Genomic DNA, 143,597 nt, shown 5'->3' on the forward strand with positions numbered 1-143,597 from the left:
ACCTCCTCTACTGACTTTACTCCATGGCTCCCCGACTAAAGCCAAATTGGCCTTCAAAACCCGCCCCTGCTCCCACCTGCTCCTGCTACTCTGAGTCATGTAATGCACTCAACCCCCCTAGCTATCCCGCGGCCCCGACTATCCCGCTGCCACTGCCTGTGCTAGGCCCCTTCTACCCTGCCTCAGAACTTCAGAAGCCCTCTTTGATGCTCGTGCCCATGCAAACAAAGTCTCATGATGATCTGTGCTTCTTCTCATAGCTCGACCTCCTCGACTGCTCTTCTCCCCGTAGCTCGATTGTGTGCTACAGTTGTTGTTTCATCTGTCGGCCTGACCTTCCTCTCTATTTCATGGCCGTCTCCCGTTGGTCCCACTCCCCAACTCTTCATCGTCTCCAATTACTCGGCCTTTACGTACTCACAGGTTTGTTTCTTTACTTCCTTCTTCATTTTTATTACCCCCTTACTTGTTTCTTATCATTTCTTCGGCTTCTTTCTTACACGTTAATACACTCCCCTATTTTCCTTCTACTTCACTATTCCTTCCTTCAAACCGCACCTTCTAGTTTCCCCCTTCTCTCCATTGATAATTTTTGCTTTTATTCCCATTACTCCATAGTTTTATCTTCCGTCCCCCCTTCTCCACTTAGTTAATCTCTTTTTGCTTGTTTCATTCTCCCCCTTCTCTCTCAATTTTTTAAATTTTCAAACCCCCCCCCCCCTCTTTTATTGTAGGGTTCTAACTTTTCCTCTATCCTCCTTTTACTCTTCAAAAGCCTCTTCTAATCCCCTTTACTCCTCTACGTCTCTTCCTTATCTAGCAAACCATTAGTACTATGATGCCTTCATTTCATGCTATGCATGGTGTTATGAGGGTGTTATAGCTAGCTTAGTTACTTTATCTCTTTTAAAACCTCTTCTCTCTACATTAATAAGATTTTAAATGTTAACTTTGTTTGTAGTCTTTTACGTTACATCCTTCTATAAGATCCTTATCTCTACAAACTTATGCTATTTCCCTTTTACTTCACTATTACTTCACATCTAATGTCCCCCCTTCCCCCCTTTTTTTCTAATTATTCCCTTTTTTCTTTCTACTTCACTATTACTTCACATTTAATGTCCCCCCTTCCCCCTTTTTTCCATTCTAGATAGTTGTTTCTTAATTCTCCCCTACCTGTTACTATTTTCCCCCCCTTATTTTTATTTATCTTTAACTTTCCTTCCTCCCATCTAAAAAAATCCCCCTTCTTTTCTAGTTTCTTGCCCTTTCTTTTTATTAAAAAATCCCCCCTCCATATAAATACATCTGCCCCCCCTCTCTTTCTTTATACATAAAAATCCCCCTCTCTTCAACCCCTCCCATTTAACTAAAGACTCCTTACCTTGTTCCTCTCTACCTCTTCCCATTCCATGGCACCTTAATTTTCTTTAATTTCTTTGGATCTTTTAAATTTATTGTCCTTCATTAGACCCCTTGCATTAAACCCCACTCTCTCTTTTTCTCTCTCTTACAGCAACCTCTCCTTTTTACCTTCTATCTGCTCCCTATTTTCCCCTATTTGCTTACACTCTCTAAAAAGATCTTTTTCTCCCCTCTTAACCCCCTCAAACCACCCCTATTTTATTGAAATCCTGTTAATTAATAACCCTTTCTCTATCTCACTTATTTCTAGTGATCATACCATTACTCCATACTAACTTTGCACTCATAATTTCTCTAAACTTGCTTTGTAAGTCAGTTGTCAAGTGTTTATTTTTATTGTGACTCCGATAACAAGGGAGGGGTGTTTATGACACCTGTCTTCCCAACTAAGGTTTAACTGGTTCTCACCACGTTTTTCTTGTTGGATGGTGGCAGGTATGCAGACTCCCCTCTTCAATAAAAGTGATGCTTGCCATGTCTTATCAAAGCGCAACCTTTTGAACAATAGTGCATTCTACAAATTTTTATACCCACCTCTCATTGACCTTTTGATAAAACTTTAGCATTCAATACTTTTCATTAATGATAATTGTTCTTTCTTTTGAGCTACATTGTTTTCATTTCACTATGGAAAGAGGTCTTGTCAAGTCTAAAACACACACAAACACACACACCTTCCTCCCCTTGCTCCTGACGTAGAAATAATGGAGTAGCCAAGGGGAACACTTGGACTGAAACCCGGAATGGGCTAGAGCATGCAATATTCCAAACCAGAGCATGTAGTATACACCCCACAATTACAGGAGTTGGCCTAGGTGACAAACTGGATATAGACCCCTAGAAACGGGCATGTACAATAGGAGGAAGCCTAGCTTGATTAGAAGGAATATATGGACAAAAAGAAAAATGATGAATAAGGGGTGGGAATTTACCCTAAATAATTTGCATATATGTGGGGATATAGACAAAAAGATAGGAAAGGAAAAACAAAAGGCAGAATAACCCCCTTAGAGGAGTAAGGAAATATGGAAATGCATACATACTGCGAAAGAAACCCCTATGAGTGGGAAAATCAGGAGGAGGACCTTGAGTGAGCCCCCCACCATCACTAGAGGAGACTCGCACGTGCGAGTACAACATGAAGGATGGTGGAGGTTGTGGCCATTAATACCAGGGAACTCCCGCCAAAATCAAGGAGGGTGGAAATCTCCCGCACTTACTCCGATATATACAATACACCCTTCTACCCCGCTCCCTCGAGATACTTGGAGTTGGAGTCCACGGATATTGTGTAGCACGAAACACGAGGGACGTATACGAAGCTCCTCTTGGAGAGGAAGAGCTACTGGAGGGGACTCGCAAAATACGAGGGAGTGCGATGATTTCAAGGGAACGGCGCGGAAGAGGCAGCTCACAACCACCTAATCATGCCACCGACCCTGCAAGACCATGGAGGGAGCCCAGGTCAGTCAGAGGAAACACTTACAGCGCCGCTCCCAAGATGAAGAGCGCCAACGGGCGACTGTCCTCTTGTTTTACACACCCGCACCTCTATTTTTCAGCCTTAGTCTGAAATGGCCCCCAGTTGTGATTCCATGCGATGGGGATGCTGGTTAGGAGCCACCAGCTGGGTGCTCAATGGAGTACAAGGAAGCCTTGGTGGGTGCGTCGACCCAGTCGAGACTAAGAGGAGCGACATAACGAGAGCTGAGGGCATGAACAAACCTAGGGAAGCAATGAACAAAAACACTTTTCGAAATCCCCTTCCGACACCCCATGCCCAGAAGGTTTACCTGCGTCGTGGTGCGAATCCCAGTGGTTTGTTGATTAACACTGTAGAAAAGCGACGGGAACCCGAAAGGTCCCATGAACCTGTTGTCCGCCTATTTAGCCCATGGACTGCGTGGTTAGCAACTAGAACTCCTGAGACCATGGAGCAGGAGTGCTTCGTTGGCCAAAGGGCTTGACAGTGTAAGTTTGTAGATCACCAACAGGTATGAACGAACCTTCTCATTCCTGAGTGTTCAAAATCATTCCACATACCACCTAGGTTTTCTTGCGATTTGATACATGCATTCGGAAGTACCGTTTACTTAGGGAGCTTACATTTGGTCTTGTATGAAGCATGTTCACAATGGAAGCAGGTGAGTAGGAGGCGCATAGGAGCCTAAGAGCTTTTGGACGACTCGCGCAGTTTGATAGTTAAATGATATACCCCGAAAAGACCATTTGAAACACATGCGAGAGATAGCCCGTGAAGAGAGTTCTTCATCAAAGGTTAAGAGGCTTTTGGCATTTAAAGTTATATACAATTTTACTTGCATCTCCACAAAGGTCACAAATGATCTCTCACCATAGGAGCAAGGTAGATGACGAGACCATGTGCAAAACTGGACATGGGAAGCCCTACTCCCAAACATTTAATGCTCACCCGAGCACGAGGATATAGTAGACGACTACGTATAATTCATGAAGCACTTTTCAGTAGCCTCTTGCGACGGATGACAACTCATGAAGGAGGCTCTACGAATCACGCGAAAACCTTTTTCTACTGCTTACGCGACTCTCTTGAAAAGTATCTACGAAAAAACTCAAGTGATCGGTTATGGTTAATCTCCTTGGCTACCTAAGGGGAACTGACCCTGAATGATGGATGCAATCAGCCGTTTGCCTCCTTAGCCGCTTGCCTCCAACCTCCTCACTTCTGTCCGAAATTGTAGTCCAATTATAGGACCTTGAATGTCATTTCTCCTGCACCAGTAGCCTCTAGCTTATTAAACGTAGAAGTCCACTGGGTGTATCCAGGAGAATCACAATGAGTAATCCTGAGACACCCATATATAGGAGCTTTTCATGGTAGACAGGGCTGAATATTATATTGTTCAAGCTCGTAATATCATGAACTCATTCAGCAGCTAGCAGACTTCACCTTTGTCCTTAGATCCTACTCTCACGACCTGGCCTTATCATTTGTACAGTCAAGATAGGTCAGGATTGCATGGAAAAATGGTTGTAGGCATGCGCATACATGGATATATCATATGTATGCCCACAAATAATAGGAAAAACCGATTGCAGCAACAGGCTGGGTCTATTGCCTTGTAACAGGAAAAGGCTTGGAGCATTTGTATGTAGAGAAGGATTTTACTTGTAGTAGAAATAGGCCATAAGAAGCAATACGCATGCCACAAGAGTTTCAAACTGTGGTGTCGCATGGATTAGCTTGAGAAATTTTTTGATATCCAGTGCTTCCATTGCTAGAGATTGATAACATTTTCCTACTTGAATCCTTTTCTTACTTCTAGCTCAAGATTGCTGGAGTTTGCTAAATGTTCTTTTAGCTCTAGTTGGCTAAACTTTTACCACTGACAATACTTGAATATTTTGGATGATGACTCTCATGGAATGTATTCTTCTTGTATTTAGCCATACAAGTGGTTTATGGTAAATCCCATTATACGATTTCATGGGAGAATTTTGACAATTTTAAGACCTCTTTAAGACTTTTTGCATAGTATATCTCTGTAATGTTTCACGAAATGTCCACCATTAAGGTTCTAAAAATGGACAATGGGATTTTTATACTAGAACATTTTCTTTTGAAAATATTTGCATCAATTTTCTTTTCTTTATTACACAAAATTTTGGAAAGGTCTACTAATAAGGGCCCGAATGAATCCAAGTACTTTACATGAAAGGACGAGCAGTACCAATTTGTGTATCTTGGCAACCTCCCCATGAATCTGTATATAATTTTGCTCTTGAAAACCCTTAAGCACATTACGTCTTTTCTACATTAACAGGCTTAGGGGTTCCCATGGAATATTTGAATGAATTTGAGACCCATATGGATTAAAGCATACTGGAATTATTTGCACACCTTTTCATACTCCATTATTCTTCTTATTGCCAATTTACAAAGATGGACAAGGATGACAACTGTGGCTAGGCATTGAAGCCTGTGGTTATAAGTGTGAAACAATAGTTCTAACTTTTGTTTTACCTTGATTGACGCAAGTGAGTCCAACTACCTAATCTATCTCAATTTTTGGTTGAAATGAAAGGAGGATAATGACACACTAGCTTACAAGACTGGTTCACTATGCGATATTCCAACATGCAAGAATGACTATCAGACAGAGCCGACTACTTATTCCCTTTTGACACCCCTTGATAACTTTTTGGGGGGGCCCCTTGTTGGATGTACCTAGATAAGGGGTGGATTATCTACTGAAATGCCTATAGTATAGAAACACGGCAGGGATATTAGATACCCTAAAAATATACATTATGGTTATCAAAATTAGCAATTATGTTTGAGATCTTTATATATAAAAACAACAAAAATTTCTTTTTGGAGAATTCAGTTGATAACAGCTAGACTGAAACAACGTTAATATAGTATAATGAGCTTTGATTTGAGGATGTCCTTAAGCTTGTGTAAGTTTACTAATATAAACTACAACATTGATTGCATTAATTGCATGGGATTGAAGTTACATAAAAGAAAGGGCAATTTTGTACTTATGAGCCAAAGGACTGTAGTAAGGGAGATGTAGATTTTATTGGAATAGGTCGCTACTCGCTTGGAACAGGCTTGCTTTGAATACATTAGCTTCCGGTTATGGCTCAGTTTTCTCTTCATATCTTGTAGATTTATTTGTTGTAAACTTCCAACGTGTTGTTCTTGCACTCTTGCTTCCCTTATGCCATTGATTTCATCTATTCATTTGGTGAACCCTTTAATTACACTTTTTACCTCTTAATGCTCATGAGAGCTTTGCGACAGCTTTGATACACTTGATGATCTATGCTAAGCACAACCTTGTTAGCCAGTATATTCATTTTGCTAGTAGTAGTATCATCCCCTTGCCCTTCCAATCTTGATACCAACTTCCTATTAGATGAACCTTTTGCATTCTAGGTCCCATGATTAGCATCATCTTTGATTTGAAGTACAGTATGGATAGAGCGATTTGAAGTTTGAACGCATGTGTGATGACACTTCATGTGAACATTTTTACGCATTGCTAGCCCGAGACTAGTTCAATCTCTCTCTTGGCTTGTGCTACTTGGTTTCTCATTCATCCTCTTGAAAGTACTACTCCTAGTTGGCTTGTCTGGGATGCTTATGGGGTCGACTGGCTTGATTGAAAACATGATACTTTTTGACTTATTGTATTGAGTTGGAGGTCAATGTGTGACTTAGATTGCAATAGATATATGATAACTAGGTGATAATTGTGTGATGGAAAGTCATGAATTAATGCATGAGGACGTTGGCAGAGGACATCCGCTCAGCCCAAACTCCATGGGAACTCATAGGTCTTGCTTTTCCTTAGCTTTGTGCTACCAACAGAGGTTTTAGTCTCTAAACTGCAAGAAAAACCTTGTGTGACTAATCGTTAGCATAAGTTGATAGAATTAAACAAGTGCAGTTCACTGGCCTCCTCTATTTAGTCACCTATCAATGGATACGTGTGATAACAGAGTCTGTAGATCTCCAGCTATATATGCTAAAGAGCTTGCTTATATGTCAACTGTAGATCTTGTATACATTAGAGATCTGTGGCTAAAAATGTTGGGATTAAGGCCATGCTATGGCACGTGCAATGGCTCTTGCTATGTCCCTTTAGAATTTGGGTGTAGTAACATGTGCTTAACACACACAATGGTAGTAGCCCGTGCTTATACACACAAGTATGCTTGAGCACTAATGCTAAGCAATTTTCCCTTCCTTTTCTTTATGCTCCCTGTCTGCTAGTTTAGCATTACAAAGCTCCATGCTGGTAGAGCCATGCTTAGAGCCCCTTGGGTTCGTGGTACATATGCCCAACTAAACTTCATTGGCTACCATGGCATAGTAATGGGTAGAGATAGATAAACATGTTTTTTATCTTTTGGGACATCTCAAACGATAGATAAGAACTTCTTTCCCAATACGTGAGGAACCGTGAAGTTTTGGCAAGTTCAAGCAGTAATAAAGCAACTGAAAGGACGTGATATATGTTTCTTATGGGCGATCTCCAAGAGTATGATAACCAACCTGAAGAATTGCATGGATGGCAAATCCCAATTGTCATCTCAATCTGTTGGAGTTGCAATGCACCTGATGACATCTACCCTCAAAGGGATTTTTAAGCAATACAATTTGTAGATGTCTCAGAAGGTGACTTTTCTACAAGAGAAAGCCACCAATGCGGCAAAGGTAGTGCAACTTGAGAAAATTCTTAGGGAGGGTGCAAAAGCCAAGGTAGAGGAGTCACAAGCAAGGGCCTTGTAGTCACAACAGCAACCTGAGGCCACTGCAAAAATGGTCGACATGGAAAGGCATAGAAGAGAAGAAGTAGAGAAGCGCATCAAGGAGGTTCGAGATAGGCTTGAAGAAGCTAGAAGTGATGCGGACATCGTGGACAAGGAGCTAGCAATGATGTGAAAGGAGCTTGAAGATGAGAGAGCCGAAAAGGAGGATGTTTACAAATAGCTCTCCAACATGAAGAACACATTGAACATTGAAAAAGACCAGATTATGGAGGACTTGGAAAGGGAGAATGCAAAAACCAGAGCGGTGATGCAGGAATTGCGAGAGAGCTTCAAGGCCAGGAAGGATGGGGCAGAGAGAAGCTCGGGTGGAGAAGACCATGAGGCAGCTATCCAAGCCAGAAAGGATGCAGAGAGCAGCCCACAATGGAGCAAGTTGTAGCAGCAATCGTGGGGATTGTTTTTTTGAAACATTGTTGGAAGTTCAAAGAGTAAACTACAAGAACCTGCAACAAGATTATGATAGGGTTGTGCACAAGATTTCAACAGTTTTAAAAATCAGTCCATCGTCGTAAGAGATTTCCAAACTAGAGTGGAAGTCTTGGAAATGGCCCATGTTGATGTTTTTGAGAGCAATTTAAGCAGCTTCAACAGATGCTGAGGGATTCAGATAAAGCTATTGCACATCACATTGTGAAATTGTGATAGCACATATAATGTTGTAGAGATTTTTACCAAATGACTTGGAAAGTTTAGAGAAACATCAACCAACTCTTGGTTTGACTCAAAGGAAGGACATACAATTTAAAGGGCTATGATGGGATGCAATGTTCAATGATCCTTCTTTATTCCCTAGAATCATTACCTTGGGGTAAGGCCTAATTCATGCTGTTAATATTGAGGAAGGTTTTGAGGATCCATCTCAACATCATGTTTCATATGGGTTTTATATTGTGAATAAGCACTTAAACCATAAAGAAGAAAGGATTGGAAACCTTAACCCTAATCTTGGAGGGATTTTATATATTCATTTGAGTCTACAACTAATCTCGTATAGTATAGTTAGTTATTTGTGGTGCATTCTCTAGTAGTGCCCTCTCTCCTCCTCTGCATTCTTATCCTATCCCTTGTCATTTTTTATTGAGAACTTCTCTACATTTGTCTTGCATAAGGGATGATTTCAAATGTTAGTGCAACATCTCTTCTGACCATAGCTATCACAAATTGCTCATAATCCTTAACAAGGCTATTCAATACAATTTTAAACTAGTATTTCATTCTTTGTTTTTTTGTCACTTGATGCTAATTATTCTATACTATCTTTAACCTAGAGAAGGTAATCTAGACATGTAGAGGATAACTTCTTTGCATCATTGACTTGATTTTCAAGCATTATGCTTCTACACATGGTCTTTTCTCTAATTCTTCCATCCATTCATTGTTGATGTCTTTTTCTTAATCATCAAAATTATTTTGTCCTTGATAGTAAAATTGATGAGATTGGGCCCTAACTGATATCTTTTCAAGCATTATGACTCTATGCATGCTTTAAGCTTATTTTTAAAGCTTTCCATGCATTCAATTTGTTGATGCCTTTTCCTCAATGATTGGGACCATTGTGCCCTTTGTGGGGGTTAAAGGTCACTGTGCCTTTGCCCCGGTTATGTACAATACTCAAACACATATATAAATGAATTAAAAAGAAGATTAGGGTGGTTCTGCACCCACCAAAAGCTTGTGTGGCTCTCTATTTCTCTCTCTCCCTCTTCCATTCTTGCTTCCGTTGAGAGCACTCTCAACTGGTATCAGAGCCCAGGTGATCTAGCTAAGCATGCGTGAATGCTTAAAGCTCAGCAGCTTTGTGGGAGGAAGGAGAAGCTATGTGGGAAGCTTTGTGGGTGACTTTACTTGCATCCGAGTGTGCAGAGACCTTGGAGGAACCTTTGGAAAAGTCACTTTGGCTTTGCGAAGTGGTTTTGAGAGCCTGTTAAGTGTGTTCAAAGAAAAAGTCGTTTTTTGAGCTTTTCCCTATTCCGTTCGATGACAGAGACTCCGTTTTGACTTGTAGAGGCAACTATTGCTTGCTTTTGGTGTCCACTTCACTTCAGGAGCTTGGAAACACCTTCATTCTTGAATCTAGGATCATTTCATTGGATTTTTGGCTCACTGTGTTAGTTTCTGCATTTTTTGCCTAGGTGTTGGAACTCAAGTTTGGAGCAACCATTTGTAGATCTGTCAGTTCCGGTGGACTCAAAAGTCCTAAAACTTCTATGTTGCTCATCATTCGCACTCCGGTGGAGTTTACAAACAGCTCTGTTTCAAAAAACGTTTTTCAGAGACCACGGTTTCCAAAACCGTCTGTCCCATTGCATTCCGGATGCCCAAAAACCCCTAGCTATCAGTTCTTGTGCAATTCGGTGGAGGATTTTCAGAGTTATAGATCTCTGTGTATTCGATTTCGTCTCTCTGTTATGGGTTTTGAAACCTTAGATTTATGCCACATGGCAGTGGATAAGTGTTGACTCCCATTTCTCACTCATCGGTTGGGATTTTGGAGTTCCGGCAGAAGAGAGATATTTGCAGATTTTCTTGCTGAGTCCGATTATGCAATGGCGCCCATGTTTTGAGGCATCTCAGGTTCTATTTTCGGTCATTACCGTGGGACCATGATTTCATGAGCATACCTTATGCAGATCACTCTAGTTGCAGTTTGAGCAGTGTGCGCTCATTCGTGGTGTGCATTTGGTTATAGTGGATGATTTATAGGCCATTTGGATGCATTGCGGTCCTTATTGGATGCGCTGATAGGCCCAAATTGCCTTGTGAGATGCTATTTTTTATGGACGCTTTGCAATGGATGCTATTTTATGCTGAGGGACAGCTTTGACACATTGCAGGTGATGCACTGATAGTGCTATGCTCTCTTGGATGAGATATTATTGATGCATATGCCAGTGGACGGTGTTTATGCTTGAGTCATTTAGCACTTATTGGCATTTTCTTTTGGGCCAGATTTGCTCATATGGATGCATAGTATATGCACATGAGTTAGATGCATCTTTTGATGCTTTGAGCTTTGAGTTTTGGTGATATTTCACTTTGGGTTATGTACCGCATTTGAGTTTCTCTTATTTTGAATTTTGTGAGCATTGTCTCTATGGGAAGTAGACTAAATCAACCCATAAAAGAAGGGGAAAGAAAGAGTTTGAAATGCTTGATTTGGTGCATTCAGACGTATGTGGTCCCATGTCTACATGGACATTAGGCGGGGCTGAATACTATATGACATTCATTGATGATGCAACTAGGAAAGTGTGGGCTTATGCTATAGCTCGGAAGAGTGATGTGTTCCAAGTATTTCAGAAATGGCTAGCCTTGGTTGAGAATCAGTCAAGTAGAATGCTTAAATGCCTACGGACTGACAATGGTGGAGAGTATCTCTCTCATGACTTTTAGCATTTCTGTGATACACGTGGGATTAAAGGGGAGCTCACATCCCCTCGTACTCCAGAGCAAAATCCAATTGCAGAAAAGATGAACCGTACCATTCAAGAAAGGTTGCAATGCATGCTTTCCAATGCAAGTCTTTCTGGTGGTTTTTGGGCTGAGGCAATGAAGACTGCAGTGCATGTGATCAATAGATCACCTAGTAAGAGTTTGGATGGTGGTATTCCTGAAGAGGCATGGAGTGGCAAGAAGCCCTCTTACTCTCATTTGCGTATATTTGGGTGTGACGCATATGCACATGTGCCAAAAGAGCTTCGAAAGAAGCTAGATCCTAAGTCTAGGAAATGCATCTTTCTAGGTTATGGTGAAAGTGGAGACATGGGCTATCGTCTCTGGGATCCAGAAGCAAAGAAGATCATACGCAGCCATGATGTGGTCTTCAATGAGAAGAAGATGCATAAGGCACCCATGAGGGATGTGGAAATGAGGAGTATCACTTTCTAGGATGTGAATCCACCTGCATATGTTGATAGACAGCAAGCTGTCCATGCACCAAATGTGCAAGAAATGGTATCACCAAGTACTCCCACAGGTATACAATCAAGGGTAGATGATGGATCATCTATTGGTGGAAATGATGAGCCAAATGTAGCTGATATGCAGGTGGGACAGCAAGCTGAAATGCCATTGAGAAGATCATCTAGAGTGTCTAGACCACTTGATAGGTTTGTTCCAGGGGTAGACTATGTGATGCTTACTGATTACGAGGAGCCTTCTTGCTACAGAGAGGCTATGATGCACGAGGATCAATGCAAGTGGGAGTATGCTATGCAATCAGAGACGAGTTTACTTATGAAGAATAAGACTTGGGACTTGGTTTCTTTGCCACATGGAAAGAAAGCATTGCCATGTAAATGGGTCTACAAAATGAAGGTCACAGGTGATGATGTGCCTAGGTACAAGGCCCGTTTGGTTGCTAAAGGGTTCAAGCAAGAGAAGGGTGTGGACTTTGATGAGATTTTCTCTCTGGTTGTGAAGATGACCACACTTAGATGCATGCTTGGACTAGTGGCATCAGAGGACATGGAGCTTATGCAGATGGATATCAAGACAGCTTTCTTGCATGGGGATTTGCATGAGGAAATTTACATGGTGCAACCGGAAGGCTTTGAAGAAAAGGGCAAAGAGCATTTAGTTTGCAAGCTGAAGAAGAGTCTCTATGGTCTTAAGCAAGTGCCTAGAGAATGGTAACAGAAGTTTGATGCTTTCATTCGGTCCCAGGGTTTTAGAAGGAGTGAAATTGATCACTGCCTCTACACTAAAAGGGCTAAGAATAATAGCCTGATAATCTTGGCACTATATGTGGATGATATGCTATTGGCTAGCAAGAATACTTATGAGCTAGATGCATTAAAGGCCAAGTTGCATGAGGTCTTTGATATGAAGGATTTGGGATTTGCAGGTCATATTCTTGGTATGTGCATCACGCATGATCAGAGTAGGAAACTCCTTTGGCTTTCACAAAAAGAGTATGTTACAAAAGTATTGCAGCGTTTCAATATGGAGAAAGGGAAGGCAGTGAGTACTCCATTGCCTCCATATGTGAAACCAAGTCATACAGATAGTCCCAAATCAGATGAGGAGAGGGCCATGATGGCCAAGGTTCCTTATGCATCAGCAGTTGGGAGTCTTATGTATGCTATGATAGCTACTAGACCAAACATTGCATTTGCACTCGGAGTTGTTAGTCGGTATATGGCTAATCCAGGAAAGAGCATTGGGAGGCAGTTAAGTGCATCATGAGGTACATGAAGGGTACCAAGGAGATGTGCATCTGCTTTGGTAGATGAGACATGCATGTACCTGGGTACATGGATTCAGACTATGCAGGGCATGGGGATAGTAGGAGATCCACTTCTAGTTATGTGTTCACCTTTGCAGGTGGTGCAGTGTCATGGATGTCTCGTGCACAGAAGTGCGTTGCTTTGTCTACCACAGAGGCTGATTATGTTGCAGCCACAGAGGGTTGCAAGGAGGCTATATGGCTTGATCAGCTAGTGGGAGATTTGGGGATTCATAAAGGTGTACCAACATTGCATAGTGATTCCATGAGTGCTATTCAGCTAGCACAGAATCCGGTCTTTCATGCAAAGACCAAACACATTGAGGTCAGGTACCATTTCATCAGGGAGGTACTTGAGGACAAGCGCATAGAGCTTGTCAAGGTTCATACAGATGATAACCCTGCAGATATGCTGACGAAGAGTCTACCTAGTCAACGGTTTGAGTATTGTCGTGTATTGATGGGCATTGGATAGTATGCTCATTGGTTGTTCTCCCTTAAAGGCACATTGTCCTTTAAGTGGGAGGTTGTGGGGGTTAAAGGTCACTGTGCCTTGACCCCGGTTATGTACAATACTTAAACACATATATAAATGAATGAAAAAGAAGATTAGGGTGGTTCTGCACCCACCAAAAGCTTGTGTGACTCTCTGTTTCTCTCTCTCCCTCTTCCGTTCTTGCTTTTGTTGAGAGCACTCTCATCCTTGACATTGAAATTTATGAGATTGAGTCCTTATTGAGCTCTTTCATTATAGTATACTTGATTTTCATTTTTTTCTTTAATTCATTTTTTTCTTGCCAATGGTGTTGTTATTGTTGATGTTGGGGCTTCATGTTTTTTCTCTTTCTCACTTAAGACATTCCCACCATTTCATTACTTTGGAAGATAATTACAATTGAGTTCCAAATTCCATAGTCATTGTCAACTTGAGTTTTTTTGAGCTTGCATAGTTTTGATGCTGAAACATTTTAAAGATTTAAAGATGTAGCTTTTAGTGTAGGAAACCTACTTGTGAAGTCGATTTTGATGTGATTTGATACGGTCATAATTTTTCTCCAAATTTCTACCTCAAATAGGTTTGATGATTGGCCTTGGAAATGATGTCCAAAAAGAGATTTAATGAGCTAGATAGTTTGTGTAAAACATGGGCTTTCATTGTGTGAAAGTTGTTTGGCTAGGTCTAGTTTGGGCAATTTTCACTCCTTTAAACTTAGGCCGAGGAAACATAGTCTTTGAGGGGCCCTTTAGACACTTAAGGAGATGTGTGCATGCAAAATTTACCTTAAGAAAGATTACATAGGTATATCCCTTCATGATGTGGCATAGAGCATAGGTGAGATAACCAAACCTAAAAAAGGCTAAGTTACCCATAGTTGGCTTCACTATGGGTAAATGGCCCAGGGTTTTGACTCTAACCCTTGATGACATTGTGTATGGGTTGCCATGTGTTTTATTTTCTTTTGCCCATTGCATGTTGTTTATTAATCTACCGCCCTCTACCCTTTCCATTCATTTTTGGCTTGGCTAAGCATGGGTACCCTCTTGCCCCTCTATTTTTTGCTCTATAATATTGCTCTTTTAGTGCTATATTTTTGCAATTCATTTTTGGCTTGGCTAGGCAAGGGTGTCCTCTTGCTGCTATATTGTTTTCTCTATTGATGTAAGTGCTTTTGGCAACTTCTAGAGTCATGCATGAGATGGAAGCAACCTCTTTTGTTAGACTTCCATTTGGCAACTAGTTGGATCTTGAGTTTTTATAGATGACCTTTTTCCTTTTCAAAATCTATTAAAGAGAAGTTGGATCATTTGCCAATGTCATCAACAAATTCTCTAGAGCTCCTCTAGAGTATGCAACTGAGGGAAGATTGTTACATTTTGGGTTGGGTAGGATGGAAGACCCAAGTCAATTTGACAGCTATGGCTTCACTTGGTACAGTGTAGGCTATTTATGTAGACATCTAGGGATCCCATCAGGCACAACGATGTCCTTCCACATCTTGTTGTCAATAGGGGTGGAATGGAAACTTTCATTTATCTACTTTTGTTAGGTTTAGTTGTTAGGAGAGTTTTGGTTTATCAAGCTACAAGCTACCATAACGAGTGCAAGGATTTGGCACCATTTTTGTCTATAGGGTAGATTTTGCCAAGATTTTACCATTGCCTCTTGGATGATATACTCAAGCTTGAATCCCTTCTTCTTTAGCTTTTATTTGGTAATTGATAAGGGCGCATGTGTCATATTTAGTATGGTCTAGTAGGAACCTATTCATTTTTAAAAATAGGAATCTATTAGCTTGAGAAGTAGAACTGATTATATTAATGGTCAAGGTTACATTATGGAGTTTGTGCATTGGCTATGGGATGTTGAATTGGCTTACTAGCATTTGAGCCAAGTTGTAGAGGCTTTGGTGCAAGAGGGGTGCAAGATCCATATTCTTCTTTGAAAGAATTTTTAGGGCCATGTGCACATCCTTTTTACCTCTAATATACATTTATTTTAAATTATATTTTTAATTTTAAAGAAGGGCCATGGCTTCCTCTAGAGATGGCTGCCCTAGCAAGGGCATCCCTAGTGATGACAGCCCTAGCTATGGTGGCATAGACAAGGGTTCTCTGTCTTATTCTCCTGAAACTTTCACGTCCCACGCCCCAATTCCCATCCCATCAATCTTGCTCTTGTCAATCTAGAGTCTAATCAGATAGACATTAGTAGTGCATCGGATTTCATCATGCAAGATCTAGATCATGATAAGTGTGATACCCCTCTCCCCCCTTTCACTCTTCACCTGGAGGAAAGCAACATTCTTCAACTCAAACAAGGTGGCAGAGAGGCGGACACTCTTCATAAGTTTCTCTCTGAGTTCAAAACTGCTCCAAGTAGTGATCTTCCCAGTAATAGCCAAAGCAAAGAAAAACCTCTCTTCGTCTCCTTCGCTGCAAAGGGTCAACGACCCAATGGGGCCCTCAAGTCCGCAATGCACCAGGTCCTGAAAGGGAACCCCGTGCAGGAGCTGCCGAAGAGCACCTATGCTGGTGTTGTAAGTGGAGGAGGCAGAAGCCTTTTCAAGGCTCTGCCAATGTTGAGACAGTCAGCAGCTCTCGTACGAGCTAGGAGAATCTTCAATGGCACCCTGCCCTCCCCCATCTCAGAACCCACAAAGTTCCCTTCCACCATTGATCCAAATGCTCCAAAGGCTACAGAGCCGCTCGAAGTTAAGATTCCAATAGGATTCGAACAATCAAAGTACACAATGGACTTCTTAACGAAATGATGAAATGACTCTGTTCATGCATTGTTGTAGGATATATTCACAGTCCAAGGCCACCTGCACTTTTCCTGGAAGGTTGGGTCCGTAACTTTTGGTCACATAAAGGCTTGGTTGTCACAATTATTTGTTTCCTCAGGAATGGTTATATCATCTTCATCTTTGAAAAACTGGAGATGGTGACATAAGTAGTTCAAAAAGGGACATGGACTATTAGAAATCAGCCTCTATCAGTCCAACTCTCTTTCCCTGATTTACCATTATCTCTCTTTTCCCAGATTGATACTCTCTGCACACCACTTGGCCAGTCCCTCGGTGTGGAAGCAAAAAAATTTATAAGCCCTTGAGGTAACCCTCAACCCTGTGTCCTGATGGACCTCACTTCTGACCCTCCTAGTGCCATTCATATTCTTGATGGAGACGGAGTTGAGTTGATCTAAAAAGTTTTCTTCAAGAACATTCCTAACTCCTGCTTCCTCTATGGTATGGGAGGGCACTTTATCAAGGACTGCCCATCCAGAAAAAAAAGAAAAAAGAAAAACCAGACTCGGCCCAATAGGACTCTCAGACTCCTACTAAGCATCCGGTCCCTTCTCCTCCCATGGAATGGAAGGAGGCTCGAAGCAAGCCAAATTTTGAGAACCCAAGGTGTGAGACGGAAGGAAAAGGTAAAGAGATTACTACTGAAAGGGAAGAATGGATGGAAGACAGCTCAAGTGAGGAAGAATTTGTGGTAGCCACCCAAGAATTCGAGGCACAATTGGAGGAGTCAGAGCACAAGTCAACTGACAAAGAGGGTCCTCCCTCGTTAAAGGTAGAAAAGCAACAAGGTTAGGGAGGCAAAGGCTCAAACTGCTAAGTTAAATGATAGGGGAAAGGAACTCAATTCAATTGAAAGGGAGAAAAGCAGGATGTCGAGAGGCTTCGCTCTTTCTCCCTAGAATAGTCCAGTAAGCTTTAAGAAGAAGAGAAACCATAAACACTCCGCAACGATGCAAGATAATTTTTCCTTGCTTAGCATCAACATGCAAGGCTTAACAAACGACCTCAAGCCCATCATCCTTAAAAGATGGTTAAAAACAACATGCCTGAGACCTGATTTTTTAGTAATTCAAGAGGTCAAAGTTTCTAGGGATAAGCTACGATGGCATCTCAACCAAATTGACAACAAGAGGCAGTGGTTCTGCACCACACACGAAGAAGGGAGAGGTGGAGCCATCTAAGGTGTAGCTGGCCACCTTGCTGAGTTAGTCACGTGCCCTCTACCCCTTTTTGAGACTGTCAGGATTGGAGTTAACTTTTCCCACCCTCAACTTCGGTGTTAGATATTTTCCATTTATGCCCCTAACACCACGAGAGATTGAGCTCTTCTTTGGGAGGGGAAGATATTGCAAAACAATGCTATCTTGCTAGGGGACTTTAATATGGTAGAGTCCCGCAGGGACAAATGGCATTGCATAGGAGCAGGGAACTCTCTTTTTGGACCACCCTCAAAGATTCTGCAGTGCTCATTGACATCTCTGAAGACACCTCTTTCACTTGGACCAACAATCAGTCGAGATCTCTCCACAGAAAAGCAAGGATAGATAGGATGTACTGCTCAAGAGACATCGCTAACACAACCTTGTGTACCAAGAGCTTAGATCTTGCTTCTCTCCCCTTTTCAAACCACATATCAATCCTAATCATTCTAGACAAAAGTCAGGGAAAGAGAAGTAAATCTTGGTTCAAAGCAAACCCCTTCTTCTTTTGTCTTTCCTATGTCCAACAGAAGGTAGTTAGAATTTGGGAAAAAGTGTTTGATGGCACAACCACTATAGCTGAAAAATGGGTTAGAGCCACATAAAGAATAGCTACTTTCCTCAAGGCTATCAAGAAGCAAGCGGATATCGCTAGGGCTACCAGACGAGCAGAAATTGAAGAGCAAATCAAGCTTTTGGAGGAGCAACAACCCAGGGATAGGAAAGACTCAAAGCATACATAGACAGATCATGATAGAAACAAACATTAAGGCAGCACAATCCAAAGTGTTCACAAGAGAATGGTGGGTAGGGTTTTCAAAGACATATTCTGCGAGGAACTAGCTTTCCCTAAGCTTTTTTTCAAAAATCCTAGGAAGTACAACATTCCACAGCGAACATCCTACCAAACAATAGCACATTGGGAGCTCACAAACATAGATAGACGGTTTGCAAAATCCATTGATAACCTTTTCTTCAAGACAATGAAGATTCTAGTCAAACAAATTCTATCATCTTCTTGGGTGCGCATGTGAAAAGCTCAAACGCAAGGGAGAACACTACAAGTAAAAGATGCTCTTTTGGACACAAACATTGAAAAACCACTTCAATCAAACATAGGATATCGAGATTTTACACACCTTCGAACTTTAGCCAACTACAAATATCAACTCAAGAAAAACCTTTTCACTATGTTGAGACAATTAGTGCCCCCAACATCTTCATTACACTATCATCAGCATAAAAACTATGGGAACCACTACTAAAGTGTCTTTAAAAATTAAACCCAAATGTTTCAATGGGTGAAACTACAAATCCTAATATTGAGGTGAGAAACCTTATTCGTTTAGATCCAATTACTACAGCACAATATTATGTGCACCGCTTCCAACCTCTTAAATCATTAATCAAGCAAGATTCAACAATTTTTGGTAAAGTGAAAGATTTTTTCTTTGTAACAAAGTTCCAAAATAGAGGTAGCCAACATGACCACGAACTACTATGGATTAATGAAGCACCTACATTTGGAATACAAACAAACAATGAGATAAAAGCTTTTGTGGACAAATACATTTGCACTGACATATCTACCTTTCCTTTCACGAAAGACAAATCCAAACACATAAACATCTCAAAACTTGCTACAAACGAAATAAGAAATGTAGATTTGAATTTCCACATCCCCCAATGGCAAATACACAAGTTTTATTGCCACTACAACTTGATTCAATTGATACAACCTTAAAGAAAAACCTAAAGGACATTCACTTGAAGCTCATGGAAGACACAACACTTTTAATGGACTACAGTTCATTCTTGTCAACTCTTTCTTTGTCTCAAGAACATTACATTCTATGGCTCCAGGCATCTATTTGACTGAGAGTGCTCTTCAATGGAAGCAAGAACGGAAGTAGGAGAGAGAGAGACAGAGAGCCACACAAGTTTTGGTGGGTGCAGAACCACCCTAATCTTCTTTTTCATTCATTTATATATGTGTTTGAGTATTGTACATAACCCGGGTAAAGGCACAATGACCTTTAACCCCCACAACCTCCCACTTAAAGGACAATGTGCCTTTAAGGGAGAACAACCAGTGAGCATACTATCCAATACCCATCAATACACGACGATACTCAAACCGCTGACTAGGTAGACTCTTCGTCAGCATATCTGCAGGGTTATCATCTGTATGAACCTTGACAAGCGCTATGCGCTTGTCCTCAAGTACCTCCCTGATGAAATGGTACCTGACCTCAATGTGTTTGGTCTTTGCATGAAAGACCGGATTCCGTGCTAGCTGAATAGCACTCATGGAATCACTATGCAATGTCGGTACACCTGTATGAATCCCCAAATCTCCCACTAGCCGATCAAGCCATATAGCCTCCTTGCAACCCACTGTGGTTGCAACATACTCAGCCTCTGTGATAGACAAAGCCACGCACTTCTATGCACGAGACATCCACGACACTGCACCACCTGCAAAGGTGAACACATAACTAGAAGTGGATCTCCTACTATCCACATGCCCTGCATAGTCTGAATCTGTGTACCCGAGTACACGCATGTCTCCTTTACCAAAGCAGATGCACATCTCCTTGGTACCCTTCATGTACCTCATGATGCACTTAACTGCCTCCCAATGCCTCTTTCTTGGATTAGCAATATACCGGCTAACAACTCCCACTGCAAATGCAATGTCTGGCCTAGTAGCTATCATAGCATACATAAGACTCCCAACCGTTGATGCATAAGGAACCTTGGCCATCATGGCCCTCTCCTCTTCTGATTTGGGACTATCTGTATGACTCAGTTTCACATATGGAGGCAATGGAGTACTCACTGCCTTCCCCCCCTCCATATTGAAACGCTGCAATACTTTTGTAACATACTCTTTTTGTGAAAGCCAAAGGAGTTTCCTACTCCGATCACGCGTGATGCGCATACCAAGAATATGACCTGCAAATCCCAAATCCTTCATATGAAAGGCCTCATGCAACTTGGCCTTTAATGCATCTAGCTCATAAGTATTCTTGCTAGCCAATAGCATATCATCCACATATAGTGTCAAGATTATCAGGCTATTATCCTTAGCCCTTTTAGTGTAGAGGCAGCAGTGATCAATTTCACTCCTTCTAAAACCCTGGGACCGAATGAAAGCATCAAACTTCTGATATCATTCTCTAGGTGCTTGCTTAAGACCATAGAGACTCTTTTTCAGCTTGCAAACTAAATGCTCTTTGCCCTTTTCTTCAAAGCCTTCCGGCTGCACCATGTAAATTTCCTCATGCAAATCCCCATGCAAGAAAGCTGTCTTGACATCCATTTGCATAAGCTCCATATCCTCTACTGCCACTAGTCCAAGCATGCATCTAAGTGTGGTCATCTTCACAACCGGAGAGAATATCTCATCAAAGTCCACACCCTTCTCTTGCTTGAACCCTTTAGCAACCAAACGGGCCTTGTACCTAGGCACATCATCACCTGTGACCTTCATCTTGTAGACCCATTTACATGGCAATGCTTTCTTTCCATGTGGCAAAGAAACCAAGTCCCAAGTCTTATTCTTCATAAGTGAACTCATCTCTGAGTGCATAGCATACTTCCACTTGCGTTGATCCTCATGCATCATAGCCTCTCTGTAGCAAGAAGGCTCCCCGCAATCAGTAAGCATCACATAGTCTACCCTGGAACAAACCTATCAGGCGGTCTAGACACTCTAGATGATCTTCTCAAGGGCATTTCAGCTTGCTGTCCCACTTGCATATCAGCCACATTTGGCTCATCATTTCCACCAATAGATGATCCATCATCTACCCTTGATTGTATACCTGTGGGAGTACTTGGTTGTACCATTTCTTGCACATTTGGTGCATGGACAGCTTGCTGTCTATCAACATATGCAGGTGGATTCACATCCTGGAAAGTGATTCTCCTCATTTCCACATCCCTCATGGGTGCCTTATGCATCTTCTTCTCATTGAAGACCACATCATGGCTGCGTATGATCTTCTTTGCTTCTGGATCCCAGAGACGATAGCCGATCTCTCCACTTTCACCATAACCCAGAAAGATGCATTTCCTAGACTTAGGATCTAGCTTCTTTCGAAGCTCTTTTGGCACATGTGCATATGCCTCACACCCAAATATACGCAAATGAGAGCAAGAGGGATTCTTGCCACTCCATGCCTCTTCAGGAATACCACCATCCAAACTGTTACTAGGTTATCTATTGATCACATGCACTGCAGTCTTCATTGCCTCAGCCCAAAAACCACCAGAAAGACTTGCATTGGAAAGCATGCATTGCAACCTTTCTTGAATGGTACGGTTCATCTTTTCTGCAACTGGATTTTGCTCTGGAGTACGAGGGGATGTGAGCTCCCTCTTAATCCCACGTGTATCACAGAAATGCTGAAAGTCATGAGAGAGATACTCTCCACCATTGTCAGTCCGTAGGCATTTAAGCATTCTACTTGACTGATTCTCAACCAAGGCCAGCCATTTCTGAAATACCTGGAACACATCACTCTTCCGAGCTATAGCATAAGCCCACACTTTCCTAGTTGCATCATCAATGAATGTCACATAGTATTCAGCCCCGCCTAATGACCGTGTAGGCATGGGACCACATACGTCTGAATGCACCAAATCAAGCATTTTAAACTCTTTCTTTTCCCTTCTTTTATGGGCTGATTTAGTCTGCTTCCCATAGAGACAATGCTCACAAAATTCAAAATCAGAGAAACTCAAATGCGGTACATAACCCAAACGGCATAAGAGTTTCATTCCATTCTGGCTCATGTGCCCCAACCTACAATGCCACAAAGAAGTGCTTGGCTGCTCGGTTATTGCAACAACATGATCAAATACCCCTGATACATGTAAGGGATACGAAGTCCCACACTTGGCACCCCTGGCCAAAAGCATAGAGCCCTTCTGAATTTTCCAACTCTGAAAGCCAAAAGTGGTGTGAAAACCAGCATCATCTAGCTGACCCACTGAAATAAGACTCTTGGTCAGCTTAGGCACATGTCTCACATGTTTCAAAACAAATGCAGACCCATTTGCAAAAGAAAACTTTATGTCACCTGCTCCCACTATGTCACATGCATAGTCATTTCCAAGATGCACACAACCTGTCTTTCCACTGTCATCAGTGGAGAACCATTCCCTATGGGGAGTAACATGGAATGAAGCACCAGAATCCAAAATCCAATCTTGGGAATATGCATCATCTGAAGTGGTAAGCAACTCTGCAGGTAAAGTAGACATGAAGAGAACATCATTGTCACTATCACGTGTGACTGCATTGATCTCCTCGATCTTCACTTTTCCTTTGTCCTCCCTTGGACTCTCTTCCTTTTGATTTGCACCCCAATTTGCATTCTTTTTCTTATCCATTTGCTCTCTTTTCAGCTTGTAGCAATCCTTTTTCATATGGCCCTTCTTGCCACAATGGTAACACTCAATGTTCCGTGCCTTGGATTTGCTACGAGACTTCCCTCTTTCTTGGGACTTCCCCCTGAACTGTGATCTGCCCCTTTGCACATTTAAGGCTGCATCCTGCTTGTTGCCATCCATAGACTTCCGTCTAATCTCCTTGGCCAACAAGCTACCCACAACATCATCAAATTTCAGTACTCCACCAGGTGCAGAGTTACTGACAGCTGTACGGAAGGTATCCCATGAGGATGGCAATGAACATAAGAGAAATATTGCCTTAGTCTCCGCATCAAAATTCATTTTCTGAGCCTGAAGCTGGCTGAAAATAATATTGAATTCATTCAAGTGAGAAGCAATGGAGACCCCTTCCTTCATCTGCAGCTCAAACAACCTCTTCATGAGGTAAACTTTATTAGAGGCAGTTTCCTTCTCATAAGTGGCACACAGTTTCTTCCATAAATCTTCCGTAGTCTGCTCATTTACTACTGTGAAATAAACTGACTCTGCAAGATGAAGTCTAATAGTAGACTTTGCTAATGCATCCAACTCATTCCAATCATCCTCAGACATATCCGCAGGCTTAGCTTCAATACCTGCCAAGGGTTTAATCTGCTTCTTTTGAATAAGCACATCCCTTATTTGTTCTTTCCACAAAGAAAAGTTTGTCCCATCAAACTTTTTAATGCTGAAAAACTCCTTTTCAGACATGGAAGAGGATGCCATGATGCAAATAAAGCAAAATCCCAAATGCTAGTGCCTGCAAGAGAGAATCACACCAAATACCAGGTGCACCCAAATGTGTATGCCACAATAGAGTGAAATATCACCAAAATTCAAAGCCTAAAGCATCAAAAGATGCATCTGACTCATGTGCATATACTATGCATCCATATGAGCAAATCTGGCCCAAAAGAAAATGCCAATAAGTGCCAAATGACTCAAGCATAAACACCATCCACTGGCATATGCATCAATAATATCTCATCCAAGAGAGCATAGCACTATCAGTGCATCACCTGCAATGTGTCAAAGCTGTCCCTCAGCTTAAAATAGCATCCATATGCAAAGCGTCCATAAAAATAGCATCCCACAAGGCAATTTGGGCCTATCAGCGCATCCAATAAGGATTGCAATGCATCCAAATGGCCTATAAATCATCCACTGCAACCCAATGCACACCACGAATGAGCGCACACTGTTCAAACTGCAACCAGAGTGATCTGCATAAGGTACGCTCAAGAAATCATAGTCCCACGGTAATGAGCGCTACTGAAAATAGAACCTGAGATGCCTCAAAACAGGGGCGCCATTGCATAATCGGAATCAGCAAGAAAATCTGCAAATATCTCTCTTCTGCCAGAACTCCAAAATCCCAACCGATGAGTGAGAAATGGGAGTCAACACTTATCCACTGCCATGTGGCATAAATCTAAGGTTTCAAAACCTTAGAATGAAAAATGCATAACAGAGAGACGAAATCGAATACACAGAGATCTATAACTCTGAAAATCCTCCATCGAATCGCACAAGAACTGACAGGTAGGGGTTTTTGGGCATCCGGAATGCAATGGGACAGACGGTTTTGGAAACCGTGGTCTCAATCACTGGGTCCAACACACGGACTGAAAAACGTTTTTGGAAACAGAGCTATCTGTAAACTCCACCGGAGTGCGAATGATGAGCAACATAGAAGTTTTAGGACCTCCTGAGTCCACCGGAACTGACAGATCTGCAAATGGTTGCTCCAAACTTGAGTTCCAACACCCGGGAAAAAAAAAACGCAGGAACTGACACAGTGAGACAGAAATCCAATGAAATGATCCTAGATTCAAGAATGAAGGTGTTTCCAAGCTCCTGAAGTGAAGTGGACACCAAAAGCAAGCAATAGTTGCCTCTACAAGTCAATATGGAGTCTCTGTCGTCGAACGGAACAAGGAAAAGCTCAAAAAACGACTTTTTCTTTGAAACCACTTAACAGGTTCTCAAAACCACTTCGTAAAGCCAAAGTGACTTTTCCAAAGGTTCCTCCAAGGTCTCTGCACACTCGGATGCAAGTAAAGTCACCCACAAAGCTTCCCACAAAGCTTCTCCTTCCTCCCACAGAGCTACTGAGCTTCAAGCATTCACGCATGCTCAGCTAGATCACTCGGGCTCTGATACCAGTTGAGAGTGCTCTTCAACGGAAGCAAGAACGGAAGAAGGAGAGAGAGAGACAGAGAGCCACACAAGTTTTGGTGGGTGCAGAACCACCCTAATCTTCTTTTTCATTCATTTATATATGTGTTTGAGTATTGTACATAACTGGGGTAAAGGCACAATGACCTTTAACCCCCACATTGACAACCGACTTTATTCCTAAGAAGACAACCCAAAGACATTTACACAAACAACTTCAATCCAACTTTGACGAAGTTATGGGGTACAAATACAGACATTCAATTCATACTAAATCCACATGGAGAAGTAGCATATTGCACATCTTACATAACAAAGATAGACAAGGAGACCACAAAGGCAGTAAGGGTAGCTATGTCACAAACCATGTCGACAAATGCATCACCAAATGAACGTATTCGGCGTGTTGGAAACTCTATATTGAATACCCAACACATTAGCTCCTAACAAGTAGTATACCTATCCTTGTCAAATGTTACCATTGTCAACATTTTCAAGGCAATTTCAATACATTAACACTAACCCTCCAGAGAAACATACATTGATATTGAAGCAAAGAGAAATGCTCCAAAACCTGGACCCAAATAGCACAAACATTTACTTTAATGACATTATAATGAAATATTTAAAGTGCCCCCTAAACCTTGACGGCATTTGCTTGGCAAGTTTTGCAAGTGAGTATACAATTTCAGCCTCCAATTGCACAAAACGTAAAAATTTCAATAACTACAGCGAGACCAACGATCCTGAGGGATACTATCGAGAGCTTTGTACTTTATTTCTTCCTTATCATCATTTTGAACCAACACTTCAAGACAAAAATGATACTTGGCATGACAAATACAAGGAAAACAAAAGTATTATTGACTAGAACAAGGAAAAGTTCAACAAGCTCATTCCTAAATTTTCATCAAACTCATCATCACTTAATAGCACTTCAACAAATTCTACCAGCAAAGCCAATAACGAACTACATAATAACTACGACATTGCAATGGATATGAATACATTGAAAAATTCTAGACAAGAACATAATACATGCTTGCTAACTTACAAGCTACTTTCTAACAAAAAACACTACAACACCATAAGAGAGCTTAACCAACAACAGCGTATTCTTTTAGAGGACATAATGTTGAAAAAATGTATTTTCCCCGACAAAGAAATCCATCTCTTCTTGACTGGAAATGCTGGAACAGGAAAGACTCATGTCTTGATGGCAATTGTCCAAGCCCTTCTAAGATATTATTCTCACAAAGAGACTCACAATGTTGAATTGCCTAAAGTTCTACTACTAGCTTATATAGGAAAATATGCATTTAATATTGGGGGAACAACAATACACTCAGCTCTACACCTACCACTAATGGCTTCTCATTATACAAGCTTATCCACAGAAAAACTCCAAGAACTATCCGTTCTATATTCCGACTTGCAACTTGTGGTATTTGACGAGGTCTCTCTAATTGGTCAAAGCACCCTTGTTGCAGCCGACATGTGTCTAAGGGAAATAAAACACAACCACTTACAACCATTTGGAGGAGTTCATGTAATCTTATGTGGAGATCTATGCCAAGCAAGTCGTACAAAAGATTCGTGGATATTCCTTGAAAATAACTCAAACAAGCAAATAATGGCATCTTATTGGGAAGAAAATGTCTTCATGTATGAACTAACCACACCCATGAGACAAAATAACCCTAAATACATTCAAATACTCAACAAAATGAGAATTAGTGAACATACGAAACACGACTTATCATACATAAATGACATGTATTATTATTCACCCATACAAAAACAAAATATTCCTCATTTGTTTTACACCAATGGAGCAAAGGACGTTCACAACAAAGAAGTATTCAAACTACTTATAGGGGAATCTCATATTCTTCCAACAAATGACAAAAAACATAAAACATGTAACAAGAAAGTTGTTTCACCACAAGACCCAAAGAACACAACAAGGTTGCACAAAATACTACATTTGAAAAAAGACATGATATTAAAATTTTGTTCAGGCAACTTAGATATTCCATATGGATTAGTCAATGGAGCTGACGGCATATTTAAGGACTCTAGCATAGACACAATTCCACAAGTTGTTTGGATTTCTTTCAACAATGACAATATAGGAAAACAAACATGACTCAAACATAAGCATCTTTATCACAACAATATTCCATTCAATTGGACACCAATCTTTCCAATAACAAGAGAATTCCAAGTTGGGAAGAACTATTTAAACACAATTTTTCGAACCCAGTTTCTGATACAACCAGCAGTACCTAGAACTATCCATCGCTCACAAGGATTATTCATGCATTCTCTAGCATTTGGCTCATCATTTATCAAGTCCCATGGCCTAGCATACACATCGCTTTCACGCATACGAGATCCAGAAAATCTTTTCATTGTTAAGCCACTCGAACAAAAACATATCAAGGTGGACACCAATGTCCTCAAAGAATTGCAAAGACTGCAAACAGAAAGGCAATGGCAAATCAAGCAAATAAACTTCTCAACACAAGAAATTTAACACAACACAATTCAATCACTCAACGTACGAGCTCTTACTTCACACATTGATGACATACTTTCAGACGAAAGCTTGTTAATCTCAACCATACTTTGTCTTCAAGAATTGCATATGTTCAACCATCAAACACATTTAACTTGCCAGGTTTCGTATGTTTGCAAAATACAACCGGTGCCAGGTATTGCGACATGCTATCGCAAAGACCTCCACTTACTAGAACAAAATCATATGAACAACATTCGAGAACAAAAGCTTGGAAACAATAGCAATAATCAATGTGTAAAATTCACCATCAGCAACATACTCAGCACTTACTTATTGTCTTGAAAGTCTTCTACAAACATTACAACCAAACATAAAAATAATCATGGAGACTTCAACATCAACTATACCAACTCCAACTTTAAAGCAAAAAAATTGTCAGCATTCATGGGACAAAATAACATGCAACAATTAATCCAAGAACCAACCCGGATCAACAATAGACAGCATTCATGGGACAAAATAACATGCAACAATTAATCCAAGAACCAACACGGATCAACAATGGACCACATTTAATGTTCCAGGACAACATAGTATATTTGGCTCTAACTTCATTTACTGGTGTGATCATTCTCTAATTTATACTAACATTGCTTGTCCAAGGCTGTGTGTGAAACCAGCCTTATTTCCATTACATCTGTCCCATGGACACATGGTAAATGAGCTTACACATGGCATTTAGGCTTATGGACACGTGGCTACTGGCCATATCACACGAAATTAAGACATCCCAATTTTTCCGAACGCTTAGATGCAGATATTAAGCTTTTACAACGTGCTAAGTGAGGTTTAATGTCTACAAAACTGAACACAAGGGAAGCGCGAACGGACATATAGAAGATTTCACGAGGCGTCCAATTCCGCACAACGAATCGTCGCTTTCTCAATCTAGCAACCACTCTACCATCCAGCAATTGCTCTTAGGATCCTTTCCGTTTCTCCCTCATGGTCAGGAACGACTTTCTTTGCTTCAGAGTGACGACAGAAGTCATTTCTAGATTTTCGAGTTCAGGATGCATGTTCATGTCCGACCAGAAGAAGGACAAGGATTTGAGTTTAAGTCTGTTGCTGTTGCATCGTTCGTCATGGGCTTTTAGGCGCGATCTTGTGCGCACTTATTAGATGATGATGGTCCACAAGAACTCTGTTTTTGAGCGGATAGCGAATTTCACAATGAGGGCGCTGTTCGTTCAAAGTTGGAGACTCGTCATGAGATAGATCATGGTATGAAACGCATGTCGCAGATCCTGTTGGCATTCCTTCCTCGAATCTGCCACCGCTTATTCTGCTGGAGAAGTTCCGTTAATTAGAAGGGGCAGTCTTAACGTCGGATTTTCTACGCAGGTGACGCTGGGAGCAGTGAATCAATTTCTTTGGGTGACCCATTGAGCAGCTTGAAGAAGAACCAGATCGTTTTAGCCCTCGTGTAGAATCTGGTCCTGAGAGCAGCAACTTTCCTGTCGAGATTTTTCCAGACAACAGCATTGGCAACAAGATTGACTTTGGGGCTGTGAAGGGTGGAAATATGGATCAAAGCAGCGGTAGCCGTGGTTCTTATGCAAACGGGAACGTGACTTGTTGAGGTTCACATCTGAAAGCAAGCAGGGCAGGCCCATTGCAACCATGGATGAAAGGGAGCGCAGGCAATATACATTACCAGAAGTGAGGCCGAATTCTGCGAATGCGGGCGCGTTCAGGCCGCAGTCTGCGAATGCGAGCGGCATAGCCAACAAGGTTGGTCCAACGAGCGAGGCGACGAGCGGGAGAACACTGATCAGCGCGGGCACAACGAGCAACAGCTATCTGGAGCAGGAAGAGTTCACCAAGTCAGCCACCATTCTACCGCCGCTGGTCTCTCCGCGGGGGACTCCTGGGCCGGGAGCATACACGCCGGAAATGCAAGACAAGACGCCAGCGATCACGATCGGGATGAAGCCGGCGGCGCGGCTGCCGGACATAACGACGCCGGGGCCGGGAACCTACGAGCTGGCAGCGGCGGTGCACGGGCCGGCGTTCTCATTCACCGGGAAAGAAGCCGGGAAAGCGGTTCCCGGCGGGCCGGGGCCGGGGGCGTACTACCCGCGTTCACGGTCCGCCTCGCCGGCGATCACAATGGCCGGCCGCCCGCCGCACCGGGACGGGCAGAAAACTCCGGGCCCCGGCGATTACTACCTCAAGGCCAGAAGCGAGTCGCCGGCATTCTCAATCGGCCGGAAAGGCTCGCCACCTCGGCGCGGCGGCAACAACCCGGGCCCGGGGACTTACTACGTGGGCGAATCGCGGGTCACCACGGCGCCGGCGATTACTCTCGCGGGGCGGCTGCCTGCCAGGCTGGCGGACGACCCTCTGCCGGGGCCGGGGGCGTATGATATCTCCAGCGGGCGGCGGGGCGGGCAGCGCTACAGCATACAGTCACGGCGGGCGGGCAGCAACGGGAAGGACACGCTGCCGGGGCCGGGGTCGTATTATGTGAACCCGAGATACACGCGGCCGTCGCCGCCGGCGTACAGCTTCGGGAGCCATCTGGCCCGGCCGGCCAACGACGCAGCGTACACGCCGGGGCCGGGGACGTACAATCCGACGGCCAGGCTGGGGGGACCAGCTTATTCGATCACCGGCCGGGAAGAGAGCTTCAAACGGAACGACACGCCGGGGCCGGGGGCGTATCAGCGGCCGTATGATGTACACGGGCCGGCCTATTCGCTGGCCGGGCGGTTAAGCGTGGCGCGGCGGGCGCCCAGTCCGGGGCCCGGGGCGTATCATCGCGACGGGAAACCGCTCGGTCCGGCCTTCAGTCTTACCAGCCGTATTCCGGCGGTGCGCTCCGACGGAACGCCGGGGCCGGGAAGTTACTACTCAGCGTCGTCGCGGCCTTCTTCGCCGGCGTTTTCCATCTCCAGCAAAGCTATCGAGAAATTGCCGGAAGCAGCACCCGGGCCGGGAACCTACAATCTGCCGGGGACCCTGGAGGGGCCGGCGTTCAGTCTTCTCTCAAAACTCGACTTTCCGACCAAGATTTCCGACACTCCGGGTCCCGGACGATACAACCCACCGTTGAGGCCTGAGTCGCCGGCTTTCAGCTTCGGTAGCCGGATACCAGAAACCAGCAGCACAGATCAGTCGTATTCGCCCGGGCCTGGGCAGTATAACGCTCCCGGAATACCACGTTCGTTGAGTTACAGTTTCGGAATGCGGCCCCCGGGAAACAAACGGATTCTGGGTCCTGGCCCCGGTTCTTATGAGCAGATCTACAAACCCGCCGGCCCTTCCCATTCCCTTCACCGGCGACTTTACCACCGGCGTATCAACAGAGTGCCTGGACCTGGAACTTACAATTTGCAGCCAAAACCTGATGGTCCGGCTTTCACTCTTCATAGCCGCACTGGCCTCCGCTTCTCGTATTCTCACACCCCCGGCCCTGGCGCTTACCACCCGAGTTGTAACTACGTCACCAACGCAGCTCCCCGATTCAGCCTCGGCCAGCGCCTCGCCGTTTACAGCCAACATGACCAAGATTTCCGGCCCGGCCCCGGTAGCTACAACCCCGCCCTCCGCCCTGATGGCCCTGCCTTCTCCATGCTTTGCCGGTTTTGATCAGATATCATCTACAGGGCGGCTCAACGTGATAAGGCATGTGAGGATGTCAACTGTCGGCTTTGTGGGTTGGCATGACTCGGCAAAGTTGAGAGGATGGCCGCCAAGGAGAAGTGGGTTCGGATCAGGTGGGCGAGGAAGAAGAGGTGATGAAGCATTCGGGATGATGGACACGGATCTGGTTCGTTTTGTGCTTTCCAAGCCTCGCAAGGAAGCAGGATGTGCATTCAATTTGATTCCGGGGCGCAATGGTATCCCTCAGAGGATTCACTCAAAGCAACTGCATTGTGTTTCTGGTTTAAACTTCCCATTCTTTATGCCCCTGAAGTTTATGTTACAAGACCTTCCTTTTGGTCAGTTAATGAAATGAAAAAATATTTCTGCTGTTTTCAAATCATACATGTCACTCTAACAGAACATTTCGAGTGGCGACTCACTCTTTCATCACACGAAATATTTTGTCCGCCCCTACCTTTTGTTCAGTTAACTAAACTAAAAAATGTTTCTGTTTTTAATCATAGTTTACATGTCTTTCTAACAAACCATTCGAGCGACGAGTCAATCTTTCATCACACAATTTATGTGTACCTTTATGAGCCTATTCATTGATTTTTAACTGTACCTCCGCATTATGTCCTTTTGGGTTGAATAGAACTTGAACTTGAATTAAAAAAGAAAAGGAATTTAGAGTATTGAGTCAAGCTGAAGTGCCTTAACTATTCTAGAACGTGTTGTGCTTTCTCACTCTCGCTTGCCGTGTTCTTCTCTCTTTAGTGTGTTCTCTTACCTTTTAGGAGTCATCTAAGTTAAATTGGGGGAAACATCGAGTATTAATGCGATTTGGCAAAAACTTCTCAAGTGTCGTCTTCTTCGCTCTTTGGACTTGTCCGGTCGAGATGCAAGTGGCAAATTTGACTCCTCACTTTTCTTCACATTAAATTGCTAGCCTAGGACATGACCATTTTGGGCATTCCAAGCCCTTCACTAGAGGAGCCGAAGATGATACATTTCTTTATTTAGATCATTTCTCAAATCTCTCAAAGTATCATCAAAGGTCAAATCCACAGAAATCAAACCTTCATTTTGGGGTTTGGCCATGACTTGGGATCACAAGCTAAATAAGAATCTAAAGGACCTTGGCCACATTTACAGGCAAATCTTGAAGGGGCAAATTGATGTGTGTGTGTGAGTGTAGGTGTGCTAGAAGGTTCTAGTTAGGTGTGTCAGGTTGGTGTGATGAGTGAGTGATCATAGGAGGTGATTGATTGAGATAATCAGGGAGATGATTGTGGATCTGGGATCTACCTACATGGAGGCAATTGCCTATATATGTAACTACTCTTTGAATAAACAACTACATTTGTGTCTCATTGTTTCCATATGGATTTACAAGAGGTATCAGAGCTTGGTTAGAATCTGAGTGCCAAGAATGAGATTCCTAGAAGATTTTAACTAGATTCCTCCTTCTCAAATGCCTCCTATCTCTCCTTCTTCTACCTTGAGCTTTGACAGCTCTGTTCTCTCCATCCACGCAATATCTTAAGGAGCCCTTCTAGCTAGACCTTCCACACTTCTAGGCAACCCTCTTGACTAGTGGGATCTCTGAAATACGTCGCCATGAAGTCGCACTGCCTCTGTGTATTCCGCACCGCTTCTGCAATGCTACTCACCTCAGTCAACAATCTTGCAATTCCTCTGAGCCAAGCTTACTCTACACCTAGAGCTACCCTTTGAAGAATTTTGGGATGACTTGGTCCAACAATGAAGGAGAACTAGACAAAAAACCAGTCGACTTGTTTTGTGAAGACAGTTTCCTCAAGCAAAGGAGATGTTGCTGCCCTTGGAGTTATAGTGCACCATTTTGGCTATGGTTTGTTCTAAACCTTCCTTGCATATGGATCTATGATTGCGCAGCAAAAGCCCCCATCTTGGTGATGCTTGGAGTAAGGTACCAAGCCTCCAAAGTTTACATGTAATCTGCAAGCATTTCTAGTGTATTTTTTGGAGTTTTTTTATGCTACAATAAATGCCTGAGGAGTAAAACACTCAGTTCAGAGATTATTCTTCCAAAAATCAGTTCAAAGTGTGTCATTTCAGTTCAGAGAATGTTAGTTCAGTTGGTGCTAATCTCTTGACAACATGCCAACCTCAAGTTCTCAAAGCTCTTCAAAAATCAAGAAGACTACAAAGACAAAGTACAAGGTGAAGAAAACTCGAGTTAAAAGGTTGTGGGAGAAGCCAACTGGGTATGATTATGCCAAACAATTAGGTTTTTTAAAATTCTTATCTTGCAATTTGCATCTATATGGTGAAGGTGATTTTTTTGTTCAGAAAGATTGACCTTTTGTAAAGGAATTAGACACTGCCATTTGCTTGGTAAGACCTTCCCAAACGGCTTCCAAACTGAACATAGATAAGTTTAAAGGAGAGGGAGAAGCTTCATGGCTTCCAAAAGATGAAAAAGCTCTTGCTATAATTGCTCTTGGTCTGAGTGATTCCTATATTCATCACATTGATAGATGTGAGACTACTCATGCTGCATGGACTCATCTTTAGCATGTGTTTGGCATGTGTTTGGAGCACAGGGAAGATGCTCTAAGTATAGCTTGCTTATCAAGTTCTTTGACTTAAATTTGGATAGAGAGGAGTCCATCTCTTCACATCTAAATTCAATCAAGAGCATTTTGACATAGTTATCTAGCATCAAGTTTAATCTTGATGAAGATATTGTAATTGCCATCTTACTTAGAAGTCTCACTGAAGAATATGGCACTATTGTAACCACACTCACCAATATTCCAGAGATAACTCTGGTAGAAATTGAAGCATAACTCTTGGAAGAGGAGAGAAAGATTAAACAAAGAAGTGATTACAAAGAAGGGGCATATTTGGCCAGAAGCAACTTAAGCAACTTCAAGGGAAAGACCAAAATGAAATGTAACTTTTGTGGCAAACCTGGACACTTTGAAAAGGAATGTTATGCCAAGAAGAGATGTTCATCCAATCTTGTTAAGGAGGTAGAAACTAAAGAAGAAGAAGAACCAAAGAATGTCAAAATTCAAGCTCTTACTGCTTACAACACCCAAGTTAAATCGAACAAGGGTAAGGATCCATATGTTTTCTGAGTTACGTGTGTATGAGGTCAATAATGGTTCTCTGCCATGGATAGTCCATCCTTAAATGATTGTTAGTTTTTTGAGATTTTTCCTTGTTGGACTCATTGGGCTTTACATACATAGTCTGTGTCCATCTCCCAGTTGTAATCCAAGAAGCCTATGAGTGAGTCACAGGTTGGGGCCATGAGTGTTGCCACATGATAGTGGGCAAGCCATGGAGCATCCCATGTACTACTACTAAGGGATGAGGTCATCAATTTGTGAGGGGGAATGAAGGGGCTAATTGATGTGTGTGTGTGAGTGTAGGTGTGCTAGAAGGTTCTAGTTAGGTGTGTCAAGTTGGTGTGATGAGTGAGTGATCATAGGAGGTGATTGATTGAGATAATTAGGGAGATGATTGTGGATCTGGGATCTACCTACATGGAGGCAGTTGCCTATATATGTAACCACTCTTTGAATAAACAACTACATTTGTGTCTCATTGTTTCCATATGGATTTACAGCTCTCACAATAGTTTTTGGCAGTTTTGATGCTGAACGATGCACTCATGCAACTGCAAGAATTGAGGCATCTGCTTAATGAATCGATTTCATAGTTTAGAGTAAAGCTCTTTTGCAAGTTGGTGCCAACATGATGGATCCTCTAGATTATTTTTTGTTTGGCCTCGATTACAGTCAGGTATTTCTCAAAGGACTCAAGATCGAGGACCCAAGTCCTTGAGGGAGGTGTTACTCATCGCTCAATGAATTGAATTCAACACGTTCAAATCCAAATCAATGGCAGTGTTTAATGAGTTTACAACAGTATTAGATTCAACGATTAATGAGAGTAAGACAACTGCACTATGGTTGGGATGGAATGAGATGCCTAATTGGGTCCACAAATTTGGTTTTAACTGGATCCCTCCTAGTCAAATCATAAGATAACTTGGCTATCGAGTGAGACTAGGAGTTTCACTAAAGGGGTAAATTTAAATGGTGCCTTGCAAGGAAGGAAGCAAAGTTCAGCAAATGGAGAGTTGTAGACTCTCATTTGCAAGCAGAATACCAGTTGCCAAGCACATACTGTCTTCTTATGATGTCCATGTGTTTTCAGTGTTCCCATTCTCGAAGTTTGTGATTAAGAAGATAGATAAGATTATCATGAATTTCTTGTGGTAGGATCACTAGCATGCTTCCCATGGGAGATGGCTGTAGTAGACAAAATGAATGGGGGACTGGGTTTAAAAGGGATGCATGCAATATGTAAGAGTTTATGCACCAAATGGCTTTTTAAAGTAAGAGGATGCCAACCGTGGGCAATTCTAACAAGATATTGGATAGCTGAGAATGGGCCATCTGGTATTAAATCTCCCTAGCAAAATATATTGCTGAGTAACTCTCACTTGAAGATTCACCAGTCAGAGCTCATAGCCAGGTTGGTCAATATATGGAAGTTTGCAAGTGGTAATGCTTTTTGGGTTAGGCTGCAAATATCATTGTATGGTGATGCACCCCTAGGGAGATCATTATGGCTCTCTAGTTGGCCTTTTAAGGATGATGTTATTCCTTTTAAGACATATCCAAAGCTGGTGAAAAAGGATGCCCCATTTGATAGGGTAGAAACTTGGAGGTTTAGACTTAAAAGTATGTGGAATGCTACTTCTTCATTTAAGTTGAACATTCTCCTTTGGAGAATGATAATAAGGAAGATGCTGGTCAGAGCTATGTCATCAAAGTGGAACCCTAGAGTACTATCACCTTTCTACTTATTTTGCAGATCTAAGATGCATTATCATGTGTTTTAAGGATTTGTTGTTTTACACAGTGTATGGAGACAAGTTTGCAAGTGGCTTGGAAAAGCATACATTTGCATTAATCCAATATGGAAATTGGCAAAGGGAAATTAAATGGTGCACATTATGAGATATGATATATCGTAAGAGGTGTGGTCATTAAACGGATCTGGAAAATGTGTAATAATTATGCTTTTAGAACATAATGCAGATTTAAGCATGTGCTCCAAGAAATTTTGGGTGACTTAAAGCTTTATCTGAGAGTTTTTGGTAAAGTCAAATAGTTTCTTGCTTCAGCTCAAGGAGTCCTTGAGAAGATGCCCTTTTGAGGAAATACTATGTAACCGCCTACCTTAATTGGAGGCTAAACTTGTATTTTCTTTTAATGCAATTTTGTTGTTTCGCTTTTTTTTAAAAACCCGTTCAAATCTGGTTTCTCCTTTCCCCCCTCTTTTGCCAATTCCTTCATCAAATTCTGTTTGGACATAGATATACCAAATGCTCCAAACTTTACTCATTTTAGTTATCATCCCAAGGTACAATCAAATGATAGACAATAGGTCCCAGACCATGACCCTTAGGGAAGATCCTGACGCTATTGTTTTTATTGTAACACGTCTCTCCCTCATTAGTGAGAAATGGGATCTCAAACTACCTCATAAGGAATCGATTAGGGGAGGATTATGAAACTTAATATTAGCATATATGGAGGGGTCAAAATGGAAGCTTAGTTGATTTGGCCAATCTAGAGGGTTTTGCAGGCCAAGAGGATTCAAAAAAATGTCTTAATTATATTTAATTTGTCAGCAAACGGTTACATGATTGGCTTGTCGGCCTAGTGGCTAGGGACCAAGGCTGGAGAGTGGGGGCAAAGTGGGCATGGCTTCAAGTCCTACATCATGCACAAGTGGGCATTTATTCTTGGTGAGTGCAAGTGGGAAATGGTAGGCGGTTGCGTGGCACTGCGACATGTGGAAGCACACGGTTGCTCTGTCCTATACACACATTTGCTCTCCCACCTACAATTAGGCAGAGTTCACACCATGTGCTCGGACATGGAGAAAAAGTGGAGGATAGGCTTCTAGTCCTACTTGGACCAATAGATGAGACAGGCTTACAAGATTCTTGGCCAATCATCTTTTAATGTAATAATGTGGCATCCTTCAATTGTATCATGACCATCGGGTGGTGTGAACCACCTCTCCTAGTGGCAGCCATTTTCTTCCTCCGTGTCAGGGTAGATGGTGTGAACCCACTCTTAATCACGCCTACACATAGCATCTGCATGAATAATCTTGTCCTTCAAGGTTTAAATACACACATATGTCATAAGGAAACATGGCAATACACGATTCTCCCCCCCCCCCCGCGTGGCCCCAAAATGTAGTGGTTTTCTTCTCAAAATCCGTGGTTTTCCTTGAGCCAAAATGATGGTGCGAGTCAGTTGCTTTTTCCCTAATCTAAACTAGCCCTTTTGAATTGGTTGTTGTTGGTAAAGCTGACCCGATTAAGCAAACTAATTTAGTTTGATTAATTAAAATTAAAATTTTGGTCTTTGTTTGAAGTAACCCTAAAATATCCTTTGCTTGTACCTGTGGCTATGGACACCACATCTTTCTTTTATTCGTCATCTTGCTTGTGGAGCTTTAGTATATGAGGTTTTTTATGCTTATACGATTTGGTGGCAATGTGTGTTTCAAATTGTTGGCAGTCTCTTAATGTTTTCATCCAATGATAAAAGTAGTTGCACTATCCACTTTGACTCTTTACACTATCGTAGGCTTATCTCTGAGTGGTAGCTTCATGTCCTCTTTTTCCACTTCATATTATGAATATAGTGTGGTTTGTTGGTGATTTATTGTAATTTGTGTGCAACGTTGAGGTTCAAAACGTAGATATGGAGGTGATTTTTAGCATTACGAGTGTTTTATCATTTTTAACAACTATAAAGAAAGTTATACACGAGATCATATCTCCTATATTATTGCAGGCCTAATTTTAAGTGGCTATCTACCAAGGCTTCTTATCTTGCTACGTCTACATCAATTTTCAATCGTGTTTCGCTATTTCATATTTTAAATGCAGCGCTGTTTTGGTGTTAGCATGTAGAGTGGTTACTTGTCCAAATCCTTTTTTCTTTTGTGATTTCTAATAGCTATTGGTGTCTCCTCCTTATTTTGGAGGACATTTCTATTAATGGCTTAACTTAAGTGTTTACTTTCTGGCTTACCTGTTGCTATGTTATGGTGCTTTCGTTGTTCCTATTCTTTCTTTGGCATAAGGTTATGGTTCCCCATCGAATACAACTGGCATGCTTTTTATATCTCATGTAGATCCACTTCTCTATATCTCAGTAAATCTTTATTTTTACACGGTAGTCTTCATGAAAAATATAATACATGAAGAGGAAATGAGAAAATAGAAAGGGAGTTGGTATAGCAGTGGCATATTTATTGCTCAATTGTCTAACCTTTTGATTCCTTTCAATGTGATGTCTATGACGTGACTGGTTCTCATATAGTAGTTTCCTTCACACTATAAGTATCATGGTGATGTGCGAACATGGCAAATCTCTTCTTGGTTTTCATAATCTGGCCTATACATAGTCGTCCAAATTTAGACGAAGGTCTTTCAAGAATTATAGCTTTGGTCTTTTGCTCACTATGAACGCCTTGCTTTCCCTCTCTTCTACTGATTTGTTTTGCATCCATCTTAACTACCAAAGTTTGTGCCTTCTTAAGTGGTTCATAGCTTGTTAGCTTGCTAAAGACTTTGTAGTCTCTATCTTCTGTATCGTTGTTTTGTTGTCATCCATTAGTGATTCATTGTGAGTTAACCTGCCAAAGAGTGTGTAGCCTCCAACTTTTGCTATCATTCATTTTTCGAGACATTTGCTAGTTCAAATTTGGTTCCACATTTTCGGTGTCTCTATAGAGACTTAGTGTGTAGTCTCTACCTTTTGGTATCATTGTTATGTTTGCGAAACGCTTGCAGTATTTCCATGTTCTCTTTGGTGCTTCAGATTGTGTTTCTTACTAAGAGTCGGTTGTGTAGTCATTTCAAAATGATCATTGTTCTATGTTTCAATATGTTCTTCATCGTGATTCACCTTTCATTGGTTTTTTATCTCTTGAAATTTTGTAGAAAATTCCTCACATTTTTAGTGTGGCAAAACTTTCTTGTTTCATTTTAAAATGATTAGTTTATGTAATGATGTAATGATGCAAAATTTTGAAGTTCTTTATCTAAATATTTTAGTTTATGTAATGATGTAAAACTTTGAAGTTCTTTATCTAAATATTTTGAGGAGTCTTCAAATATATTTGTACCCCTTTTCATCTTAAACGAAGCACAGTTCTATTCCAAGATATTTGTAACCTGAAGGAATTTCAAGTGGAAATATTTCTAATCTATCTTCATTCTTAAATAAGCTCAGTTTATCTAGTATCTTTCTACTTTAAAAAGTAATGCAACTGGGAAAATGCATCTACCTTCATTATTCATTGTGGGCAATCAATTGTTATCTCAAATCTAAATTTATTTTAATGTCTTATAGCTCAATTCATTTCAGCATCTTTGTAATTTGAAGGTAATGCAATTGGAAATATATTTGCAATTGATTATAGCATGTTTCTTGTTTGAAGGGAAATTCAATTGAAATGTATGTCTATATTCATTGTTCATTAGTGGCTGTAAATTATAATCGCAAGAAGCTTGGTATATTGCAATATCCCCTAGATTTAACTCCAAAAAAAAGTACTTTTGTTATTGATTGTTGGCTTTTAATTGCCAATTGTATCTTCAAATTTGTGTGTCATGATTTGAAAAAATACCTTCTTACCACTTTTACAACAGATGTTAAAGTTTGTTAAAAGTTTATTAGATCATATCCTGAAAACAAATACGTATTCTCATGCATTTCTTATATATTGCATTATCATATTAAACTAGATGCTCTCAAGAGAAGCATTGTTTCATGTTATCATAAAAACAATCTTGTGAATGAAGAAAATGAAAACTATTGGAGCAAAGAGTTCTTCAATGTGGAGATTTTTCAAAAGTTGTCCACAACTAACAAACAAATATAAATACTTGAACCTATTTAACAACCAAGAATTTTTCTTCTCTCTACTTGACACATACGTTTTGGAAGATATTGTCGTACTTTCTCATTCAAATTTGAAATTTACCATGCAAACTTTGATGTGAGATTTCAAGTAATAGAAAGTATACATAAGCCCGATAAGCCATTTAAAATTCAACTAGTCATTATATATCCAACTATGTGTGTTTTTCCTTGTAGTTATACAAAAGGTTTTAAAAAAAGGAAGACAGGGACTAAAGAAATGGAAGCTTGTTTACCTGAGATATGTGAACCTAACAAAAAGAAAGAACAATCTCTCATATGAAATTCAAAAAATGCATATACATGAAGAAGAAAATATAAGCAAACCAACAACTAATTTTGAGAAAAAACATATAAATGAGATATGTAAGAATTGTATTAATTGTAATTGGATATATTTTCAAAATGATCAATCCATAGAAGAAAGGGTGGTTTTGGTCAAAGCTTAGCGACAATTTTATGATATCACTACTATGGTAAGAGGAGAGTAAGGGCATCAAAACTTGACTAGATTGTGAATTTAGTGATATCAATGTACACATTAGCTATTGTTTGGGCCATCAAATGATATGGGGAGTTATAAGGCAATACATTGGACTAACTCATGAAATCGGTGCGGCATCTTAACCAGCTACCACTTAAAGAATGTGAAAGAGCATCCGCCACTTCATTAAATGTCCTAAGATGATATAAAATTATAAAATTGTAGTGCTAAGGCAATAATCCCCAATGAGCAATTTGTCTATGTAAATGCCTTTATTTAATTAGACTTGTGAAATCTCAAACTTGCTGCCATAGACATATGCGTGCGTTTTTTGTGATGGCCCAGACAATTACAAGACACTCAAGTTTGGTTGCCAAATACCTTGTCTCTAAGCTTAAGAGTGATCTACTCAAGTAGGCAATCAGTCTCAAATTATTGTCATCATCTTTTTGTAGCAAAATTGTGTCCGACCCTTGATCCAAAAGCGTCTTGTGTGAATCAAAATGGCTTGCTCGTATCTAGATGTCTTAATATTGCATCCTCTTTGAGAATGCATAAATTGCATCAAACAATTGCTGAAATCCCTAAGACCAAATGAACTTTGCATTCACAATAAAAAGATTTTGTGATGATGTGGTTGCCATTGTGGCATGAATTTGGAACTAAATATGGCCAAGCCTAGAAATCATTTTATTTGTTGTGACACTTGGTATGTTTGTAATGCTTGAACTTCCTTTAGATCTGGTAACACTCCTTCTTGAGAGATAATGAATCCTAAATATTTGAGACTTGATTTTAGCCCATTTATATTTTTGCAAATTGAACTTGAGATTATATTGGTGTAGCAATCATAGAACTTATTCGAGAACTGCATGATGCTCCTCCCAAGTCTATAAAATGATAAGCACATCATCTGATACACCAACATTTTGCCTTTGAGTATCATGTCATGCAAAACAAAATTCATCAAATGCTAAAAGTACTAGGGGATTATTTAAGCCAAATGGCATAACTTTGAAATAATATAAACCAAAAGGAGTGCAAAATTCTATTTTTTGATGAGCTTACTTGCCAACCAAAATTTTCCAATATCTAGAATTTAAAAAATTGAGTTTGCCAAAGAATCAAGAATATCATCCAATCATGGAAGAGAGTAATCATCATGTACTATTACTTTGTTGAGTGGTCGAAAATCGACATAGAACTAGTATGTATCATTTGCTTTTTTGACTAGGTGAGACTCACATCCCCATGGGCTTTTTGAATGGTTGATGATACGATCTTGCAACATGGAAGTTATGCGTTTCCTCAAAATCTAAATTTCTTTGAGGGAATTTCTTTGTTGCAATGTTGAGATAGGTTTTAAAAACATCATATTAATAATTTTGGAAAAATCCCAATATTTTGGGAAAATGAAATGGGGAGAGAGGAACTTATATTCTTCCATTTTAGGATTTCTTCCTCATATTGTTCTCATCTTTCTAGCCCATATTTATCTTAGCTCAAGAATGTTAATTTTGTTAATTTTGGGAATCTCTTGTTTCATTAATAGTGGCTCTTGGTTTTGTTATTTTATAGAATGTATATATTGTTTCATTAATTATGGGAATCTCTTATTTCATTAAGAGTGGCTCTTTGGTTTTGTTATTTTAGAGAATGTATGCATTGTTTCATTAATTTTGGGAATCTCTTATTTCATTAATAGCTATTGGATCTTTGGTTTGTTGTCTTACAAAACATATCCATTGTTTCATTTATTTTGGGAATGATGAATATGATCTTTATTTATATCGATAAATTTATTTATTGACAAAATGTGAGATGTTTCATTAATTTTGGAAATGGACTCTTGTCACATGTAAACTCCATTTTTTTTAAATTGCAACAATCTACAAGTCACCTACACACCTTTCTTTAATATTTGATAGTGAAAACATGAAAAATATTGCATACTAGAGGTTTTAACCATGACTTAAATAATTAACATAGGATTTTGTTGGATGTAAAGATACACCATTTTTTTGGAACTTGCCCTTGTCATTCATTAGAACAATGTTAAGTGTTACACACCCAACCATATTACAAAACAAAGACAACTAGTTTAACTCCTTAGCCAAATAAACAGTGTTAAGTGTTACACACTCGACCATATTACAAAAACAAAGATAGCTAGTTTAACTCCTTAGCCAAATATTAAAGACAGAAACAAGTTTAGATCGTTGAATTTTACTCAATTCACACTCTTATTGACTCCTCCATCAACTCCTACTAGGCTTGCTTCTAGTTTCTCATGCATAATACATGGAATTTTGGTCTTCTTGGGCTTCTTCCCTCCTTTTAGTGTCCAACTCTATACTATAGAGTCTACTTGCTCCCAAAAAAAAGGATCCTTCTCGTTGCACATCCAAAAAATATTCTAATAATTTGGATACACTTCTTCCTCATTTGCATTCTTCTTACTCAGATGGCATTTCCACTACTCATGCTTTGCTCTTCAAATCTTTGTGCCTTCCAATTCACATCCTTGTCTAATGGACCAATATTTGTAGAGGTTGCAATTGGACCTTTTGACCTAGTGACCACTTGGGCTTCCACTATGTCTAGTAGCTCAGCTACAACTGCTCAGCATTCTGGATCAACTTCTTTTTGTTCCATATTAGTTTTGAGGAATTTCAAATGTTCAGCCCAAACTGGACAAATCAGAGCAGATATGATTCTCTCCATGGCAGGGAATTGGTATTTTCAATGGTCACATTTAGGTCTCCATATTTTTGTCAATATGAGCACTCGTATTAGTGTCAATATTATCATCAACAACCAATGTTTTGGTGGTCAACATCCAACCCAAAATGCTATACATAGTGTCAGTATTTCAATCAATAATCAACAAAAATACCAACACTAATGTATAATATAACCATGACTCCAAAATGCTTGCCACATCATGTTCTCTCAACTATACCAATCATCTTCACATCCAGATTCTTCTACAGATCAGCACACAATCCATGGTGACATATGACATGTCAAAATGTGGTCATACACATATAGTTGTTTGCATAATCATCGTATAGTTGATTAGTCTTTGATCCAAGTGCACTTCTTATTTTTTGTCATTCTTCCCTCATCCCTTTAGCATATTTTTTGGGTTTTATTCCCAAAAGTGAAGGATGACCTACAAGTTAAGAGGAGGAAATGCATAGTTACGTACAAGATTTACTAAATTGTATACTCATTGTATAGACTTTCCTTATGTAGTCACTATGCTCACACATGAACATACTACCCTAATTTTGTTCTTCTTTATCTTTTAGATTTGGTTGCTATCAAAATCCATAAATTGCCTAATATACAACCTCACAAAATACATACATAGCACGATAGATGCCCTCTCAAAAGAATTGTTCTCCTTGATTTAAGTTTGTTTTACCTCAATCTTATTCACTCTCCTCGATTCTTAATGTATTTCTCATTTTCTATGATGTAAAGACTCCATTATATTTTATATCCTATAGTTTATGGGAAAGTTAGGAGGCCTAACCTCCTATGAACATCAATCCAATATGTACAAATTTCAATGCATAAATCCATCCAAGCTATTTTGCGCTACTCATTGCATGTGGGGATTCCTTCTCCTTACTTCCCTCTATCTTGATGGATATTTTCCATCAAGAGTAAATGAAGTATAGATAAATAGCATGCCAAACCTTCAAAAAACACATACATGGCATGATGGGACCTCCCTATTTTGGACTTTTTTAAATTTGTTTTACCTCATCTTGTTCACTCTTTTCAATTCCTAATTTAATTCTTATTTTCTATCATCTCAAGACCCTTTGAAATTCCATTGGAGTTTATGCCTTATAAGGTAAGCCAAAGTTTAGATGGGGGACCTCTTGGAGACATAACTCAACTCTAATACATGCATCCTTCTCTAAGAAAAGTATCCACTTTGCATGTGGGGATCCCTTCTCCTTTCTTCTCTTTATGTTGATGGGACATCGTCCACCAAGAGTGAATGAAGTTGAGATAAATAATCTACTAAGAATGCATAGAACATACACATGGCATGATGAGAGTAATTCCACAATCTTTTTGAATTGATCAAATTGAATCATCCCTAACGTCGGAGTACAACTGGTCCCATTTACATTTCTCATTTTCTTTCCTAAACCTTTAAAAGGCAATTTTGATGTTTAATATGCCTAATTTCTCTTTACAAATAATTTTTTGTTTAAAAAAGAAGACAACATAACCTTGAGTATTGATGGAAAAGTTGTTGGAGAAGGATCTATCAATTCGAATGACCCTATTGCCATTATTACTTTATAATGCTTTCAAGAGCAGAGTAGGGTTTCCATGATTATTGAAAAGGCATTAATTAAGGATGCCATGCATCCTTACCAACTAGAGGTCTTCATTCTTAGAGTAGGCAATTCAATCTTTTGTCATGTAAGACATATGTAGTGTTTGTAGGAAGCATATGGATCAAGGGAAGCTTACCATAAATTCAAGAAAAACACATGATGATTGAGGAGTGATTGGGTTTATCCAAAGGTTCTTCTTTGGTCCTTTGATCATACACAACTTATTCTTGAGGGTGAGGGACACATCTTGTTAGCATAACCCCATGAGACAATTGAGTATGAGGAGTTTGGAAATGCTCCAAGTTGGTATCACTATCTCTAAAACTTATGCAAACTAGCTCATTTATCAATTTGACACTATGGCCCATGTGGTGGAAAACCTTGATATTCAACTTATTAAATGGACAATAACACATGTGACATTGGAAAACGGTAGCAATCTTGCTAACCAACAAAAAGAGGATGACTTGGGTTTTTAGTTACACGAATAAGATATGTTAAGAACTACACATAGATAACTTTGAAAAATCTTCAAAAGTTATAGGGAAAAGAAAATATACAATGGTCAACTATGAATTGAAAGCTACTTCATAATGAGAGTAGCTCAAAGTTGTCAAAAGTTCCATGTCTCTTAATGTCTACAAGCATTCATGTAGTTTGTCATTGATTGTTGTGATAATAATTGTTGCAAGAATGTGGAGAGGAAAATGATTCACAAAGCTCGATAAAATACTAGAGACAAAACTCATCTAATAGAGTCACATATGTATATAACATACTTCAAGCATCACAAAAGAAGGAAGGAAATGAAAGGGGTATATCTATGCTATTTTGTGAAGAAACTGTGGAAAAGCATGGTACACAAGACATGGAATATCAAAGGCTTCCTTTCATATGTACAAATATTCTTATGAGATATGGCTAGGGAAGCAAGTCATGGAAACAGAGGGATAATACAACCATCGGAACTTGTGTATATGGCCAAAGCAATCATCTAAGACTCCGTAGACAACAATTATGCCTCATAGAAGTAGAACTACATTTGAGGGAGATAGGGACAATCCACATGTTTTGCAAGAGTTTTTAAGCAACAATATATCTTTCATTAGCCAACATCATGCTATTAGGTCACAAAAGTATTTCACTCTACACTTAGTAGACTTTGGAGAACAATTTGTAAGTAAGCGTCACTTTGCAAATCTAGCTCATTTTCAAAATGCAACAATTGTACTTCAATGCAAATGAAGTTGGAATCAACCAAAGTGGTACAAGATTGTGCACATTTGTTCATGGAAAATAGAAAACACATGCTTGCACAAATGATATGTTGCAATTTGTATCATTCTTGGAAGCAAACATCGTAGCAAGTATGTGTGCATTATTCAAGCTAAAATGGATAAATAAAGACATGCATACCTTGGCTAGTGCCCATCCTTGTGTCATGTTATAAAAAAAATTTATTTCCTTGATAGAATACTAGTTCATCCAATAAGATCATTTTGCAATGGGATATCGGCCTCTTGATCCATACTTCACAATAGCATCACTTGCAAGATGCTTGAGGCATTTAGAGAACCCTGATGGATGTCAAAAGAGATTTTAACTTTTAAAGGGGTGCCACAACCCCCCATTTTTGGTAGCTTGCTATCAATGGATGCATATGATATTCATCAATTGTTGTAAAATAACTATAAAAAAGATGGAGGAAACACTAGAGTACCCATGAATGTCAAAGTGTTTTTTTCAATTTGAAAATATACCTATGAATATTCATTGATCCTCTCTGCTACAAGTTGTTATGTGACTATGACTATGCAACATCCTAGTCAACTATAAAATGGTAGTTTTAATGCCCTATCAAGAGTTTTGTCCTTGTAACTTGACAATTGTGGTTTTGGAAACAAAAACCAATATCTTTTTGCATTTCTCTCCCTTCTCATTGCAAGGGGCATATCTAAGGTTGTGCATCAAGGATTCCTAATGGTTGGCTACACACATGAGTAAGTTGATGCAATGTTCAGTAAGCCTTTTGAAAGGCTTTGATCAAATTGTGTGTTCTCTTTTTGCCATCTGATGGATGGAAACAAACTTGGCATTAGGGGGCAGCGCCAGGCTCTTAGCATTGAAAGCTTAGTTGATGAATATAAGTTTTGGTAATAATTGGAAATGCCCTATTATTTTCTTCATGTTTCTCCAACAACACCCACTAACTTTCTTCTCATTAGGCTCAAACCACTCAACCGAACTAGCTGGTTAGATTAACTAGGTGTCTCTATGATAAGGAGCGATTGCCAAGAATAATCTCATTGATTAAATACTAGAATCTGGGAATTGGGATGGACAAAGAGGCTTAATAACCTATTTCCCAACCTTTTTTCCAAGTCAGCTTATCTTGCATATGTAAAACCTTATATGCATATAACCTAAGTTTCCATCATTGGTCAAAAATATAATTTTGGATTTGATACTTTCAAATTGGAAGGAGTTACTTTTATATGCCTAAATCTAGATAGAATGTACTATTTGCTTGATAGATTATTTGATGTATTTCAAACTATGTGTTTTACTCATGCACCTTTAGATTTTTTATTTTAAAAAATGCAATATGTAAATTAAATCTATTATTTATTATTATGAGATTATTTTTAACATTTAAAAAAAAAGATCAAAAGTAGAAGATAATGATGACTAAGCAAGAGAAGGCAACGTAGAAGAAGAAGAAGAAGAACCTAAAGCAACTATAGAAACCTAAAATTAAACAAAGAAATTCAATTTCAATGACAAATTACATCAATCATGTTAGCAAGGCATGTCTAACTAAACTACTATACAAAAAAGAAACAATTCGATAAGAATAAGAATAAGAATAAGAAAGGGCAACTCATACTTGGAACTACTCCATGTGCAATTATAATAAGAAATTCAATGGATTGCAAAACATGATGATCTTAGTTACATTATCTCAAGACGTATGAAGGTCATCCTCTCTTAGTACTCAATCAAGTCTCAAACTATCACATAAGTCTCAAAACAACTAAATGCGTCTTAAGTTCGAACAGTAGCTCATTGGTTCTCTTATATATTTAACTATCACAAGAACAATGCTAAGTTCTCTAGCACAATTTATGGCAAATCCCAAACAATATCATCAGAATATAGCCAAGAAAGGTACATTAGAGGTACAAAAAAGTTTGGAATAGAATATAGAGGCAGTGATCTAAGGTTACATGGATATTATGGAAGTGAGGAGACCTTCAGATCCACACAAGGATATTCATTTTTCCTTGGTCAAGGTGCAATATCATGGTTATCCAACAAACAATTAACTATTTTTTTGTCTTCAATAGAAACAAAATATAGGGCTCTCATAATAGGAGCATGTGAGCCCCCATGTGAGGTTATATGACTAGAAGACTATTGTTAGAAATATATTATTTTGATGACATAAAGCCAACAGCCATATCTTGTAATAATCAATCGGCTCAAGCCTTAGCCAAGAATCTTGTAATAATCAATCGGCTTAAGCCTTAGCCAAGAATCTAGTGTCTAATCCAAGGACAAAGTACATTGATGTCAAAGAGCTCATCACAAAAAGAGTATTACTTTGTGACATCACATTGCAAAAATGTGACAGCAAAGATAATGTTGTAGACATTTTTACCAAACCACTTGGGAAAGAGCTTTTTGAGAAACATCAACTTACTCTTAGCTTGACTCAGAGGAAGGAAATTCCCAACAAGGAGGTGTGATGGACTTAATATTCAGTCCTTCTTTATTCCCCATAATCATCACGTTGAGGCAAGGTCCACTTCATGCTCTTGATCTTGAGGGAAGGTGTTGAGGAGCATCTCAACATTATGTTTTATATTGGTTTTATATTGTACATAAGCACTAAAACCATGAAGGAAAAAGGGTTGGAAACCTTAACCCTAACCTAACCCTAGAGGGTTTTATATATTCATTCTCTACAACCCCATGTTTTATATGGGTTTTATATTGTACATAAGCACTAGGAAAAAGGTTGGAAACCTTAACCCTAACCCTAACCCTAGATGGTTTTATATATTCATTCTCTACAACTAACTTAGTATAGTACACTTAGTTGTCTATAGTAGTGCCATTTCTCCTCCTTTCCCTTCTTCTCCTCTCTCTCTTCATATTTTATCAGGAACTTCTCTACATTTGCTCTTGCATAAGAGATGATTTCAAATGTCAGTGCAACATCTAATCTGACCATAGCTATCACAATTGGTCACAATCCTTAACAAGGCTATTAAATACAATTTAAACTAGTATTTCATTCTTTGTTTCTTGCCAGTTTATTAACCCCTGATTAACAAGTGACTCAAGTCAGGTCACTACAGCTTGGGTTGTGCCATCTCGACGGAGACTTCAATGGCAAAGGAGCTCGACGGAGACTTCAATGGCAAAGGAGGTAGAATGGGCTTCAGCTCAATGTGTATTGCAAAAAGGTTGGTGGGAAGATAAGGAGCACCTATCACTCTGCTTAGCATCAACAAAATTGGGGTTGTTGGGACTTGATAAACAAGCACCCTTGGAAATTTGCCTATGTTCTTCGAATAGTCTCAAGACGTGTCTACCTACATGGGGATGCACTCTAAGAGCATGTGCTTGCTCATGGCTACGTGGAAAGAACATCTTAGCCCACTTTTTGAAACCATGTAGATGGTAGAGAACATCCTAGCCCACTTTTTGAAACCATGTAGATGGTAGAGAAACCCCTTGACGAAGCTATAAAATTTTATGGCTTTGATAGAGACAACCAAAATGCCTTGCTTGTGGGTATTGAGGGAATTTGAGGAAGATGCCAAAGCATCCATGAATGGTCATTCATTCGAAAACACATTCCAATCTTTCGCTAACTTCAAATAAAAAAGGAGGAAACAACAGGTTTTGAGTGGGAACACGATGCCAACCTTGCCTACCAGCACCCACAACCATGTAGATGGTAGAGAACATCTTGGCCCACTTTTTGAAACCATGTAGATGGTCCTCGACTAAGCTAGAAAATTTTATGGCTTTGATGGAGACAACCAAAATGACCTTTCGTGTGGGTATTGAGGGGATTCGAGGAAGATGCCAAAGCATCCATGAAAGGTCATCCATTTGAAAACACATTCCAATCTTCCACTAAATTCGAATAAAAAAGGAGGAAACAACAGGTTTTGAGTGGGAACACAATGCCAACCTTGCCTACTAGCACCCACAGATGGAAAGCTTTATGAGAGTCCAGCCACATGCATGGTTGCATGGCAAGCTTTGCTAATGAAGAACATAAATGTATAGCTGCTATCCTGGAAGAGCCCTTTGGTCACGAAGGGTGAAAATTAGCTGTCTGTAGGCTGGTGCATACATGTTAAGGATGCGATGTCCTCCAATCTCCAACCCAAGTTCTTTCAAGTGGAAAAGTGACCAGAGTAAAACATGGTGCGTGCATCTTTTACAAAAACAAGAGTGCGTGGCATGTTTGACATCACCAATGGTGAAGGAGGTAGCACCTAGTGGTTTTGTGTTAACATGAGCCCAATTATAAAGCAAGTTATTGAGGGCTTGGCCTTCCTTGCCATTCGAGCAAATCATCGGTGGAAGAGCCCTTTGTTTCAAGCATGAACAGAGGGTGAAAATTAGGCCCTCTGCTCTTGGCATTCCTCTCCATTCAAGAAATATTGTTGCTAACCATCAGCTTGTTCATGTAGAAGTTGCCATATGGAATTTAGGAGGGATCACAAACTGCTCCAACCAATCACAACAAGCAGCCAGGAAAATTGCAAATCGCACAGTAGCTTGTAGAATAGCTACTGTTCAGAACAGAGGCATTTTTGTGGAATAGAGGGGTGAGAGCCTGTGTTGGCAACATGCGCTTGAAGCCTCAAGTTGGTTGCACCTTGAGCTGCGGACGCCCCCTTCAAATTAAGCGGACCAGTTAGTGACAGGGATTGGGCTTGGGCGGGGGAGCTATGCATAGACACCGAGCTAGGGACGCATGTCATTTAGGGGAAGCAACCCCACCCTCTTTGACCTCTGAAGTGTGGGGGAGCCATTCAGCGAATCGGAGCAACTTGCAGGGGGGAAAAGATTTAATGCTCCACTCCAAATTCACCTCGCTGCCCACCCAACTCAGTGTGTAAGTGGTGGCGGACACCCTGTACGCAACTCCCCTAGCCGATGCACACGACAGGGGCAGATTGTGTGGGATGGGCCATGTAAAACTGCTCTAGGAGAGAGATGAGGAATGGATGCGCCACGTGGAAAGAGGGGGGAGGGGTCTTATCCACACATACAAATGCACACGCAGACACATACATATTCACAAGAAACACACTCACACATACAAACACAATTTCTCTCTTTCTTTCTCAGGATTTGAGGCTAGCAATGCAATCTTTCCAGCCAAGCTAGTCTATCCATTGCCCTCAGGCAATCAAGAGCATCTGGATTGCCCTGAGGCCGCGAACAAGATTGCAAAAAACGAGCTCTCCAGCACTGATTTTGTACGACAGCAAGCTGCTTTTGCACCTCGCTTTTGGAGCCCCAAGGATCTGAATTGCCTCGCAGTGGTGGAAGACAAGATAATTCCCCCAGCTGCTGCATCCGTGAAGCATTGAAGAAGAAAATTTGGGAAAGGAAGGGAGCTTAACCGGCTCGAAAAGAGAAAGGAACAGAGCCAAACCGGCAGAAGACGAAGAAGAAGAAGAAGAAGAAGAAGAAGAAGGAAGAGGACTGCCTCGCATTTCATCGACTGTGGAATTTGACCACGAAACAGTAGCCATGGATGCTGCCCATTGAGTTTCACTCCTCTTCGCTTTCTTTGCGATCGCCATGTCTTCCCACTCCGTCAGAACTATCCTCTGTGTGGATCGCCCTTCTTCCTCCCTCGCCCCTGAATCTTCGCGACCCGTTTCCTCCTCCCTCTGCACCTCCTCTTCTTCCCTCCCTGCCCGTCTTGGATCATCCCCCCCTTCTTGGCATTATTGCGGTCTCCACCGAAGCCAGAACGATTCCAACAGCGGCTCGTTTCTCGGACAACGTGGGGTTCTATGGAGCACGGACACGATATGCTCCAGCTCCAGGACCCAAAAAGAGGCCCTGGTAGCACCTGTTGCTTCTCTAGGTGGCCTACTTGGTGGTCTCTTTAAGGGTGCGGATGCCGGGGAGAAGACCAGGCAACAGTACGCTGCCACAGTCACATTGGCGAACTCGTTTGAACCGGTAATATCTGCGCTATCTGACGATGAATTAAAAGCCAAATCGTTGCAGTTCAAAGAGCGCGTCTCTCAAGGCGAATCTCTCGACTCACTTTTACCTGTGAGCTTCCTTCCCATTAAACTCTTTTACATTATAAGGAAATTATCCGTCGTGTAAGGCTTCCTAAGTAGGTTTCCTGTAGCAAATGCTTGCTCCTCGCATATGGCAATATTCGAACAAGTTGAGCATTGCTAGTTGAGAGCAGACCCACATCACCAATTGGTATCCTGAACGACATTAGGTTCTTTATAAACATCAAAACTATTGGAGGAGATGCATGAAAAGCGTCATACCATTGGGATCATAAGAACAACAGTCTCAGGCTGGGATAACTCAACGTCAAGCTCCTAAGCGCTAAGAATGTGTGCAGGCGTTCTTCAAATAGTATCTTTCAAAATGAATTCAGATAAGGGGGTTGGACCCTTCTGAGACGCCTTGGAGGACATATGACTAGAAAATAGGATCACCTAAGTGGCCACTGTTTCCTTCATTTGGCTACACAGGGAAAAACTGAGCATCATCCAACAAGTTATCAAACCTTGGATTGGAAATCTGTTTTTAATAGTGGCTTTGTTGATGGCCTGGTTGAGGTCTCTATAATCAATGCACATGCATACAAGCCATGTTCCTTTTAACCAGAAGCACTAGCAAGGCAAAAGGAGAAGTGCTATGAGATATCAAGTTCTTCTCGAGCAACTCCTTTAGTTGCTCTACTACTTTCATCTTGGAGAGACAATATGGAGCCTTGTTGGGGTTGCTGCCAAGCTCGCAAGACTATGGCATGGTCAACATATTTCTTTGGAGGTACGTGATGTGTTACATATCAACATCCTCCACAATTACAACACTCCTTGTTGAAAAATAGGAGGGAATGAATCACTCAAACCTCCAGCCAAGATCTCTCCCGCTCTTCTTCACACTCAACTCAGATAACTGATCACAGATGCAATAAACACTCACTCAGAGATAACTTAAACAGAGAGAGAGAGAATATATTCATCCACCGGATGGTGGGCAGAAAACTGGCTCCAGGTGAGCAATACAAAACTCAGCCAAGTGCTGAAGAGAACTGATGGAACTCTCTCTGTCAGACTAGACCAGCTCTGAGTGCACAGCACAGCCTATGACTGAGGCTTTCTGTCCTGCACTGGATGCTGGATTGAAGGAAAGAGTGAGCCTTTTATAGGCACTGCCCAGGCCTTCTGGACTGGCCGACCAGCAGGGTCGGTCCCCTGACTGGTGGCCGACCAGAATGTTCTGGAAATCCGACCAGGGTTGGCCCTGGTCGGTGGCCCTGGTTGGGCCGACTGGCCCTGCCACAGGCCCCTATAAAAGGGTGCCCTGTGCAGCCAGTCCATGGGACTGTTGATGCTTCCAGGGAGGCACAGGGCCCCCCCTAATTCTCTGCTGTTTGCAGACAGCAACCAGCCCGTGTGCTGGTTGCCTATGATGTCTGCCTGGGTCTCTCTTTCCCATCCCTCCTACCTCTCACTGCCCCTTGTCCCCTCAAAACGGGGGCTCACAGGTGGGCACAGTGAGTCTTTAACACTCCTTGTCTGAGGCTTGATCATATACAATGCATACAAGGGACTCTCTCTCTTGAGCTCCCTCGTCAATTGGCTTGCTGAAGCCTGAGATCAGGTGCATTCTTGGAGCTATCAGACCCAAGAACACCTCTCGTGCAAAGTGGAGAGTCATACCATTCAAATCAACATTGAACTCCCCAAAGATTTCACCCAATCACATCCCAAAACAATGTCAATGTGACCATATCCATTGCAAAGAGATCGTCTGCCAAATTGTAATCATCTGGGCTGTCCATTAGCAACCTCCACTCTTAAACCATGGTCCATATCCATGGATGCAAGCTTTACTTTCTGCAATGTCTATTTGTACATGAAACTGTGCTGTCCACTAGCATATGAATCGTCCTTCCATCAATGCCACCTCTCGACGTGAGTGTCTCAACATTTTACATAGGAGTGTTGCCATCTGATTCGTGTCCACGCTTCAACCAATTGTCGGCATTTGATCCCTGACCACCTTCACCTTGTGAGATAATCATGCACAGACTCTCCTTCCTGTGTCTTCATGTGAGCGACTAATTCTAGAGGTTAAGGATCCTCGTAGAGTTATTCAGCTCAGACATATCCTTCATAATAGTCCATGATTCATTAGAGGTGTCACAAGCTGAATGTGCCAAATCACTCCACTTACACTAATTATAGACAACCCCCCTTGGATTCCTTACCCTCCTACTACTCAACCACAAATGGGTTTGCAAGTGTCACTGTCTTCCCTATAACATTCATTGTGGGCTGGGGTTTCAGCCTTGATGTTACCCTCTAAATCTTTTATGCAACTAGGCGCTCCGAATTTTCACAATCCATAGCACATTGCTCTTGTCCAGCTTGTCTCCCTCCCCAGAAGTTGGAAGCTGGCATGCCCTCAAGAAACTGGAAGACTTGACACAACACCCACACCCTACAACCAAACTTGCCAGTCACACCTGAGTAAATCTAAGTTTGTTTTCCCCCAATTTGTGTATCTAATTTTGCATTCTGTATTGTGCATATGACCATAAATAATCATACGTGCCCTATTGGCCAACAATTGTTTGAAGCATTGACCAGTGACTTGTCTTTCTATATAACTTTTGATTGTTGATTCCTAAATAGTTTGTGTAAATAGAAACATCCCTTGACCAATGGTTGGGTTCCCAACGTTAAGAGTTGCTCGTGCATGTGCTTGCTGAACTTGCTTAAAAGTGCCTCATCATTCACAATTTTTCAAAACAAAACTTGTTCAAAAGTGTCACATTTTCATGGTTCATGTGACATGCTTAATGACCTTGACCTAAGAAAGAGGGAGGGGGGGTGTGGGATGGGAGGGGCTTCCCCCTTTGATGCTCCCTATTGTATGATTGTCCGAGTCTCTTAACATGATGTAAAGCATCCCATTTTCTTGCCTTAAAACAGCCCCAATCCTTTGCCATTGGCATATGCCTCCACCATGAATGACCGTAAAAGGCTAGGGCATACCAACCCTTGGGCATGAGTCAATGCAAACTTCAAATCTTCGGCCTTAGGTTTGTTTAGAATGATTGAACATAAGCTGAAAACAAAAAGCAGGGAGCTGAATAGCCCGTTTTTCTTTTAGTTTCAAAAGAGAGTTTGTTTGAGTATACTTGTGCTTTCTAAGTTAGAAATGTATTTTTGCCTCTTTGCAGAAACGAGACATAAGTGTAAAGTGCCATTTAACTTTTTATGTTTTAAATAAGAGAGAGAGAGAAAGAGAGAGAGAGAGTTCCTAGTTTTTTGGAAGTTTTTGTTTCTTGACTTGCTTGTTTATTTTTGCTTAAGTCACCTACTTCGCTTCTTCTTTATTTCTTGTTTTCATTCTCTTTTGTTTATTTGACGTATTTTAGTAAGCACTGGGTTTGCCCAAGAGACTCCGCAGGTCTTTAGAAACCCAGTATAGCTGCTTATGCTTGGGCACTGATGACGACATAAGTGTTGCTTTGCTTGCTAAGTATGTCTTCCTTTTGCTTTTCATAAAAGTTTTTGTTTACCTCTTTTTTCTTCTCTTTCATTTTCTCTTTTTTCTCTTTTATTTTCTTTGTAGATTTTTATCTTTAGAACAACAAAAATTTTAAATTTGTATGATTGGACTTATTCCAGTCTTACAAAGGTATATATATATTCAAATCTTCAAAAGCTAACCCGCTCTTCTTTTGACCACAAGAAGGCATCTTTCTTTGGGAGATCTATGAGAGGGCTCTCTGTATTGCCAAATGGCATATGGAATTAGCCATGGTCCAAAAACCCTCTCAAGTGAGTGGGATTATATGGCTGCGCGGTCATTCCCTCATGCATTTCACCCTTGAGGGGTGCCCATGCCTGCCCACAATGTGCCCAAGACACTCAACCTCTTCCACCATGCATTGTGAGGGAAAGAGGGGAGTGGAACGATAGGAGACAGAGACAGAGACACAAGGGAGTGTGGGTGTGTTAGAATGTCTTGAGCCACATCACAAACTCAAAGGTTTTATTAGGATTAGGTATTCACCCTATGACTGTCTTAAGACAGTCATAGTGGTCGTAACATTTTAAAGGGTGGCAATGTGCCTTTACCCCAACCTCACCCCAACAACCTCCCACCTAAAGGCCAATGTGCCTAAAGGGGAGAAAAGAATAAAAAATTACAGTAATATACAGTCATTGTATACAAGACCATAAAATAAGAATGGTCTCAACCTAATCCCATGATGCGGCGACAATGTGCAAACCGCTCTGTAGGCAAGCTCTTAGTGAGCAAATCTGCAGGATTATCATCAGTATGCACCTTCACAAGCTCAAGCCGCTTGTCTTCCAGTACCTCCCTGATGAAATGGTATTTCACATCTATGTGCTTGGTCTTCTGATGAAAGACCGGATTCTTTGCCAACATGATAGCACTCTGACTATCACAATGCAAAACTGGCATATCTCCTGTAATGCCCAAATCTCCCACCAGCCGAGTAAGCCATATTGCTTCCTTGCAAGCCTCAGTGGCTGCAATATATTCAGCTTTAGTGGTTGACAGTGCAATGCATTTCTGCAACCGAGACACCCATGATATAGGACCTCTTGCAAATGTGAAAATATAGCCGGTAGTAGACTTCCGGTTATCTGCATTTCCTGCATAGTCTGAATCTGTAAAACCATGCACCAATGCATCCTGCCTACCATAGCATATGCACAAGTCTTTGGTACCCTTGAGATACCTCAAGACGCCTTTCACTGCTTCCCAGTGCCGCTTGCCTGGATTTGCCATATACCTGCTGATGACTCCCACCGCAAAAGCAATATCCGGACGAGTGGCAACCATGGCATACATCAAAGAACCAACTGCAGATGCATACGGAACCTTGGCCATCTCAACCTTATCATCATCTGATCTGGGGCTGTCCTTACTGCTGAGTTTTAAATGAGGAGGCAACGGGGTACTAATAGACTTCCCCCCCTCCATGTTAAACCTCTGCAGTACCTTGCCAATGTACTCTTCCTGTGACAGAAACAAAAGTCCCTTAGACCTGTTACGAGTAATCCGCATACCTAGTATGTGATTTGCATCACCCAAGTCTTTCATGTCAAAAGACTTATGTAGTTGCTTCTTCAAAGCAATAATCTCCTGCTGAGATTTGCTGGCAATTAGCATGTCATCCACATATAGAATGAGTAGCATCAAACTGCCATCCTTTGCCCATTTGGTGTACAAGCAGTGATCGGTCTCACACCTATGATACCCTTGGGACTGCATGAAGGCATCAAACTTCTTGTACCATTCTCTTGGCGCCTGCTTGAGTCCATACAAGCTCCTCTTGAGCTTACACACAAGCTGCTCTTTCCCTTTAACAGCATATCCCTCTAGCTGACTCATGTAGATCTCATCATGGAGATCTCCGTGAAGAAAAGCAGTCTTCACATCCATCTGACATAAATCCATGTCCTCATGAGCAACAAGAGCTAACACTGCTCTCAAAGTAGTCATCTTGACTACAGGGGAAAAGATCTCATCAAAGTCAATGCCCTTCTCCTGCTTAAATTCCTTGGCAACCAATCTGGCCTTATACCTCGGTAAAGCATTTGAATCCACTTTGACTTTGTAAACCCACTTGCATGGCAAAACCTTTCTGCCTGCAGGTAGCTGCACCAAGTCCCATGTATCATTTTGAAGTAGTGAGTCCATTTCTGATTGCATGGCTTTCTCCCACGTCCTTTTCTCTGTTCTTCCCATAGCTTCCCTGAAGCTGGAAGGCTCACCACAATCTGTCAGCATGATAAAATCAGCCACAATGTTGGCTCCTGGAACAAACCTGTCAGGAGGCCGTTGTACACGGGTGCTCCTCCTAACAAAATGCTCCGTATTAGGCTGCTGTGTAGCTTGTTCGTCATGCATGACGGGTGGCGGTACCACCATATTTGGCTGTCCTACAGCGCCATTTGCTGGCATATCCAGTGGTGCATCATTGGCAAAATTGTCTGGCTGATTTTCAGCCTGTATACCCTCTTGAACAGGGTTATTTACAGCAGCCTGCTGCTGCATATTAATGGGCATTCTTTGCTGTCCGACATCATCATAAACAACCCTCCTGTATTCCACAGGTTGCATGGGTTCTTTGTGTACACTATCCTCTTTAAAGATGACGTCATTGCTGCGTATAATCTTCCGTTTGACAGGATCCCATAACCTATACCCCATTTCACCTTCGTCACCGTAACCCATGAAGATGCATCTGAAAGACTTTGGCTCCAGTTTGGTGCGCAGTTCTTTGCGTACATGAGCAAAGCACTCGCAGCCAAACACACGTAAGTGCTTATATGAAGGTGGCTTGCCAGACCACACCTCCTCTGGCACTTTCAACTCCAAAGCCTTGTTCGGCGATCTGTTAATTAGGTGAACTGCTGTTTGCACGGCTTCTGCCCAAAAGCCATGAGGCAATGCAGCATAAGACAACATACATCGAACTTTCTCTTGGATAGTCCGATTCATTCGCTCACTCACACCATTTTGAGATGCATTATGAGGGGCTGTGAGTTCCTGTTTAATGCCCTTAGCTTCGCATAACTGTACAAAAGCATGTGACACATACTCACCCCCATTATCGGATCTGAGGCATTTCAGCCTGCATCCTGTCCGATTCTCAACCTGAGCGACAAACTTCTTGAAAGCATCTAAGGCATCGCTCTTATGCTTCAAGAAATAGACCCACTCTTTGTGTGTGGCATCATCAATAAAAGTAATGAAATACTTTGCACCCTCTAGTGATAGCTGTGGCATCTCACACAAATCAGTGTGCACTAGATCAAGCGGTGCTCTATTCTGGGGAGTTCTCCTATTATGAGGAGTCATAGAATGCTTTCCAAAAATGCAATGATCACAAGTAGGCAAATCTGAAAATGAAAGAGACGGCAGATAACCCAAACGTGACAGTTCTTGCATTCCTTTAACGGACATGTGTCCCAACCGGCTATGCCACAATGAAACCTTCGGCAGCTCGGTTATGGCAACAACATGATTACCTACACTGGAAACATAAAGAGGGTACAAGGTATCACTCTTATAACCCTCAGCCACTACAACCTGGCCATCAGTAATCACCCATTTGGAATCCCCAAATGTGGTGTGGTAACCATTGTCATCCAACAAGCCAGTGCTAATCAGATTTTTCTTGATTTGCGGCACATGGCGAACACCATCAAGCATAAATATGCGTCCGTCAGGGAATACTATCTGTATACTGCCAATCCCTGCAATCCGACATGCATAGTTGTTCCCAAGGTGAACAACTCCATGAGTACCTGTGTAGGAAGTAAACCACTCCCTATGAGGCGTAACATGAAAAGAAGCACCTGAATCCAAGAGCCAGGTGTGCATGTCATGGCCATCAACAACCAATGTATGTGCAATTACAGCAGAAGAACATAATACATCATGTCTGTCACTGTCACTGTCCTCTGCTGCAACATTCACTTGTACCTGTACGTGCACGCGTCCGCTGATGGAGGTCGGCTGCCTGTGTGCAGCCGGCTGCTGCTGGTCACACGGTCGGCTGCCTGTCGCGGCTGGTCGCGATCGCGACTGGCTGGTCGGCTGCTGCCTTGCAGCTGGTCGGCTGGCTGCAGCCGCTAGCTTCAGCTGGCTCGCTGGCTGCGGCCGCCTGGCTGCTGGTAGCAACTAGCAGCAGCTATGGCTACTCACAGGCCTGCTGCGCGCGGCTGCTCCTGCGCGCTGCGCGCGCTGGCTGCGCCCGCCTTGGAGCTGCAAGCTGACAGAGGACACGAGGCCCGAGGGGAGAGGGAGGGGTAGACCGGAGTGAGAGGGAGAGAGTGGCTCTGATACCACTTGTGAGGGAAAGAGGGGAGTGGAACGATAGGAGACAGAGACAGAGACACAAGGGAGTGTGGGTGTGTTAGAATGTCTTGAGCCACACCACAAACTCAAAGGTTTTATTAGGATTAGGTATTGACCCTATGACTGTCTTAAGACAGTCATAGTGGTCGTAACATTTTAAAGGGTGGCAATGTGCCTTTACCCCAACATGCATTTTTAGAGCTAATACAACCTCAAATTCTCCAGTAACTAATTGGCATGCTCATGTGCTCCTATGTGCTTGCTCAGGAGGTCATCTCTAGATTTTGGTCGCGACTCTAGAGCAGCCACCAGCCACAAAATATTCTACATTTCTTCTAGATAGTTTCCCATAGATGATTGCCAATCAGCCATGGCTGGAGCAGATGTGCATTGATGGGAGAGGGGACCAGTGAACAGATAGTGACCTTGAGACTGTAGGCTAGGGCAAGCAATGGAAGCTCAAGAAATGAAGGAATGAAGACAAAACGAGCTGCTGTAATGATTGCTGCAAAACTGAAAGAGAGAGTACAAGAGACATCCAATATAACAAAACTCTAGGATAGGGTGTCCTAACTAGACTAAGTGTCCTAACTTGTATATGTACTAACTGTACCAACTGTCCTAACTGCCTATAACTAGGCCTACGAGGCACATACCAAGGAATGAGTGGCACCTATGGATAGGCCATAGAATGGCCTACAAAGACGATCCCACACTGCCTCCTTCTCAGCACTGTCATATCTCTTTAGTAGAGTACGATATTGAATATTTGGGAGACATCGCCCAGCATCATTGTTCGGAGCATCCAGGCCGGGCACTACAGCTTGGTGATGGGAGGCCACTAAGCCACCCCAGCCATGTGGCAAGATATTACCTACACCGTGCGTGTCATATGGGAGCGCAAGACGCCAGGATCTCGGTTAAGCACATTGAGAGGTGGGCGGGTTTCTAAGAAAGCTTGGCCTACATGTGTCTTCTAGGTATTCACAAAGCGAGGCATTCGTTAGATGTCGATATAGCCCCCCACCCTAGTTGTTGGCCCATGTTTTAGGGATTCCCTAAGCAATGAGCCCGGTTCTCTATAAACAGGCTGGTTGATAGACGGTTTTTTCTCTTTTTGTTTTCTTCCACGATCAGCGCCACACTGATTGCCGACTTGTATGGTTGGTCCTTTCTAAGCATTAATTAGAAAGTTCTTTTCTCTCGGAACAAAAAAGAAAGTAATGGCTGCAATACCTTGTTCATCAATGCCCAAAAGATTCTCGATGCATTAGTCACTCCAAATGGCATCACTTCGACCTTATACAAGCCCCTTCCTAGTTGAAGGCTACCTTGTTCTCATCACCCTCTTTACCTCGATCTATCCTGACCTCAAATCCTCCTTTTGAAATTAGACAAAGAGCTCGCATACCATGTCTAGGATTGGGAGATGTTGGCAATCCTACATGCCATCCAAAAAGGGTATCAATCCCTGTATGGGAGCAAGTCAAGATCAGGTTTGACCGCATGAGCCTAGATACTTTCTTACGTAGCCCAACTTGTGAGCCAAGCAAAAGAAGTGTTGGCTTCAGTGGAGTCGTATGATTTGAAAAACAAGAAGGGCAAAGAAGATGTGGTTGCATCTAGGATGTGGGTGTGCGCGTTGTCTAGTGTCTCCATCATCTACCAAGTGTGGATAAATGACTTTAAGAGGAGTGCACGCAGCCATATTAACAAACTTACCGGACTTCTAATGCTAAAATTATCTTGAATTCAAATTGCATAATGGCTTTTGTTCTGGGACCAAGTTTATTTGCTTTCAGGCTCACAATAGAGGATGTTGGTAGTGTGGGGAATGCAGTCTTTTCTATGGTAGAGACATATGGGCAAAGTAGAGTTTCTATTGGGAGGGCTTTTGGAAGTATTTTATTGAATGCTTGTCTTGCCAGCAGAACAAAGCGGACAATAAGATGCCAGTGGGCTTGTTGCAAGTGTTGCCCATCTCAGAAGGCGCACATGGCCATGGATTTATTACTATGTTGCTTTCTACTAATGGGGGATGGGAGTTATGTTGTTGTCGGTCGACATGCTTACCAACGAATCCCATCTAATCCCCACCAAGAAATGGTATTCAGCATTGGTAATTCTTTGATCATGTATTTAAGCATCTTAGGTTTCCTTAGGAGGTTGTTAGTGACAAACATGTAAAATTTATGGGTCATTTTTGGTACGAATTACCATATAGCAGTGCGCACCATACTCTCTCCTAGTATAGCGTACCATCCTTAGACTGGTGGCCAGTCTGAGAGGTTGAACAAATGGGTAGAGGACTACATGAGGCACTTCTGCCATGTCACTTAGAGATGTGCATATATATCATTTGGGCTTGCTGAATTTTGCTACAACAACACCAAGCATTTATGTATTGGGATGAGCCCACTTGAGGCAATGTATGGATGTCAGGCTGGGATGCTTTCCATTGTAGCAGACATGGCTGTCCAAGTCATCTCCATGCTGGGGCCTAGGCTGCTTGCCTTATCGTGAATTGCAGTGGCAGCAGATTGATTCAGTAGTTGCTACTATCCCATGTGAAGAAGAGTGCCAGTGCCCTGCAGCATTGAGGCGTTGCCTATAGAAAATTTGTGCCTATGCATCTGCTGATGCAAGTGATATAGGACAATAAGTCATTCCCCTACCACTTTTGGGTGCTTCAATGGTGACAAGCACTTGCTTTTTCTGAGCAACTGCCTCTTGTGCATACCGCCTGGCAAAGAATCATTTGAGGATTGCGATGCATATCAAACAGGGCTCATGATGAGCAACAAACAAGGTTGAGCAGCAATAGTACATACAGGGTTAATGTCAAGCGGCATATGAGGCTGAGTGGTGCACCGACATTGATGGATGTTTGGGCCCAACAGATGGCTTGATGCTGCTGTACGATGAATGTGGCCTGGTGGTGGTGGCAAAACACTTGATGGCGGCGTGGCTGGCAAGCGGCAGTAACCAGCATTGGCATATACGTTGAGGGTATACACTAGCACATATGATTTCTACACTATCTGCAATGAGTCATGACTATTAGGTCATGATGCATTTTTTGTATGACAATTAAAAAAATATAAAGAGACAGTTGATATGCAATAATCAATGTCCTCAAAATCTTGGCCTATTAATGTCCTTGAAAAGGAAAATGAAGAAGAGGCCCTGCCTACTCACTCATGTAGTATGCTAGTGCAGCAAGCCATACTTAAAGGCCGTATAGAATCATCATTACATTGTGGATGTGTTTAGTGGTGGCATTGTGACCGAGCAAAATAATCTTTCAAAGCAGTGTCACACTTTGCTTGTTGCCATAGATAAGGAGGTGGATGCATTGGAGGCAACATGCATGGTAGCAGTAGACAAAAAGGGGTACTTGCAACAATGGGTATACTTGGAGATAACCCCCAACAGATATTCCATCAACTGTGTGTCCATTATAGGATAGAATCTCAAGGTCAAGATGAATGTCCTTGATATGACCGGCATGGGCCATGGGACTAACCCTCCCCCACCTCAACATAAGGGCCCCCTCACCTTTCAGCTACTGAATCCCTCGAGACACATGAGAGTATCACATGAGTAGGAGCTGGACTGTAGTCCACATTTGCTACTCAGGTTCAGCAAATTATTACAGCTCTTTTGGCTGTAGTTAAATCAGCCCCAAGGCTGTTCGCTTGGACCTTGACATTGACCTATTGTAGGAGTACATGTTCACACGTTGTGGAGCATAGTAATGAAGTTTTTTTGCTGCCTACATCACTATGTACCTTTTAAGACTTAAACATCTCTTTGTCTACTTGTGTGTACACATGTTTGAGGGAGATCTGAGAGTAGTGTGATCCGCGGAAACCCATAATTCCGCTGCAGGGCTAATGTTTCCCTCGTATCTTGGATATCTTGCAATGTTTAACTTGATATTTTGAAACACTGGGCCACTGGCTAGTCCTTGGAAAAGCAGTAAGGGAGGATGAAACGGACAGACGAGAGACATACATACATATATACATATATACATATATATATATATATATACATATACATACATATATATATATATATATATATATATATATATATACACACACACACACACACACACACACACACACACACACACACGAGTGAGAGTCTCGAAGGTTTTGTGCGAGAGAAGATAGAATGTAGTTGGTGAAATTTGAAAGTGCCAAATGAATAGACCACTGGGAGGGGCAAGCGTTTATGATTAAAGCCTGAATGTGATGTAGCTCAAATCCTACAGCCTCACACACATTGGCAGTTGCTGATATGTACAGAGCTTCTATTGACCATGAGATGCTCCTTAACTAAGTGGAACAGTATATGTTGCCGTGGATTTCTTGCCTTTACTTTTTGTCCTACCACTGGTACAGAACCCTTTGATTTGGAGGGTTTTTGGAGATTAGGAATGGACCTGAAGTCAAGGCATCCAACCATCCGTAAGTGTAAGGTTTTAGGAAACGAATACATCATCGATTGGACATGAATCCTCATCATGTTGCTTCAAATCGTATGCCATACTCAAACTTTTGCCAAATTTTGTGTGGGGTCTTTTTCTAGCACTGTGCGCAATTGGGGCATGTATGTTCGTTCCTACCCCTTTCAGCATGGCTTGGGTAGCTTGCTGTAGTGATATTCATGCACATGTCTGGCATTGCTTTTTAAAAAGTGTTTTTGTCTTGATACAATGTGGTGCTTGTATAACGAGTGTTAGGCATGCCCTTGTGTCTCTGAAATCATGACAGTGGGAAGCAGCTTAATTATTTGTTTCCTGTGGCTTTGATTTTGCATAGGTTTTGTGATAACGAGCTACATTGGGGCAGTAATAGTTTAATAGTATATATGACAAACTTATTATATATGAAGCTTGAGGAGTGGACTCTTATGAACGCCAGATTGCACATATTTTGTTTGTACATGTTCTAGTTAAGATGAAGGTAAGATTGTCACCAAGATGCATGTGAATTGGTGTAACATTTGTATGTTAGCAATTTTTTCTTACCAGGAGGCATTTGCTGTTGTCCGAGAGGCTTCAAAAAGGGTACTTGGGTTACGGCCTTTTGATGTACAATTCATTGGTATGGAAGCGTTATTTACTTTCTACATTTACTCAATTGGCATTCTTTAACAATGTGTTGCTTTACTCCATTTCCTTGTCTTGCTTTTGAAAGTTTAGGGTAAGATGATTTTTTTGGTAGGTGGGATGGTCCTACACAAGGGACAGATTGCAGAGATGAGAACAGGTGAAGGTAAAACCTTGGTTGCAGTTCTACCAGCCTACTTGAATGCATTGGCTGGCCGTGGTGTGCATGTGGTAACTGTGAATGACTACCTGGCACGACGAGATTGCGAGTGGGTTGGTCAAGTACATCGCTTCCTTGGGCTTAGAGTGGGCCTGATTCAACGTAAGCAGATTCTTTGTTGTTTTTAAATTGATAATGAAACACATGCAGGTATATTATATGTCAATATAATGTCAAAGTTTCAGTTTTATGTGATACTTTCCTACTTTCTAGAAAGGGACTTAATGAGTGTTTTTATATCTTTCAAAGTCTTAGGATCGCAATATTTGTTTTGCACCTCACCTTGGGGTCATGATAGTTTAGTGCATAAAGGAAAGGTGGAGGTTTGGACACAATAGCTCATACTGGGCTGGACAAGTGTCGTATGTAGGATCTGTCAATTTTGCCTGTAGCACAACACATGCTTGTTTACTTCTAACAATGCTGGGAATCTGTTTAAAGTGAGCATACAATCGCTCTTCTAAAGATTGTATAACAGTATTTAAAAATTTGTGTAAATTGTTAAGAGCAATGAAGCTCTCCAAAGAGCATGCTTGTTTACTTCTAACAATGCTTGGAATCTGGAAACATATGATTGCTCTTCTAAACAATGTGTAACAGTATTTGAAAATTTGTGTAAATTGTGTAAGAGCAATGAAGGTGTCCAACAAGAGAGCGTATATGCAATAAATTTTGAATGGAGCACTAGTGAGTGGAATGCAGAATACCTCGAACAGCTCTCAATGTGTGAAAAGTACAATGGCCTCACTGAGCTGAACAAGTATGCATCACTATCTCCTTCAAAAATGGGATGAAATTATGGACAGGGAATACCCCTGTTATAAAGTGATCTGGGCTCTAGACTTAGTGGCTTAGGAATCCCACTAATTAATATGCCTAGCTGGGCCGTATATTAATTAATGGCCTTTTGTTTTGCTTATCATGGGTTGCCTGGACAAAACAGCCCCCGCAGAAGGGCCCTACCTCTTCAGAGATCAGGCTTTATAGTCAGTTTGGATCAGTTTCATCTCATTGCCTGTGTCAAGCCTGAAGCAGCCTCAATCTCAATGTACATATGCAGCCAGTCCACGACTTTTCTAAGCTTTTTAACTTGTATGTATATGCAGTGTCTACAATAAAAAGTCCCTTCATTGCTCTTTCCTTGCCGATTCAATTGTAATTATTGTCATTTACACATCTTTGCAAGCAAATCATGCAATTCAAAGCTTGGCACTTCTGAGCACTCACTAAGAGGTTTAATTGCATCTCTTCCTGGACAAAAACATCCACTTGCTGCTCCCACATATTGACTTGTCTATTGTGTGTTCAGTATGCATGCTAGCTATAGTTTAGGTTAAGACGAGATGCAATGGCACCCATATTCAACCATCTGTTAGCCAATGATGTGGCAACCTTCTATGCTGTCCATGGATCTCCGAATAGGCCGGCTGTTCATGAGGCAGTCAAATCTGATGAAGTGTTGTCACGCTGATGTGGTGGGCGTACTGACATGAGGTCATAAAATCAAACCAACTCCAATATGGCAGCTGGCTTGATGCACCAATTGGTCTTAGCTCCATGCCTTGTTTCACAAAATGTACAGATCAGCAATGCGCGGTATTCATACTAGGGGTACATCCACTTGGTCTTAGCTCCATGCCTTGTTTCACAAAATGTACAGATCAGCAATGCACGGTATTCATACTAGGGTTACATCCACTTGAATATTAATTGATGAGAGCTCGGAAGGCACCACCTAAGAATCCTGTGCTGAGTCATCTCAGGTCTCTTTCCGGACGAGGGACATTCTGCTGAAAGGTATTGACGTCAAAAGGGAGTTCTTACAGGAGGCCAAACCAGGGTGCATATCACATTACCCATCATATGCATGGATGAGATCTCCTCCTCATTGGATCTTTAAATGTGCCCTAGAGGGGGGTGACTGTTGGAATGGTCACCTCCCCATCTGTAAGCCCCCATATGAGGAGAGCGTGGGGGAGGGAGACCTAGGGCAGAAGATGCCCAGAGAAGAGAGAGGGAGGGGGCTGCCACATGGGCAGCACCTCACAGCCAAGAGAGGAGGATCCCTGAAGGAACAGTACGGAACAGCAGCGTCTCTAAGTACGGGTGATGACGTGTGGCTGTATGGGACTGTGCAGATCCTTGGAGGTGATGACATGGTGCTGACATCTGGAGGGTGTACGGATCTGTACGGCGCTGGAGAAGGGCCTGGCAGAGGCACAACATGGCAGGGGTTACCAGGAGCCTGTTCGGCCAGGTATAGGGTTGGTAGGGCTGGTTCCAGCCAGCCTACCATGCCTAGAAAATGGCAGGGCAGAGGGGGGCTGGACCCTGTATATATAGGAGGGCATCAGCCCTTGAAGTGAGGGCCAAAAGCCCTAGTTGTGTGGGCCAGGGGCCCTGGTTATGAGAGCCCTTTTAGGGCGGTTTTGCAGCAGCCTGGTCGGCCTGTTTGGGTCGGCCAGATTGAGGCTGCTGGTCAGTTTTTGCAAGCAGGCCCTGGGCCTATAAAAGAGGGCCATTCAGTCCTCATTCCACATCATCTGGAGCAGCCAATACACTAGCAGAAGAAGCAGCAGCAGGGCTACCTTTGGGCCTATATTCTGGAGGAGAAAGAAGTACCTTGTGCTGCATACCTAGCTCACGGGAGGCTGCCCACCTAGGCTGGTTTCCAGAAAGCAAGGTGGAGAGGATCACTCTAGACAGAGAGTCTCCATTTGCTCGAGGTCGTAGGTGTGAAAGGTGTGTGCGTAGGTATGTTGGTTGTGGTAACTATGTGAACGTAGCTTTGTTTGAAGGTGCAACGTGCGTAGCTATGCGAGTAGGCTAGCTACATATGCAAGTGCACCAAGGCACAGCACACAGTATGGCAAAGTATGAAATGGACTTTGCTCCAAAACGATTTGATGGTGATCTGCAAGTATGGAACGGCCTATGAAACATTCCTCAGTTCTTCCCCTCAGAAGTTCCAAGAGGCATTCATGAATGGAATGCCATTCCAACATTCCCTAGCTAGGGGACACGTCCCTGGCAACTATGCATGTGTGTCTCACAGACCCCACATCCCTATACATATATGTCAACCGGTCCTCGTCTAGGGCCATTCGCGAGTCGACCTTAACCTTGGTCTTAAGGAAATTGCGCATGAGACTATCTATATGTCTCTGTTGCTCTATCGCTCTGGTTCGCATGTGGTGCATCTCCGTAAAGAGTTGTTATCGTTGATGCAGGATGTCCAATGTGACATGTCACTTGTACTCTATGGTCTCCTATATGCTATGAAATCTTGGGCAAGCTCCGTTGTGCTTCTTGCCACTGTTAGAAATTACCCAACAGAGGGTACGCACAGCAGAAGACTAATAGCATTGCCCAGGAGCTCACACAGTGTGGTGTGGGGTGTGGAAATACAGACATGCACACACCTATTCACACAGCACACGACTACACACATAGCTACACATCCATGCACACAACACACACCTATGCACCTATGCACATACCTACACACATACACACACACACACACACCTGCGTATGTGCATAGCTACGCAAACAACACACATAACACAACACAGAGCTATGCACTAGCGTAAATCATCTACAGGCTACAATTGAACATTCAACAGTCTAGCCTACTCAACTATGCACCTACAAGAGGAACCGTGACCAATAAGCTCAAATAGGTACATATGCACTATGCAGGTTACACAATTGACCTTTGACAATTGCTTCTATTTGCATGCACTCTATATGCACTGTGAAATGTGCCTGATGTAAAATTGCATTTAATATTGATATACTTTCATCGTGATGCTTTAATAACGAGAGTAGTAAACAACAGTCAATTTGAGTTGTCATGGCTCCTTCACCCCTGATGCCCAATCTCTCTGGTGGAAATAAGTGGATATTGAAATTCCCAAGGAGCAGCTTGCAGGAGGTTCATGCAAGTGGATATGCCGCTTGAAAAGTGGTCTGAAGAAGAGTCAACAACCTTTGTAGAGATGAAGGAGAACAAAGATTGCTCAGGTTGCTCTGAGTGCAAGGCTGGTATCATTGGCATAGTAGAAAGTTTTTTTGAAAGGACCTCAAGAGTCAGTGTCAGATGGAAGCTAGATATTGGAGAGATTATTTAAGGATTACACAAGGAAGCTGTGACTCGTGAGTGCCTCCATGAGGCACATGGCTTGTTTTCAGAGCAAGAAAACAAATGGGTGGATCTACTTGTATGCATACTGATTGTGTATTGATTCAAATCTTGATAGCATGCTATCATTAGAATCTTTGCTTAATGTCCCTCAGGCGATGAGAGATTGGAGGGTGAGAGCCTGGAAGGTAGAGAGGGATTCGGGAAGACGTAGTACGTCTTTGAAGCCCTTATGCAAGTTACTGGAAGGTGGATATGGTAAACTTGTTGAAAACTTTCATGGTGGAGACAGGGAGATCCACGGTTGAAAGGAGTATACGCTATCATCATAAGATGCCTACTTGAGAGCTCATTGGGAGCTCATGGTCCAGGCCTATGCTGCTGCTCCTACTGCTACTTTCCTATGCTTTGATTGGTTGGTTCTACAATGCTTCAAGAGTACTTTATGTAGGGAGACTGCCCCCACCCCCCGCCACCCCCCAACCCCCCAAAAAAAGAAACCAACACACAAAAGTGCCCATGCTGACCCTATAGAAAGCCCTACAGCCCTGCCTTTCCAGCCCATTTGGGCCACATGGTTGGCCTTCGTATACTGCCCATATGGCAGCCAGCAGTGCCACCTAGATGGCAGGCCATTGTGCTGCCCACGTGACAACCCGTGTGCCCATCAGATCTGCCATCATGGCAGCACAAAACATAATTTTGTACAGGTCTCTCCCCTTGTCCTCCTCATTTGGTGGCTGAGATGACCCTCATTCTCTAAAATTAAAAGTTGTGACATGTGGTTGGCTGGCGTATGCCATGGACATAAGATATACAGTGTGGACCTTATTTGAGGTAACGATAAATGATATGCGTGGATGTGTGCGACCCAGTCTAGTGTTGATGGTAGCTAGTTTTTGTATCATGAGGTTATAAATGCAGTGTTTTCCTTTTAGATGACGAGAAGGTGTGCATGCTCATGGATTCATTTAGATATATCATAATTTGCAGCTTTTGTGGTTCCACATGTTGCATGCTGGAGCTTTTGCATGTAGATGAAGACTGAAATCCAATTATAGAGGTGTATTGTAGGTTTTATTATGGCTCTTGTTTAAAAAAAGTTCTTTCACATCCAAATTACATCATCCACTCTATGCTATAATGCGGAAGCTGTTGCACTTTGCAGAGGGTATGACCAGTGAACAAAGGAGGGAGAACTACGCATGTGACGTAACTTATGTTACCAACAGTGAGCTTGGCTTTGACTTTCTGCGAGATAACTTGGCTTGGGCAAGTTCTTGTTGCTCAGAGTTCATTGGAATGTTGTAGTGTACCACAACTATTGGAAAATGATTCATCACTGCATTCATGTTTTCTTGTACAGAGTGTTGACGACCTTGTTCTGAGGGGGTTCAACTATTGCATCATTGACGAGGTGGATTCTATATTGATTGATGAAGCTCGAACTCCATTGATTATATCAGGCCCTGCTGAAAAACCAAGTGAACGCTATTATAAAGCTGCAAAAATAGCTGCAGCTTTTGTGCGGGATATCCACTATACAGTAAGGTCTACCCTTAAGGCAGGGAATTCTGTGTAATTTAGATAAGTCCAAGATTGAAAAAGAGTTAGTTTAAACTGCCACAGATATCTTCTTGTCTTTCAAATGTGAACGCACTTTAACACATGGCAAGTTCCACAGTACAACCTTAGGCTCTGGCATAGTGGCCTGAAAGTTTTACGTTTTCTCATTGCAGTTGAACTGATGACAGGTAGACGAGAAGCAGAAGACAGTCTTACTGACTGAGCAAGGATATGAAGATGCTGAGGAAATACTGGATGTAAAGGATCTTTATGATCCACGAGAACAGTGGGCTTCTTATCTTATCAATGCAATCAAAGCTAAAGAACTGTTTCTGAGAGATGTTAGCTACATTGTGCGAGGTCAAGAAGTGGTGATCGTAGATGAATTTACTGGGAGAGTTATGCAGGTACTTCCTTGATCTATCCTAGCTGCGTAGCGTGGTTTTATTTGCTCAGTTAATTTTAATGTAGATAGACTGTTTTAATCAAACTTTCAATGATGTGTTTTGACTTTGTGATTTCTTGAGGGTCATGTCAGAATTTACAGGTAGTATTTTGTCCCCATTTGGCTTATTGCATTAGGTTATGCCTAACACATAACATAATTGTGTGTGTGTCTTTATGAAGGATGTTAGCTATTTCTACAGTCTAGATAGACCATTGGCTTTGATTTCTTTCACTTTGATGGTTTTTATAAGAAACCTTGGAGATTTGGCTCTTCTGTCCTGCTTTTGTTTCCAATGTCACAGTAAGCAGTGTTACTTAGAATTAAATGCCATAAGATGTCCTTATTTTGGATATCATGCTCTGATATAGAATTTGTATAGAAATTTGTTGTTGCCTTAATACATTTTTCTTCCGCTGTAGGGTAGACGATGGAGCGATGGTTTGCACCAGGCCGTTGAAGCTAAGGAAGGTGTGCCCATCCAAAATGAAACTGTGACTTTGGCGTCTATTAGTTATCAAAATTTTTTCCTCCAGGTAAGCTCTAGCACATTAGGCTAGTTCTTTTTCTGAAACTTTTCTGAAGGCCAGTATTCAAGGCTCTGATACTGCAAGTTTGTTTCAGTACCCAAAGCTCTGTGGAATGACTGGAACAGCTGCTACCGAAAGTGCAGAATTTGAGAGTATTTACAAATTAACTGTGACTGTTGTTCCTACAAACCAACCTATGATAAGAAAGGTGCAGTCTTTGATCCCTGCTTCACTTTTTTTCCTGTTTGCCCATTGAGAATTTTCACAGTAGAGTTGTTTTTAAGCTTAGATATAATGCTCTATTTATTCAGCATGAATATTCGAGCTGCAGATCTGTTACACATTTTGTTTTGAACAGGGTGGATGCAAGGAAACCGTATAGTTTAGAGTCAAGCACCCACTCAATCACAATGCAAACCATTGTTGTACACAATCATCCAAAGTGGCAAAGACAAGATATTGAGTACCGTGAGGTTTCTAAAATCATCCCATGTATAGCTCCTATGTGATGCGATTCTCATCTTTCTCTAGCACACATGGGCATCGTCTTTTCAATGCATGCCAGCATAAATGATCTTACCGTCATCATCATGCAAGCATCACCCACATACACAATCACTAGCGGGAGTATCACAGACTCAGGCGAGCTCATGATGAGCTGCTCCATCAACATGGTTTCCACTTCTGTTAGGTTGCATACTGGCTTAGGTCATATCTTTTTTGCTGCCCCCCACATCTGTCCTCATGGTGTCTGTGATAAAACCCCCTAAGACCAGCTAATAGGTGGGACTTGGAGCGAGCCTTGCATTGCAAGAAAAGGGTCAAGCAGCCCATGCCATAGGTTAGAGAGAGGAATGATATTGTCTCTTGCCCACACGGCCTAACTGATGAGGGTTTATGGCTTATGTTATGAGAACATTTGGTGGTTAACAGCTCTCTGGACTTCTAGAGGCAAATTCCTCCATCTTGGGCAGGCCTATTGGAGTACGGTACCTGACCATGATTGGCAATTATGGCCTGTGTTAGTTAAAATGGCAAGGGATGAAGCAACAAGGCTTTCCATGATTCATAGACTTGGGAGGGATGCCATCCCGCTTGACCCCCTTTTAGCTCATACTTTCCAAAATTTGATGCATTCGGAAAAACTCTATAGCTAAACCAGCATACTCATAATCCATTATATGTAGGGACGTGTGTAATCCATTATATGTAGGGATTCTCGCAATCCATTATATGTAGGGACGCTTGTAGATGGGACTCCTATGAATTTATCACATCAAGTGCATCACGCAAGAGGCACCACACCCAGCAAGGAACTGGCATTAGTGGGAGCTCTCTCTCTCTCTCTCTCTCTCTCTCTCTCTCTCTCACCCCCTCCTCCCTCCCCTCCCTTCCCAGCCCCCCTTCTCCCCTCCTCATAGCCCTCGCTCCCAGTCCCCCCTCCCTCCAGCCCTCATCGAGGCCTGCGCCATCCCTTACCTCCTGCAAGAACCTGCCACACCTTCCCCTACCAGCTCTCAGCTTGCTGTTGACTATCACCACGGCCTGCCCATGCCTAGGCAGCTGTTTGTGGACCTGCCAATCTCAACAATGCATCATGGGACCTGTGCCATCACTCCTAAAATGCATGGACATGGTGCCGGATCTGTGCCATCGCCAACCGGCTTCAAGAATCAATCACAGAGATGTTGGAAGCTGCAACAGCTTGAATTATCTTGTCAAGCTCAGCAATGACTTGCTTGGTGTAATCAGATTCATGTGGTACCGTTGTTGCCTGACCAGCTGTTGGTAAAGTCACCTCCCCATCTGTAAGCCCCCAAATGAGGAGAGCGTGGGGGAGGGAGACCTAGGGCAGGACATGCCCAAAGAAGAGAGAGAGAGGGCTGCCACATAGGCAGCACCTCACAAGAGAAGAAGACTGCAACAGATGGCGCCAGAGACAGTGCATAAGGTGGGGCATCCAAGGATGGTACGGGCCTGCAAAAGGGCAGATCTGGAGCAGCAGGTAGGAACAGGTCTATGGGCAGGTGAAAGGCCTGCAGCAGGGCCTGGTGGCAGCATAGCAGATGGCAAGGAAAGGGAGGGGCTGCAGTGGGCAGCACTCTGCCCTTATATAGGGCCAAGGAGCTGGCTTGCCGGGCAGCCTGGTCGGCCATAGGGCCCAGCACACAGCCCCAAAATAGGGGGCGTGGAGGGGGCCAGCCTTGGCTGGCACACACAACAAAGGGGGGGCTGGGCCCCCACTTATAGGCAGTTTGAGGGCCTGCCCCAGTCGGCTATGGGCCAGACTGAGTCTCGGCCGCAATGAGGCAGGCCAGTCGGCTGTTATGAGGGCCCTAGAGGCCTATATAAGGAGCCCATTGCAGGGCATTACTTCATCCAGCAGGTCAGCCATCAGAGGAGCAGCTTACCCTCATCCTTTGGCCTACAACCAGGAGGTAAAGGAGTGCTGGAGGTGGTGCTGCAGACTTAGCTCACAAGGCTGAACCCTAGGCTGCCTACCAAGGTAGCAGGGCACTGAGATCTGGACAGAGAGTCTACACACACTCGAGGTGGAGCACGTGGGCTCAAGTTCTAGAGATATCTGGTGGATAGTAGAAGTACGCGGTGGTAAGATCAAAGGACCACGCTCTTGTGTGGTCGATTTCTAACACTAACTTGGCATCTAGGATGAGTGGAATCCAATGTTGACAGATCTATGGTGCAACTCCTCGTAGATCTCTATAATTCTAGGTGAAAACATCCTTGCATTTCAGAAACAACTCTTTGACAGGCTTGGAGTCGCGATCACCAAGTAAGTACCGACATTAACCATGCGTGGGTCTTCCTCAACTCCCAAATAGATCTCTTGTGTTGGTCCCGGAATTAGCTGCTTGGAACCCAACCGAGTGACCGGAACTGCAGACTCAGACAACTCCTGTTCACCACCAACATCCTCGGTAAAATTGCTAGGATAAGCACACTGTTTTTCAAACTTCTCGGCTATTCAGGATCATGCAATGCAAAGATAGCTTTCATACATATATGATTGATGGCCAACAAACAGATCTAGTACTAAAAACTCTCTTAAGGAAAGAACTACTCAGACGTAAGGAAAGAAAAATGGAAAGATATAAAGAAAAAGGAAAAAGATATTGGAAATACATATCAGAGCCATGCATGAGATTAACCACCTAGCGATGACCACTGGGAATAGTTGAGATGCCTAGCTTCTGTACAAGAGAAGCATTGATAAAATTGTGAGTACTACCATTGTCAAATAACGTGCTAACAAGATGCCCATTGACATAACCCAACATGCGGATTGGGTCCAAACACATCCACTTTAAAATGATGTGTCTTACAATTTAGACAAGAAGAAAAGACTTCAAGACAAGCAATGTGACAAGGATTACCTCTATGAAGTAGACAAGCCGCTTTTCCTTTACGTTTGACACGGTTTAAAGGACAAGCATTTGACATGTGGCCTAGCTTGCCACAATTGAACTAGAGTCCCTTGGCTCGGGCTTCCTCTTGTGCTAGAGAATCGGTATGAGGCTTCTTTGCATCTGCTTGTAAGGTTGTTTTTTAAGGTTTGGAGTTGCTGGCTCGACGGTTCTTGCGGTTGTTTTTTCTTCTAGGCTTCCCATTTAGTGCGGGTCGTGAAGACATGTATCCTTGTGTCCATGGACCATAGGTACTGTCATAAATCTTCGCAAAATGGATAGTCTCTTCCAGTATTTGTAGCTTGTTCCTTCAGATTTCATTTTGATAATCCTCTGGTAAACTATCCACACAGAACATGCCTTCATTTGTTGATTAAAGTTACTAAACTTTGCGGAATGTCCCTGAAGTCCTTGAGATATGACTCCAGGGACTTGGTACCCTCTGATAAGGTCTGGAGCTTTCGGAAGTAATTGTACTCATCGGGTTCTTACAGAACCTCTTTTGTGAAAGCTTCACAAAATTCATCCCAAGTCTTGGGAGCGCAAGGCTTTACCTTCGACTCTCGCCACCATGTAAACGCCTTTCCTTACATTTCAACGAGGGTCAGACATATTTTTTCCAAGATAATCAATGATGGCGAAATGAGCTCCCTTCTTCTTTAACCAAGAATGAACCTACTCTGGAGTGCGCTGTCTTTCTTTTTGCTTGAATATATCTTAGGAGAAAAAGAGGGCATATCATTAATGTTTCTTGTGGGCTTCGTGAATTTGTTGCAAAGCTAATGGCTGCTGCAAATAAACTCTGAAGATGATTTGCGTCAATTTGGACCACTGCCACCTGTGAAGGAGCAGTTGGTCTAGTAGCTTGATATGCTCTCACATATACAAATCCACACACCCACTCATTCAAACTTTAAGTTAAGAAGTTACTTTCTAAAAGTACTTTTCTAGGACATCAACCCTTCTAGGAAAGTTCTAAAAGAAAGGGAAAGTTTATGTGCCACACCTTATCCATGCAGCTTAGCCCCTCATGCAGCCCATGCATGGCATCACGTTTTGCACACTTTGCACAGCTAATCCAACCTCTCCTTCGGCCTCCTTCCCATGCCCATAAGTTCATCTATACTTCAAATCGTCCCCTCCTAGCTGCAAACTATTGCTCTCGCAGCCTCTTCCTTCCCAACAATTTCTCTCAAACAAATCTACACTCCTTGCTGCGAATTCTATTCCCTGCTCCTATCTCGACCTTCATCGTCTCTTGCAGAGCATGCAACTTGCAAACATAGCCATAAGAATCCAAAATGAGATACCTCAACAATTCAAATCTATTCTGTAGTCATATCTCCAAGCAATACCATGAAACTAAGCACCACGAATTCTCATCGCCTTCCTCAATCTTGCAATCACTCACAAACAATTGCAAGATTATAACAAATCATTTGAAGCTCTAGAATCATGGAGATAAGAGTTCGCTCTAATACCAAATGACACAACCCCCAAGCTAGGGATCTAGGATCTACTCTATTCCTTGCTAACCTGCAAGCATAGCCCAATACCACTAGGCAAACATAGGGACACATAAGGTGTTGGCTAGTTTGTCACCACCCTACCAAAGATCCCTTAGGATCACCCCCTAGCTAGAGGCTAGGCAACCTCTCATCATAGTCAAATCCATGTAAGACTACGCGTTCCATACCACATAGCCCCATCTACGCTCAGATCATTAGGGAGACACATGCAGTGACGGGCTCTTAACCTAGTTGGGTATTCTCTAGAGGCCTGTGTTGGGAAGACTCCCCTTAGTGTACCAAAGGTATCACATGTCCTAATTGTCCCATGGTTAGGCCTACCTAACCTCCATAACACTAGCCACATTATGTCCATGCGTGGAAAAAACACAGACACACTTCCAAGACCCCTTGACGAAGGGATCACCATTCAGTGAGGCTGATAGCCATGTATGCAGCACCCTTCTTGGGGAGTGATCTCTCAGCGTCTGATTGGAGGAGATTTGAGATGCTATAGGTGATTATTGGATTTGGATGATTCAGATAAGCCATCAGTCCCTCATGAGATAGTATAGGCAGAGTTCGCTATGATTCCACTCCAAATTGATCACCTCCACAATATTTTAGGCTTTGCCTAGTTGAAGACTATTGAGGTTAGCATTGGCGCCATCCAGACGCTAGTAGATATAGGGTTAACACAGCGTGGTATGCACATATATCCATATGGTTTTTCTGTCAAGGGATTCAGATGGTTTTTTAGTCAAGGAAAGCAGGAGTTCTTCACCAAGATTAACTTTTATCATGACTACTTTCTGAGAGTATCAGAGGATGGAGTGATCATCAGACCCTAGTTCCTAGAGGATAGATGAGTCTCACATGCATTGGTGATTGCTACTAGAAACATGCGGATCTTGTCCTAGAAGCTGAGGATCAAGACAGGGAGAGCCACATGCACACATAGAGAGAATGGAATTTGCAGGCTAGGCACCCTAGGGGAGATGGAGATAGAGGAGCATTTCCTATGTATTTGTCCAATCTATTATGAGATTCGTGGGAAATACCATTTCCTTTTCTAGACTGATCCACTTTCATGGCTAGGTCTGCATTAGGCTCTATCTGATTGGATTTGGCGACATAGAGAGACCCTATGGAGACAAACTAGTTAGTAGGAGGTGACAATGCCAAATGAGATAGGGTTAGACCAGGCATCGTGACATGTAATAGACGTCTATACATTCGAGTCTGCCCTAGAACACAACAGAGTGGAGGAGGAGGTAGCTGATATGAATGCAGAGTGGATCAGCTGGAAGCGACGACATGGAGATGTGGAGATAGAGACATAGAACCACTCACGGTGTAGGGGTTGACCAGTGCATGCATGATGGAGCTCCATTCTATCTTAGCTTCATGCAGAGGCGATTGTCAAAGTCGAGGTGTCACTCTCGATATGGCCCACCAGATACAAGGTTTAGGGCGACCGCGCCTCCCACCGCAACAAGAGATGACCAGGCTGCTAGGCACGAGGATCATAGATGATTTTCGATCACATCCCTTGTCATCTCAAGATTTCCAAGTTTTTGTATTCTAAATACTAGTATTTTCTTAGTATAGAACTCAGCACGGGTCCTAGTGAGCCCTTTGCCTCAGTCCATATTGGCTTGTATGAGTTTCTTTTATTGTTATACCTTGTCTCATAGGCCTGTGAGGCCTTATGACATGGGCATGACCGACAGGGGTTACCGTGGCCCTTGTTAGAAGAGCCATCACTAGGAGGCCACGATGGACCACATCCGCAGAGAGCCACCAACACTATATCTATGGCTTCATGCCAAAACAGCCCCGCCCATTATAAGGCCCACCATGATATTCCACACCTTTTTGAGACCCCCATTCACGTGTTTTATGTATCTGACTAGACTTGGTATTAGGTTTGATATGATGATGATGATGATGATGATGATGATGATACTATGATCATCATGTAGTACTTTGCATGGGTGATCATGCTCATTTAGGAGCTCCACCCTTTCAGCTTATTGTATCAAGTTTTTCCTCAGTCTCATAGACCCGTCAGTCTTCCGAAGACTTTAATAAACTCTCTCTCTCTTTCGCTCTCTAGGCGCTGACCACTCTTACCTGACTTTCAGCATCTCAACCTCCATACATCCATATGCACTTTGATCATGCCCTTGATGCAGTATACATGAGCCATCTATCGTGTGAGCTACGAGACTCCCTTGGGGACTATGTAGACCTTGTCCATGCCTCAGACACTCTAGTATCAGTGGTTCAGGATGCCACAATGAGATCCTTCCCCACGACTCAATCTACATTGTGCTCCCCAGCTGGGAAGATGCCCTAGAACCCATGGTTCGATGTTGAGTATCAAGAGATTAGATCCCACCTCATACGGGTGCAAGCCTTGGGGCGTCGTACGAGGATCGAGGCGCAACAAATAGCGCAACAAATATCACGACGAGTGACTCGTCGAAAGAACAAAGCTTTCCTCTCACATCAGATGGATGAGGTTATTATATCTTTTCGAGGGGGTGATCCCACCTTCGTATGGGGTTTCTAAGGATAAGTCACCCATTCCTTCACCGATCCAAGGGTCTGGCAAACATATGTGACTTCACTCTACGATGTCCCGATGCAGGCATTGCCAAACTTGTCCTCCTTACCCAGGCCCACCACGTCCTCTTTGTTTACTGCACAAAATGTACGAGTTGCACTTTGTTGGCTCCACTACCGTAAAGCCATGGATCATTAGGGGTTGAGGACGGAGTACTTTACACATAAGCATGGGATCTTGGCTTTGATCGTAGCACAGGTGCTTAATCATGCGGTATGTCATGGCTTTCCTCTCGCTTGGAGGACCATTTTTATTGTACCGATCCACAAAGCAAGGGACCCCATCGATACAGGAACTACCACACACTCATGATAAGCCATACACTGGCCAAGATATACGAATCGGTGCTAGAGCGAGAGATCAACTCCTATACTGAGGCACATGGGCAGCATGCTCTAGGACATGTAGATTTTCAACGACAACATTCCACCCTTGACTACATCTTCACCTTCACCTTACGGGTAGTCATTGAGGAGGTGAGACCCAGATCCTAGAAAGTCTATGCTTGAATGATAGGGAATGGTCCGAAGCACTTGAAAGACAGCTTAGGGCATTGCTTGCCCACCTGCTTCAATCTTTGCTTGATAATTCATAAATACATCCATTGACCCTCTTTATTCTGGACATCTCGTCTGGATTTGTTAGCCTGGCGAGTGTACGATGCTTGAGGTTTGGCGTTGCGGGTTTTCATGGACTCCGTAATCTCTGTCACATCGATTCGGCGATTTTGTTGGCTTCAAGAGATGGAGACACCATTTGGGTGAGGAGTGATGTAAACTGCCGTCCAAATGCCACTTCATAAGGTGTGCGACCAATACTCAAAGAATAGGTATCGTTCTAAATGGCCTGCACAAGCGGAAGAACTACTCCCACTTTCCCTGAGCATCATGACAATATGATTTTAAAATATCAAACGCCATACCATTATACTTTTCTGTCTCTCCATTTGATTGCAAATGGAAAGCATTGAATATTTACAACCTAGTACCAAAATTATCAAACAAGGCTCGCCAAAATTTTGATGTGAATTTGGAGTCTCTGTCAGATGTGATGGTCCTTGGCGACCCTCCAATGGGATACCAATACTTTATGAAAAAACGAGCTACATCTTCAGCGCTGGCCGTCTGTTTGTAGGGCATAAGCATACAATATTTACTAAAGCGACAAACAATAGTAAGACATTGAGTGTTATGCGTATTTGCGGATGCTGGGAGTGGTCCCCCGAAATCCATACCTATGTCATAGAAAGGACCGTCGGGTATTGGCAATGGCATAAGTAAGCTAGCCGCTTTCTTGTGGGAAGCCTTGACCTTTTGGCATATTTGATAATTCTGAACATAGCTGTATATGTCCTTTCACATCTTTGGCCAATAGAAATTGCGCTTTAACTTCTCCAAAGTACCATTGATACCCCAATGACCACCGGTAAGGGCGTCATGGGCATCATGAAGAAGTAACTGCCGTTTGTCTTTGAGTACACATAATCTTTTCTTATAGAAAAGCGAACCGTCCTCTACTGAGTAATGGCTCGGAGCAAGAGTCGTGGCTAACTGGAACTGGGTGTCAAACAGTGCTGACTCTGCGTATTGTGCCTTCATACTATCAAGATCCTTTCCTTTGATTTTGAGCAGAGTGGCCTTCTAGATTGAACCTTTCCGATTTAGAGCATCGACAACATGGTTGTTTTTCCGGGGCCGTACTCGATCATTCCCCCAAACTGCTAGAATATCTGGCTCCACTGTTGTTGCCAATCACTCCATTGTGAACTAGGCATTGTCTGAAGCCACTTAAGGGCTTGGTTATCTATCTTGACCGTGAGAGTCGGTCCATAGAGGAAAGGCTTGCAATGTTTTAATGCCTGGATGACATTGAGTAGCTCTCTATCGTACACTGAATAGTTCTTTTCGGCATCGTTGAGCTTTTTGCTGTAATATGCCATGGTATCATGTAGCTCTCTATCCTCTTGGTGTAAAGCTACCCCGATGGCGACATTGCTAGCATCTGTGATTACCATACATAGATCATCCCAAGAGACTGTTGCGAGCCATGGAAGGCTTGCAAAGCTTTGCGTGTAACTTGAATTTTCTATCTGCGTGTCTTTACCCCCTTGAGTAAATCTGTAAGAGGGGCTGCGTATGTCGAGAATCCATCCATATGCGAGCTGTAAGCTTGACACAAACCCATAAAGGATCGGATCTCTTGAGCCGTCGTGGGGATAGCCCAAGTGGTGATAGCTTGAATCTTCTCTAGATCTAATCGAATCCCTCGAGCACTAATGATGTTTCCCAAGTACTGAATTTCCCAAGTGGTGATAGCTTGAATCTTCTATGGCTCGTTGGGGAGAGACTAAAATGAAAACGTTTAGACTTCACAAGCAGTTGTAGCTTGATTGAAGAGATTTTGGACTACCTTTTGATTAGCCTTCTCCTTTAGTGCTAGCCTTCGTCATGGCTGAGTCTGCCCTTCACCTCCGGAGTGCCGACAGAAACTCAGTACGAAGACTTTGTATAAATGGATGCTCAAGTATGTGTGGGTGTGTGGATTTGTATGTGTGAGAGCATATTTTTATACTATGGTCTACACCCACTGTTGGGCGCTGATGATGTCAGTGGGGATGTCATAGTAGCTAGTCCCTGCTATGCATGATGGAGTTTATGGTTTTCAACCTTGTGAGTGACTATCATGAGATTGAAACTGCACTATGTTGTGTTTTTAAAGGATGAGTTTGGGAATGTTCTCGGATTCATCTAGGTATATAGCTTGAATCTTCTATGGATCTAATTGAATCCCTTGAGCTCTAATGATGTTTCCTAGGTACGGAATTTCCAACAACCGAAACTCACTTTTCTTTGTGTTGCGGTGTAGTTGGTTCTCGCACAATAACTATAGGGCACATCTCACATCCTTAATATGCTGCTCTGTTGTAGCGGAAAAGATAAGGATATCATCAAGAAACATGAACATGCACTTCCCAATATAATCTGCAAATACCCGAGAGAGCATCTTGTTGATCGTCGGTGGTGCATTCTTCAGACCAAATGGCATGACGATAAACTCGTAATGAGCTCGCTCTGTCCGGAAAGTTGTCTTTGGGATGTCAACTTAAAAAATCCAGACTTGGTGGTGGCCACTCTTGAGATCGATTTTTGAGAAAAATTTTGCACCATTGAGTCTTTCCAAGATATACTCAATGCGGGGCATAGGGAACTTGTTACTTACTGTAAGCTTGTTCAGTGCTTTGTAGTCTACACATAATCGTGCAGACTTATCCTTCTTTGCCACAAATAGAATGGGTGCAACGAATGGCAAAGATGATGGTCTAATAAACCCAGTGCGCAATAACTGAGACAACTGCTATTCTAACTCCCCCTCGATAGACTTGGAAAGTCGGTAAGGAAACTTACTTGGAGGTGTGGAGTCTGGAATTAGATCGATGCGATGGTCTTTCGGTCTGTTGGGCGGTAGCTGGGGTGGCAGATCATCTCGAAGCATGATGTCTTGGAACTCTTGGAGTAGATCCACCATGACTTGCCCCATCGGAGGAGCGGCTTTAACTACAACGATCTGGCACTGAACATAATCAAGTGCACACATGGCACCCTTGTGGACGGCTCGACCTGCTTGAATATGCGATATTAACAGAATCCCTGGTATGCTCCGATCATCGCATATCACAGCGGGGGGCTTAGATAAACCTTCCATAATAGTGAAGCTTGTGAGACACGAAAGTGCTTCCCATTGTCGTGGCATGCTGAGGGGAGATGGCATCTTCTAATCTCCCCATATCGAATATCGCAAGCTGAGCCATATGCTCAAATGAGCGCCTTCTTGTGGTCTCAAGTCGCCCTCCTTCTTAGCTTAAAAGACCACCGTGGGGATGGCATTCAAAGTAGGGAAGACGGCATTTGTAGCTAAGGCTGGTGGCGGGGTTGGAAGAGCCAATACATTGGCGACGGAAGAAGTAGGTGCTTTCCCAGCCTGTTTGGCAAGCCACTTAGGACAGGCCTTCTTGCCGTGCTTAGCGACATGGTGGCAATAAAAGCAACGATGTTCTTGGTGGTACTGCTTCTGCTCGTCGGGCTGTAGATAGCCTCTGTAATGTCCGCTTTAGCCTTCTCATCTGGAGTCATCTTTGGCTTGGACTCCTTTTGACCAGAAGCCTAGCTGTCTTGCCTTCTCATCTGGAGTCATCTTTGGCTTGGACTCCTTTTGACGAGAAGCCTGGCTGTCTTTCTCTTGGTACTAGTTGTCCTTCTTGTGATCCTAACCCGCCCTGTTGTTTGACTGTTGCGGGGCTTTGGAATCCTCTGGACCTGCTTGGGCTCTCCCCCGTTTAGCATCATCTCTTGATTCTGGGCGAGAGTCAGCGCCCGCTCGTAATCAGGAGGGTCAAAGTTCTGGATGGTAAAACGGATGTTTGTGTCCAATCCTTGAATGAATTGCTTCATCTTGTCACTCTCAGACATGCCCAACTGCTACGCCAGAGTGATGACTTTGTTGTTGTGAGTCAGCACAAGCAAACCATTTTGGGAGAGATGAGAAAACTCTACCTCCAAGTTAAGCATATACTGCGGCGGTAGAAAACGGGCTTGAGATCGGTAACAAACGTTGCCCAAACGAAATTTGTCTTAAAAGTTGTTGGGTTTCTTAAAAGTTGTTGGGTTTATATGCTTACTTAGCCCAATGTTGCCACCAGGTAACTGCCTCACCGATAAGATGAGGGGCTGCTAGGTGGACTTTGTCTTGAATCTGCGCTAAGGGGAGTGGTGTTAGCTTTGTAGATGACGAAGCTGTGGCGGTGACTGCGGCCGCGCTCAAACTTGCGTGCATAGTGGCTAAATTTGTTTGTGTTGGAGAAGTGCCTCCTCATTCTTGCTCATCTGTTTGTGTTGGAGAAGTGTGTCACGCCTCCTCATTACTGCGTTCCTCACACATCACTAAGAGCAGTATTTCAAAATCTGTGGTTCCTCTTTCGTCTAGCAACTTTTATGCTTCTTTTTCCTCCAGACGTCGTTTTGTCTGGTCCAGCTGTGTTCTACTTTCTTGTAGCTTGGAGGAATGTTCTTCTAGTTGCTGTAGGAGGACTCGATTTTGCTCTAGAAGATTCGCCATCACTTCTTGAGCATTTGGCGGAAGCATATCTTTTTGGTAGTCTTTCTCCTCTTGATAGTCTTCAAAGTTAACTTCTTTTCCCGACCCTTCCATGGCGCTTGATTGTGTGTCCTTTCTAGATCTTAACTCAACCATACGCTCACGATAGTGAAGCTAGATACAAACCGAAGCTCTGATACCAACAACAGGCAACAGTAATCTAATTGTGTAATCACAACAAGACCACCTTTAAACCTTTAGCGAGAAATTAGTGTTATGCACCATAGAGAGAGAAAGGAGATAAGGGTAGAGAGAGAATGGGGTCGATAGCCGATTGGGTCCCTGTACCCACTAAGGGCTCCCTCCCCCAATTAGGGGAAAATTTTGCTTTATATTTGTAGAACTGAGACATACAAATAACCCTCTTTGAGAGAGCACAGAAACTAATTTCTGAAGAGTATGCTGTGCACACATATTGTAGACCCAAAGATGGAAACACTAATCTATTGTTCTCCAGTGGGTACCAATGAACAAGATTGACTATCTGACTTGACCTAAGGCTTAGAGACTGACTTACGTAGCTTGTGCCTGACTGTCCTTGAACAAGGGCTCACAAAGGGGTCACAGCATACGACTTCAGATGGATCACCTCCCTCCCTTTCAATATACTTCAGACTTCCCATCTCTCCATATCCCACGAGATGAGATCAACCGTATCATACGGTTGGACCTACTCCAATTATACATATTACAGACTTGGGGAGGGGACCATGAGTTCCCTACCAAGATCTAGTTCTACCGGAACCACTACTTGAGAGTATCGGAGGAGGGCCCGATCATCAAGTCCTAATATCTAGAGGGCAGACAGGTTACCTACGCGCTGAGGATTGCCATAGGACAGATGTGGGTCCCATCTCATTAGTTGAGGATCGAGATAGGGAAGGCTAGAGGTACACCCACCAATGGCATATGCACACTGGCTTCAGTGCAGACATAGGAGCACTTCCTATGTATTTGCCTTACTATGAGACCCGAGGACACTATCATTGTTTCTTTCAGGAGGGACACGGGATCCCACTTTCCCATTTAATGCACTTCCATGACCAGGTTTGTGTTGGCCTCTTTCTGATGGAGATGCGGCAACACAAAGAGAATCTGCTACACTAGATCAGACAGCAGGAGGGGACAGCACCACATGACACCAATCGGCACAGAGATACATCACTGATTTTTATGCCTTTGAGTCAGCCCCGGGACATATTGGAGCAGAGGATGAGGAGATAGCAAACACGAGGGTAGCATGGAACCAACAGCGGGCAGAGACGACGCAAAGCAACAGAGCAGGTGCCTCAGAGGATGACTAGAGCACGCACGATGAGGTCCATCCCATCGCTTCTCTACTCAGAGGAGACTGACCAACCCAAGGTGTCACCTTGGATGTCGCCCATGTATACAGAGATCCCAGAAACCACGTTCCCTGCCACGGCGAGAGACAGCTCGATAGCTACAGATACACGTCTTTGCGTCTTATCGGAGGGATACCACGACTCCCGGATATGACCTTGAAGCTTGCGCACTATCTACTATTGAGAGCCTCAGAGAGTGTATTTTTCAAGTTTTGAGTTTATGAGATTATTAGCTTAGCTTAGCACTCAGCAAGGGCCTTAGCGAGCCTTTGCTTCAGCCCATGTGGCAGCTTGTATGAGTTATTCTGCTGATTGTAATTTGTCTCATAGGCTTGTGAGGCCTCCCAAAGACGTTAATACAAATTTCTTTCTTTCTTTCTAATTGTATCAATTTCTGTCTTGTCCCGTGGGTCATTTTGGCCCCCCACGGACATTAATATGATCTCTCTCTCTCTCTCTCTCTCTCTCTCTCTCTCTCTCTCTCGCGGCTGTCTCTCACAATCCTTCTTCTCTACTTGCGTTACTGCTTTTGTCATGACTATTCAAAGCCGCATACAGGCATGGCTGGATTCCCATCAAGATTCCTGGTGTCTCTGTAGTATTTCTAATATCTATTGATATCACCTTTTACTCGCTCTATTGTGTGGGCTCGTCGATGTTGTGAGGCGGCCTGGCTCTTTGATGCAGCAAGCACAATGACCCGGGTGGGCCGCTTGCTTGCTGATCCGCTAGATGTCCTCCTAAATGTGTGGTGGCTGTGAAGAGCGAGTATGAGATTGTGTGTGTGTGTGTGCGTGTGTGTGCGAGAGAGAGAGAGAGAGAGAGAGAGAGAGAGAGAGAGAGAGTTATTGGCATCTGTGGAAGGCCAAGAGGGCATAAGAGACTACATCATACCCCCGAGAGAGAGATTATTGGCATCTGTGGAAGGCCAAGAGGGCATAAGAGACTACATCATACCCCGTGTGTGTGTGTGTGTGTGTGTGTGCGCGCGCGCGCGTATGAGAGAGAGAGAGAGACACACACACACACACACACACACACACACAGAGTATTGTTTGTCTGAATCCCTTCCAGATTTATTTTCAATGTCAAATGAACAGTTCAATTTCCTGTTAAATGTGAAGCAATTTTTCCAGTTGAGAACTACACAAGTTTCGCACATCATTCCTGTGGAACAATTTTTTCTTATCTGTATTGCCACTCTGCCAAAGGTTTTGGAGGAGTTCTCACTATATATTTGACGTGGAAGTATGCCTTGATGTTTTTAAGTTTCTAGCAGACTGCACCGCAGCAGCAGCTCTATGATGTTTTAAAATATCAAATCAGATTTGTCTTCTCAGGGCTTTTGCTTTGATCATGGATGCTTGTGCACTGTGGACATTGAAACTTACATGGTTTGTGGTGGTGGTAGGATGAGTCTGATGTAGTATTCAGGGTAGCCTCTGGGAAGTGGCGTGCAGTTGGTGTGGAGATCTCACGAATGCATAAAACTGGACGACCAGTATTGGTTGGAACCACCAGTGTGGAGCAGAGTGAAGCACTTGCCAAGCAGCTAGACGATGTAGGAATCCCCTATCAGGTGAGTGAAATGCTGTACCTCCCTGATCTTATTTTTTATTTTTGTTGCTTATTTTTCTAGGAATCTGAATAACTCAGTAAGTTTTCTGTTGATGCAAGCTGCTGTGGTTGCATGTTCTTTTTTGTCTTTTGGTTTGTACCGTAAGGACAATATTTGCTCGAATATGAACATATCTCTCGGATGTGTGTTACCAGAAATCTGGATCATGCATTCCAGGTTCTACTGATTGCAGAATGTTTTTGTAGCCTGAGTTTTAATCTGGCTGAATTCGGCATGGTTCACAAAGAACAATATCAAATTTTGTGGAAAATTGGTGGCTTAACTGAGTTCTAGACATGATTGTGGTTGAATCTGTTGTATTTCTTTCGCAAACAGCTTGAATTATTTTTGGTTCAAATACATTTCAACAAGGCATTTCAAAGCTACCTGCATGTCACTATGTGTTCTTCATTTAAGGGCCATGATGTTGACAAGAGAGGAAATATCTTATGTATGCCATAGATTCCACCTTTGTAGGTTCAGTGTTTAGAAAATATATCTAAATGTTGGGTGCAAGTATGACTCAAATGTTCAAGCAAAAACGGATAATTTTTGGTTTGCTTTTTTATAACAAAATTAATTAGTAAGATTGTATATATTCTAGCCTTATGAAGGTTTGTATTAGTTTTTTAAACATTGCGCATGGCAGAGTCTAGTCTTATGACCATATGCGCATGGCGATCTTGGTCATTTGGAAGCTTATGACTTTCATTTGTATGTAAAACAAACTGAGAAGCACTTCTTTTTGCACAGGGCTTTTTTTGGTATGTGTGGTAAAGTCTATGGTTTTCAATCTTGTGGGTGACTATTATGAGGTTGACACTGAATAATTTCTGCTTTAGAGGGCTACTTTGGTCCTGGTTTCAACTAGGTGATGCTGTGTTAAATGCTCCTCTTGATAACTTCAGCTTTCCATATTTTTAGAGTTTGATTTCTATACTTAAAATTCTCTCTCTCTCTCTCCTCTTGCCTTGCAGACTTCTATGTCTCTTTTTTTCATAAATTTGAAATCCTTGCTTTTATTTTGGAATTATTGGAAACAGAGGAAGAGAAGACAAGTCTTCCAGTTTTCTAATTGGGACTATAGAATGTGCCAGGTTCTAAATGCAAAACCTGATAATGCGGAAAGGGAAGCGGAAATTGTCTCACAGAGTGGTCGTGTGGGTTCTGTTACAATAGCCACAAATATGGCAGGTCGTGGTACGGACATAATTCTCGGTGGGAACCCAGATTTTATGGCCAGGCTAAAGCTGCGAGAGTTCCTTATGCCCAGGTTTGCTCCTTGTTTTTGGAGTTGCTCGGATTGTCTTTTTTGTGATCTGCATCTTCATTGCTTCTGAGTTCACCTTTGGGCTGTTTAATTGGTTATTTCAACTAACTTTGCTAAGAGCAGGATGCAGGTTCAACCTAAAAATTTGGCAAAAAGGAGTTGACACCTGCGAAATTGGAATCACATGTTAAGCACCTGGGTCAAGCTAATGGCTCTCCCTACCTGCATCGTCCATGCTTGCTCCTGTCCCTCCGTCCTCTGATCTCCATTGCCCTGCCTTCCTTCCTCCTGGTCAGCGCCTGCGCCCCTGCTGCTGCCTTTTTCTGCTCTCCCCCCTGCCCCTTCTGCCTCCAAATTTTCCTCTCCTACCTCTTCTATGCCATTTGGCACCCCACAGTCCCCCTCTGGTTTCTCTGCTCCCCTCTGCCTTGTCGGCTATTCTGGTGACAGCCTTTCTGACTTTTTCCCCATCGAGACGCCCCCATTGCCTGGCTCTGTTTTAGCCTGGTTTGAAGGGTCCCCCCCCCCCCGGCCGTTCATGGAGCTCCCTCGAAGCTGGTCTGCTGGTTTGTTGTCAGCTAGCCTTCCGCCTTTTCTTTGGAAGTCTCCAGCTACAGCCCCCCTAGTGGGTCTTCTTTGGAGGGCTGTTGCTCCTTTTCAGAACCCCCTTCTCTTTCTCCTTTTTCCAGCCTTTCCCCTCCTTTTTCTCTCGTTCCGCCCTTCTCTCCTCCCCACTAGCAGTTCAGTGCTTTTGCTTTCTTAACTCTTAGGAACACAATTTTGGTGGTGATCCTTGGTCTAGCAAGAGGGGCTCACATGGCAGCCCCCTCGGCCATCTATGTGTGGGGTTGGGCTCTGCCGATGTCCCCCACGCCCTAGTGGAGAAGACCCCAATCTTCCTCGACCCTCACCTAATGTTCTTTCTCTGATGGTACCATGGCTTCATGGTGGATGAGATGGATTCAACGCACCACGTCCCTCGTTTCCCCATGCCCTCCAATTGAAGACAAGATGGAGTGATCTTCATTCGAGAGGCTGGCGAACCTGAGCGTCCTTGCCCGTGTAGTACATGTAGAGTATAGGTAGAATCTCCGCACAACAGTTGCCTCGTATAGGACAATTAGGCTGATAGCAGCATTAGACACCTTGGGTTGAGCCTTCTGAGGGGGCTTGGCCGCGAGTAGATCAAAGAAAAGGGTGAATGAGAGTGCTGCGAAGAACTCCAGATGTTGCGCATGTGGCTGTCAACATGTAGGGTTGGGTCCCTTGTCAGCTCCTGTTCCTCAAGAGAAGCAAGTGGAGGGAGCCCCTTGAGGACAGCCTCAAACACCGGAGTGGGAGGTCATCTTCAATCGCCCGGTGGACCTGGTTTTCTCAAGCACATCTTAGGGTTTCTGCGTAGCGCTTGAGTCCTTTCCAAGGCCGGGCTCAAGGGAGGCACCTCTTTCTATCCGCATTACTCAGTCCCCTCCCCCCCCCGGCCTACCTTACAACTGCAGATCTCGTTCCCCCACTCCCCTCTCCTTCTTCCACGTCCTTGTTCTCTTCCTTGCCTCCACTTCTCTCCACGCTTTGCTTACACTGTAGTGAGACTGGAGATCATGGTCCCTACCCATCACTACTCCCATCCCCCCTTTTCCTCCCCTCCTCCCATAGTAATCACTTGTTATTCCGTCCCCCCTCGCGGAGTCCCTGCTTCTCTCTCCCTTTCCCGTGTTTTTGCCTCACCAGCTACATAGCGCCCCCTCTACCTAGGCCTGCAAGGCAGAGTACAACCTTGTCGTCCGAGTCTCAACCCTCTTCCTTCCATGTTTGCCCTAACCCAACCCATTTGAGGAGCTCACCCCAAGCCAACTCAAACAAAGAACCATTGAACTTACCAAAGTGAAGGAAGCCCAAAAAGAAGACAAATAGGCTATTTATCCGGAGGGGAAAGTGCTGATTAGCGAACTCAAAACTAAGCCTAAAGACTCTTAGTCTTAAATTGGTGTAATTATGGCTATCCTATGATAGGACTAGAACATGCTGTGTTTTTTAATAATGTCTATGCACTCTAGAGGAGCTATCTCGTGCTACTTCCCTCTAGACACGTCATCCTATGCACGAGGTCAATACTGAGAGACACAGTCTATATGAGATGATTCATGATGACATCACAGAGTTCTCCAGGTAGAGAGACACCCTCCTATTGGGGGATTTCAATGCACGGACTGGACATAGATAGGCGGGCTTGCTTGACCTCACAGATGACAGAGATCCCCCACATAGTCTTGGATCTAGATGCAACTGAGCCAGGGTTACTGAGGCAATCTACAGATGCCCCACAGGTGACAGGATACGGGCGACATCTACTTGAGCTGGGGGAAATTCATGATTTGATCATCTATAATGGTCTTCAGCAATGGCCATTATCTATAGGACTCACAAGGTACCAGCGTCTCAGCCTTAGTCTCCAAGTCGTGGCACCTCATGTCGGACCCGTTGCCGAGTCCCCACCTCCCTTAATGTCTCGGTTTTAATACCACAATCCCCTTATGTGCAACATTAGCCAAACACGATCCCTGGCACGGGCCGGCTGCCGAGTATCCCACTGCACCACGCCCCACTGAGCAAGCCCTTAGGCTTCACAGTCTTCGGTCCTGGGCAAAACCCTCTTCTATCCCACCCTACCGGTGAAGACACACAGGCTCACGGGCCGGCGCAACACCTGGTCTTCCTACTTGTTTCCCACATGACGGTGGGTCAAGTACACTGGACTACCTATAGGCTCGCTAGCCTTCAAAAAAAGGAGGAGAAGCAAAGAAACCACCAGCCTAAACAACAACAAAAGAGACGATAGAAGATAGTGGATGGCATCAAGAACGGAAAAACGCCCAATGGGCTTCAATTGGATAGTACCGCAGTGCAAAAGCCTACAGTCTCAGCCTCAGCCCTAGCCTCGGCCTCAACCTAAGCATTGTCCTCATCATGATCATGATCATGATCATCATCATCATCATCATCTGCTTCAGCATTAGCATTGACATCGGCGTGGGCATCAACGTCAGCCTTGACATGCCCTTCTTGTCCAAGCTCCGCCTTACTGTTGTTTGCCCCCTTACAAAGCTTTCCATTTTTGTGACCTCTACCCCTTAGCTAGCCACCCTTTCCATGTACCATTGGGCTCACCTTAAATAGCTCTCAGATGTCCCTCCCATAGTTACCGCGGAACGGGAACGTTCCGGGAACGTCAGATGCTAGAACGGGAGCGGGAACGGGGAGAGGAGCGGATCGGGAACATCGGGGAACGCCACGCCATATGACATGTCAGCATATGACATAAAATGACAAAACGTTTAAAATATCCAAGATTAAACTTTAAAGTCTTAAACATTAAAAATTTAAAGACTCCAGAGTCCAGACTCCAAATTGAAATTGAAAAGAAAGTACATTGCATGAGGATATATAATAGCTGAAAATACAAAAAGCTGGCTGCTGAGTACAATGTACATATGACAAAAGTATCAAGTATGACAAGTACAAAACTAGCCTGAAGGGCCAAGGTAACTGGTGAGTCAAAGACTAGTCATCAGCAAGTGGGATCTCATTCTCCTGTCCAGGCTGTCCCTCAATCTGCTCATCCTGATGCTGCTCCACATCATCCTCTCCCTCTGGCTGATCCTCACCATCATTGTCATCAAGATCAAGGGAAAATCCAACAAATGGCTCTGGAGTACACTCAGCCCTGAACTTGTTAAGCAAACGCAAGTTCGCATTAACAAATACAAGGTCATTTGCCTTCTGGACACCAAGCCTGTTCCTCTTCTTGCTTGCGATGTTCCCAAAACTGCTCCATAAGCGCTCACAGGGCGAGGAGCTAGCACCCTGGCTAAGCACTCGAATGGCCAATCTTTGCAGCAATGGTGTATTTGCCCCATAATCCTCCCACCACCGTGCACTGGATATCTTGAACCTATCATTTTGTGCATCCTGCAAACCGAAGAGGCCTCTCTTTTGTCGATAAAAGGAAAGGTCTTCACGAACCCTCCTCCTATCATCTCCATCGGGTACAAGCCTCCTCAAGATATCCTCCCAACCCTGCACAACCTCTGCATCTGTCTCTTGTCCTTTACCTCGAAATTCTGGATCCACCACAAATGCAGCAGCCTCTAATGCAGAGTGATACTCTGTCCACCTACGTGTCGTAAGACGAGATAGCTCCTGTCTCCTACCCCCATCCAAAGTCTGTAGAGACTCTAGAGATAGGATTCTCTCAGTCATCCTGTCCATCCCCTCGTACACCTTGCCAATGCAAGGCTCATCTCCATCAAGAAGCCTCAACATAAGAATGATTGGCCGCACAACCTGCAACAATGCCTCAATAGTGTCCCAAAAAGTGTCATCAAGAACTATGGACCTGCATCGAATACCTGCCACTGAGGTGCGCTCTCGCCATGCATCCCACTCCTCACAAACTACAAGCTGCCTCAAATGATTCTTCACTTCAAAAAGACGCTTTAGCATAATGAAATTATATGCAAAGCGTGTTTCTAAATACTTTAAGAGATCCTTTGGGGACCTCTGTCGAAATACAGCCAAAATGTAGTGGTGGCGAGTGATAAATGAAACAATGCGATTGCCCATTTCAATAAAAGGCTCCACCCACTGCATCTTACCAATATCTTTTGAGGAGATTGTTGAGCCCATGTGACATGCAAGGAGTGAAGCAAATATGTGGGTACCTATCCTCAATGATCCTCCCTGCTGCCCTGTTTGAGTTCTCTCCATCAAAAACAAATTGGATGACATTATTGGGACCCACATAATCAATGGCTTCACTCCAAATATTTGCCAATCTCTCTGCAGTTTTGCCCGCCTCTGAATTGTCAATAGCTTTAATAAAAAAGCTACATCCTCTGGAGTATGCAAGGATACCCTGAATGGAGCGGCTCCTACTGTCACTCCAACCATCACCCATGATAGTGACGCCACATCTACGCCATACATCCTGAATGGGTCCCAAGGCATCCTCTATGGCCGTCCTCTCTGTGGCTAGAAGTGTAGTGCACAATGCCTCGGATGAGGGTGGAGCATAGCCAAGTCTGAAAGAAGCAATCTCCTTCACCATATCTGCAAAGTATGGGTTGCGGGCCTTTACCAAAGGAACATCTGCAGCATAAAAAAACCGTGCCACTGCTGCATCTACTTGTGCCCTCCTCCTAGGGTGCCATGATGCCACAAGACTAGCTTGCAGTGGACCTCGTGAAGCCTACGTCTGGGGCGCATTTGTTCCATGCACGGATGGCTGTGGAGCAGCCCCAAATAATGGAGTAGATGCACTCGCTGAAGATGCCGCGCCTGTAGGTGCAGCTGATGATGATGTACCTCGAGGATCAAGAACAAGGGGCCGACTCCCTGCTACATCAAGTCTATCTGCAAGTGCTTGCAATCGTATGATATCTGCTCCTGACATTGTAGGGCAAACAGAAATGCCTTTGCCTCTAACCCCCAACAAATGGGCTCGCACACGATCCGTGCCTCCACTCTTAATGGAACCACAAAAGTGGCACTTCCACTTGCGTGACCCTCCTCCTCTTGCACTATCATATCTGGACACAAGATCCACCTCATTCCACCAAGGAGATCTGTTTTCTGCATCTATGCCATGAGGAGGTGCCATTGAAATTGATAAATGGCTGAAAATAAAAAAAACAATCAAAATGCCCTTGCATGAGACATAAGTAAAGTGTCCACTAAGTGGAAAAAAACGCAGCAAACTAGAATATCCAAATTCCAATGTTCATTGCGTCAAATTTTAAATTTTACCTGCTCAAGAGTCAAGTGCCAACCAAGCAAGGGAAGGGAGCAGCCAAGGGGCAGCCAAGGTAGGGAGAGTGTGGGCCCTGGGCCCTGGGGAAGCCAAGGGGCAGCCAAGGGGGCAACCAAAGGGGCAGCCACTGAGCCAAGGGGCAGCCAGCTGCCAAAGGGGCAGCAGCCAAGCCTCAAGGTAGGGAGTAGCCAAGGGGGCAGCCAAGGTAGGGAGCAGCCAAAGGGGCAGCCAAGGGGACAGCAAAGGAGGAAGGCAGCAAACGAGCCAAAAAAGACGCAGCGGCTTATCTAACCGCCACCACTGCCGTCGCGCAGGAGCACATGGGCCGGAACGCCCGTTCCGGGCGTTTCGTCCTACGTTCCGGCACGCTCCAAAACGTTCCGGAACGTTCCGGCTGTTTCAGTGTTCCGGCCCTGTTTCGCACGTTTCGGGCACGCGTGCAGCTCCGGACCGGCGTTTCGGCATTCCAGGAAGGCGGAATGCCGTTCCGCGGTAACTCCCTCCACCCCTCTCACTCTGCCCTCATCTCCCCCCTATGCCCTTCTCCCCTATCTCACTTAGTCCGGCTTCATGCGTGCCCTACCACTGCCAAGTTCCCATCTTCCCATAGCTAACCATCAATCTCCCTACTCTATCTATATCAGCCCCACGGAGCCGTGGGAGCATATTGTCATAGAGGTTTACTACCTTCATGCACGAGAGATGGAGCAAGATAGATTTATCCACAACCTCGGTCAGGAGGTGTCACACATCTAGAAAGGGCTTGCTGGCATATGCCATTGCGCGGTGATAGCTCAAGTAGTAGTAGGGGAGACACATATATTCACCATGCAATCTGCCATCGTGGAGACCTCCAAAAATGGATGGACGTTGCGAAACAAGAGCATGCGAAGGCCACCGTTTTAGTCACCACTCTTCAGCTGCAGCCGCAGAGAGCCTTAACGGCTATCAACACCAACGTCAGGGAGATTCGTCGTACCTCCGCCAGCATCGATGATGCGACGAGCATTGTGGCTTCCACTTTGATCTAGTTTCCACCCAGAGACTATCAAAGCTTAGAGCGCCCTTTACCTGTACTCTGTGGATACACATGGGAGACAACATATCGAGACGAGACTTGGGAGATAGGTGAAGTCTGCGGATTAGTAGGAGTGGCAGTGCTTTGTAATCCAACTACATTCTAGATTCCTTTGGATTAGGGTGCGACGCACCTGTCGACATGACCTCTTCATCGCTGTTCGCTATTTCTCTCTTGAGACTTCATACTTTGCTAAAGACATCTGTGACAACGTTGAAACCTCATGCTACACAGCTCTACATCCAGACATCATGGCCTTTTCAAGCCGTAGGGAAGTCCTCTTGGTTTGAATCGTCAACACAAGGATGGGTATACAACAGGTATTGCTTCTTGATGTCCAAGGTGATTCCGTTTTACTATTGAATGTTAATGTAGATCACGCAGTTATATCTTGAGTAATTGGAGATAGGCAAGCTCTAATCAGCCCTTATGGGCTTTCTTTCTCGAACATTGATAGGATACATAACCTTATCATTTACAATGGTCTAGACTAATGGTCTTCCTCAAGTACATTCACTTGCTTTCCACATGACCTTATCATTTACAATTGGAGGATGCATGCCCTTTATCATTTACAATGGTCTAGATCGATGGTCTTCCTCAGGTACATTCACTTGCTTTCCACATGCTAGGGGCTCTACTGTAGTTGGCTATCTCACATATCCATCCTTCCACAACACTCACCATGACACCATCTACATACACCACATTTTATGACATCCACTTGGATCACATCCTCTCCCTTGAGTACTCCGTACATCGTTTTCACCCTCGTCATAGATCTAGAGGATATTTCACTCCAAGACGATCGAGCCACTTTGATCACCAGCTTCCTTCATGAGGCTGCCTTGCATACTTTCACATATACCACACGTGCTCGTCGCTTCTCGACTCAACACCCTGTAATAGCTACTACAATGATGAGTTTAAGGCATTATGTTATCAACTTGGATTTCAGACTAAGAATCATATTCCGAGCGATATTTAGACAACACGCTAGTATCGTTATTTTTTCCGTAAAAAGGAGCAAGCTTTCATTTGCCAAAAAGGATGATCTACTAAATATCTTGTCGACGGACGTCTCTCTAGTGACGAGCCCCATCTCCTCTCATTGACACCAAACTTTGGCACTTTTATGCACACACACCAAACAACATTTCCCACCAATCACACACATGATCTCTCACAGTTACCCCGCCCCACCACTGGTGATGTAAAAAATGCAGCTCTGAAGCTACATAATGACCGAGCCAAAGATCGTGATGGACTACATACTCAATATATTGCATATGGACTAACTACTATAGCTTTGATCTTGGCAAAGCTTTTCAATGACATGGTCTACATTGTTATCCCCCGCACTTGGACTCTTAACACTGTCACTCCCATTCACAAGGTGGGGAACCCCATGAGCCCGGAAACAATAAGGCCACTATGATTGGGCATGGCAATGTCTAAGATCTATGCGTAATTGCTCAATGCATATGTTAGCCAATTTGCAGAGCTCTAGGGGTTCAGATTTGATGGACAAACATGTTTCAGTGCTGATCATGGGACTCTAGACCACATTCTCACACTTTGAGGTGTCATTCATGAGTCCAAAGCATAGAAAAAATGGATTTATCGTTGCTTTGTGTATTTTCGTAAGGCTTTTAATACAGTTCCAAGGGCTCACCTCATGAGACGCTTGCAAGCTTTAGGTTGAATTAAGGAGATCATTTGGGCAGCCATGGTTGACACCATGCAAGGCGACCCGCTCTCTCTTCGGCCAGTACAAAGGCTTTGTCCATCGGAGTTTGTAAGAAACACCTTGTTTCTTCGATGCTAGAAACAAATATGCACAGCCCAAGTTGTCAGACTTGCGGCACAAAACCCTTGCCCACATCCTTCTCCAGCAATTCATAGAGGTGGAAGGGAGCATCCCCAACAACCAACAGATATCCATGTTTTTCATTCAGCAGGTGTATGTCCACGTCTTGCATCGACGTGTGGATTGGAACGACAAGCATCACTTGTTAGGAACAGGATAGGGACGTCCTGCAGAGCACAAGCGAGCAAGAATAGAGAACAAAGAGCCCATGTATCTAAGGCCTCGCGCGCTAACTCCCCAAGCACATAGTGACCTTGATGACTTGGCAACATCTGCCATACCTCTCCGTCAACAGGGTGTTACTGCTGAGGGGTTACAAGCTCATCTTGCAACTCAAGCCAAAGAGATTGAGGACTCGCAAGCACGCGTACACACATTGGAGGTTGAGATTGCACACTACAGGCATACTTTTGGAGACTCGGATGCCGCTGCGGATATTGACACATGGCTTATTTATGTCCGTGGAAGGTGTAGACTGTGCAGTCGCGCAGTTGACATCCCCATGACTTGCATTTGTATTTGCTCTTTGTTGCATGCAAGATATAGCATAGATGTGCTGTTGTTGTGAACCATGTGCCCTGATTTGCAGCAGCATGAGGATAGAAAAGGTTGTATCTAACAGCATGAAGTTTTCACGTGTTTATGTTTATGATGCTGTAAGGGTTGTGGAACTCTCTAGTATCTGTTGCTGTCCCTCATATGTGTGCACTTCATGAAATGAACTACCTTTTGCTGCTGTTTACAAAATTGAAAAGTTATGCTTAATCGATTTATATAGTATGATTTTGTCCTCAGGTAAAGATTTTATAAACACAAAATTTTGAATACTTGCTCCAAACTTTGTGATATTATGTACAGCAAGCCCTTCACATGCTAATTACCATTTCTGTGTGATAGCAGAGTTGTCCAGCTGAGTGATGATGAAATACCTTTCCAAAAGGGGCGCAAATTGCCTCCAAGGAGAACGTGGAAGGTATTTAGATTCATCTTTTTCTTTTCAGTCAATGTGGTAATGCTTCACAGAGTGGGTTTTTAAGTTGGCCCCGGAATCTGATATTAAGAAAATTTGAGGACTTCTTTCACAGGTCAGAGCAATCAACTTTCCTTGTGAACTAGCAGAGGAAAGTAGTTCTTTAGTGGAAGATGCAGTACAGGCAGCTGTTGATGGTTGGGGAGAGAAGTCCCTATCAGAGCTTGAGGCAGAGGATCGCCTTTCATATGCATGTGAGAAGGTTTTGACCATGAACCTTACCTTTAATAGCAAACGACAGTTTTCTTCTATACATTGATTGATAGTCAAATTAAGGGTTGAGTGTCAGTTAACCACCCAAAAGTAGGCCATCCGAATTGTGCAATATGTTTGTATGTCGAGAGGCATTATGACAGGAGGTGGTTTCTACAATTTCAGGGTCCCACAGAGGATGCTGTTATTTTCAAGCTTCGCAAGGCTTATGAAGCAATAGCTAGAGAATACAAACCTTACACTGAAGAGGAAAAGAAGAAGGTAATGACTCCTATTACACATTACCATGGTTAAACTTGTTTATTTACGAGGGTGGAGGATGGTATTGCAGTGTGTCTATACGTGTAAAAACCAACTGCTTATGGTGTAGGTAGGTGGAAAGTACTATATATGAACAACATGGTCATACTAAACATGACACTGAAAAGGATACACTTATCTTTTCAATTAATGTAGTTTTGTTAGAACGGATACAATTTATTTTTCAATTATTGTAATTTCGGTAGAAAGGAAGGAAGAAAATCGTCCTAGTTTTTCTTAGAAAGTTGACTCATGTGGGGTGCAGGTTGTAACTGCTGGAGGGCTACATGTGATAGGCACTGAGAGGCATGAATCTCGGCGCATAGATAACCAGGTTCAATTTTTGTACCTGATGATATCCAATCTCAAACTTCTAACAACATAAGACAAATCACGGAGGGTGTTTCTCATTTCATATGCAAATCGGGACGTGTCTAATGTTCCACTTGATGCCAAACAGCTACGTGGACGTACTGGTAGGCAGGGAGATCCCGGGAGCTCAAGGTTTTTTTTGAGTCTGGAGGACAACATTTTTCGCATCTTTGGAGGTGATCGAATTCAGGTGTGGGTATGATTAGGATTGTGAGGTCGATCTTTTCTCTGCAAAAAGATGTGGTTATAATTTCTAATTGGAGCTTGTCAATGTTCGTTGTATCTTTTCTAGAATTGTTGAAGCACTAATAATCTGCCGTCATAGGAATATAGCTGTACTAATAACCTGATGTCATAGGAATAAAGCCCTGGGTGAAAGAGTCAACCATATATAATGTGATGGTGACATGCAGAATTTGACACGGAGTCTTTTGGCTGCTATGTGCTTCAATAGGGTCTTATGCGAGCCTTCCGTGTGGAGGACCTTCCAATAGAGTCTAAGATGCTAACAAAGGCACTAGATGAGGCTCAAAAGAAAGTGGAAAATTATTTCTTTGAAATCCGCAAGCAGCTATATGACTATGATGAAGTGCTCAACAGTCAACGTGATCGAGTATACACAGAACGCAGAAGGGCACTTGAAGCAGATGACCTTCAACCCCAAATGATCGAGTATGCAGAACTGACAATGGATGATATACTGGAGGTAGTATTTTCATGAGAACCCCCTGCCTCTCTGTTCTCTCTCTCTCTCTCTCTCTCTCTCTCTCTGTGTTTGCCCATGTGTGCTTGCATGAATGCATGTGAATATGTATGCGTTTGTTCTTTGCTTTTGAGTAGGTTTAAAATCATGATTTGCAAATTACAGCTGCACATCTGTGTTGAGTAAATCAGTGCAAAAGACATATTACAATCAATAACATTGTCCCTTTGAGGGTTCTGTGGCTCTACAGGGAAATATTGATCCTACGTCTCCAAAACAAGATTGGAACCTGCAAGCCTTGGTCCAAAAAGTGCAGCAGTGAGTCTTCTTCTTTGGTATGTTTAGGTTGCTCTATCCAGTCTCAGACTTGGTTATCCACGCTCATCAAGCACAAATTTTTTTGGTGCTAGGTACTGCTATTTGCTAAACGACTTGACTGCAGAGCAGCTGGCTGAGCGCTGTGTAGATTATGAAAGCCTACAGGAGTATCTTCGTAGTTGTGGTCGAGATGCATACTTGAAAAAACGGGTGAGGTTGCTTTATAAAATGGTAGAGCGAGATGAAGATGGTCAATTTGAGTGTTGCTTAGCCAGTCCTTTATCTAGGAGTAGAAATGTCTCATCGCATTTGAGCGTTTTCCTTCTTAATCATGACTAAATTAACACAAAACTATTGAGTTTTTAAGTTGTGTCCTGACTTACTAAACACAGTGCTGAAGGTTGTCACTTTCTTTGAGTATCTATAGGATTTAAAGTTAATGAATGTTGATTGCCAGTGTTGCCAAAAGCAGTGGGCAACACACCACTTAAGATAGAAAGAATTTATCGCAACATCAGCAAGCCACAAAACATGGACACAAACTTCTCAAGGTGAAATTTGCATGTCTGCTAATACAGCAGGAACATGTATCTAAACGAGTCTAGAAGCAAGCCCAAATCCATCCTCTGAAAAGAAATTACAATGTGCAGTCTCTTCCCATGGCAGTCACTCACAAGGTTGAAAGGTGGGTGTCGACCATAGGACAAAACATATGATCTCACACATTTTAACCTCATGCTAATCACCCATAAATGCAAGAACTAAACTCCATCATGCTAGCAAGACTAGCTACTAGAACATTCCCACCAACATCACCAAGAACATCACCACCGACATTACCAAAGCCCACTCTAGTGGAACTACTGCTTCCATCCCATAGGCCACAGGGTCAGAGTGGTAGAAACATTTTAGGCAGTAGGGTAGGCCCAAAGTGCTGTATTTACTTTGAAATACAAATCAGTGCAATTTGCATTCACCGTCTCTATTAAGATAGGTTTCAGAACCTTGTTGGTTGACTCGGCTTGCCCATTGCGATAACGATGGTAGCTTGCGGCTACTATGCATAACCATGAAGACTTGAATCAGGATTTCAAATAGTCGTTTCACGAAATGGTGCCTTGGTCACTAACGAACTCGATAGGCTAACCAAACTTACAGAACATGTCCTCAAAAATGAACTTGGCCGTGCTGTGGGCTGAATTTTCTCAAAGGGCCTCTGCCTTTACCCATTTTGTGGCATAGGCAATGGCAACAATGATGTACTTGTTCTGTGTGGATTGGGCCACTCGCAGCAAGCTTAAAAACTATGTTCAGTTACCACACCTGAATCTAACTGCCATGTGAACCTACTCAAAAGCTAAGGTAACTGCAAAGGGAACATGGAATATTTGCTCAATTAGTATGAGCTAGACATCCTACTCTTATAACATTTGCAAAGCATTTTTTGCTTACAAATGTTCGTTTGGGAGAGACTAGAAGGAGATTGTATAGTCTTCAGACGTTGTTGTCGATTGAATGAAGAGAATGTGGACTACTTTTTGATTAGCCTGCTTTGGTGCCAGTCTGTCACAGCTGTGTCTGCTCTTCACCTCCGGAGAGCTGACAGAAACTCAGTGCAAAGACCTTGTATAAATGGATTTTGAAAACCTATGTTAATACTATGGGCTACACCCACCATTGGGTGCTGATGACATCGATCGGGGATATCGTAGAAGCTAGTCCCTACTATGCGTGATGGAGTTTATGGTTTTAAGCTTGGGACTCTCCTGAGATTGAAATGGCACACTATGTTGTGTTTTTAGAGGATGACTTTGGGCATGTTCCTGGATTTGTCGAGATATATGTTTCTAAATATAAAGTCTTGCCTCACCATCAAACAGCTGAATATTACAACTAAGAGTATATGATCCTATGTAATATGGATTTCCATCTTATCAACATCTTTAGGTACTATCTGACCTACTTGATATACATTTAAACCATGAAACAATGGCTTCTTTCAGTTGATTGAATATCGATTCTTCGGATAGGGATGTATCTTGTATCATCACACATCTACAGATAGCACGGGTAAGTGTCGCTGAATGTGTCAGTTACTTTGAAATATTCAGATATTTACCTAAGGATTTTATTGCATTGTGATTGACTAACACAATAAGGACTGTTGGGCGAAGAGAATCTTGAAAGTTCAGTTGGTCTTGTAGGTGAGCCTTGGTTTGCGACCAGCTCACAATGGCATTATGGAAAGGAAAGCCTTTCTTGTGTTATCAAACAGAAAAAGTTTTATTGAGATGGAAGAGTTTTTTTATTGTGCACAAAATGAAAGGAATACACACCCTTCCTCATAGCTTGAGAAACTTGAGAATGACTTATCATCCTGTGTATCTTTCAAGTCAGTCTTGAGTATTCGATATCGAGTTTTCTTTTGAATAATCCTATAACCCCTATACCCAATATACAATCTCTATGTATAGCTGGCCCATCATAGGAATCAGGTGGGGTCTGATCATTTTCCTCAATATGGGACTACCATGGCTCCCCACTCAGCAGGTTTGTATCTGTAAATGTTGAGGGGTAATGGTACTTCAAACCCCAATCAAAGGGGGTCCATCCCTATGCACTAAGCTCTTTCCAGGCTCGTACATATTCGACCTGGCAAGTAAAAACATATCTTGGGTCAAAAGCACAAGCCCCACAAGCATGATAAAGTAAGAAGTGATAGATAAAAGTAGGTGGATACATTTTTGTTCCTTTGAGGGATGTGACAAGTCACCTCTCTTGGATGCTTAATCAGTTGACCTCAACTGAAAGCGTTCCCATATGCATTTAGATTTGGAGCATTTCATCTTTTGAAAAAGTATCAGTCCATCCTCTGAGCAACTGTTGTTTGACGTGTATGGACCAGCAACACCCATTCTCCACAGCATGGATTGTTTGGACGTGTGGTGGTAAGGTGTACAAGGGTGTCGGCTAGTGTCAAGGGCCTGTGTGTTGACACGATGTGGTCAGTTTGAGGCCGGCTTTGGTAGAAGTGGACATGTCTTGCCTATCAGGCATTTTCTGGAATACTTCATCTGGGTATTCTTTTGGGAAAGTCATTTTTCTGCCAACTTTCTTTGGTTCCAACCAGTGATTAACACAATGTCTAAAACTGATGTTATTACGTAAATTTTTGTTTATTGTTTTTTGCGAGTTCATATGGAATAGTGGATTTGGCTCCAAACATTGTCCTGAATGCCCCTGCTTCTAGAATGCTCCTCTATTTGCAGTGGCTTCTCAATGCCGTTTCCTTTGTCACCATTTGAAAATGCAGACTTTGCGTCCATTTGGCAAAGTTGCCACCCGCTAGTGGCAAGCCATTGGAATAATGACGATCTTTGCAGGTCTCTTCAATACCATAATTACTTTTTCCCCCCCAATGACTTGACCTCTAGATGTGCAATTTTCAGTTAGACGTTAGGAAGTTATGCCACCTCTTTTATACTGAATTTTTGTATCTGTCTTGCTGCATTTTCCACAACCTGTAGTTAATTGTTTATTTTACCTGTCAATGTAATGGACAGTCGAAGGCAGGTCTCTACAGCTCCTACTGTAGTTGGTTGTTAGGTCCAGAGTAACATGGATTTAGTAAAACATTGCAACCACCTGCCAACATTAGGACTTTCAATTGTACTTGATATATAAACTTCGAAATTACCATATCACACAGTAGCTTGTTATTTCTCTGTGCATTTGGGTGTGAGTAAAAGTGCTAGTTATGTTAATTTGTGAATGGCTGGGTTTTTTAGATATATGTGCTACTAAGATCATGTGTTTTTTGACAGCAACTTGTAGACGAGAAAGAAGAAGGTTTGATGAAGGCAGCTGAGAGGTATTTTGTTCTAACCCAAACTGACAGGCTTTGGAAAGAGCATTTGCAAGCCTTGAAGTTTCTTCAGCAAGCTGTGGGTCTGCGGGGCTATGCACAACGAGATCCTCTGGTTGAATATAAGTTGGAGGGCTATAATCTCTTTCTAGAGCTGATGGCCCAGATTCGTCGCAATGTCATCTACTCGGTTTATCAGGTTTGTGCATGCTTTGTGTCTGCGATGTTTAATGTTTTCTATATTCTAACACATGCATCTGTGTGCTGATTATGATGCCTACAATTTGGCAGTTCCAGCCAGTAATGGTAAAAAGCAATGATGATATGGAAGAGGCAGCAGATGAAGCTCAAGGCAAACCTAAAAGACAACGGGGTAAAGGAAAGAATTCAAAGGTTTCCACAGTGGACTCCCTGGGAGCCCTCAGTGCTGAGAGGCCCTCTGCAGTGGGCCGACTTTAGAGGAATTTTAGACATTTATTTGATTGGAAGTGTGAACATTTTTTAAATAGGAGCAAACCAACCGCCCCCTAAACCTGCTCTCTCTTCCTCCCCCCCTCCCTCGCTCCCTCCCCTTCCACCCTCTCTCTCTCTCTCTCTCTCTCTCTCTCTCTCTCTCATCATGTCTGTTCTTCATATTGCATGAAAGTTTTTACCTACTATTGTTTGTGCATTGATTTGTATGTGGTGCTAGTCCTTCACTATCTGTTTTAGGGCTCAATTATTCTGCGGAAATATTAATTGTAAATGGAGTGCATATTAAAAGAGACTAGTGTTTAAGCGATTGTATAGTGTACTGTCACTGCAAGTCACCCTTGAGCCATATAGTGCTTTCCACTGCTTACACACAAAGATGAATTTAGTTCCTTTATTATCCATCTTAGACCTGTTTTTGTTCGAAACCAAAGCATATGCCACTAAACCTAAAACATGGAAGTGCCCAACTTTTTGAGTTTTACCATGAAGTGCTTGAAAAGGTGTGATGCTTTCCAAAGCTTTGGTGGGACATTGATTTTGAAAATATGCAGTTGTAATCACAGCTGCTTTCCAAAAAAATGTGGACAAATTTATATGAGAAAGCATATAGTGGGGTATCTCTAAGAGAGATGTAGTTTCCCTCTCCGCCACAGGATTTTGTTGAGGAGTGTATGGAATTGTAAACCGATGCTTGATACCATGGTCTCAAGTAGCCATTGAAGGCATTTGACACATTCTCCTCTGTTATTTGAAAGCATTGTTTTGATCTTGACATCCAATTGGTTTTCCATCAACTGCTTATGTTCTGGAAAGAAATAGAACAATTTAGACTTCCTTTGCATCAAGAATACACGTGCAAAGCATGAGAAGTCATCAATGAATGACACCAAATATCTCTTGCTTGTATGTGTGGCCACATTAAATAGTCCACAAACATCGGAATGTACAAGTGCAAGTTTCTTTGTAGCCCATGCTGCTCCATCCAAAGAGAATGGTTGTTAATGGATTTTTCCCATAACACATTGCTCACAAAATATAGATTTCGTGCTATTCAGCTTGGGCACACCTTGCACCATGTTGTGCTTCTGCAAGTACTACAAGCTACAATTGTTTATGTGCCCAAACTGTGCATGCCAAAGAGATGTTAGATCTATAACACTAGCTACCATAGCTTGAGCTGAAATGGGTTTAGCATCAAGTGTATACGCCATCATTATATGTACCTGTGAAAACCACTGCCATATCTTTGGTGGGATCCTTGATTCTGCATTGCTAATTTTGAAACTCAACTAGCATGTGGTGTTGAATAGCAAGTGTAAGGACGGAAATAAGATTCCCCTTGAGTTTGGGCACTTGCCACACATTGCAAATGAAGTGTTGGGCAATTGCATGGGAATATCACCATTGCCACATACCTCTTGCCTTGTATCATTGGCACATGTCACAAATCTACCCAGAGATGGAGAAAATTTTTCAAGCCACTCCTTGTGAGGAGTCGTGTGTTTGGTAGCTCCATTGTCAATACACCAGACATCCTCCACTGCAACCATGGCTCGACCACTACTTGCATGTGTCATTAGATCCTTCATTGCAACCATGACTTTTTCACTTGTTGCATGTGCATCATGAGCCACCTCGGCATCTTAGGTGGATGTTTTTTGTTAGAGGCATTCACCCTTGCATAGTAGCTCTTCCTTATCCAAAAACACATAATCCTTGTCATCCTTAACGAGGATTATGTGCCTGCTTATAAGATGGTTATACGTCATTTGATGTTGTGGCAACATTTGCCTTCCCTTTCTTAAGTGAATTAGCGTACTTCTTTTCACATGGCAACCCACAATAATGATAATTACCTTTAAAAAGTTTGGTGCCTTGGCAAGCTTTAAGGCATTTTCCGCCTTTGGCTACCATTAACCAAGCACCTTTTGTGTCTCTTGTTGTGAAGCCTTGGATGGCTTATGATGCATTTTCTTCCCCTTTCTGTTGTCTTGGATAGCATAAACTTGTTCAAAAGCATTTGACCCTCTCACAAAGTTGCACATTCGTTGCTCTTCTTGCAATAACAACCCTACCACATGAGCAAAAGATACAGGTGCAACACGCAATGTAATATTCAGCGAGGTAACAAATGTGTGATAGGAGATGCAAGATTATTTAGTGTGATTGAAATTATTTTCTTATCCCCAATGCTCTCATCAATAGCTGCAATGATCACGCGAATCAATCAATTATATGACATGCTCAAGAATGGTCTGATTGTCTTGCATTTTTAACTCTGTGAGTTGAGTTTCCAAGAACAACAGTTCGGCCTGATTCTTGACATTGTACATCCAGCATGATTTGCCAATATACATGATTTCAGATTTTGCATCACCAATTTCTTGAACTGAATTCACTATCACTGAAATAGCTTGTAATGCCCACATGGCATAATTCGTGCCATCCAATTTGTATGATTGTGAAAAATGGAAGGAACTCTCTTGTGTACATGATTGTTGAAAAACCTGACAGAGGGCGCAGCTAGGGCTATTTTACTGGTTATTTTGGTTATTGATCCTCGAAGGCCCAGTGGTTGGGAATATGATTTTTGTTTTCGCACCGGCTTGGTTGTTGTGCTCAAGCATACGACTAGAAGGGTGCTCGTGAACCTCTGCCTCCAAGAGTATAAGCAATTCTGGAAATCATTAACTACATGGCTTCCTTTTCCAATGCATGGTGGAAACTTTGCAAGCATGGCTAGCAAAATCTCCACCAACTCGCGCAAGAGTTGCACAATTCAGTTCCGACTAGCTTTGGTCGCTTCTTCACGTTCGTCGAGATGTAGGATACAACCAGCAACTTTGATGTAGCCTTGGTGATAGGGGTTGGAGGATTCGAAAAAGTTTACAGAGAAGACCTGGATGATGGTACAAAAGTTATGATGAAGTGTGGCAATCCCACTAACAGGGTATAACACAGTTTTGAGATGGAGATTGAACTCTCTGCATTAATCCAACACGTCAAATCTCTGCAGCCTCTTTTCTTGTACACAAACCTCGTGAGCTCCTTTCGCTACCTCTTGCTTGCACGCAGGAAACCTTTAGGTTGGGTCTGATGCTACAGAGGCTAAGCCTCGTACCAAGTACCTCCTCTCACTAGCAATCTCGGTAAATTCAAGCACTTAACCACTCAAAAACCTCGTCTTGATACCATATGCTAATAACTGAACAAGAGTGCATGACTGCACAAAAGCACTAGCTTCGGCTATGAGACTCTATTAATTAAGGCTCTATCCAAAAGAAATTCTAAAATAATTTTCGTACCCATGTAGTTAAAAACCTCATGTGGCTTCTACTTAACCTTGAGAGACCCTCTTAGTATCACTAATAGCTCTCTAAATTTCAAAGTCCTTGGTATGTCTTATTAATTCATTCATTGCTCACTCACTGTCTTCATAGTTCCTTCTTTTGTCATGGAACACATAACTACTTCCTTAAAATGAAACTTGGATCTTACCTTTTAATAAAATTTTCCTAAAGGGAAAAAAAGAGCGAAAAACGATATGAACATGAGACACGACACAAGGTCCATCATGACCCAATCCTCCTTGCAAATGTCAGGGGTAGTGTTTTATTATTTCCGTAGTGATATGCAAAGATTTACGCCTTTCAAGAATTGAAGCCCAATGAATACATGAATATAAGACTACACTCACAAGAGCTCACAACTCATCCTTGGTTGCAACCTAAATAATATTGGGTCATGGACTACAATTATATGAAATGTCATCATTCGACCTTATATCGAACTTGGCTCTTTCTCCTGCGGATTTCAAATCTTTACCTCCCATCGAGAACATACATCGAAAGAGGGGATGTTGTAATTGAAGCAACATCAAGAATATAAGGGTACAATAGTATTGCAAAGAAGTCTTGCGAATAGATGGGACCTAGCATATTATCTGAATATCAATAGTCAAATTCGTACTAAAATTCAATATCTTGCATGCACCAGTCATATAGGCTTCTTTGACTTTCTATAAGCATTAAAAAATACATTAAAAATTGAAGGTAAAAGATTGACTCTTGGATGAACATAGAAGAAGAAGCTTTCTAGTAAAAAGAATGACAAGAAATATGCAAAGAATGAAAATAAGCAATGGCTAATACCTGGAATGGCAAGAACCGTGGGTTGGATGAGATGGCCACTGCACATTATCGATATGTACATTTGCAAGATAATTGGCATAATGGTTTTTTTGGCAGTATATACTTTTGCGAACTAGCTTTTTTGGCAGAGCAACATTTTTGTTAGTATATAATTTTGTAAAATAGCTTTCTTGGCAGCATAGTTTTTTTGGGCAGAACAGCTTGTTTGGTAGAACAACCCTTTTTCTTTTAAAGAATAGCTTTTCTTTCTTTCTTTTTTTCCCTTTCCAGTAGGTAACAATCTTTTCACCAGCAGGCATAAAGCTCGCTAGGTAGGCTTAAAGCTTGTTTCGGAGGCACAAAGCCCGTTTGGCAAAAAGCCCTTTCGGCAAGCTAAGCCCTTTTTTACGAAATAGATTTTTTGGCGGTATATATTTTTGCAAAATAGCTTTTCTGACAGTATATACTTTTGCAAAATAGCTTTTCTAGTAGAACAACTTTTTTGGCAATTGGCAAACTAACTTTTTTGGGCAATTGGCAGAACAGAGTGAGCAAGGAATTGTAGTAACCTTCAACATTTAGAAAGCCAACCAATCAAGCTCACAATCAACGACCCACATGAACCACAAAAATGATGTTCTAAAAAACACACGGACCGAGCCATGTAGAGAGAAACAAACGTCCCAATCTTGCTAACAAAGAAGGCTAAGGATAACTCTTAATGAAGGAAGGAGTATAAAAAATTATGCTTCAATAACTTACACACTAACACATAGAGCTCGATAGAATTATGGCTAAGCTCAAAGATGAACCCCTAGAGTTGTTGCTCTAAACACTCACGATTAGGCAAGGACAAAGATTCATAAAGACAATGAATATTTAATGAAAGAGATGACATCCTATTGAAAACAACAACTATCTCAACCCGACCAATTGTGCCTCAAATTAGGAACCCCAACACACAATCAAAAGTACGAAAGAAGAGCAAAGACCCTCTAACAAAAGCACTAGGCTCAACAACCATGCAACACTCATAGCCACCAAGATAGGCTCAACTAAAACAAGCAAGGATCCCAACATGAGCCAAAGTGAAGCAAGGATCAACAAGCACTCAAACAAGGATATATATATATATATATAGAGAGAGAGAGAGAGAGAGAGAGAGAGAGAGAGAGAGGCACTGTTATCCCTGGTAGCATCGGAAGCATCTTTATTAGCAAAGAGAGAATATCAAAAGATGAGAGGCGTCAAATAAGACCATTGTACTCGCATACCACCATGGCATGTGAGCTTGCAAAGAAGCTCAAACAAAGCTTTATCGGAGACCAGAAAGGTGAAAGAGTCGCAATCTCCAAAGACCTTATTCTCTAAAACTGAAGAATCATTCTTATCGTCTGTCATGCGAACACTTGAACCTCTGTGATTAGTGTAGCAAAGGAGATCATCATACGGGGAGTGATCCCAAAGGAAATCCTTTTCGAATGAATAGTATCCTCAGTCTCCACAGATCCTTTAGCTGCTGCTAACCTCGCCAAGGAATAGCTACACAACCCTCCTGGGAAAGTTCGTAGAAGACCAAAGCTCCGATGGGTTCGAGAACTAGTAGAAAAGCTCGTGTTGGTATGAGGTACCCTAATTTGCCTCACTGCTTCGTTGTAATCTTTAGCAGCTTCTTCAGGAGTGTTGTAGGTGCCCGGCCACAATCTCACACCTTTGGAGGGATCTCAAATTTTTGCAGCCCATTTGCACCACCTTAGCTGTCTCACCCCTCTATACTTGCAAGACTTGGCATCGACTTTCCGAGAGGCGAGACTTTTTCCTTGACTCGATGGACTTCCACTTCTTGGAGGCCTTCTTGGAAGAGTGGCTGAAAAATTTCCAGTCTTTCTCTTCCTCGTCCATGATTTACTCCCGCACTTGGAAGACTAAAGAGGCCACGTTGAGCCCTCAAGGTTTCCCAACTTACCATAACCAAACCACAGGATTCCATGATTACGGCTGATGGAGCGCATGAACTCTTTAATTCCGAGTTGAAACCTTGAACTTCTCTCTTCTTAGGAGGCATCCTTGAGCCTCCAAAGGCTGGGAATGAATAGGAAAGAAACGGGAGAGGAGGAAAGCGTACTAGAAAGTGGCTTGCTATGACTACTTGGAAGGGTGGGAGCTCCTCCTTCCAAACCAAGCTGGAGGCATCTCTCAAAGTCCAATATGCGTCTATTTGAGATGATTATTTTCGAGACAAAATCTAGATAGTGAAATTCACTTACAAAGAATAGAGAGCCTCTCCTTCGTAGCCTGCACAAGACTCTTCTGCTTCCCTGTCACTAAAGATCGGTAGGTTGTAGGGTTCCCTACAAATGGTCCCATTTCTTGAGTCAATTCGCCTTTTGTCCATTGCCCAGTTTGCATCTGTTTTTGCAATATGTTTGGAGTCGAACCAAGGACAATCTTCAACCACATCCTTGTCTCCGCTTTTTTGACGTTCTTCCCCGTCCTCCAAGAGATAAGAGTTCCCCTCAATCCAACCATCACTGGTACCAAAAGGATGGAAGTAAGCGCCGCTTTCGAGAAAGTGTACACTCTTTTCGCGTCCTCTTCGGAACATATTTGCGAAGTACTTAAAATTCCTCCTGGGGCTAAAACAATTTTGGTTTCTCTCCATGCATTCATCATCCGTTGGACCTAAATATCGATAGGGCGACGTTTGCGGAACGATGGTGGCAGAGGGAATCTAATAATTGACCTTCAACTTGGCTTCATAAGCATCCCCATTTGCGGGCATATCTATTGCAGCTGCGTGAGAGCTGGGGGAAGGACCAGGCTCAACGGAATTGGAAGAGTTACCTGACGGGTAACTAGGAGCCTCCCTAGCTGTAGGCTATGGTGAATGTATCGCATTGTCAGAGCTTCCAAGCTCCAAGGCAGGCTCATCCTTCGAATGGTGATCGGGAAATAGATTTTGCAAGACCCGCCAAGAATGGTGTGCTGTTTCGATGACGGCCATGGCTAATGCTCATGCTGCAAGGAGGGTTCGCAAGGAGGGTGAGAAGCGGATCAAGGAACAAAAACAAGGCGAGGGGAAGAGGCAAGAAGTGGAAGGGGGGCTTGCCGGGGACATCTTCCCAAAGGAAAGGGATGAATGCAAATGCCTTGGTCAATCTTGTTGAGCATGATCGGGCCTTCTTCTCTTATAGTTATGATGCCTCCCATGAAGCTAGTTCTAGCATCATATATTGTGTGAGCGCCCCTAGGATTTGTACTCACTTAGTGTGAGTGAGAAAGCAAATACTTGGTATCCTGACAATGGTACATCTCAGCACATTATGTCCAAGAAGGACATGGTTGGTAGGCTAGCACTTGCACTTATTGGTAAGAAAGCATCTTGTGCCAACAATTTTTATTATCCTCTAAAAGGGCATAAGGGAGAGTGCCAGGCATAAAGAACTTACTATTAGTATCCTCTCCTGCACAATGAGCATTTGTCATCATATTTTAAGATTCAAAGTGCATTGTTTGGGATAGAAAGAGTGACTATGCTTTGTCCACTCTTTGTCATGGGTTGTATTAGTTGGATGTATATGATAGGCATCTCATGATGTATGTGTTTCTTCCACTTCAACCTCTGCTATTTACGTATGTAGAGTTGTGGCAATGCCAAGTTTGTGCATGCAACTATGGGAGTCTTACTTTGCTTCAAAGATTTCAAATGATAGATGCCCTACCATGGGCCAGTTAAATGCCTATGAAGGGAATATGGGGCAACATGCCTCTAGTTTTAGTGCAGCTTATACGGGGCTTTGAGTTAACACGCACACACAAAAATCTAATTCTAACACACTAACATGCACTCCCTTCCCACTAACACTTTAGTGGCATGTGAGCTAAAGGAGTCTTCAACTTGACATACCAGGCTATTCCTACTTGGAAATTCTCTTTTTGCATTCACCAATGTGTCCAAGCTTCTTGTAGTAATGGCATTTACCATTTTTCTTTGGCTTCTTTGCATCCTCATTATCATTATTTGACGGTTAACTTGAATTAGCCTTAGGATGATAGCCATCAAACTTTGGCTTCTTTGCATCCTCCCTGGGGTGCCAACTCAATATGTAATATGTTACTACCCTCGTCCAAAATGCAGGTTATTGGGGGGCAAGGTCCATATATAATATGCATGGATTTCCTTTAAAAAATTCAAATATGCAAGGAAAAAATATGAAAATTTCATGTCCCCTCTCCCACAAAATATAAGGTATATATATACATTCAAAAATATGCAAGATTTTAAGATTTGTACATATTTTTCATAATATGTGAGTCCTAAGGGGGGGGGGGGGGGGTATTTGGGAGGGGGGGGTGGTAAAACAAAAAATAGAAACCCATCTCCTTTTGAATTAACGTAACTTTTTCCTGTGTTACTCAAAAAGGGTTTAATACATATTTGAAGCTCTTTTAGTGTAGAATACAACCATGTTAATTTGAATTATTTCTACTCATTGCATATTATTAAATTCATCTCATACTCAAGATTTTGATAGGTTTTCTTACTAAAGGGAGTTGGCGCCCCAGGGCATCCTCATTATCATTATTTGATGGTTAACTTGAATTAGCCTTAGGCTGATACCCATCAAACTTCCCTTTTCCCTTGTGTTTAGCAACAAATGCATGCCCTCCACACTGATTTTTGTTTTTCCTCAACTACTCCTCTTATTAATAGAAGTCCCACAGCTTTACCCAGCGCCACCACTCCTTAGAGATAGATTGAGCAATGTACGGAAAGGCATATATGATAGGCAAGGATTTCAATGTAGTGGAGATCAATTGGGCATCAGGTGACACTTCATCGCCATCTCCTCTTGGTCCAATGTTGGAGAGGCTTCCATGCTATAAGTTTCTTCCTCTAATATCTCCCCCCCATTTTTGCCTTCAAAAATTTTTAATTTTGGTGGAGGAGGCACCCAATAGTGTTGATTCCTTGGCAGCTCCATGCCTCTCATCAAACTACCACTATGGATAGACAGTAGCTAAAAAAGAACATCCCCATCAAATGTTAGTGGGAGCACTTTAACTTCACAAGTCCTCATAACATTTTAAAACATCTCACAAAGATTTATCTCAGTTGGTATCTCTTTTAGATTGAAAAGATTTCCATTTCTTGACTGTATTACTTAATAACCAAGTCAAGTATTGTACAAGCTTCTAAGATATCTTCATGAAGACTCATTAACTCGCTAGTTGGAAGAACAAACTTTCTAGTTAGCTTATGCTAACAAAGCACTACTTGCTTGTAGAGAGTTTTTGAATATCTTCACAGCTTTAATGAGTATCTCTTGTTCCTAGACCACCAAGATACAAAAGTCATTTCTGCATTAGTATACACTTCACTGAACCACACGTTATTTTTAGCTATCCAAATAACAAACAAGGCATGAGCTCTAATCAAACCAGTCCTCCTGTTTGATTTTACTTGCATCTCCTAGAATAATTATCTTCCAATTTAGTGGTTCCCCTAAGTCTATTTGTATAAATTTCTAGACTGCTCTTGGATAAGGGCATGCAACAAAAAGATGAAAGATGTCTTCCTTGTAGTTAAGCACCTTTTGCATCTTATCACCATTCCAAAGATCCTTGACTAAAGCCTAAGAAGCATTGGCTAAGGAAAATCATCTCCTTATGCAAGCCATTGAGACTCCTCATTCTGGATTATGGAGCAAAAGGTATGCTCATTTTTTGTAATTTGAATGTGTTGCCCTATGCTCATTGTGTGCCCCTTGATGACAACAATATGGAATATGGATATTCAAGCTTGTCAACTCTTTCAAAGGAAGAAACTTTGGGACATATGGAGGAAGATCAAGAAAAGACCGCTTTCATTATCAAATGGGGGTGTTCACATCCAATGTGGTGACTTTTTGTCTCAATAATGCACTGATAGGAATTTCAAGGCCTTGTGAAATAAATCTTTGATGATGAGTACTTAGCATCCTCATGTGTATTTTTTAAGAAGACTTCAGTGTTTTGGCACCCAGGGAGAGCACCTCCATCATCTCAAGCTGTACCTCACTAAGGCAGCCCGATTGAACCCGTTGAGTAAAGAAAACATCTCATGGTCAACTATAGTTCCGAGTACAGAATTGAGGATGGGCATGGGAAAGGAGTTAATCATTGTGGCCGCATTGAGCAGGCGATAATCCATGCAAAGATACAAATTTTGTACTTCTTGGAACAATGATGATTGGAGAAATCAACGTGGCCCAATCTATGGGGTAGATGAAGCCCAAGAGCTTGTCGATTCTTCATTTACCTTTTCGGCAGAGTTGGGGTTTATCTAGTAGCATTATTGTTGAACCCATCCTTGAGCACAATTCGATGTTGGTAAATTTGAGGATCAATTCCCTTCCTATCAATGTAACTCTAAGAGAAAATGTTGACAAAGGAACCAAGGAGGCTTTGGAGGTTGTATTGGAAGTGAGGAGTAAGCTAGATACTGATAGGACAATCTTGGGGTCAAAACTCGAGCCCAAATTTTGGTCGAATAGGTCATCCTCTTTGGCACATTGGGAATGTTGAGGCTCACAATCAAAGGCTTGCTCCAACCAAATCATTGTGGTAGGGTCATTGAGGCCCCATCAGGCATGCCATCATCAAGTAGGATGCCAGAATCGGTTTGTGCATCTGCACTCTCCTAGGTTAGGGTCGATTCTTATGGGAAGTGGTACTTCAAGAATGGCCATGACATCCACCTCAAAAAGACTGATGAGGTTGGAATGACTATGGAGGAACTCATCTTCTACTCCTTGCTGAGAGAGAGAGAGAGAGAGAGAGAGAGAGAGAGAGAGAGAGAGAGAGAGAGAGAGAGAGAGAGGGAGAGGGAGGAAGAGATTGTTTATAGAAGGTGATGGTCAGCTCTAGAATGTTTTAGAGTTTTAGTGCATCTATCTACCCTCATCATGCAAACATTGTAATTGCATCCATGGTGAGAGAGGCCTGGTGGTTTGGAAACGTTTAGTAATTTTGTGCCTAGAACTCGGTCCTACAGATGTCTATGGCCTAAAAGTCTAGCCAAGCACTCTCATACTAGTCTACTAGCCATTGTGAGTTTATGTCCATCTCCTTGAGATGCTCTATGAAAGCTAAATACCATCTCAATGATCTCTCTCTATCTCTTAGTGAGAGTGTCGATGGTGTAGCACATTAGCCTAGAGCTCCTCACCACTCCTTTGAACCACATTGCTACCCAAAAGGCCCCAACATCGCAGGAGCTCTCCAATAGTTCTGCAAAGTCATTGTTACATCCTATTGCACCTCCTCCTATTGTGAAAAAGCATCGTGAATGTGGAGCCCCTTATGTAAAAGTCCATGACAAGGCTAGTCTAGGTCCATCACAATCAGGGAGTGGTCTGACATCGTCATCCCTGCTGAAATATGCATGGCTCCCCCTATGTGCATCACCCAATCCCCCACATAAAATCTATCAAGTATTTCCAACAAACCATCATGCTATCATTCATTTGAAGGAGTAGCAGAGACTATCGAGATGCCTAGAGAACTCTCCCAACATTTAGGGGTCGTCATGATCATTGTTTGCAAAGATGAACTGCTTCCAGGTACTCTGCTTGATGAGGGCATAGCCAAGAAGGAGGGTCCACCTTGCTTATCCTCCTCAAATTCTAGACTGTTGAGTCTCCTCCAACCACCCGAGTCTACATCTAGAAGTGTCTCTATATGTTGCGTCCAAAAGGAGGGGCACTACTATCAACAAGCAAGCGTTTAGGATCTTGATCCTAGAGCCTACCATCCATAGGTCGATCCAAACTACATGTCCTCTTGGAATCTCTCCTTTGTCAAACACATATGGGGCCACAGACTTGGCTACTAAATACAATAGCAACCCCCCCCCCACTCCTACTCACTACTAGGGACCAAACCTCAGGTCCTCTCCTCGAGAGGAGGCAATGACATCATCTAATGCTTGTGCCTTAGAACATGTGCTCATAAATCAAAAATATCTTTATTGTCCATCCCACCACAACCCTCTACAACTCAAGATGAAGTATTAGCTGACATGGGGGCTATTGGGGTTGTTGCCATGCTGGATCGTGAAGGCCGTGCACATTCTAGCCCGCCACATGGTCCAACTCAAGGGGCAAGGGGAGTGGCTAACAAGGCCCTCCTATGCATGGAATATTGTGTAACAACTATGGACTTCTAAGGTTTCAAAGGAGGCTTGGATGTTGAGTAGTCTATGTCTATCTGATGACATGCCAAAGGAATGATTGTCTCTATGCATGTCTCCATGCCTAGCCTACTGGCAGACTGGTTCAGCTGCCAGTGTACATTTTGCATGAATTGATCCTCCCATCCTAAGCAAATCATGGCCACTAGGTTGTAAGACCCAAGCTTCACCTGTCTTTCTTTTTGTTTTTCAAAAATATTACTTCATGAAGTATGAATGAAATTTGCAAGAGCAAGCTCATGCAAGAGTACATCATGTCATGCATGATAGAAAAAATAGCTCAAAAGGAGGTAACAAAAATCTAAGGTGGAGGTTGAAAATGCCACTTCAACCCAAAAGAAGACTCAAAGAAGAACGGAGATCCTCTCCAAACTCTTAAAAAAGTATCTCTCCTGGCTGTAGCTACTCTGGAGGATCCCTGCATGCTCATTTAGATGGCCATCTGTGTGTGTATAGTATCAGTCCAAATACTGGCCATAGGCTAGGAAGGGTAAACATGTGAACCCTCCATCGCCTCTGTAGATCTGGCCCTCCAAATATGCCAAGCTGCAATGCTAGCCAAAATCTCTCAAGATGTGTCTACTAAGGCATGAACAACTCTGAAAGGAGTGAAGGGAACATCCTAGAGAGAGCATGACTCCAGAGAGTGTCATCATATAATGAAGGATAAGTCTGAGTCATATCCCTTGAAAAACACCTGAGGGCCAGTAAGAGATAACCATGCCACTGATCCCCAAGTCATAAAGAAGGGTGCTCTGTGAAATATATAAAGAATCCTAGCAACACCCTTCCAGATTGTCCTCACCTATTTGCACTCCCAGAGGCAATGCTGAATTGATTCAACTATTGCAATGATATTTTGATTTCTAAGGGATTTCCAGAGTCTCCTCCAAAAGTTTTTCTACACCTCTGCAGAAATCTGAAAACTATCCCAATGAGGAGCTCTAGAGGGCATCCAACCTCTACTGCTAAGCTAAAATCTCCTAGCATTTCTGACTGTGTAACAAAAGAAATAGATGCTCTTCTCGTGGTGTCCTTCATCAACCAATTCCCACTCCCTTGGGTCCCACTACAAGAACCTAATGGGGGAACCACCATATAACTAGAGTCTCCAAGACCCAAGTGCCAAGAGAATAGGGTCAGAATCAAGATACCACTATGAGTTCATGCCCCACTCCAATGTAACTTGCAATCCTAACAGCCTGGAAGGCAAGCTCCAAAAGAATATCATCTGAAGATCTAAGAAGTTGACTTCCTGAATGAACATCAAAGATAAGGGTCTCCTCATGTGCATCCCACAAGGAAATAACCTATAAGGGAACACCCATCCCTGTGAAAGCTCCCAACCAAAAGTGGACTTTGTGATCCAACATGTCATCTATATCTATCCACTTTGCTCATATGGCTACCTCTGTCTACTGCATCCTAATTGCACTCCCTCTGAGGTGGCCAATTCATAAGAGTCTCTGATCCTCTAGAAGCTTTCTAAAATCCTTCCAGGCACCTATAGTGGAAGCATGTCCCCTCTCCCATCTAGACCTTTGCATATAATGTGACACTCCTACTGATCTGCCATGCTCATCCGATATAGATTCATCCCACATGACTGCCTACCTATTTCTTTGTGAGAGTAGGGTGTAACTATCCGAAGAGTGTCTTTGAAGCTACCCCAAGCTTTTAGAATGGAAGCCATAAGAGGAAAGAGGGAGATCTAAAATGGGCTGAAGTAAAAATCCATCTCGAGCTGTCCGTCCGATCTCCCCCATGAGAAGGTGTACAAGACTGAATGTTGAGTAAGAAAAAATCTTTCCAAGGTTCCTATCTAGGCATCAATCCTCTCACTATAAACTTGCAGAGGAAGGCCATACACTACAAGTTTGGATAAATAATATTGAGACCTCCTTCCCCTTTGGGTCTCCCAAGCCACCCTGGCTACAACATCTGAGGTTTCCATCTAATCCACTCCAAAGGAAGTTCCCGATAGGTCTCATGAGCTAAGATATACAACCTCCAGATCTACACCAACATGAGCAAATAAACCAGGCAGTAGCCAATAATACCTAGTTCACAACCACTACTCTAGATGTAAGGTCAAGTCTAGCAGAACTCCAAAAAATGAGTTTCCTCCTGATACTCTCCAACACGGGAGAAAACTACTGTGCTGGAGAGATTCCCACCCCAACCTAGCATCCTAGGCACCTGATGGAAGCACCCCTCTAAATCCAAGTGAATCCTATGTCAATCCCAGTCTGGAGTGTCCTCATGGATTTGTTCCTATCATATATGAGCCCTGTTGTTGCAATGCAAAACAAATCCAAGGCTGTCTTGAATGTGGTGAGTGTTTGTGGTGTGGCATCCAAAAAACAATCGTATCATATGCCAACTCACTATCAATTAGCTCATCCTTCTACCTCAACTGAAGACTCAGCCATATAATAACAGCTTGAGCTCTAACGTAATAGCTCATAGCTTTGGCCACAAATAAAAAGGAAAAGGGGGCTAAAGGGCAACCCTGATGCATAGATCTGGTAGTCTGAAACCTATCTCCCTTGACTCCACCAATGAGAAGCTAGCTATGGTTGATCTGTAGAGAGCTGACACCCTTCTGATCCATGCATTTGTGAATCCAAAGCCTATTAGGAAAAAAGGGAGCTCATTTTGGGGCCCTGAGAGAAATTCACGATTTCTTCATTTTTCTTTCCTCTAAAACAATAAAATATGACATAATCCCATTGATGTATGGTGCAGAATTTGGTATTTCTGACATCACCGACACATCCAGAGCGGGAGCAAAACCCTTGGAAGGCTTTTGAAATGTTGAAAATGGGCAGGGGTTTTGGCCCTCCGAACGTGTCGGTGATGTCAGAAATACCAAATTCTACACCGTACACCAAATTTAATGAAGTAGCTCAGGTGTCCTCATTGAATACAAATTCGATCGCATTTCTTTTGTTTTCCTTTTTCTAAAATTTTCAATGTTATGTTGGCCCTCCTTTGATTGGTGGAGGGCTATTTTCTTTCTTGGCTAAAAGGCCCCAAAATGAGCTCCCTTTTTACCTAATCGGTGAGCGAGGGTACCCTTTAGAAAGCCCCAGTCTACTCTGTCATAAGCTTTCTCAAAGTCCAAGAGTAGAATGGCAAGCCTATGGCCATTATGCATGGCCTAGTCAAAAACCTCCCAAAATGAGAAGATGTTATCGAAGATGCTCTTGCCATGCACAAATCCCGTCTGCATATCTTGTTTTAAATCTGGAAGAAAGGCTTGCAGAAGTAGGCTGATTGCTTTTGCTAAGATTTTATACCAAAGTACCCAACAGAGTGATTGCTCTCCACTGAGACATTTAATTCTTGCAACCCCCTTTTGGGATAAGATGAATGAGGCCCTCCGTAAGTGAGTCTGGCATCTCACCCGAGTCCCAAACACCTTGCAGGGCTGAGGTAATGGGATCCCCAATTTGATCCCAAAATGAAATAAAGAAAGAGGGTGTAAGCCCATCTCAACCAGGGCACTTGCCCCTGTGAAGGGCAGAGAGAGCAGTCCTGAACTCTATGTTGGTGAATGGTGCATCTAGTGAGACTATCATATCTCTAGTCACCAACATAGGTAAGTGCTCTCAAGCATCATCTTTGGCTATGTGTTAGGATCTGTTGTAAGAAGGGAGGCATAGAAATCTGTGGCTACCGTGGATGTGTTTGTAAAACTCCGTCTGAGTCAACAAGCTGTGAAACACTCTCCTTACTATGTCTGAGACCAAGAGTAGAGAAGAACTTCTTGTTGACCCTACCTCCCATCTGAGTCCAAAATGACTCTCTGGCATGAAAGCATACTCTGCTCTCTGATCTAACAATGACTACTACTGAGCCCTTGCTATAGCAAGGCGCTCCTGAACCCGAGGATCTATAGGCCTCTTCTACTCTTCCCTCTGACTATAGGTGGATACCAATCTCTCGCCTAAGGGTCTCACCTCTCCTGATACGAGCAACTGAGTGATAAAAGTCGCTAATATCTAAGAGGGATGCAACTATATCTGACGGGGAAAGCTGCCCCTCATGCATGTGAGATACCCAAGTCCGAAACACTGCCTTTGTGAGGTCCTCCTCTGTATAGAGGGCATCTAGAATCCTGATACTAGCAAAGTGACTCCTCACATAAGGACCTGAAACAAATAGAACAATTGGAAAATGATCTGAAGTGGTCATCCCATGTGTAATGCATATTGTCCCACCTCTATCTAGAGCCCAATCAACCACATAAAATTTGTCAATCCATGCATGGATAAGCCTCTGCAATCTCCTGCTCGACCAATAAAACAAGAGTGACTACGGTTGAGTGTGGAAAGCATCATCATGCCAAGCATCTCTTCCACTATACCAAAAAAGGAAGGCATCCCACGCTGCTCTCTCTAGGGAATGGATACCACCTTCCCTACCTTCTCTTTTGTCTATGGGAATTTCAACCATGTTGAAATCACCCCCAATGATCCAAGACTCTGCAATGCAAGACCAAAAAAGTAGCTCCTTCCATAGAAGGAGACGGTCCCCTCTTGAATTGGGGGCATAGAGGTTTAAGAAACCAACCTTACACCCACCAATCAAAAGAATGATCCATTGATCTCTAGAGGGAACTATGATCCCATGTCTAATCACCAAGGGATGGAGTAATACTCCTTTAGAATGTCATGGGCAACGTAAATCCATATCATCCAAGGTGAAGCCATGGTACAATATGAAGAGCACTAGATGTGGGCCAAGAAAATTCAGGTTCTACTCCACAAGGGCCTAGGTGATATCGTGGGTTCTCATCTAGAGGAGAAAAGCCCCTCTCCCATAGATGGTGACTTCCTAAATGTAGTCACCCTCTAAGGCAAGCTCACTTGTATCAAATCTGGCATGAGGCCAATAATGCAGCCCACCAATGCTCTATTCTCGAGGGACTAGACAGTGATATTCGCATTTTGTTTGTCCCCCAAGGACACTAACACACACACACACACACACACACACACACACACAAATCTAACACAACCATGAAATCTTTTTAAGTTTATATCTATGTATATGTGTGTGTCAGAGAAGGCGGATACATGTTTTCATTAAAGTGCCTATTTTAGAGAAATCTCTAAAGTACAACTTTTGGAAAAGCTTATCAAGCCCCAACTTTTAGAACACAAGTCGCAAATTTTAGAAAGCAAATGATTTCTAGCTATCGACCCCAGTCTATAAATTGAGACTTCCTCTACACCCAAAGTTGTTGAGATTTGTACTCTACCTTCAATAAATACCAACAGAGGGGCCACATCCCTGGCCCCTAATGTTGTGTTTATGTATCTCTCCCTCCTCCTCCCCCCCTGCCCACACACACACTCTCTCTCTCTATGGAGAATTGAATTCTAGCCCAATCATTAAGTTTTCTCTCTGCTATTTGGGCTTTCCAACCACCAGAAAACGAATACTTGCAAGTATGCTTTGTTCCAAGAAGTTGCAAATGGATTCTTGGGCCACCATAGTATTCAAATGGATTAGCTTCCCCCCTTCCAGTATAGCATGGATTCATCAGCCGAGTCAATCCCTCAAGATGGGATTAACTATATCATATGATTAGACCTCCTCCAAATATAATCATCATGAGATTGGGGGTAGACTAGCAGCTCCCTACCAAGGTCTGAGCTCTATCACAACCACTTCTTGTGAATATCAGAGGATGGATTCACCATCAAACCCCAGTAACTTGAGGAGAGAGGAGCTCATGCATTGATGATTGCCATCGGACAGATGCAAATCTTATCACATCAGCTAGGAACTGAGGCAGGTAGAGCTACAAGTATACCCACAGAGCAGTGGATCTATAGATTGTTGCAAACTGAGGGAGATTGAGACAAAGTAGCATTTCTTATGTGTCCCTAGCCTACTACAAGAGCCGAGGATAATACCATTACTTTCAATAAGGCTTTGTTCCACTCTCATGACTGACCCATTTCCAAGACCAGGTCTACATTGGGATCTATTTGATTGAGATGAAAGGCACACAGACATGCTACTACAACAAATCAGGCATCAAGCATGTAGATACAACATCACTAGCTATGGAGGAGGACCAAGCATAGCAATGTGTTATAGACTTCCATGCTTTTAAGTTGGCTCTCAGAACAGTGGGGTGGAGGAGGAGTTAGCTAACCTCCAAGCACTAAGGATGAGTGGAGAGAGACATAATACTATCAGAGTGAGGGATGTAGAGTCCACATACAACCAATAGAGTGACTCGGGCACACACATTTGAGGTCTGACCTATCTCTACCTTCCTCAGACAAACACAGATTCGAGAGATCTTTGTAGCCCATCAAAGAGCTACTATGGTGTTGGATTTTAGTTTCTAAATCAGCTCTAGACTCTTAGCTCCAATTTTGTTTGAGCTTCTGGGATTTGAGATCTATATCTATGCCCACAAAGTGCCATCCCATCAATAGTTTGGTGTGCATTTGTGTAGAAAATTCAAAAGAGGTAGGGGTAGATTAGAGAAAGGGGGTGGAATGCACGAAAGGCAAGAGAGAGGAGGAGAAGGACAGAGATGGAGAGAGAGAGAGAGATTAGCATATGTGAGAGTCCTCGCGAGCCTATGGGACAAAGTACACCAAATAGAATGGAAATTCATACAAGCCTTGGAGGGCTGAAGCAAGGGTGCACTTTGCCCTTACTGAGTGCTATTCTAATCTAAGCTACAAGTACTAAAGTTATGGCTACCCTTGAACTACTAGCTATGGTTGCATGAGACTCAAACAAGCCTATGTACTGATCTCTTGAGTATGAAGCTGCTGCACTAAGATCTACCCAAGAGATGGCAATGAGACCTGAGGATCTGTTGCTCCAAAGCTAGCTATAACTGGGCAATGGTAGAAGAGGAGGGATGATGTAGCTATGGTGGGGTAATGAGCAAACTTGAATGGGTGCAAGGTAGGGAAATAAAGGGGAAGAAGGAGCATAGTAGAAAGAGGCATTGAGTTATAGAAGATAGAATGAGAAAATGACGGGGGGTGGGAGGTCAGGTAGCAACTAGTCCACCAGAATCAACCAAAATGGGATGGTTGGACAAATGAGAAAATGGTTTGTGACTACTCCCTTTTGGTGGTCCCAATTGGCTGCTAGTTTACCCTCCTAGCAATGCTCTATTTGTTCCCATGTGGCAAATTTTGTATCTAACCATTTTCTGTCAAGGACTCCCTTCTATCCTAATCCTAGGTTGACCTATCTAGGTGCGCTGCCCAGTTCTCTAGCAGGTACAAGGAATCGAACCTAAGGCTTAGAGAATGACCTACATATAGAGATCATGCCTGACGTGTCCTTGGACTAGGGATCACAATATGGCAATGGCATGAGATAAAATGTTTCTAACTGAGTCCTACTTTATACCTTAGTTGCACTAATGATGAGCGAGTTTGTCACATGCACCTTAGTGTAGAGGTGCCATCAAGACAACATCACTGTTCGAAATATTGTATCAATATATTTGTTATGTCCACATGACTGGACTAGCTAGGGTATAGGCTTAACCAAAGCCTAGGCTTAGCTAACCTAGGATCTGGGATTAGATTTAAGATTAGAACTTGGGGTTAGGAATAACCGAGACAAAGCTAGCAAAGGTGGGGTCTAGATCCTATGGATTGAGCTAACTTGATAAAGGCATGGCATGGCTGAGCTATACCCCAATTATAGAATCATAAGCCAGATTTAACCTCATGCCACCGTAGTGGCTGGTAATTAATGTCGAGAGATCCAAATAATCATGAAGGAGCCACAATGCCGGTGATTGTTGGTAATTAAATCTCATGCATGTCGGTGCACGATATAGACAAGCAAGATTGCCCACGTCGGGTGGTGCCATCCAAATAATTATGAAGGAGCCACCATGCCAATGACTGCTAATTAAGTGGTAATTAAATCGAATGCAAGCCTAGTTAAAATTTGAGTTGCAAATTATTCACTTGCCACCTGTCTAAATAATCATCAAAGAGCCACTGTGGTGGCTGCTAATTAACTTCACTCTACCTAATTTGGCAGAAAAACGCTTATGGTTTAGCTACCTTAGACAACCACCATTGCATAAGCTAGACCATTGTGGTGGCATTCACTCCACTATTCCATTTTGTTCTTCATTTCTGACTCCTTTCACTATTTTGTCTAATTAGTCCTCTGCCATTTTCAGCTCCCTTCACTGTTAGCTGTTGACCTTTCTTTGTTGCACTCTTCCTGCAACTTCTATCCCCTCTCACAATGGATCCCCTCCCAAATATGTCATTCTACTCCTCCACCTCTACACAGGCCGAGAGCATGTCACACAATCTTTCCCCCTCTAGTCTTGAAATCATGACATGCGTGAGCTCCTCACACAATCATTCCTCCCGTAATCTTTAAATTGTGACATAAAAAATCTCCTCACATAGTCTTAGAAAGCGTGATTTTGATTCTCTCTCAAACTTCACCTAAGACCATCTCACCCATAGGAAGGATTTGTACAACCTGATGAATCTGTCAAAGCCAATTTGGAGTGGGCCCAAGAGGACAGGTGGACAATTGAAATAGGATATATGCATTCTGTTATCTACCTTCTTCTAAAATCTATCCATAAACCAATACCACCTTTCTTTCATAGATACATCAAAGCCCATAGGGATTCCAAGCAACCTAAAGACAATACCCTCACTAATACTATGGCATCTAAGTCCCTTCAAAATTTCTTGTTTACCCCCATTGAGAGTAGCATAACCAATCTTTGTGTGATTGATCCTAGGTACAGAGGCCTTACAAAAGATGTCTAGACATTCCATGGTGCATTCCACATCTTATGATGTATTTCTAGCTGTAAGGGTGGTGTCATCTACAAACTATTGGCATAGTAGCTCCTTGCCAAAGGCCAATTCTATGCCTCTAAGTCTCCCTTCCTTGACCTAGCATTTAAGCAACCACTCTAAAGCATCTACTAGGGGACATCCTTATCTAATTGACCTCTTTAAAGGGAAATACTTACTTATTTCACCATTGACACAAATTTTAGAAGATACATTAGTAAGATGGAGCTTCACATAAGAGACCAAAAGAGGCCCCAGTCCCATATCATGCAAGGATTGAATAAGAAAGTCCCACTCTGGTTTATCATATGCCCAGTGTCAAAATAGACCTTGAAAAAAGCAAATATCCCACTAGTCTATCATATGCCTTGAGGAAGCAAACGTCCGATTTAGTTTCTTTGGCATATTCATAGCCCTCTTAAATATTAATGATGGCCTCAAGAAGGTGTTTGCCCTTGATGAATCCTTTCTGCTCCTATCAAATCCAAGCATTCATTATCTTTTGAACCCTAAGAGCCAAATATTTGGCATTTTTACAGCTAAGGCTAAGCATAGTTAGGGGTCTCCAAGGTTCTAAGTTCATCCTTACGGCCTTCATTGGGGATAAGATTAATAACCCCAGCATTAATATGGGAGGACAGAGCTCCATTCTTAACACTTTCTTGCCATAGGAGGAGAAGGTAAGGCCAAAACACTTCCCGAAATTCCTTGTAAAACTCAATTGGCAATCCTTCCTCTCTTGAGGTTTTCCCATTAGCCACATGACAAAAACAACCTCTTGTAGTTCTTCCAAGCAGAGAGGTCTCTCAAGAAAGGCCATATCAAAACTCTGCACAGTGTTCTTTTCCACAGCCTGACATATTTCTCTAATATTCTCTTCCTTTGTAGTAGCTAAAGTGTTGTCAGCCCTCTTAAGTAGAGGGACTTCTTCATTAGATTTCTTACTTCTTATGATCTTGAAGTTTCTTTATTTGGGCTATCCAACTTTCCTACCCACCAATCATAGAAGTAGACCTAAGTGTCATTCAAAATCAATTGCTCTTGTCTTCTAATCATGGTACAACCTGGGTAAAAGAGTCTTCATGTCTGGTAGGGCCTCTAATTTTTTTATATTTTCTTGAATTTTGTCCATCCTTTGAGCTCTGATTTTGCCATGGTCTTCCAAACATTCTTAAGCATATTTGGAATATTTTCTATAGCTACTGCTCGTGATTCTTAAACAAGCTTGTTTTTAAAAAAGCCTACTTCCCAAAGTGATTTAACCATGCATTGAACACTCTTTAAAGTGAGGAACTTTGGGTCTTCTTTGAACCAAAAGGAGTACCTTTCACCAAAGCCAAAGTCACAATATAGAGAAACATGTTTATGATATGACATTGTGAATGATGAGTGTGCCAAATTCTTCAAAGAGATCATGCTACTTAAGAGCCCCTGGGATATATAGAATCTATCCAGTCTAGCCTCCCTTATAAATTCACTAATTTTCCCATTACACCAGGTGAAGTCACCCTCTAAATCTATATTGTCACTATTTCTCTCAATTCCAAGTTCCGAGGGTATTGGTCACCTACACTCATGTCATTTTTCATCGTAGCATAGGTGTTTACAAGTGTAGCATAGGTCCTCAGGTCGTATTCCATTGAGTGGTGTAGGCTAAAGTGTGGAAAGAAGCTCTCATGCATGCTTGGGTGAAAAAGAGGGATTGATCACAATGATTGATGGAGGCTCTCACCTCCATGGGGGTTTAAGGGTTGAGAAGGGGGTTATAGGGAGGTTGGAGGGTTTAGAAGAGGGATAAGGTTGAGAGAGCAAACTAGGAGTCTCAAGGTTAAGAGAGGGTTGCATGGTTTAGGAGGAGTCCAAGATTGAGGAGTGGAGATCTAGTCTCCTACACAACTTCAAGGGATAAAGGGTTGAGAAGAAGAATCAAGATTGAGTAGTGGAGAGCTACTCTCCTTAATGATTTTTCAAGAGGTAAAGGGTTGAGAAGGAGGATCAAGGGAGGAAGGAAGAGGTGGAGGGAAGAGGAGAAGGAAAAGGGGGGAGGAGGAGGAGGATGGAGGAGGAAGAGGAGGAGGAGGAAAAGGGAGGAGAAGGAGGAGGAGATGGGAGGAGGGAGTACAAGGGTAAGGACATGCTAGAACATGATAGTATATGGGAGCATAGATACAAAGAAGATCAATCACATGAACACCAAAGTGAACTTGAACATTGAACCCCATCCTGCTTCTTTGAGACTTAGTGACACAGATCCTTAACACTTGGAAATAGGGAGAAATTATACCCTTTTATGCCAAGGAATCGAATACACCTATCCTCTCCATGTTTCCCCTAGATGAGAATAAATATTGTAACATCCCAAGTAATATTATAGTCAAGCATGGCAAGAAGAAAAGGATTAGTGGAGGCCATGATCTCACCCAGTTGATTTGCACCAAAGAGAAGGGAAATGCATTCTTGGAAGAATATTTTGTGGCTCAAAATTACTTAAACTGAGATATATTGAGGGGTATGAAGGGGCTTATTGGGTCGAATGGGTAGATTTCAGGGAAACATTGCTCCTCCTTCATCGATGCCTCTACAAGTAGCTCAAAATCATTTGGCAAACTATCATCAACCACAAAGGTATATAACTTTTACCAAATACATGATGTCATCAATTCAAGTACATAGAGTGATACTCTATCAATTTCCTTCATGCTAATCTAATCTTTGTAAGAAACAAAGAAGCTGTCAAAGAGTTATGGGTAGTTTACTAGAAGGGGGTAAAGCCTGCCATGAAAATAGAATATCAAACACAGAGACTCATAACTCTTTGTTCTGATATTTTATGAAAAATCTAAACACATAGAGACATACTACTTGAAAATATCTTTGTGTTGATATAATTTTTGTCAAAAATTGGACCACTGAGTAGAAAGATATGAGCAAAACATTGACAAGACGTCAGACAGTCATGAAAACCATACGCTCCTACTAGAGCTGACTTGGGAGAATACTCCCTTCATCCTTAGACTTAGACAACAATCCAAAACCCATAGAGGTCACCTAGGATAGAGTAAATAACTCCCTTCATGGCTCAAGAAATGGATCGACTATGTGCGCACAATGAGCGATCGAATAGGAAGCACTTGGAGACTTTAAAAGAAAGAATAGAACAAAGGAATTGAAAAAAAGGAAGAGAGACTCAATGGAGATAACTTGAAGTGACCTTCATTTCAAAGAGAGTGCAACTCTACTCATATGCAACTCAGCATGCTATATACACGAGGAACAAGAAGAGGTTTCATACATACGACAAGCTCCAAGACTAATCACAGGGAGAGAATGAGCTTGAGAGATATGGAATGAAGAGTCTGCACCAGAGATCATCTACAAGAGGGAGAGAGAAGGCTCATGGAAGAGGCTTGAGCAAACTAGAGCTACAATAGCATGAGGCTTAATGGTGGAAGATATGATGAACAAGGGAGAGGATGTCTCCTTTTATAGAGATTTTGTCACCCTCCTTCACCTGTTTACAATTGTTCCCTATATGTTCCTTTCTCCATCAATCACATAAGCCCTTATGTCACCATCCATGTCTTGTTTGGCTACTCTTGACAAGTGTCCCATCAAAATATGCTCATGACCCTTAAAACATTGAGAGATTCAAGAGCCTTCCCACATGGAACCTATAGGGACCCTCTCTTTTCCAATATGCCCACAACCTCCATATTCCACATAGGAATTCTAGAAGGATTCCTCTTGACTAGACATTCCACCACATGTCTTCCATATGCTAGGCATGTGATCTCTCTTACATTATTGGAACACCTGGAATGATACCCATCTCTTTATATGACTCACTCTTCCTATTTTCTAAAAATCCCATAATATCCCATACACAACTAACTCTCATCCCATACCAAGGTATGTATCACTCATACACATGGTGGTTACAATGATCCATTCCACTCATCCTCTCAATTCCATACAATATCTTAGAAAATGAAATATAATTGAGAGCCACTAGGTTATCACTTGATACTCACACTCTTATCAAACATAGATACTAGTAACATCAATGCCAAATAAAAGATATCAATTTTTGGTGTCGCATCTTTCCTTACTAGATTTGAAATGTAGGTGCAAATATCCATTTGTTCAAAGCATCCTTTTTTTATGACAACTCTCTGATGATCAACAACCCCATGCTTTTAACATGTCTACTATTGGTCCAGGTTGGGGCTTGACTTAGTGAATAGGATGAGGCCAGGAGGAAGCTTGGCTACACTTTGACCATGTCCACTGGGTTAAAGGGTGGACTACCATGGGTGCCCATGTGTATGACCCTTTCATCAGAGAGCTATTAACAATTGCTACTTGTGAATTCAAGCTCAAAGACACGTGCACAAATAAAGTTTTGGGATCTCATTAATGACCAAATAACAATGGATTCCTCTTACCAAAATTCAGAGGCTTTATGGCAAACAGGGCAGGTGCAAACTGGCTTGCAATTTGATCAATCTGTAATGATGGACCTAATAATGCCATGGAGGGTAAAGAGAGAATATGCAATTTCTGTTGGGAGATGAGCATGAAAGAGCACACTAGAAAACTCATTAGGCCTCCCTTTCAAGAAGAGCATAAGTTCCTATGGGGGAGAGCGATATTAGATGCCACTGTAGACATTGCAAAGAGGTTCTTCAAAAATGGTGGACACCCATTCATGTGAAAGATGGTGAGCTTCGTACCTTGGAGACATGGTTGGCATGGTGGGATATACTGGATTCTCCATGGGGAGGATCAGTCATGGAACAACATAAGGATGTTGGATTTGTGCCTTCTATAAATCTATCTAAAAACTAAGCATTCTAGTATGAGGGCTCATGGGTATGCTAACCACATAAGGCTTTATGAGGCCAGTGCATCATATCTAGTAGTGTCTATTCTTCAAAGTGCACACTGCAATGCATTCATGGCCAGCAAGCATTCCGAAACTGGAACTAGTTTGAAAAAATATGTGAGAGAATTTTGACTGGTGGTTCTAGCAATGTATCAACAAAGGTTCTAGCAATGTATCAACAAAAAGGCTAGTTGATGTTGCACATAGTGTTATAGAAGAAGATGTGCTTCAGACACCTGAAATGCAAAGACCATCAATGGATAAATCCAAATTAAAAGGAGAAGAGGCTCCATCACAACTGCTACAATGATCGAGAATGATAGTGTAAGAAAATAATACAACGTCTATGCTCAACAGATAACAGGATCTCGTACGAGAGAGAAAACAAGATAGTATGGAGAATCAAAAATTTGATTACTATAGAACTGATACAATAGATGGCACTGCCTCCCAACCATGCGCTCCTGTGAAAGAAGCTTCGATGGCATGCTGGAAACAATAGAAGATGGGGGCTGGATGCTAAGGAATCAGGTTTGATGTGGGCCAGTGATGAAATGGGCTTCACGGGCTTGCTCTTATATAGCCACTAGTCATAGTCGGTTAGGCTCAATTGGGTGACCGACCCAGTCTGCCCAAAACGGTCGACTAGGGGTCGATCCCGAAATAGGCCACTGACCATACGATAGAACCGGTGCGCAAAACAGATCAACTAACCTACGGTCTCCGTTCGGCCCAGAGCCATCCGAGATCATATGAGGCTCCAAACGAGCCCCGCAACCTGAGAGTGGACTGCCTCGGGAAATGCTCCATCTACCCTCAATGCGGTCAGTCAAGGGATGCCTTCCCACACTTGCATGTAGCCTAGTTGGCGGTGTGCCAACTATCTGAAGCCGTCCAGCCATCAGGCCACACATGGACCCCATCTGGTGTCCAAACCAGGACCTGCTGGATAACCGAGCTACTCAAATGCCTTCTCCTCATATGGGGGGCTTACAAGTAGAGTTAGCTAGCTCCCGCGTAGTTACGCGAGAGTGGAGCATTGATATCTAACACCCCCCCTCAATGTCCACCTGCAAGTAAACTTGCTTTTTTTGGCCCAGTGCCAAGTCGATGAAGATGCCTCTTCAGCAAGTCTCTTCTAAGAGCCTTCGTGAAGATGTTCGTAGCATTCTCTATAGTCGGACAGTACACCAAGTCGACCTCTCCATCCATGATGAGCTCACGTATAAAGTGATATTGAATCTCAATGTGTTTTGTGCAAGCGTGGAACACTGGGTTCTTTGCAATCTCCATGCAACTCTGATTGTCACATGATAACTGCGTAGGCTTGTTCTACACTACACCCATGTCCCCCAAAATCCTCCTCAACCACACTGCCTCGCAAGAAGCAAAGCATGCAGATTTGTACTCAGCCTCGGTAGAAGAAAGAGCAACTGTGGGTTGCTTCTTGCTGACCCATGACACAACTCCAGATCCAAGTGAGAAATAGTATCCTGTCACTGATCTCCTACTGTCCATGTCTCCTTCCCAATCCGAGTCACAGAATTCGGTCAAGATGTTGCCCTTGGTATAGGTGATGCCATAATCAAGTGTGCCTTTGATGTATTTCAGCACCCATATCCCTACCCTCCACCAATGGTTCTCTCAGGGCTTATTAGAAAACCTGCTTAGTACACCAGTCGCAAAACTGATGTCCAGTTGTGTGTTGCACAGGTAAATCAAGCTGCCCACAAGCCTTCTATACTTCGCTTCGTCCACCAGCGGTGATGAATCCTCGTTTGAGAGCTTCGCATCAACCTCCATAGGGGTACCAACTGTCTTGCACTCAGCCATGCCAAATGCCTTCAATATCTCTCCAGCATACTTCAGCTGTGAAATGAAGATCTGTTTCGGCTCCTGCCAAACTTCAATCCCCAAACAGAAATGCATCAGTCCAAGGTCTGTGATTTCAAACTCTCTTCCTAGCAAATGCTTCGTCTACGAGATCTTCTCTTCATGGTTCCCTGTTATGACAAGGTCATCCACATAAAGGACCACGATCATACACCTGCCTTCTTCTCTGAAGATATACAAATTTGCATCAGATGGGCTCCTCCTGAACCCGTTTTGCAGAAAGTAGGCATCAATTCACTGATACCACGCTCATGGGGCCTGTTTCCGTAAAGTACCTTCTTTAGTTTGCAAACTTTATCTTCTGAACCGGGGATCTCAAAACCTGGTGGTTATTCCACGTATACCTCCTCCTTGAGATCTCCATTCAGAAAGGCGGATTTTGTTGGAACACTGAAAGGAAAGAGTAGAGTTGACACAAAATCAGAATACTTGCTTATAGAATGAAGAAGAAAGAGGTCCTTAAGTAGGCACCTCATACAAGGTCACTGACATCACTGATGACCTCAAAGCTCCACAATCATCTCCTCAATCTGCTCCTAGATTCACTCAATCATCCTATGTGGCTTTTCCACCACCTAACTGTGCTTGTGGGCACCTAACTGTGCCTCTAGCACTCACACATAGAAACATAAGGTGTGCCTGAGGCATACACCTTGAAATATCCCAACAGATTTCACATCCATCTGAAACACGGGCCAACTTCCCTGGGCAGCTAAAGCCAAAACACTGCGAATTGTGGTTAGTCGAGTTGTGGGAGCAAAAGTATCTTGATAATCAAAACCATGTACCTGTGCAAATCCTTTTACCATGAGCCGAGCCTTATACTTATATCCAATGTGCCGTCGGACTTGTACTTGGTCTTGTACACCCACTTGGTTCCAATTACCTTGCGTTTTCATGGTCGATCCATAAGGTCCCAAGTGTTGTTCTTCATTATGGAGCCATACTCTGACTGCATAGCCTCCATCCACATATCATCGCCCTGTGCCTCTTCAAGACACTTGGGTTCATTAGCACGGATCACTTCTGTCATTAAAGCATAGTTGACCAAGTGTTCCTGCGCCCTTCTTTGCTCCTCTAATCTCTTAGACCGGCGGTGTTCGGATGGTTCCTCCTCAATGGCTAGAGGTTCTCTGCCATCCAAATGCTGCTTTACCCACTTCAGGATTGGCCATTGCCGTTGTGGTTTTGCAGGCTCTTCTTCATCTTCTTTGTCTTGAATCCTCCCAAGCACCGTTGGGGGAGTTCGGTCTGCTATTGGTGGTGGTATTGGATGGATATCCTGGTCCTGGTTGTCTAGGAAAGAAGCATCCTCCTCCAATTGATGCGGCTGTTTTGAGAAGACCACATCGCAACTTACAATTACCTTCTTGGTAACAGGGTTATAGAGATGATAACCCTTTGCCTCTTCACTGTAGCCCAAGAAAATACACTTCCGGCTCTTTGGTTCCCATTTGGTCCTGGTAGCATCAGGGACATGCACAAAACAATCACATCCAAAAACTCTGAAATGTGCAGCTGAAGTTTCTTACCAGAAAAGGCTTGCAGTGGAGTCATCCCGTTCATAGCCTTCGTGTAGCTACGATTCAAGATGTAAACTATAGTGTTACATGCTTCAGCCCAAAAAGTCTTTGGCAAATCTTTCCCTTTCATCATACTCTAGCCCATTTCGTAGATGACGTGCATCTTGCGTTCTGCTACTCCATTTTGCTATGATGTATGTGGCAGGGGTTTCTGCCTCTTGATTCCGTGACTTTTGCAGTAACTTTCGAATTCAGTTGATGTGAACTCTCAACATCTGTCTGATCTCAACTTCTTCACCTTCCTCCCCGTTTCTTTCTCGACCATTACATGCCATTCCTTGAACTACTAAAAGCCTTATCTTTAGTCTTCAAGAAGTATATCCATATCCTTCTACTGTAGTCATCGATCAACGTCATGATGTAGTAGGAACCACCCAGAGCTTCCATCTCTATCTTTTCGCAGAGGTCCGTGTGAACGAGCTCTAGAGGAGCCTTTGCCCTGCTGGGCTCTTTAGGAAAGGGATGTCGATGCTACTTGCCCATCATGCAAGCTTCACATACATCGGGCAAATCTGAAATTTCTGGTAGGTTTGCAATCATTCCACTTTTATGCATCTCCTTCAAAGAACTAAGGTTTAGATGACCAAACCTCTCATGCCACAGCTTAGTGTTCTTCACATCCACTAGAGCACTGAAAGCTGAGAGTTCATAAATGTTGTTGTGCCATGTACCTTTACCAACAACCTTTCCTTGAAGATCCAAAATCTGTGCACCATTTTTATCGAATTGAACTTTGAGGTCCTAATCCATGATCGCGGAAACGGACAACAAGTTTCTCTTGATATCTGGCACATAAAGAACATCGGACAACTGTTTTACAACTCCATCTGACTTGAGAGCAATCGTACCTTTTCCTTTTGCTGGACATTTTGCATCATTGCCGATTGCTACTAGGATGTCATTCCCTACCGGTTGTAGAGAGGTATACCTATCCTTCCGACTGGTCATGTGGTGTGATGCACCACTGTCAATGATCCACAGTTCATCCGCAAGTACATGAACTGCCTCCATGCAAATCTCCTCAATTGTGATGAACAGCTCTACTGGTACTACCTGCGCGCTATTGCTGGACTCTTTCTTTACTCTGTTCTTCGCATCTGCAATCTTCTTTCGGTACTCATTCTGCTTGTGCCCTGCCTTGTTGCAATAGAAGCACTTGATCTTCTTCTTTCTCTTTTTATCATCAAAAGAAGATGGGTTACCAGAGTCCTTACCCTTACCTTTCTTTGATCCGGTCCAGAAAGCTGAATCTTCTCCAGTCCTCGTCGTTTGACGCATCTCCTCCTCCAGAAGCATCACGCTAAAATCCTCAAAGTTGAGGGACCGATTTCTGTTCTGTGTATTCAGCACCGTAACAAGACCGTCGTACTTTGGTGGGAGAATATGTATGCACCTTCGTGCTAGATTCTCGCTAGTGATGGTGATGCCAATCGTAGTCATCTGATCGTGCAGATTCTTCACCTTGGTGATGAACTTCTCTGTCGCTTCAGACTCAGACAACTTCTGTTCGCGAGTTGAGTCTCCAGATTCTGAATCCGCATCTGATTCGTGGTCTCGTACTGATTTTTCAAGACCGTCCATGCCTCCTCCGCTGTGGTGACATGTTGAATTAACGCCATGACAGAATCACTAACACTGCAGACAATAGAACACAGCGCATCTGCATTTCTTCATACATACATACATATATATATATACACACACACACACACATATGTATACATATGTATACATATATATATATATATATATATATATATATATATACACACACACATATGTATACATATGTATACATATATATATATATATACACATATGTATACATATATATATATATACACATATCTATACATATGTATACATATATATATATATATATATACACATATGTATACATATGTATACATATATATATATATATATATATATATATATATATATACACATATGTATACATACACACACACACACACATATATATGTATACATATGTATACATACATATATATATATATATATATATATATATATACATATATATGCATATATACATATGTATACATATGTGTATATATATATATATATATGCATATATACATATGTATACATATGTATATATACATATGTATACATATGTATATATGCATATATATATATATATATATATATATATATATATATATATATATATATGTATATATATGTGTGTGTGTGTGTATATATATATATATATATATTGTGTGTGTGTGTGTGTGTACACATATATATATGTACACACATATATATAAATATATAGATATATATGTATATATATATATACATACATACATACATATCTACATACATACATACACGCATGCACACATGCATAGGCACGCGCACGCACACACACACACACACACACACACACACATATCATATTACTCTATCTACCTTGCCCTCTCTAATGCCTCTTCACATCGTGGCCATGGTAAGTACATGATGTTTGTGTCAAAAACATTCCACCTTCCAAGGTTTAAGGTGACTACCTTTAACCTATATATATATATGTAGGTAGATAGATATATAGATAGATAGGTAGATAGATAGATAGATAGATAGATAGGTATCTACATAGATAGATAGATAGATAGGTAGGTAGATAGGTAGATAGGTACATACATACATACATATGTGTATGTATGTATGTATGTATCATATTACTATGTCTATCTTGCCCTCTCTAATGCCTCTTCACATCATGGCCGTGGTAAGTGCGTGATGTTCATGTAAAAAACATTCCACCTTCCAAGATTAAAGGTGATCACCTATCTTCTTGAGAATGACACATGTTGTTATTAGGGGATACCATATCGACACATTTTTTTAACTTTTAAAAAATTCCCAGAAGCCCTATGAGTAGGATTTCTTGGATATCTCTATCTTTGAAAGATAAATATTCTCAATTTTTTGAGCTCTTTCCAACCATACCATCTTTGCAAGAGTTTGAGGACTTTAGTTGTAGGGATCTTTTAGTCGAGGCATCATGTACTAAGTGGTTACTTGATTTTGGGTCTTCTTATGGTATTGAAAACATGGGAGCATGGATTTATCATGGATTGATGGTTGGAAAACATAATCTCAAATATATGTTTAGTATTTTCTTTTCCTCTCTCTTTCTCTATTCTCTATGAGAGGTCTAAGGACCACTAAGTAATTCACAAGATATAGCACGTGTCATCATTAGAAGGGGTTTTTCAATTATATAATTTACACTTTTTTCTAATAGAATTATAAAGGCATTTTAAAACAAAAATACAATTTTTTTTCAATTATATATTTTACACATCTTTTGATAAAATTATAAGGGGATTTTAAAGTGGGATTTTACAACAAAAATACAAGTTTATGAAGGAAATACTATGGAGGACAAATTGCCCTTGCATCTCTTTTGTTTCAAGCTAGAAAGGTAGTTTGGGGTGTGGGAGAATGTATGGTGAGAGTTGAAGAGCAAGAGATGAAGTGAGTGTTACTAAACCATTCATTGTCCCCATGAATTACAAGAGGACATCCGCAAAGGTGGCATCCAATAAGTTGTTAATGGACATGCCCACTAGCTATATAGCATCATATTATAAAAACACATCTCCAACCATACACCTCCAAGTGTTATAAGTCATTTGTGAGAATGAATCCATCAACATCATTATCATGTCCATGTGCCAAGAAGTAGCTTTTCGACATATCCAACCATATAATCAAGAGCATCATAATAGGGAAGAAGTGAGAGTACTCCTAGGGATTGACCTATCCCTGAAGTAGATTTCCCACATATCCAAGCATAGTAATATGGAAGAAGTGAGAGTGCTTATAGGGATTGATCTATGAGAAAACAAGGGATTTTACATATGATCTCTCAAATTTTCATGGTTTGGGGAATTTTTGAGAGTTTTTTCTCAAACACATCACACATCTCCTACACTGGAAAACGTTTGGGAGACATTTTCTTGCAAAAGGTAAGGTAGATATGGGTGTATGGAGGGGTATATGTATCAATTCTCACATTTTATCTTCACATTTGCCAAAGGTAAGGTAGATATGGGTGTATGGAGGGGTATATGCATCAATTTTCACACTTTCTCTTCGACACCTTCAGACACCTGCCATACCTCATAAGGTGAATGTTAGTTTCATTTTTCCCCGTCCAAAGGATGAGGTAAATATGGATGAATGTGTTGAAGAATATGGGGGTGAGAGAGAAGAATTCACACAAAGATGACCTCAAGATTACCAATATGGATGAATGTGTTGAAGAAGATGGGCATCAGAGAGCATACTGACAGAAAAACCAGTCGGGATTGAAGCTTCTGGCTATGGCGACTTGACGCATTTGTTTGCCCAAGCTTGGTTGTAGGTCTTCTCCATTAATAGACCTTTTGTTGTGCACCAAATGCCCTCAAAGATCTGCTCTCTATCACCTCAATTTCGGCCTCTAAGATCTTTGTATGAAGCTTGACCATTTTTGGCAGATTTGACTAAGTTTGACTAGATGTGTTGAGTGAATCTCAGTGAAACTGATCTTTGAGTGTCAACATTGGAAGGTCGAATGCATTTTTTATCCTTTATATTGAAGATTAAAGATAATGTACTTTGAAGATGCCAGAGTATGGTTTCAACATCTTTCATGATGTATGAAATGAGCTTGTATTTGATTTACTATACCTCGCCATACAATCATGACCACCTCTTGTACAAGAGTAGACACTACCCTTGCATGATGTGGTAAGACCCTCCTCAATCCATAGAATTCACAAAATGGTTTTAAGGCTTGGACACTCAAAGAAGGTGAAGGACTACAACGATCTTGTATTGCATAATATGGACAAGATACATTAAAGAGTGTGGAGAAGGACAAAGAGCAAAGGAGTTACAAGATTGGCTACACCAAGAACCTCTCTAGTGACAATGAACCTCACACTATGGTAGCTTGGAAGAGAAGAAGGAAAAGGACAAGACATGCCATTACAGGGGGGTATTTCCCCACGTCTTCAACTTAGAATGTTTGTGTGTGTGTGGTCAATAATGGTTCTCTGCCATGGATAGTCCATCCTCAAATGATTGTTAGTCTTATGTTTTACCTTGCTGGATCTAAGGGTATCTCCATGCATACTCATCGTCTATCTCCCAATTATAAACCAAAAGACCAAAGTCAGAGTGAGATCCTGTTGGGATGAGGATGCCCAAATGAGTCTACTGTTGATGCAACTAGAGTGAGTACCACGTTGTGGATCATGTGTGTTGCCACTAGAGGTGGGCAAGCCATGAAGTTTCCCATGTACTACTGCTAGGGTTGAGATCATCGATTTGTGGGGGGGAATGAAGGACAAATTGATGTAATAGGATCTAGAGTCCTAAGGTCTAAGGTTGTGAGTGTGTGAACACATGATGTACCTAGATAGGTGTCAATAGGTGTGAATGAGTGAATCTAGGTGTGTGGTGTGTGATTGAGAGAATCATGGAACTGATTGAGAGATTTGTGGATCTAGATACTCTACTGAGCTCACATGTGATGTCACTACTGGATGTAACTGGTACCTATATATTGGGCCTATCTCTCTTGAATAAACTCTCTTTTGCTTCACTTGTTGAATCCTTCTTGCAACTCCAACAGAAAGAGGTCCAAAAAAGGATGGATTTTCTTTAAACAAGCAAGGTCTACACCTCGACAAAGATGGCCATCCACAATGAACAAATTCGCTTAATCTCCCTCACTTGCTTCTTAAACCAAACTTTTATAAAGAATTGAAATTTCTCCTACAAGAGTCTAGAGAGGAGAGAAGTAAATTCCACACGTGTGAAGTTTTTAACATTAAATAATTTTATTTTGTTGAGAGTCCAATTGTTTTTTCATGTTCAAAAAAATTCACATAAGAATCCTAATGATATAAAACAACTCGAAGCACTAGAAACTACTAATGAATGTCATAACCATGATTGTGATGATATTTGGATGACGTTGCAAGAAATTTAAGATTTCTCATAGTTTTGTTTGATATTTTACAAATTATAGCATATGTTGAACACATATTTCATCAATTTTAGTAATAAAAGTTACTCCTGGGTTGCAAATTGTGCAAGGAAATCAAATTTTTTTATAAATGATGCATAGACAATGCAAATTCTCATTCCCACATGAAAGTTAAACTAGGATTGCTCTTGATCCATCTACAAGTCTAAGACCACTAAGTCTACAATGCTATACACTAATTTGTGAAAGTCTTTGCATGCCAAGTAAAATCCAAAAAGCACAAGTGCATATTAGATTATTATATAAACTAGAACTATTTTATAACAAAAATGAAAAGTAAAATGTAATTCTTTACAGCATTCACATGTGTGCAATTGTCAAATTTTAGAAAAGTACAACAAATTGTAAAATTAATGCTAGAAATTAGAGCTTTTTTGTGCAAGAAATTACAAACAATCTCAATGTGAGATCATTGAGGTTTTTTTTCAATGTGGGAAGATTCTACAATTATGTGAGGACAATTACATGCAAATATATCTACAATAACAAAGCAAACCATCAATAACACCAAGTAATCCAAAGGAGCTTCCAACCACATGTGGAGGTAAATGATTAAAAGAAATCTTTTAGCATCTGGCTTGTGGGATATTGTTGCACATACAAAAAAAAAACGCACTAAAGAGGAGAAGGAACCTAAGGAGTTTGAGAAAAAAGCTAAAAAAGCCCTCACCTTCATTAATTTATGCATTAAATAACACCTAGTTTCACTAATTTAGGTTTGTCTACCATATCTTAAGAGTGTTGCTACAAGGGACAAACTACTAAAATTTTAAGACTTGGTTTTTTTTCAAGAACACAAAATGTAGATAAGTCCCGATCTTAAAAAGAGGCACAAGACCTCGAGCTTTATTGCCGCATACAAAAATCAAGCTCAATCATACAAGTGTGCTTTTAAAAAGAAAAAAGAAAGCCAAGTCATTGGGCCTTTAAATGTTACAATAGAAAAGTGGTTAATATAATTTCACCATTAGATGAAGAGGTGCTAAAGGCAGAGGCCATGGCAAAGGTAAAGAAAAGACACTAATGCATCTACTAGAAGGGATAGAGATATAGCAAAGGGTTATGCAAGCAATGAATTTCATTGACCTACTAAAAAAGATGAGAAGGATTTTAAGCATGGCATGAAATTTATGCACAACCTCCCCAAGAGAATATTCTTTATATAAGTGAGGGCTCGTCTTCTCCTTTTACCTCTTGATGTATGGCATCGAAGGGGGAAAAGTTTACATATTTAAATGCAAATGTTAGTTGAAAGATCACACATGTGGAAACAATCAAAATCTGGTATATAAGGGATCGGTTGCACTTTTATTAAACAATTTACTTAATGGTGAACTTACAAACATAACAATGTCTTTTATGTGTTTCAAATCAACAAACAAATGCTCATTTAACAATGATAAATGTGCATTTTCTTCCAATGAAGCTAAGTACAAGGCAACAAGCATGGCAACATATGAGAAACATATTATAATGCCTTAAAATGATGATACAACTATCTTTCATATCAATAAAACTAGACATGTTTTTCACATTTGACAACATACTAAATATGTTGTAGTTTATCATAGATATCCTTAGAGATGATTACGTCAAGAATTATGCAATTAAGTTTACAATACTCACAAAATTTAATTTTTTAAATTATAAATTTAGATCTTAATATATCTTGGGACAAATAAGTCACCTACGAATATTCTAACTTAACTAAGGTTGTGAGGAATGATCAAACAAATTTTATAATAGATAAGACCTATTTCATAAACTCAAATTCAAAAAAAAAGAGAAGTTTATTTTAAAATTTAGTACAATTGTTATCCGTAGAAACATTGATTCTTTCCTTAAATAGAGAGCCCCGTGGATTTATAGACATTCTCTAGAAGAAAGTTTTAACAAGGACTACTTTAACACCTTTGTATGGATAAAAAATTATGACATGTAGAGATTGCAATTAAACAAAATACTTAAGAATTTGCAATTATGACATGTAGAGATTGGATAAGAAATGACAAAATACTTAAGAATTTGCATGAGGATGTCTCATCCCTTGAAGAAACTAGAGCTACCAATATTATAGGTATGAAGCAAGGAAACTTCTTGTAGTCTTAAAGCAACTAGATCCAAAAACCCTAGTTTCCAATGTGAATCTTGGTAAGAGACCTTCTAAGACCTTGAAGAATGAAATGGCTTTTAATAGGCACAAAAGCTTCATTAATAGAAGACTCCAATATCAATAATAACATGTCTGATACAATTGTCAACTGAAAAAGAAAATTTTATATTACTACAACATAAATGTACCCAAGGAGCTACATTGTATTATTATTTGTAAAAAGGAAGTAAAAAGTAAGATTCGAATTTTAATCGCATCAAAGCTTTACCAATGCAAGAGAGATACTGTCGTTGGGTGCATGGTATGCAACATCGTGTGTGATGGGAGCACAAATGTTCCTAGGAGTCTATCTCTAGAAACAAAGGCAAATAGCCAATTGTTTGGAGATGTACATAACCACCTTTATTCCATCTCAAGTTTGTTGAACAAAAAATTCCATCTCAAGTTTGTTGAACAAAAAAATTTATTAACCCATGCTGACAAGAAAGGCAAAAGGTCATTGTATGTGCATGTATATCACCAACATTCAC

At 42.2% G+C, this 143,597-nt stretch overlaps 3 protein-coding genes across 3 annotated transcripts; 2 read left to right on the top strand and 1 right to left on the bottom strand.

Moving 5' to 3' along the window:
- Positions 1–29,310: 29,310 nt before the first annotated feature.
- LOC147906071 (uncharacterized) lies at positions 29,311–31,600 on the top strand. Its single transcript, XM_087385106.1, has 2 exons — positions 29,311–29,421; positions 29,497–31,600. The coding sequence occupies exons 1-2, from the start codon at positions 29,311–29,313 to the stop codon at positions 31,279–31,281; spliced, it is 1,896 nt and encodes a 631-aa protein (XP_087241232.1). The 3' UTR covers positions 31,282–31,600.
- Positions 31,601–51,491: 19,891 nt separating this feature from the next.
- AGY1 (Albino or Glassy Yellow 1) lies at positions 51,492–105,352 on the top strand. The gene is made up of 20 exons (XM_087376420.1): positions 51,492–52,475; positions 65,356–65,428; positions 65,549–65,755; positions 70,966–71,069; positions 71,164–71,343; positions 71,552–71,770; positions 72,231–72,344; positions 72,433–72,546; positions 87,812–87,979; positions 89,116–89,291; positions 98,946–99,018; positions 99,131–99,277; positions 99,454–99,549; positions 99,854–99,922; positions 100,049–100,150; positions 100,415–100,666; positions 100,914–100,981; positions 101,074–101,191; positions 104,806–105,045; positions 105,138–105,352. The coding sequence occupies exons 1-20, from the start codon at positions 51,990–51,992 to the stop codon at positions 105,303–105,305; spliced, it is 3,174 nt and encodes a 1,057-aa protein (XP_087232546.1). The 5' UTR covers positions 51,492–51,989; the 3' UTR covers positions 105,306–105,352.
- LOC147906073 (uncharacterized) lies at positions 92,850–93,806 on the bottom strand. Its single transcript, XM_087376412.1, has one exon. The coding sequence runs from the start codon at positions 93,789–93,791 to the stop codon at positions 92,850–92,852; it is 942 nt and encodes a 313-aa protein (XP_087232538.1). The 5' UTR covers positions 93,792–93,806.
- Positions 105,353–143,597: the final 38,245 nt, after the last annotated feature.

The sequence above is a fragment of the Dipteris shenzhenensis genome, chromosome 1, assembly GCF_047967505.1.
Source record: "Dipteris shenzhenensis isolate YYH24624 ecotype China chromosome 1, Dip_SZ_1.0, whole genome shotgun sequence".
Lineage (NCBI taxonomy): Eukaryota > Viridiplantae > Streptophyta > Polypodiopsida > Gleicheniales > Dipteridaceae > Dipteris > Dipteris shenzhenensis.

Bases quoted from the DNA above. Each gene is read 5' to 3' on its own strand.
- LOC147906071 (XM_087385106.1), top strand. From the start codon at position 29,311: ATGGATGAAAGGGAGCGCAGGCAATATACATTACCAGAAGTGAGGCCG. The intron at 29,422-29,496 runs GTTGGTCCAACG...AGCTATCTGGAG, and splicing joins CGAGCGGCATAGCCAACAAG to CAGGAAGAGTTCACCAAGTC.
- LOC147906073 (XM_087376412.1), bottom strand. From the start codon at position 93,791: ATGCTAAAGCGTCTTTTTGAAGTGAAGAATCATTTGAGGCAGCTTGTA.
- AGY1 (XM_087376420.1), top strand. From the start codon at position 51,990: ATGTCTTCCCACTCCGTCAGAACTATCCTCTGTGTGGATCGCCCTTCT. The intron at 87,980-89,115 runs GTGAGTGAAATG...AGAATGTGCCAG, and splicing joins ATGTAGGAATCCCCTATCAG to GTTCTAAATGCAAAACCTGA. The intron at 89,292-98,945 runs GTTTGCTCCTTG...GTGTGATAGCAG, and splicing joins CGAGAGTTCCTTATGCCCAG to AGTTGTCCAGCTGAGTGATG.